The sequence below is a fragment of the Phaseolus vulgaris genome, chromosome 6, assembly GCF_051622355.1.
Source record: "Phaseolus vulgaris cultivar YP4 chromosome 6, ASM5162235v1, whole genome shotgun sequence".
Lineage (NCBI taxonomy): Eukaryota > Viridiplantae > Streptophyta > Magnoliopsida > Fabales > Fabaceae > Phaseolus > Phaseolus vulgaris.
In genome coordinates, this window is record NC_143503.1 from 33,266,996 (window position 1) to 33,368,777 (window position 101,782).

Sequence of the window (101,782 nt, forward strand, 5' to 3'; positions counted from 1 at the left end):
TATGGATTTTCTACATTTTTTGTTTGTTTTCATCTGTCTTTCTAATCTTTAATTTTTGTTTTATATATATTTGAGTTGTACTGTTTTAGGGTAATAAAATTAAAATATGTATTTATTAATCTTTTTTATTATTGTAATTTTTATGTGATCTTAATCTTTTATATCCAAATAATATAAATAAATCTCATATATCTTTTAATTTTATCTTTCATCTCTTTATCTACTGAAAAAAGAAAATTAACTACTTGATTGTTCTTTGTTATATTTTTTATGTTTCAATTCTTTGAAATATGACAATTTTTGTTCCGGGTACCAAATAATTTTTTCTACAGATTAAGTATTTAATAAATTAAAATTTTGATTACATTTTTTCTCTTATTTCTATCATTTTTATTGTCTATCTTTATGTTAAGCTGTTATATATACAATCTGAAATATTAAATAATATATTATATATATTAAGTCTTTGATGTTCACATGATAAGTTGTTGTGATATGAGAACAACTTCTTCACATAAATTGTTAGTTTTTATCGATAAAAATAAAGAATAAAAAAATTAAAGTATATTTCAATGAATTAAACGGAATAAAAATATAAATAAATATTTCTTTCAAGTACTTAATTAAAAAGAATAGTTTATTAATTACTTAATTAAAAAAAGTATTGACTCGTCAAAACTAAAGTATTGGAAACCTGAAATACGTTTAATTCTATATCTACCGTTTCAACCATTCATATAATTTCCCGAAACTTTGAAAATTATTGATTCATATTAAATTAGATATGAGAAAAAAAAAATTATTGATTTCTAAATTAGTTTTTATTATTAATAAATAGTTTTTAAATTGGGGTTTTCTTTCACTAAAACAAAAAATGAAATCACGTTTTTTTCTATTTACAGCTCACCTTCCTTCTCTCTCAACTAGAAGGTACAAAAATCGAGCCCACACCTCAAGCCATATAGAACTTCTACTATACACACCCCTTTAAGCTCGTCAATTTTCACATACCAAACAATCTACACATGCAATAAAATAATCAAATTTAATCAGTCACTGAGTCAAACAAAGAGTATTTATTAATGGAATTAAGAATCATTGTAGAGTGAGACAAAAAAGCTTAGGAAAATTACGAAAAGGAATCTATACAACATTTTCTTAGTTAAAGATTAAAAAAAATTAAATTAGATCAATCTAAATTTGATCAAGATGTTGACTATTTTTTTTAATATATTCTTAATTATTTTCTCAATAGTGTAATTTAATCATGAAAATGATGAACAAGCAATCTAACATTTTAGAGAAAGTATAGAAAACTTAAATTTATAAAAAGAAAAACTTTAAATAAGAAAATGTTTTAGACCTTTTTTAAAAATAAATTATTATTCATTTATAATTTTAAACTTTTATTCACTTTTTTAAATATACCGGGTCTTATATAAATTATTTGTTTTTATTGACTAATTTTTATTTAAAAGCATGCTGATAGATGGAATTTAATTTAATAATAAACACTAAATCTTAATTCAATTATATTTTTTATCACCTCTAACTCAATACACTTCTGATGTAATAAACATTCAATTATAATTTTTTTCTTTATCTCCTTTTCCAATTATTGTATTCTTTGATTTATAATTATTTTATTTATTTATATTATTTTATTTATCTTTAGCTACACATTTTTTTTTTCATTTTATTCGTTTAGATTATTTACGTCCATTTGATTTATTTATATTATTTTATTTATTTTTAGTTATATACTAATTTATTTATATTGTTTAATCAAATTTATTTATTTATGTTATTTGATTTATCTTATTGCTTCATTTGATTTATTTATATTATTAAATTTATTTTCATACTGTTTCATTTTGTTTATTTATATTAGTTAACTTATTTTTAAATGAGTATTGATCCACTTTTGTTTAATTATATCTATATTACTTCTGTTATTTCAATAATATTTAGTATTTGTTTTAAAAATATATTAATTAATAATACCCTTTTATTAAACATATAGAGTACGGCATTAAATAAAATGATATTAAAATTAAGATTTTTTTTATCCGAGCATATGTTGCTTTAAATAATGTTAAGAATATTAAAACTAATAATAATTTGTTTATTCTTCATGCAACAAAAGTGAGGTGATGCCTGTGCTAAATTATAAGTTAAAAAAAAAAAAATCAAAATATCTAACATTAAAAAAATTATTAAATAATAATAATTAGAGATAAAATATAATTAGTCATATCAATTAAATTAAATATTATTTTAAAAACTAAAAATTTATTAATATTTAAAATAATTTATATTATTAATAAAATATTATGAAATAATTTTTATATTAATATCTAAATTAACTATCAATATACTAATTATTAATATTTTAAATTTTAAATTAATTTTTAAAAATTTAATAAAAATTAATTTAAAATTTAAATAGTTAATAACTAAAATAGTTAATGGTTATTAGTAAAAATAATTTTAGATATCAATAATTTTTTAATTTATACAATAATTTTTAACTTAAAATCAATATATTAATTAATTATTTTAGTCTTTAAAATTAATTTTATTTAATAAAAAATTTATAGTGTAAACTTAAGTATTAATTTTATTGTAACGTGTTTACGTATTGTTGATTTTTATGTGTTTACTTAATTATTTACTAAAAATCCTTTTTAAAAATAATGTTTTTAATCTTTTCAAATATATTAGTTTTAGTTACGTGATATTGTTAAAAAAATTAATTAGTTATTCTTATTACGATACAATCAATACTCTCTATCTAGTGTAATAAAATTCGTGATATTGTTAAAGTATTTAATTGGTTGTTCATCATTTTCATGTTATTCCTAGGTAATTTTGAAAATAATATATATTAAAATTTCAAGTTACATTGAATTTATAAATGATTTTTTTTTTATTTTTAGTTATTTATTTGCAAAATTTATATTTCTCTAATTTTTCATTTTCTTTATTTTCTTGATTTTAAAAAATAATTTTTCATCTTATGTTAGGATTAAATAATATTGATGAGAAGGTTATGAACCGGTGATTAATTCTAAAAAGAAAATCATAATTTCATTTTAAATAAGTTTATTTATACTCTAAAATTCCTTTATGTAGTATATTTTTTAGGTTTTCTATCCTCTAAAAACTCCTTTTCTTCAATAATTTGATTTAATATTTTTTATTAAAACTAAAATTAAAGCTACAATAAAACCATTAAATAAAAACTAATTTTAGAGATAAATAATAATTAGTTATTATATTAACTAAATTAAATATTATTTTAGAAACTAAAAAAATTATTAATATATACAAAGTTGTTTAAAATTATTAATAAATAATTTCTAAACTAGTATCTTATTAGTTAGAAAGGTTTTATCTTGATAGTTTTGAAACTCAAAGTTTTGTCTTTTGATATCTAAAAGAATTGAGATCTATAAGGTTTGAGAGAATAAATGTGTATTTAAATTAACCTAAACTCCTATCAATTTATAAAAAAAAACATATATTTTAAAATTTCGTTAAAAGACAAACTTCCACAACAAATATTTTTCATTCTAAAAATATACATATATTTTAAATAACTAATTTAAAAAATAGAAATGAGAGGAGAAAAATAAATATAATACTAAATATTACTATTTGTATCTATATGTTTATAAAATACTTAAGATTTGAATAAAATCAAATATTAGAATTTAAATATTTTTTGTTTGAAAATAATTACTTTTTAGAATCCCTAATAATAACATATAGTTGATGTTGTTGCTTTCGTTATTATTATATAAATGAATATTATTTTAAAATTATTATTTTTATTAATTAATAATAGAAATATTTATAATTAATTAAATATTAATTTAGAATTGTATTAATAATATGAAGTATTTTATATAACATTAATATTTTAGTTTTTAAAATAATATATAATTTAGTTAATATAATAGTTAATTGTTTTTTTAAAGAAATATTTTATATGTAATAATTTTTTTTAATGAATTATTTACAGTCCTATGATTTTTTTTTAAATAAAATTTAAATCTAAATAATTAAAAATATATGAAATGTAAGTATATAATATCAAAGTATCATCTCCCAATACAAGAAAGCAAATTCCGGAAGAAGCGCCCTTAAGCAACTTATTTTTTTTCTGTGCTCTAAGCACTTCACAAGGTACCTTCAAATAATAGAAGTTAGATTTTTTTTTATTAACAATAAATATATATAAATAAATAAAAGATTTAAAGTGCTATAACCAGTATAAAAAAAATATAAAATGTGTATATCTATAATCCATCTAGAAGTTGGATTTGTATTTATCTGCAATGCATCATTTTGTGGACACTGATGGCTAAGTTCCGTACATGAATGAATGCATACCAAAATGTAAGGTACAGATAACATGCTGAACTTGCCCTCCAAATTGCCTCACATGGTGGGTTGCTCACTTCCGTCAAATAAGGTTTGTGTTCTTCGTTTTTCTAATTTTTTTTCAGAGAACAATGCTGAAAACCACGATACTAAGATTAACGTCCAATAAGGTTGTCTCTTTCAAAAACCCTTCCTTTTACTATGTTTAAGGAATTGTGTTACCTATAATACCTCACTTTAATTTTGTTATATTGCTTGCGAGGGGGACATATGTTGAACGAAGAGTTCCAATAAATGCGTTTTCATAAAGTATTAAATTAATTAAAAAAAAATATTTCATAATATATAAATTAAATGTAAATGTTGTATTTGATGGAAAAAAACTATATGGAAGTAACACATAATCACAAATCAACGGTAGAAAATAAACAACACATGATTTAACGTGATTCGGTCGTCAACTGCAACTTACATCCATATAGACAACTATTATTTTATCTTGTTGCGTACCAATTACAAGTATAATGATATCTTTAAATAAAGATTATAAAAAAGACATAATAATTAAGTTTACTCATTAAACATGGTATCTACTCAACCCAACCTCATTAGTTCTGACTTGATACCCAACATTATTAAGTTTTAAGTATCTGAATTAGATTTTTTTTTTTTTAAGTTTCTTAATACGGTGTATTTACATACATGTTGGAGTGACTATAGTTCCTAAACAAGAAACATGTGACTAAGGAGGATCGATAATGGGATGCATGATGAAATTAAGAATTCACTGGAAGATGTCACATCCTTTGCGGTGTACATATTCAAGTATCTTTCCATATGAATGCTGCCGCTACCATACCCCATTATGAGGACATGTCCACTTTTGTTTGAGTGAAATTTGAATCTTAGTCTTTAGGATGAATTCTACTCTATAGTGAAATTTGAATTTGTTGAGTAGGTTTTATTTGAACCAGGTTAACTAGTAAATGTTATTGTGACTTTTTAATAACATCTCTATAGGATAATGTTTTATATCTACTAATCTCATAAGTAAAACAAGATAGTCTCCCAATTAATAAGTGACATAGATAAATTTAATTTATGTTTTTGGAACAGAATTTTTTAGTTAAAAAACGTTGACACCTTCTTGAACTAAGACAGCTTCCCTCTCCATAAATTTTGATGAGAAAAAGGAACATTAATTATTCAATATATATGCTTTGCATAAAAATGAAAAGAAGTGGGTGGTACGTGATGTTAGTGGGTTTTCATATCTTAGCATTTTGTGATGCACTATTAGTCATCTGCCACTTCTAAATTCTATGCACCAAGATCCTCTCATCAGTTCCTATATCTGATCTTTCTGGGAGGAGAGACGTAGGATATTTAAAAATCTACTTTTTGGTCGCTTAATGATTCAGGTACTTAATAATTAATCACCAAAATAACTTAATAAACATCAAATAAAAGAAAGAACGAAACAAAACCCTGGTTTCATAAGCTGAAACATTTCATACTAAGAACAAATGCTAAATATGTTGATTACCATGCTTTCAGGTATTCCATGGAGATTTTGAACTTCAAGCATCATCACAACGCTGATGCATTACATAACATTTAACACAACATATACAATATTTAATTTAATTTATTAAATATTAAATGTGAAAAAAAGAAAATTATTCAAAACAAAAATTTAATTGATTTAAATTATTCTAAAACTTTGCTATCTTATAGGTAACGTGCTTAAACAAAGAAAGAATAATCACATCAAAATGAAATAAGATGTTTCTCAAATTTACAAATACAATTAAAAAATCATTAAATAAAAATTAAATTTAGAGATAAAAATAATTAGTCACTATATTAATTAAATTAGAGATTAAAAATTAATGGTTTGATACCAACTTATAAACTATTTTATAATTTTTTTATTAATAATAGAAACTAATTTAGATATCATTTATTTTTTTTAGTTTATGAAATTATCTCTAATTTAGTCAAATAAAAACTAATTATTTTGGTCTCTAAAATTAGTTTATATTCAATGATTTTCTTGTAGTGGATAAAATGTTTTATAAAAATAAGAAATAAATTTGTTCTTATAAGGTCAGGTTCTTCTTGGAGTGACTTCTTTATCTTATGCTTCCGGTCTTCTCGGCTTCCAGTTTTTGTGGTCTTCCAGTCAATCTTTTTGCTCCCACCAAATGATTGTGGAGAACCTACAAAGATATTTTGACATTCAAGTGTGATATTACTATTTATATCTTTTGGTAGATCTTGTTGTCATGGACCCGCTTGTAGGATCCAAAAAGGAATCCAATTATGTCTTAAGCATGTTTTTGCAGATAAACTGACTTAACATTGATTAAATAACATTTGAAGGATTCTGTTTGAATTAAGTGGATTGGGAGGCCATTGGCCATTTGACCAACTAGTAGTACAAAATTCATCTTTTATATATATATATATATATATATATATATATATATATATATATATATAACTTTTGTAACTTAAAAAAAATATTGAATTTTCCTTAATCTTCAAAAAGCACATTTGCATATGACTCGTCAATATTTATACCTACAATATTACATTCTAGTCCCTTTATGAAATTAAATGAAAAATTAAAATTATTTTACTCATGTATATTTTTTCATTCAATTTACTTATATCTATCTCTAAATTAGTATTAAAATAATACTATATCATAATTAATATGATTTATTTAATTTTTTTAAAGTTAAATAAATATTAAAATATTTATTTCTAATATTTTCTAATTAAAGTATACTTTTATATTAAAAGATAATGATATATTATTAATTTATAATTATAAAATAAACATATATTCAATAATAATAGTTTAGGAATGCAAGCATATATTATGAAGAAAAAAATTAAAGGGTGATAGTGTTTAGTCGTCCAATATTAGAAAAGGCTAGTAAATAGGTCATAAAAGCTAGTATGAAAAAACATTTAAAGCTTTTATCAGTCTTCATTTTCATGAGAAGACATACATCGCGTTCCTAGTAGATTTCCCTCTTTGAACTGTCGCCATTGATAACTTTTTAGACTAATTAAAGTTTAATTTTAAACTTTATATCAATCCACCTGCATTGGCATTACATCCACGCAATTCACATATCTTGTCAAAACAACATTTACCATATGAAAAATTATAATTTCACATTCATATAAAATAAAGTACACTCCTACCTTCAAATTTATTCTAACAATATAATAATATATATTAAAATGATAATGTTGGAGATACATTGTATATAAGTTAGTGTAAACCTCAATCCTATCAGCCGGTTTTGTAGAGTTGAGTTAAGTTTAAAGTCTACTTTGTAATATGGTATCAAAGTCATTTAAAAGCTCATCCTAGAGTGTTTGTTGGAAATCTCACATTGATTAGAAATGAGGACAATTCATTGTATATAAGTTGATGCAAACCTTAATTTTATGAGTGAGTTTTATGATATGGTTGAATTAGACTTAAAGTTTGTAATAGATAATATATTAAATTGCAAATTAGAAATAATAATTTTAATAATCTTAATTTTTTCTTTTTCAATAAGGAGTTTACAGATAAACATCCAACCCTGTTCATTACTTTTTCTTTTAATATCTTCGTCAATGGCAGACGTGGGAAACGTGGCATTTTAGCTTGAATAGATATCCCATAGATTAATAAGCAATAAATATATATTTTTAACGCTAAATTCGCTTAACACGTGAATTGAGATTTCTTTTGAGATTTTAGTTTATTTTTATTTATATACATTTTTATTAAAAAGAATTAATGTAGATTCTTCTTTGTTAATTTTAGTTTATGTTTATAATATATATATATATATATATATATATGTATATATATATATATATATATGTATATATATATATATATATATGTATATATATATATATATATATGTATATATATATATATATATATGTATATATATATATATATATATATATGTATATATATATATATATATATGTATATATATATATATATATATGTATATATATATATATAAAGAAGAGGTGAGCACAAAATGATTTGTATGGAAACATCTGCGTGATGAATCTGAGTATGAATAGATGGTTGGAGAAGATGAAAGTTTGAGTTGGTAGATGAACGATGACATGCATGACGATGAATGAAAGTGCAAATATATAAGAAAATTTTGAAAATTGTATGGAAGAAGATTGAAAGAAGAAATAATATGTTTTTTTTTATTTTCTTTGTGTGTATTTAGGTGACTTCATGTAGGTGAAATATGTACGGAGACTTACTTCTTCAAATTATAATATAATTTAATTAGTCAAATATTTATAATTAGTCAAATATTTCCTAATCATAAAATTTTATTATTAAATTAATTACATATAATTAAATATAACATCATATAATATCGTTTATAATTTAATAATTATTATTTTCTGTATTTAAATTTGATGAGATAATGAATAGATAGGATGTGGTGGGGTTATGAGAAAGCACGCATGGTTGACAAGAATTTATCGAGAGAATTGTACTGGCATGGTAATAGCCACTTCTTACCACCAAAGCAACAAACAAGTGGGTTTCATGCTTTCACTTGTCGTCTTTAGCACGAGGACAAACGAGTGCCTCCTCACTCTGGCTATTATCTCATCAAGTTTACAAATCATCATTTTTCTTTTGAAAATCTCATCATCAGATCCATTCACTCACTTCTTGTAAGGAGATGTAGTCACCACCTAAATCAAAGAAAGATCGCACTTATGCATTCCCCTCTAAAATTAAACAAAAATCACGCATTAACTTCTATATTCAGTTGCTTTTATCTCTAGGTGCGAGTCTTGGTGCTGGGAGATATTAAAGCTCTGGGACTGTAAAACATGATAATAACATTGGTTAAAAAATAGGAATACTATTTTGACTAGGATAATAAATTTTTACCTATTATTTTCTTAATTTTTTTTATTAATAAGTATAATTTTTTTAATATATAAATTTTATTTATATTTTTATAGTAATATTTTTTATTTGACGACAGATGATTATTATTTTAGATGATAGTGTAACTAAAATGTGAAGTATTTACGAGAAATTTTATAAGAAAAAAGAAAAAAATTACGATATAATCTTTTAGAGTTGCTAAGAAAAGAAACGAGACATGAAAAAACAAACAATAAAAATAGTTTAGATTGTGAAGAAGATAAGACAACAACTTTTGAATAATAACAAGAGAGAAAGTGCAAAAACATGTTTAAACATATATTGTATCAATTATTGATTAACGAAAATGACTTATGAACAAGGTAAAGTATATTATACATGTGGTACAATTTTGTTACGTTTAAAATAATAATCAACAAATTATATAATATTTTATATCGATTACTTTTGTAGTAATTATAAAACGTGATACAAAAGTTAGAAAATTGCCGCTCAATTTTTGTATACGTTAATGACGTTTTACTATTACACTTCAAAATTATTAAATAATAAAATTTTCAACATTATATATATAATATTTATTTTAAATTTTATTTTTTGGATTTGATGCGTTGTCTACGTTTTAATTATTCTGACTTAGCCTTAATTTGTGTTGGTCCACACCTTATCTACACCTGTGTTATATACTTAATTTGGAAAGCTGTGATTCCACATCAGTTGATGTAACTAAGGTGTTATCCTCTCTGGACTATATAAGATATTTATATTTATTTTAGAAAGAGCAAGTGAGAAAGTGCTATATCCATTTCTCTAACACTTTATCAAAAACTGAAGTAGGAACACATGTACAAAGTGGAAGTGTAACAGTTCGTATTGACTTTTTTAAAATATGTTATTGGTAAGATATCCACTAATTTTATTAATAATTCTTTTTAATTAAATAATAACTTTTTTCGTAATTATAATATTTACATAAATTATTCATCGTCAGAACGATAACCGTCGAAGATATATAACTCCCATTACCTCCTAACTTCTAATTATTATTTTTTAAAGTATTTGAATTAAAGATTTTACATTTAACAATTATATTTAATTCTGATATTTTTTTTTATCAGCAATAAACAATGAATAGATGTGAGTCACTTTAGGGATAACCCAACCCTTATACAAAACACACGACCTTTAACCTTTTCCACAACACATATCCCACCAACTCCTAAATACTTAAATAAATATGGAGAGAACCGCCTACAACCCTCACTCTTATACCCAAACAAAACATCAAAACATCGTCTTCATACAGACCAAATGATCAACACACCAATCAGAGAAGGAAAAGATTGCATCCTGCGACTTGGAAGTAACCCAAACTCATGCCTTTAGTTGCACCAAAGCGAATACTTTCAATACATCTATTACATCCCCTCTAAATATTACTCTGTTTTTATGTTTCCAAATTTCATTGACGACCGCGATCTAAATCACTCCCCAAACCTCATCTACCGAAACAGACTCGTTGCTCAACCAAAACAAATATTTAATTATGATATAATAAACTAACAAAATCATTTTTTTTTTAATAAATATGACTTATCTAACTCATCAAATATTTATTAATTATTATATTATGGAGAATATATATATAAGGTATAAAGTATTATTTTGTATATATCTAAAATTTAGATAAATATAAGTAGGGTTGTATCGTTCAAGCCAAAATATAAAATAACCAATCTCTACAATATAATAAAATACAATTTGTAAGATTTTTTGAAAAACATTTCAATGTAACTTTTAAACAGTTCAACACTTGTGTATATGTAAAACTGGAGTTCATCTGAAACACAGTACCAAGTGAGACGTTATCCATATAACCGCGGCATGATTATTAGCAGAAAACATTGGAAGCCTAACATGTGATGCCTACTATCCACATTCTAGGATATGCAATGTACCACGTTTATACCAAAACATTCAAGCATATTCAGCTAACAAACCCTTTCTGCTGAACCAAAATATTATTATATGTAAGGTGTGACTTTAGAGGATTGATGGAGGGTACTGTATACCAAAGTTGTTGCTGTTCTCTTACCTAAATAAATGCCACACTACCCTACTCAATCATTATTCATTTTTTATGCTTTGAATCATTATTCATTTTGCTGTAATATATATTTATATATACCTACCGTTTCTACTGCTGTGGGAATGGTATTCTTTGGTCATACACCATCTAATGACTCATAATGAAATTATTATGGTTAAGATGTGCTTTTCTCTTCTTTCTTCTTTTTCAAGATTATAATATTTGTATGTTAAATACAAAGATATATAGTCCTTATCCAGCATCATAAAGTGGTTGATTTGGATTTAGGGACCATTAGTGTTTGAAAAATCACGGAGACATGAATTTGCTTTGTGAACATGTGTGGATAAAACTGTGGATACCTCAGTCTAATAAAATTTTAAAAGATTGTTCAATTTTTTCACTGTTAGGAAGGTTGTGTTGTGAGATTTGAGCAGAATAAAGAAATGGGAAAGAGTGGGTAAACAGTCACATCATGAAGCAATTATTGTGTTTGGAAACGAAATTTATCTTCGGCTAGTACTAGCTAGTGAATCAAGCAGTTATATTTTTTTTCTCTTCTTCACTGCGATGATAGTGACTTATGCTTTGTTTGGTTGCTTAGATGATTGAATGGTGAAGAAAGGGGAAAAACTGGGAGAAGAAAATGAGGTTTGGTTGAGTTAAACTAGGTAGAAAGTGCAGAAAAGATATTAATGTCTGTACTAAATTTTTTCCGTGGGAGAAAGATCGTGAAACTGCTAAATTTGTATACTTGTCACCCTTGTTTTGTTTTCAAAGGTTGCAAGTTAAGGAATAACTGAATTGTTTTATTTAGTTATTGTGTTCTCTACAACACTTTTTTGTGATCCTGCAATACTATTGTGTTTAATGTATCTTTACATAATTTTGGTTCAATTGTAAGATATATCAAGAAAATATATGAAACTCGTTGTAAACTTTACACTCAACAGTTGAAATTTTTATTATATTTGTTAATTTGTCTGTAAATTTTTGTTTTAATAAATTTTTAATGACTATCATACCATCTTAAAAAATAAATTTAAAATCTAATTGATTCATAAAATATTTGTATACACTTATATATTATAAAATATTTTTATATCTTATAATCTTGTCGGCGTACGTTTCTTCATTAAAAAAATATTTCTACTAAAATTTAGGATTTTGGATTTAAGGTTAATGTTCTTCCTTTAAACCAGGATCAACATGAGTGGACTAAAATTAGCATTGAAACCACAATCAATACCAACACCACTGTCGGCACAACTGAACTAGAATTATACTACCGACAACTGTTGTTAGGCTCGATACCAAAATCTTCTACACGTCCACATTTCCTTAATTAGATTTGCGACAATTTTAGAGACTGATTTTTAAAAGGATTCGTGACGGCTTTGTGCACTTCAAGATTTTCTTTCCAGCTAAAACTAAATTCATTCATATATAAGTTAAGAATCAAACCTTGTTCATGATACTAAGTAATAGGAATTGTGTAAACAATGGAAATATAATTGGAAGATCGTGATTATTGAATTCAATCTCCTCTTTATTAAAAGTAAGGGAAAAATCTATGTTTAAACTTTGAATAATGGATTTAAGAAAATAAAAATATAGTATAAACCTATAAATAAAATAACATATTATGAACACGTAGTTGTCGAGAATTAAAAGAACCAAAGGAAAAAGATAGAATGAAAGAAGTGATATACAACACAGGACTTAGTTTAAGATTACACTTGAATTCAATATTTTAAGGTGAAACTTAAAGAGAGAATCATGCTCAACTAAATAATATTCTTACAATTTTAGAAAGAAACTATATAAGGAAATTAAGACTAAATGATAGGAAATTCAAAAGGGGAAATTTTGAAAATTTTCTAACTAGGCATTTAAATGGAGAGTTGTGCTTCAAATTCAAGTTATTTATCACTTTTTTTTATCAGTAAAAGGAATAAATAAATAAATATGAACCACTTAAGGGGTGATTTAATCCGTATACATACCAACTGCATTGCTAAAAAAAAAAAATCCAATAACCTTGTCAAAACCAGCAAGTCATCTATGAGTAGAATAATCATTGATAGATAGTTTATTTAAATATTTATGTTTTCTTTGAATAATATAACTTTATTCAAATTTTGATAAAAATAGATTATTTTTGCTTTTTATTATTAAAATAGATTTTTTTTAACTTGAAAAAATCGTACTAACGTGACACAATTTTAATTCAAAATATTATACAAAAGTTGTATAACGTTAACATGACTTTCCAAACTTTAAAAAACGATTTCATTCTCATAATAAGGATAAAAAACTATCATAGATAAAATTTCAAAATATAAGAAAAGTAATATTTATGAAGATGAAGTATTTTATAATTAGATTATGTTAATATATGAAATGTTGCATGTAGGAATATTGTTTGATAAAAATTGAGAATTAGTGATAGGAAAAGTGGAAAGCACATATGTTTGATGTGGAGGAAATGGAAAGGACGATGAGTGGGGAAGTAAGGGCCACAAGAAAGGAGAAAAAAAGGAGAAAGAAGACGTTATTGTGGCATCTACATTTGGTCCCATATCTCTTAATTCATTATTGGTCTGCCTTCTTCCACGCCAAAATCTACAACAATACATCCTCCACTCTCATTTTATATTTTCAATCAATTACTCATAAAAAAATATATTATTTTAATATAATAAAAATGTAAATTTATATGAGAAATGAGTTTTCAATATGTGTGTGTTACATAAAAAAAATCATCCAAATACACTTTTTTTTTCTCAGAATTATTTATACAAATATATTTTATGCTTGCTTATACATTATGATCAGAATTCGACTTTTTCGAAGTCAAATTATCAGGTTATTATTTATTTCTTTTATACAGTCGTAAAATTAATTTTCCACAATCCGCTCAATGTTTTTTTCTTAAAGTTTGATTTTCTTAATTTTAGACTAGTATACAAGAACTATTAGTTTGATTAATTAACCTAAATAATGATTTTGAATAGTTACTTATTGATAAATAAGTAATTATGAAACAGTTTTTTTTATTATCAATATACGGTTTAAAACTTGAATTCATATAAACACTACAAAATTAACAAACATAAAGTTTGGTAAAATAATAAGAAAATGACCCACAAAAAATAAACCATAGTTTAAGGAATCAAATAATTGTTTTGTAAATACAATACCAGACAGAAATAGAATAAACAATAAGGGAAAAAATATGTTTTTAAATATTTATAATTAATTATTACAATTAAAATATAAAATATTTTACTTAAAGGAATTGAGTATTGTATTGTTCAGATAGATAACATGGGTGTTAATTAATAAGCGTGACGTTATTTTTTTGGAATTGTTAAATTATTTATAAATTTGTTACATAAATTTTATAAATATTCAAAACTCTAAATTTTTATTTTTCTTTTTATAACATTATTTTGACTTTGCTAAATTTGAATTGTGCCATGATTTAACTATTCTATTGCTTATTATAGTATTTATTTTACATATTATTCCAATATTACATTTTATAACATTAATAATGATGTATTTTATTTGTATTATTTTTTTGAATTTTTTTATATTATACGGTGTATTTTATCCATTACGTTTTGTTTTATTTTTAGTATTATACTATAAGATATTTCAACTATTATACCAATTAAAACAATGAAAGTTTTGATGTCGGGGTAAAAATATGTTATGTTATGTTTATTTTATTTCAAGGTTGGGTTAGAGTATTGTAATACATAATATAAAAAATGCTCTACATACAAAATAAAGTTAGATTCTCAAATACTTGAGTCTATTTTATAATAAACACTAACTTATAATTAAAGGTATTTTCTATACAAAAGTTGATGTATAAGATATTTAAAATATTGGCTTTTGCATTATATTAAGAAGAAAATGAAAGAGCATATAAGATAATCTAGAATTACTATATGATACTCACACATTAAGGATTCAAATTAACTTCTAATTTCTCATCTAAAGTATTGGTTAAACTAAAACTATTTCTATAAAAATAACTTTTGAAATTTCTGAAACGCCCCTTTATTTGAAGAACGTGTACCAAGACTCTTCCGAGAACGAAAAGACACTCAAATACAGGACCAAGAGGGTTAACCCACCATTAATTTCATCGATTGGAATTTTTTTTTTTTTTTAAAGAATTTTGAAAAAAAAAATCATAATGATTGATCTTCATCATTTTTCGGTTTCACCATCTGAAAAATAGAACATACAAGCACTAACAAAATTAAAATAAAATAAATTTAATCACATTCATTAACTTAACTTATGACTTAATTCTAAAAATATACACATGCTATCCTACCAACATGATCCCAAACATAACTTATCACTTAAAATATGTCATAAATGACAAGGACCAAAAAAAAAAAAAAAAATTGTTGAAAGTCGGATTTTTTTTATTGAAAACCAAAATTAAAATATATGGGACTAAAAGTGAAAAAGAGTAATACAGTGTCAGTTCTACTTAATCTAACCAGCATGTCTTTCCTTAATAAATGTTAGAAAAATAAAACAAATTTAGACAATGGAAAAAATTATCTACTAAAGACTATATATAAAACCTAAAAATTTGTAAGGGAATAAAGAGTTGTTTAAACCCTAAAAAGTAAATCATTTATACACAACTGAATTGAAGATCATGTAATAATTTCTGGAAAGTATATGTTGTGTGTGTAATAGAACATATTAAAGAACGTGGTATGGTGCATGCTGAATTTTGAAATAAAGAGTTATGATGGATATTGTTTTGGCTTCCAAGTTGAAGTGCAACATTGACATCGATATGATCAGAGTTCACATGCAGAAATGGTCACTAAATACCCACCAGAGATGCCAAAGTTTTCATTCTGCAGAAAGTGACACTAAATCCCATTCATCCTTTGCTATGGAAATCTAGATATCCAATTAGCTCATATTACTGATTAATGAAAGAGGACCACTTGATGGTGATGCCCAAATGCTGCAAAATTTAGGGTATATATCCATGATGAAATTGTGAACACTCTTTTAAAGTTTGCAGTTTCCCTGTGGCCTTCCCATGGCCATCAGACAAATATTCTCTTTTTTCTTTCTATATTCTCTCTTATACATTACTTACCATTCATTAATTAGCTACTGATTTATGTTCAAAAGACTAACTCAATATATCCTATATATCTCTTTAAAATAATAATAAGTATTCATTTTCTATTTATTAATTCATGGTTAGTCGATATTTGGAAGATTTTTCAGGAAATTGCAGCAGTAGCAGTGTATAGTATGAAAAAAGGAAAGGCCAGGGTCTCTTAGTTTTTTCTGAAAGATGAGTGGAGAATTTGATCCTTTTGAATGGGAGGAAGCAGCATGTGTTGGGACATAAAGGTATGAAACAAATGATGAAAATGTAATGTGATATTTTTGAAGAGAAAATAATGTTAAACAGTGAAGAAACTAATCATGTGGACTTGTGGGGGAATCAAATGGGGACTCCCTTTATGCATAGGTTGGGAACAAAATAGTGATATCTGTGAGCCCCAATTGATACCAAACCCAAATGCTCATTAAGGATCAGATTTGGACCCTATGCCTATGCCTATGCCTTTAAGCTCTTCTACTTATTTCTCTCTTCCTTTTACTCTTCTTCATTCTATCTTTTTCATTGGAGAGAGAAGTTGTTCATGCTCTACGCATATTTCAAAATCACTTTAGGACTCTTGAATATTCCTGAAATTCATCAAAAGAATTGGTTTGACTTCATTGCCTGATACAACATCTTTTTTTTCTGCCTCATGTTTCCTTTTGACAATTTATCCTGCCACAGCACAGTTTTGCTCAAGTGGAACTGTTAATGGAGAAGCTAAACCACATTTTGTGACCAATTCATTATGCTAGAGAGTTGGTGAGAAACATTAAAGCTTACATGGATAGAGAGACTTTGCAATGCATTGCCAACATTCATGAGAATCATGATTCATGGTGTAACTATGGAGAACTAACCCCACTCAAGAGTTCTACTCAGTAATCCTTAAGCAACAAGATTTGGGATGATTCGTATTGGTAATCAAAGGAACCCTGAAAACCAGCCTTAATTGGTCCACGTGGTGACACTGACAACATTGACATCCTTGTACACGTATCTGTGTACCTGGAGAACATGCCTCCCACGAGAGGTGGGGCTTCTCTGTAGGCGCCACCATAAGAACAAACAGTTTGCCACAACCCCACCTCCATGCTTGCTAATTACATTAATCATTATAAAAATACTTATCAGCCATTGCTTGCATACTATGGTCGGATAATTAATGTTTGTTTGTGTGTAAATATGAGTAACAAGTTTCGCATAACAACACACATTGAATGTCTCAAGACTTTGTCTTAGATGTCCAATCAAGTTCACTTATGCTATTCACTTTCAATTCATTGACAAAGATCTTCTTTTCAGTTAACTTGTTACTAACAATTTTCCTATCTAATATTAACTTCTCTGCTAACTACCAAATTGTGTTGTATACAACGCACTTTTCTTGTTCCATGTGCATAAAATCCAAAATATGATCTATGTATTATGCACATGCTTTCTTCCAAGACTCCGGAGAGTTTACCATATATACTTGACAAGAAGTCCTATTTATATTTTGCTCGCATATTTTTGCTTTTTAGCAGATTGTTCTTCTCTCTTTGGCACAGCCTTTGTACAGAAGCAAGTGGGTTTTGCTATCCCCCCCAATTATCTCTGGGGAAAGATTCTTGAAAGATATTCATATGGGACCAGTACTTAGATAATGACCCTCTTCCACATGCTAAATTAACTGAGGAGAGCTCTCAAAACTTTATATTGCTTTGGAATTTCTGCCTTCAAAAACCAGAAGCATGTTGTGCTTCATTCCTTTCCATTAACTATTTCAAAACGTCACACAAACTACAGTTACTTTTGTTACCTTGCAATGTAGACATCCTACCTTGTGGCTTAAAGACAAGAATGAATGAATAGAGAGAATATATAAAAAAATGATGACAATACATGATTTTACCTCATAATTCCAAAACACTTGTCAACACATTACTTCACAATAATCCACATGCAGCAGATTATCATCACCTAATCATATATGGGCCACAAGGCCCCTTAATCCAAGGTGAAAGGTCGGTAGTAATCTGAAGCATTCTCTGTCGGCCAAACCAAAACTACAGAGAAAAAGAAAGGAGGTGAATTAGCACATGAAGAGATTGTGATAATCAGCAACATTAATTGATAATTGAGACTTTGTGTTAAGTTGGTTTTGGACAAGTATTAGTGTGTTACAACCCCCTAGAAAAGGCTTACTGGCCCACGCGTCGTATTACATAGAATCCCCACTCATTCTACTGTCTGTCTGGTTTGTCATTTGAAATGTGAACTAAACACTAACCAATATGTTTCATCCTGAATCTATTCTTCCAAAGCAAAAGGCTATATTTTTATTATATAATTTCTACCCCTTATATGTAGTGATGGAGCTACCACCACATACACCAAACCCAACCCCACGGCCACCAATAGCACCACCATATACACAGCAAGAAACACCATATGCACCTTCTTTGTATCCCCTAGTCAACTTACAAAATTGTCTGCAACTGCATTTCAGAAAGTCTCTGCTCTCTTGTCTGCCACTTGCCGGGCTATCATTTTTCCACCACTCTCCTTCCTTGTTGTCAATCTTAATTTGTTGAGGCAAGAAGAAGGATTTTCCCTACACGTTTTTACCACTCCCTTATCTATCTTTTAAATTGCATTAGTTTCATAAGCTTCATGATTGTTCCTTTATCACAGGCTTGTTGTCAATCTTAATTTGTTGAGGCAAGAAGAAGGATTTTCCCTACACAATTTTACCACTCCCTTATCTATCTTTTAAATTGCATTAGTTTCATAAGCTTCCTGATTGTTCCTTTATCACAGGCTACATAAGGACAAGTCAGTAAGAAAAAAGGTAGTCTAAACCGGTGCATCCAAGTCAACAACAACCTGACTATAAATATGGCCAATTCCTGAGGGTTCAATTCAATCCCATGAACACTTAACGACCTCTACATAGCCTTGAGGATTCAAATTTAAACACACATGTCGCTTTCCTGTGCCAAAAACTTCTTCCAGAGGTTCTGGCTAGATGAATTCCAAATGGGTAATATTTCCCAAGGAAGCTTTTTGGCCAATGATGATCTCCTGCCATCTCTTGGAGCCAGAATTAACCAGGAATTTAGACTTAGAAGATACGTAATCTCCCCTTTCAATCCACGCTACAGGTGATGTGATGACCCTTTACATATAGTCACTAGAAGATACATAACTCTTGTGAATATTGTTTGTGTCTGCATCTTCTCATGTACTTTTATTACAGGGCCTGGGAGTTGGTACTGGTTGTTCTAGTCATATACTCAGCTTGGATTTGCCCATTTGAGTTTGCCTTTCTGCCTTACAAGGAAGATACTCTATTCATCATAGACAACATTGTCAATGGCTTCTTTGCAATTGACATAGTGTTGACATTCTTTGTTGCATACCTTGATCACCATTCTTATCTTCTCGTTGATGATCCAAAGAGGATTGCAATCAGGTGAATGTACATAAACTCTTCCTCAAAGCTAAAATGATGCTACAACAACTCTGCTTACTTTACATAGCTCAACCAAACTTGCAGGTACCTATCCTCCTGGTTTGCTTTTGATGTCTGCTCAACAATACCGTTTCAATCCTTCAGCTTCCTCCTAACCAATCATATCAATGAACTTGGCTTCAAAGTTTTTAACATGTTTCGGTTATGGCGTTTGAGACGAGTCAGTTCTCTGTTTGCAAGGTGCACCATCATATCATATTCAACTTTATGGTTATGGATGGTTTTCATCAAAGGCTTCTAATTGCAACATAATGACATTTCTTAATAGCACCTATGCTTTGCTTTCAGACTTGAAAAGGACATTCGCTTCAATTATTTCTGGACTAGATGCACAAAGCTCATTGCTGTAAGCCACTAGAGTTCAAATCTTTTCTTTGTTCTTCTTGCTGTTACAATTTAAAGGTACTTTCTAGATTTTAATTTCCACTATCACAAAATTTCAGGTGACCTTGTTTGCTGTGCACTGTGCGGGATGCTTTAACTATCTCATTGCAGATAGGTACCCAGATTCCAAAAGAACCTGGATTGGTGCAGTGTACCCAAATTTCAAAGAAGAAAGTCTTTGGGAAAGATATGTCACTGCAATATACTGGTCCATTGTCACTCTTACCACCACCGGCTATGGGGATTTACATGCTGAGAACACAAGAGAAATGCTGTTTGATATCGCTTACATGCTGTTCAACTTGGGTTTAACATCGTACATCATTGGCAACATGACCAACCTTGTAGTCCACTGGACCAGCCGTACCAGAAATTTTGTAAGTACTCTAAAAATATTGTTTTCTCTATTCTGATAGTGCTCAATTTATCAGTGCCAATTATTATACAAGCGTTAGACTATACTAAACTCTCTCTCTCATTTAATAATGCCCTTCAAAGTCACTATCCAAGACAATGTTCAAAAAGCTAATTTTAGATATTCTGTAGGCCCCACATTTTGGTGTTACATTTAAAACAGCAAAATTTTCCTGTTAGTTGCATGGTATGTTGGCTCCACTGCAGTTTCATTTTCAGCAATAACTAACTATCTCTTTTCCAATAAAATAACTGGTTCAGATAAGAGGAATTTTATTTCTTCCGTCTAATGAAGAGAGGATTGGTTTTGGTGACGCAGAGAGACACAGTCAAAGCAGCTTCTGAATTTGCATCAAGAAACCATTTGCCCCATCGCATACAAGATCAGATGTTGTCACATATATGTTTGAGGTTTAAAACAGAAGGACTGAAGCAGCAAGAAACATTGAATGATCTTCCAAAGGCAATTCGTTCAAGCATTGCACACCATCTGTTTTTTCCTGTCGTGCAAAAGGTCTACCTCTTCCAAGGAGTCTCACATGATTTCCTTTTCCAGCTGGTAATACTAATACCCCACGTGCCTTGTTTGTTTTTATCATCGTGACATTTTGTCTTTACTTTCGTCCATTTTCCCTTCTGTGTTATTCTTCTTTGGCTGAGATAAGAGTAAGAAGACGAAAAACTAATGCTAAAATATCCATACTTGACTCAAGTGACCCTGTAATAATAGATTTCAGATATGGAGGCTGAATATTTCCCACCCAAGGAAGATGTGATACTACAAAACGAGTCTTCCACAGAACTTTATGTGCTGGTTTCAGGGGCAGTGGTGAGTTAGCAGAAATCATGAATGATTTAATAAGCATTAGTTAATATTGGAGAATATTTACTGACAAAAAAAATATTTTCAAACTATTACTTGTTGCAGGATCTGGTTCGCTACATCGATGGGCGTGATCATGTAAAAATGTTCAAAATCCTGACATTTTATTCAACTTCAAAATATGAAATAACTGAATGTAATTTTCTGTCTCTACATTAAACAATTCAGGTTCATGGGAAAGCAGTTGCAGTAGATGCGTGTGGAGAGATTGGAGTTTTATATCATATAGCCCAGCCTTTTACCGTTAGGACCACAGAACTTTCTCAGATTTTAAGACTCAACAAAACATCCTTAATGAATGTTTTACAAGCAAATCCAGGAGACGCACAAATTGTAATGGATAACCTTTTAATGGTAATAATGAGGATGTTGAAGAACTCTAAATTCAAAAATCATGGGGAATATTTAATATAAACCACTTTTATATGTTGACAGAGGTTGAAGGGACGTGAAGATTTTGGCTTTGAATATCCATGCACAGATTCTGGGCGGTTTCCAAATGAACTGCTTCAAGGAGGTCACACGATAGGAAGCTCTTCTCACGAGTGTACAAATAATTCACATGAGCATTCATTAATGCATGAAGGAGAGTGCATAGATCTTAGAAAAACTGAGACCAGTTTGCGTAAGATGACTAATGATGATCATTTAGTCACTAAACATAGCATGATCCCCGAGCATGATGCAACCCCTGCACGCAAAGGGAATCTAGATATTGTTGAAATTCTGCTGGAAAGAAACTCAAATCCTAACCCAAATTCCATAGGGTGGACACAAAATGCTCTAGCAAAACAGCCGAAAAACAAGAGCATTTGTGGCAAAAAAAGGAGTCAAGAAAACGAGAAGTTGGATGAATTTAGAATAGAGATAGAGCCAGAAATCCGCCTTGACAGGGGTAGCTCAATGAGAAACAGAAGACATGATGGTATTAGATCTATCAAGTACCAAAAAGAAAAAATAAGCACAAACTCCAATTCAAGACATTCTAACTGTACAAGTGATATCGAATCGGCAAGGCTCCCCAAGAAGAGAGTAACAATCCAGCTGCTAAATGGATGCAGGAGTACCTCACAGGGAAGGCACGGAAAATTAATAATCCTGCCCGATTCGTTGGAAGAGCTGCTCAAAATTGCCGGTAAGCTTTAACCTCAAACAAAATGTTGATGATGAATTATGATTTAAGAACCTACAGAAGAGCAATTATAGTTTCCTACACACATACTGAATAACTATTTTAACTGGGGAAAGGAATAATACAAAAACAGTGTAACTTTTTACTGCTCTTTTTGCTAACTATAAACTTGCAAAACTGCAGGTGAAAAATTTGGCGGCTTCAACCCTATAAAAGTAGTAAATACAGAGGATGCAGAGATAGATGACATAAATGTCATCCGAGATGGAGATCGTCTCTTTCTTGTGGGCTGCGATAACGAAAATTTGTGTTCATGATGCTAGGAAGATAGTTTGCATCTTTAAGAACATGAACATGATGAAAACCGTGTAATCGAATCATAAAATGCTAAGCATCCAGAAAGATATGGAAAACCATACAATTAAATTACAAAAGCTGCTTGTTGTTCAATGTTCATGACTAAAAACAAAATTTTACAATCTCGTTCTGATCGGCCGGCTATAAAACAAAGAAAATGAGTCATAATCAATTGACGGTCTCTAAGTGTGTTTGCTGATGTATTGCATGATTCAAACAGTATTTCACAGTTTTTAAAATCACAGAGAACCCAGCTAATCATTTCCTTTGCAACCAGAACTGCTCTTGGTCAGTGTAAGAGATGCTAGACTGACTTCAAAAAAGCATCTCACTTTGTGAGAACAGGGTCGTATTTCTAATAATTGACTGTTGAATGCCTTTATGAATAAAACTCATTTCTTCAAATTGATTGGTATAGGATGTGCTTCTGTGTTAAAAACAAATCTATCCAGAGGAATAAGAGAGCGGTCCGCAAAAAGTAAGTATAAATACTTAAGTGTTTCTCCTAGAAAGAAAGTCTCCATTTTGTCTCTTTTATGAGGAGGAACACTGGTTACATCGTCCAGGGAACAATATCCACCAGTATCAACCTTTGTGTGCTTTTCAAAAGCTTCAAAGATTTGCCAACCCCATTCACGATATCTGTAAGACAAGATAGTCATATCTAGTTATTTTAAAAAATAATGTATATATAAAACAGGAAAAGAAAAATTAAGCTTGCCTTCACTGTTTCTTAGATATGGCTAGAAGAAATAAAACTATGCACTAATCATATACAACAGAAGGGGAAAGCATACTTTGGATCTTCTGTGATGCGGTACAAAACAAACAACGATTCCACAGTCTCAGGTCTCAAAAGATTATGACGGTCAGCAGGTCTTATTATGATATCATTAACAAATTCTGAGCTCTTATTTCCTCCGTCATGACCTTCTTCGGAAAAATCCTGGACACGAAAAGCAAGAGGCAAGATGTCATGTGTCTATTCTTGCTACGAAAAACAAATTATTTCCATAAGCAGCACCGTAGAACATAAATGAGCGGGCATTAGTAAATAATGAGATGCATTTTTTCCTTTTCTTGTGATCTTCTTTCAACTGATGAAATCCAAAATGCCATAAAAAATCTACTAACCTTAGTATGAAAGTAAGCAATTTCAGGAGCAAGACCAGTTGAAGTTACTGCATACATTTCGTAGCATGTTTTAGTCAGATCTTCTGCTAGCTTCAGATTTTCTAGGTCTTCAAAGTTAAGCATATTGTTTTGCATTGCCTGTTTCTTTGTAAGGCCTTTAGTGGCACCAAGTGCAAGAGTACCAGGGAGGAAACACACCTGAAAGGGCAGACATCACAATTTTACATCAATGTTAGTAGGTACAAGTCAACATCAACAAGGGAACTCCTGAATCTTAATTATGATCAAAGCGCTTAACAGAATTTTCATGAGATAAAAAATGAGAGCAGAAAACAATTAAGCAAATAACATAAGAGATATTTTTCTACTAACCTATTTGATACTATCAGTGTCTAATCCACTGCTCAAAGAAATCTATTAAACTCAAAAGCTTCTCCATATATGTTGGGACAAAATCTTTCTAAGAGCATTAAAGTTGTCAATAGAACCCATCTTACTACTCGGAATCAATACTGCTATCATAAATGTAAATTTCCGGACCAGTCACAGTATCATATGGTTCAGGCTTCAGAAAACTATGGTAGCAATTTTTTCATCATTCTTTTGTAACCTCAACTGTGAAATATAGTCTCAGTGTTCATTCAAATGTCGTTGTTGAGTACAATTATGACGTCCTCGTCTCAAAAAAGTACTGTAATTATATGCTTAAATTGTTAAAAATAAAAATGGATTCCTATGATGTATAATTAAGAATACGACGAAAATGCAGTTCCTGATATGTGTAGAACAAATTATATAGGCAATTTAAAACGTCTATGGAATGAATTTAAACCACACACAGACATGGCAGAACATGACATAGCATTGAAGATGCATACAATTATTATTACAGTACAGTGGACAATGATAACCGTGTAGCCCTGCAGGAACATCTGCAGTTCAGTTTTCTATAACATCATACATAAACGAAGGGTGGAAAACTGGGAATATCATAATTTCTCAGGCGATAAAAATTTGAATTACATACTTCACGTACATCAAATACAAGTTAACAGTTTCTAATAACAAACCGATCCAGCAATTCATAGTTCATGATTGTCAGATACTGTATAGCAAGTGCAGCATACTACAAATGACACAGTAACTAGGTCAATTCTCTTGCACAAATTCTAGCGAACGATATCTTCAAGCAACTACTATATAAATAAATTGCCTGCAATGCCAAATTTAAAAATTAGAAAGTACTGCATACCAAGTGATCCATTTTTGGGCTGAAATCACCGTTTAACCCATAAGGTAATTCTCCAACAAAAACTAGTCCATTTGGAATGGATTTTTGAACAAGACGATGTCTAACACCATTCATTGCTTCCTTGTACATTTCATATAGAAATGATGTATTACTATTGCTATTATCTCCACTCTGAAGCCATACTTTAACTAAGTACTCATAGTAACTGTCACCACGAGATCCCAGTCTAATATTTTCACCACTGAATTCGCCAGAATGAGGGCTGCATTTAGTTATTAGAGATAACTAAATGTCAGTAGAAACAAAATGAGAAAAGAAAAGAAGACAGGGGCCTAAAGGTGACAAGAAAATTGTTGAAATCAAATAAGTATATGAACAAAACCAATCAAAAGATTTATCAAAAATTACTCCAATTGAATATTAATTTCAAATACAATGATTAAGTTATATTCAGTTCCATACCTGATGTAGATAGGAACTAGTCCTTCATGCTTTGGAAGAGTCTTCATGTGATCCATGACTTTCATTGCTTCCAAACCATATTTCTGGTCACCAGATATAGAACTGAGATAATTAAACTCAAGCTGTACAGTGGAAACTTCTGACGTGCTACTCAATCCACCTGGAGCAGCATGTGCTGACTTGTCATGAAGAATAACATCACTAAAGGGAATAACAGTGGGACTGGTCGTAAAAGCAGATAGCAAACGATCAGCCAAATCCTTAGCAGTTTCTAGATAAACTTCCGGTTTAGGTCCTGCTTGAGTAATGTTCGTTCCATTTTCCCCACCACTTAGATGGTACGCGCTTAAAAGTCCACCCAAAACCCTAATGGTGGTTTCAAATAAATTCACTTGACCCTTGTTCCTAATTCTCTCAGAAAGGTGTTCCTCAACCCAGGATCCAGCTTCAGCAACAATCTCATCAAGACCCATGATCATGGCAGTATCGAGAGCATCCACAACCGTCGCACCTAACCCTCCTAATCCATCAACTCCTTGCCGGCTGAGTGGCATTAGTTCATCACGACCCATGGCAAATTTTTTGTACCCAGACCACGCATGAAGAAAAGCTTCCTTAACCTTCTGTTGCCTAGCAATCCACATTGACCTAACAGCATCCGGATTTTCCAATATCTGGCCACCGCCATTACTTCTAACCTTTTCATCCGGCGACAATCGAGGAGGAAGCCTCGGAGGCCGTCTCCAGAACTTTTTTATTTTGCCAGTACCATCAACAATGCTACCATTGGCGTAACTGTTTCTATTCACAATTTTTTCATCATTAGAAACTACACCACCTGAACTCGCGTGTGCCAACACAAGATAAGCCACACCAAAGATCAATATTAAGAACAGAAACTTTCCCGTACTACAGCTAACACAATCACGCTTTAGGTTACCGGTGAGCAAGTTCTGAGTAACAACCTGGAAAATCAACACATAGCAAAGAGCTAAACATCTGTTCCTTCTTAAACTAACACAAATGTCCATTAAAAAATCATTATTGCAAGGAGTACAAAGAGAGACTAATGTGAAGATTATAGAGAATTGCAATTAGCGTGATGAGGATTAGAGGAATGGATGCAGATAAGGAAGGCAGGTATTGGGGAAAACGACGACGATTGGATCTGAATTGAAGAGAGAGGCGTACCTTGGAGAAAGAACGGTGGCGAAACTTGGCGTTGTCGTAGTCAACGTCTTTGGTGGAGTAGGGCAGAGACTTGGACATGGTGTTGGATCCGATCACCAATTCCAATTGAGAAAAAAGAGACACGACAATCTAGCTAGGAATTCGATTGCGTAGGAACAGCGGGATTCTATGCTTAAGTAGCATCATCTCATGCGACCAAACACAGAGAGAAGTTTCTCCGCTGCGGGAAAAGGGTTGTTGCAATATCTATGTATGAGAAGAACTTTCAGATCAATGGTGTTCTCCTTTGACGCATTCAGCACGTTTTAATTATCCTGTTATTTTACAAATCGTCTTCAGGTTTTATCAAGTACCTTATTACATCTTAAAAATATAATATGTATTTATTTGATTCTTTTCTTGTTTATTAATTATGTAACTTAATAGGAAAATAGGGTGGTACGTCTGTACGCTTTTTCTTTCAAATCTCCTTCTTCAATAGTTGGTGCTTAGTCGAATGAAAAAGTTATTTCGATAGTCAAGTAAATACTATATATAAGAATTGTATATTTGTAAACGGATTAAGACATACCTTACATCTCTGGAAAAGATTTATTTATAGAGTTTGTCATGAACCCTTCGGATGGACTGAACATGAGCTATCCCCTGATGTATGTGGCGCAATTCCTGATTTATATTGGTATGCTTGTATATATGAAGATATCTTTATCATCTTTCAGATAATCAACATTTAGCTGATTTCTAGGATATATTTTTTGCACAATCCGAAACATGAATGTGGTTCATAAAGAACTCATGTAAGTGTCATTATTATAGTTTATTAAGTATCTTTACATGTATTTTGACACGATCGATTATCGAGACTAAGATTGACCAGTACAAATTATAAATTATAAAAAAGTAGTATGAGAAATGTCAAAAATTCGTCAAATAAAAAACATTTTATAATATATATAAATAAATGCAAATTTTATAAAATTTTAGTTGTGTGGATAGGTGTGGGTTGATTGTTTCTTACATGGTGTGATTACCTTACAGACCCCAGACCCCAGACCCTGGGAGCCTATGAATTCATGTCTAATTGGTTTATGATGTTGAGAATGTTTACCAAAAAATTGACCATGTTGACTTTTACTACAAGAATCAAATTTTTGTGTCACTTTGTAAGCTGAAGAATTTATTTGATGCAACATTTATACCGAAGTTTTCTCTTTCTTGTGTCGTTTTTTTTTATTTTGTATTGATAAAATGATCAATTTTACTTTACTCAATCAGAAAACGAAAAGGAAAATGGTAGGAATTATCTTCACGAATTCAGTGGCCAATTCTCATACCATATCTTTTAAGCTTAATTGTATTTATGGAGTTGTCTAATATAAGTTTATTCTAAAAATATATATACTCTTTGACAATTTTTAACTTAAAATATTCAGCATTGACAACAATAAATGTATTCTTAACTAATATGTGATTTGACTTTTCTGTTGGTGTATTTCCTGTTATAGGCTGAAAATATCTAATCTATTTTTTTGTCTTGATACTAGTCTAATTCTATAATAAAAGGTAATTATTCGATATCCCTTAATTTGTGCATGATACATTATTTTCTTGGATATGGACATTGGTAGGCGATCTCCTTATGCATGTTATCGGGCTTGGCCCATGATACTACATTACCTACAATGTTATTATGAAAAATATGTAATTATTATCTACTTGTGTTGACGGATTTTTTATCAGAGAAAAAAAAAAACTCGTTCTAATAATGTAAAATTGTTATATGGATTATTTAATCGAAAATTACAAAGGTTGAGTCAAAAACACTTTTATTTTTAAGAATTTGGAAGTTCATGTAATAAGGAGTGATTAAAGAAATGAAATTGACGAAGAAAATTTGTACATGTGAGAAGGTTTGGTCCATTTATTCTTATAATTTTATCTTATTGTAGTAACTTAGAGAAATAACTATTTTGGATATGCAACTTCACTTCGACGTCTAGGGTTTACATTGTATTTAAAGAAACCTAAATATAATCCTAAATGGTTTACCTATTTAACCTTATTTTGCCATTGACCTAAAGTCATATTCTACTTGACCCAAAATATAAGGTACAAAATAAATTCTTAAACTACTTTGTTCATTTTAGAGGTATTGTACCCAAAAAAGAAATACAAATAATTCAATCCATAAAATACAAGAATATGAAAATCTTAAAACAGTTCTACGTAAAAAAATCGTAAGTATAAATATCCTTAAGCTCAACTGATAAAAAAAAAAAAAAACTAGATTTTTAAAAAACTTATGAAGAAGGAAAATGCAAAAAAATAAAAACAGAGCAAGAAATTATATGTGTTATCTAAACTTGGATAGCAAAAAAGGAAGAATGACACATGTAGTTCAATGAAGATAAAACATAACAAAATAATGTGAGTGTTTCTTGCACCCTTTTTGAAAACTACTTGAAACATTTTCCTTTAAACATTATAATTAATACACTTCACCATCGCGATTCATGGTTGTTGTTTTCTTTTATAAATCCTTAAAAATTCATAAGCATTCTTTATTAAATTAGATAAGCTTATTGTGATTCTTGAATAAACCAACTAATTAAATTATTTAAAAGACAAATATATTATCGTGTCTACAAATAACTAAAAGGAAGAAGAACAATCCTATAAAATAAAACACATTAAACAAACGCACAACCTATATTTTTTTTACAAAATATTTTTCTCATCCTACCCTTATTTAATATATTTTATTTTATTAATATAATGGAGTATTTTGTTATTTTATGTGAACTATTTTAAAAATATATTTTGAAAATTTTAAACTAATATTAATGGACATTTTTTATATGCAAACTAATTCTCTCACTATTGTCTTAATTTTTTATTTTAAAACAACAACAAACAAAAAGAGAGAGAGTATTTTTCCCTCATTCTGTTCCCACACTAAATCTCAAATAAAATAACCTCTATTTCTAATCATTCTCTCCACTTTATTTCAAACAACTCTATTAATCGATAAAACCATTATTCTTTTGTAATTATCATGAAGTTAATTTTAACCTTAACGTCAACTACCAATGAAAGAATATAAAAAAACTTGAAAAAGAAGAGAATCTCGAATTAGAGAAGAAGAAAAATAGAGGTTGATTAATCAATTCATCATTATTATTTTACATGTTATTTTTTGTTTTTCATTTTTAACTCATCTAAAATTATTTTTTTATGTATTTTAAATTTTTATCATTTGTAAAAATTGAATATAAGAAAAAAATACTTACATAGCTAATTTTAACGATATGGGTATAAATAAAATATACCTTAAGAATCACAATACATATTTTAAACGCTTTTCCACTATAATAAAAGTCATTTTTAAAAAAAAAATAAAAATCTCTCGTTATAAGTTGTTCCTATTAAAGTCATACATGATTTACGATTTTGCCTATTATACTTTGTTTTATATGAAACAAAAGAAAATTTCACATACCCCATTCTTATGTTATTCTTAAGATAAGAATCTAACATAATATTGATATAACCTATATTAAAATTAATAGGCATATAGTTATAGATAATAATAAGATATTTGATAAATAACATAACCACGTGAAAATATAAAAGTTCATCTTTATATGCAAATAAAAAAAACATATATAATGCAGTAAATTACACATTTGGAAAACATCCAAAAGCAAATAAGTTATTAAAAAATTAAATTAATGATATAAATTTTATAATATTATCAAATTATAAATAATTTTATAAATATAGAATTTATTTTAATTTTTATATTTTTAATAACAATATTTTTTTTATACGATAATAGATGATTGTTGTTATTTGAGATCTTAAACGTGAAATTTCATAACAATACCTAACATATTATTTATTTACTTTGTTCCGTAAAAATTTATTGGTGTGGATTAATTCGTATAAACTATGCTACTACTAATACGTGAGGCTTGTTCCAGTACATGAATATGGGTTTGCAAATATATGAATCAACCCTTAAAAAATATATAATGTTTTAATATCAAATTTAAGTATTTTATAAAAATAAAATTACAGCAATAAAATTTTAAATATTATTTTTTACTACAAATAAATAAAAGTATTATGAAAAAATTAAATAAATCATGAAACAAAATTTTAAATTTGTAAATATATAATATTAATGAAATTACAAATAAAAACATTTAATTATATTTAACATGCAAACAATTATATAAAATAAAATTAATGTGAGTTAAAGGATAACACAATCCAACCCATATCTAGTACACGTCAATAAACACTCAAATTTTGATATATATATATATATATATATATATATTATTTTATTTTTTTGTTTTTTTTCGTACAATTGAAGAAGTAATTAATTATATAATACAATTCTTTTTCCAGTTATATCACTCACATCATCTAATCAATTCAGTAACCAACATCACCTTTCAAACTTTTTTCTCTCTTTTCCTTCTCCCCCATCCTTTGTTTGTACTTTTATTTTATAATTTATGTATAAATAAAAGTATATATATTATTTACTATTTTATGTGATTTTATTTATTATAAAAAAATTAAAAAAATTAAATATAGTATTTATTACATATTATATTGAAGTTAAATTGTAATCAGAAAATATTGTAAAGAATCGAAGAGACACTTAGTGAATAATTGTATGTTGAATGTGAGTAATTATTATTTTTAATTTAAGTAGGAGTACTTTTTACTATGTGTTAGTTTAATTTTTTTAATTTACTCCATAATGTTTTGATTTTTTATTTATTTATATAAGTTTTCATCACAATGAATTTTATAAGATATGATTTTAAAATATTATTAAGAATAAAATAAAATAAATTATTTATATACACTAAATAGAAGAATACTTATTGTATATCATACATGTTTATAGAAAACTTTAATATTTTTATAAAATAAAAAGTAAATATTATAAGTTTAAAAAAAGTAAATAATAATTAAATAGTATTAATTTTGTGAATCAACTAGCACAATATTGCTTCAACTTAGCTCGAGTTCTAATATACAATTAATTAAATACTTAAAAAATGATAATTAAGATAATCTGCATCCTTTTTTCATCATTTATTATAAATGTAGAATAAAATTGAAATACTTAATCTTAATTAATAGTAATTCGAAACTCGAAACACTATAAATGCTATAGTTTTTAGCATTTGGGAGTTGATTATGTTGGGTAAGAAATGGAAGGAGACAACTATTAATTCCACTTATTATGATTTACATAAAGTTAGAGACAGCATAAATCAAAGTTAAATTGATTACTGATTGATGTGAGCAAACCAACCCTTTCATTAAACAATTACCTTTATATGGTTTAAAGCTGCTTCCCCAACAGTATCAACCCATAGGTTTCAAATTTGCTTTTCATCAAAAAAAGTGTTAATTTTATACCTTTTTTTTAATCAAATATAAGATATTAAATTAAAATACAAAATCAACTTAATCCATAGAATTATTTTAACACTAATAATAAAGCATTAATATATAGTATTTTTTTATATAAAAAGTTTTCACGTAAGATATCACTATGCTACTTGTCATCTCAATTAGGCTTATACATCAAGTAACAACAATCATTTGTCATCATATGAAAAAAAATATTATTAAAAAAAGAAAAAGAAAGAAAATACAAAAATATGGGGATTAGACCAAAACTCATATGTTAACATAAACGATACATAGGTAGAATATACTTATTAATAAATAATTTTAAAAACATACTAGATGGAAACTTATTATACCAATGAAAGAATTCTCTATAAATAAATATTAATTTAGCCAACTTATTAGCACACGCATTTCCTTCACGAAAAATATGAGTAACCTTAAACCTAATTTTTTTTCCACAGTAATTAAGACAAATATTTCATCCACGAAGCATCCAAAGAATATTTAAACGCAGCACAAACCAAAATAACAAAATTTGTTTAAAGTGCATGAAAATATTTTAACATTTTTAAGAGTTTTCGATATTCAATTAGAGTGTACAATAAACTTTAAAACTCTACATTCAATAATAAAATTTAAATTTAAGTCAACTTTATAAAATTATATTTATATATTATAAAATTTCGTATCCTACCTTTTAGCCGTGACATCTCTAACATTATATTAAAATTAATCTCTTGATTCCTCTTTTACATAATCACTTTTTTTTGTTTGTCTCTTGTTCTTTCTTTAATGGTTGCATCTATCTCTTGACGTATTTTGTTTTTACTGATATAACTTTTTTGGTTATCGTCTTTTTAAAACTCATCATAAACTATATATCATGCACAAAGGATCATTGAGAAATGAAAATCTAAACCTTTGTTTTTCTATTAGCAAAAGAATTATATAAAATAGAAAACATAAAGAGGTACTTACAAGAGATGCTTGAAGGGATGAAAAATGCACCCTACAGTGATGTCAGAAGACATGCTGCAATTTCACTGCACTTGTTTGATGTTGGCTTCATTCTGGGACCAGAAGCCTTCTATTGTTTCTTGATCTTCTTGGAATAAATCATTGATCAGACCATTCTAACTTTTCTGTATCAGTGTTCCATCAAGGGAATGATAGAATTATATATTTGATTGATCTATTATTTTCAATGTACTTATTAAGTATAGGTTAAAATAAAATTTAATGATTGAATCATCATTCATTGTCTTATGATTGGGCTAGAGTTTATTCAATGATATTGTACTCTCTTTGTCTATTTTTTTTTTCCTTTTCTTGTTGATATATTCTTTCTCTTCTATGGAAGGATATTAAATAATGTAGCATTTAATAAAAATTATATCCAAATAATGTGATGTAACTAATTGATATATATATATATATATATAAAGTTTGAATAAGTTGAGATTAGTTTAAGAAAGAAAACTAATCCTAATTAGATGTTATGAAAAAGTAGAGATAGGACATGATTATGTTATATATAAGCCACAAATCGATCCCATCTTCCAATACTATTAACTTTTGTTCACGAATCGATCTTCTCCTCTCTCCTTCTTTTCTCCCTTTATCGTCTCAAAAGTCTCAACCACCCATTGGAATTCTCGTTCATCTTCAATCTCGCCACTCTCCTTTTCCTCTCCACACAAATAATGCACCACCAAATACCCTCATACTTCTCAACTCTTCATTCTCATGGCCAACCTCACTCCAACCCTAAAGTGCATCTGCACAATAACACTCTTCATTCTCTTCCTCCTCTCTTACACACCTTCTTCCTCTTCTTCCTCTTCTTCTTCTTCACACTACTCCACTGCAGTAGACATCCAACACCAAAACCCTTCTCCAACCATCACCCCTCCACAGAACTACCAAATCTTTTACCTCAAGAACACTCCCTACACCACCCCTTTCACCAAACAAGAACGCTTCAAGAAGAGAAGAACAAGGAGAAACAAGAACATGATGAGGCACAGAAAGAAGATGGTGGTCAAGAACATGCACCAGTCACGTGACTCACGACCTTTCTCTGTGATGCTCCCAAAGGGTTTTGTCCCTCCTTCTGGCTCCTCACCTTGCCACAATGATCAACCCAATTCGGTCTCCTCCTCCTTCCACTGCCATCTCACTGCCACTGCACAGCCTTGAGACGAGTCAAAACTTAAAGGTCCAAGATCTACACATTACAATAACCGTCACATTCATGTCATATATACACGTGGAGCATTCAGATTAGAAAGATGATATTGATCATTGCTTTTGATCCTTAATTCTTCCTTATCCATCACTACTTACTGTTCCTTTTTCTTGCCTTGTGTTAATGTTGTAATAAAAGACAAAATAAGAATTAACCAAATGTATACTGTAATAAATCAGTGAGACTTAGTTTTTGCTTTCTGCAATTTTCTACTGAGCATCCTTTTCATCGTCACTCCCTATATTTTTCCTGCTTTTTGCATACTTTAAACTTTTACTTCCATTTCTATAAGTGCAATAAAATTCAACCAATAATAATCATGAAACAGTATGTATATTTTTCCTTTCTTGGTTTTGATTGCTCAGTTTGGTTTTAGTATAATGAATGCACTGTTTTCTCTCCTTTTTTTTGTATTAGATGAGTTAGAGTGTATTGAAGTATATATGTTTGTTTGTTCCAGTTAATGGATTTGATTTGATAGAAGTTATGAATGGTGATAAAAAAAAGGAGAGAAGAGAGGAGAATAAGAGAAAAGGCATGTGAATTTGCATTTTTTGGGGGAAAGGAAAAGTCCTATGTTAGACTCCCATTGAAGTGTCGTGGCGTTCACTTTGTTCTTGCATGCAATGAATTATGCATTTGTAGGGACGGCTCTGTAGACGATGTGCCACACAAGTCGGATCCATGTCACAATAAATATACCAAACTTTCCAAGTAAGAAAACATTTCCGCAACATCAAAGTCAAGATAACAAAAAAACTTGTCTCCTTTTAATTCTTCTGCCTATTAATTAAAGTCATGTATAATTCACAATCTTATGCATCATATTTTGTTTTTTATCAGACAAAACCCAATTGCATCATCTCCTATCATCTAAACACTTCATTTCAGAAATATATGAATATTATGTTATCCTCAATAAGCTAATTAATGGAATATGTAATGATGTTGATGCTCGATACCAATAATGATGGTCGATAGTGATAAAATATTGATACAGAAACTAACAAAGTGAAAAGGATAAAAAGAATCATTATTATATAAGCAAATGAAGAAAACAGCTGATAAAACAAACACTAAACTACAGATTTGGAACGCATCCAAAAAACAAAAAAAGTGAAAAAAAAAAATGTATTAGCAATAATATTATTAAATTAGAAATAATTTTGTATATATAAATATTATGTCCGTTCCAAAATAACTACAGTTTTTAACTATATAACAAGTTAGTTTTTTTTTTACTCCTAATTGGTTAATTTTTTTTAAGGATTATAAGGTTGGTCTCTTTCTCGATTTTTAGTAGGTTTATGTGGGTTGTTTTTTTCTGTTACATGTATTGTTGGGAGTTATGAGAGAGTGTAATGATAAATTTACAACTACAATATTTTATACAATTATATTACAACTCTAAATACTATTATTTTAATATTTTTTTATATCATTTAATTATAAATTTACTTTTTACTATATGTATTTATTTCTAAACACATCACATACTTCAAAAGTTGTCAAACTATCATTTTTCTATTAGAGATAGTTTTTTTTAACCTGTTGAAGCATCTCACAACCATAAATTTTCTCCTGTACCTCCATATATTTTTTCTCCACATTTATATTTTTTTTAATTCCTACAATACTCTTTTAATTATGATAGAAAGTGTGATTTTTCTTTATTTTCAAGTCACGGTAGTTGTTTGTGGTTGCTGGTAGTGAACATTGGTGATTGAGATAAATTTTATGGTATTTTTACTAGTAGTGGTTATGTTTTCATTGTTTTTTTTCATTCTTTTGGAAGCCACAAAAGCCAAAAAGGAGCATGCGAAAATAGAGTACAAAACTAAAAAAATTATTTTTAAGTAAGGATTATTGAATACAACAAATCTTCTCAATGGTTTTTAAATTGATATCTAATTAGCTATCAATGTTTCTTCTACCAAATTTAGAATATAAATAATTAGTAGTTAAAACTTTGATAGTTAATTAGATAACAATTTAGAAACTATTTAACAATAATATAAACTAATTTAGAAACCAACATTTGTTTAGTCTCTAAAATGATCTCTAATTTAGTCACTATAACAAATTAATTATTTTTTGTCTCTAGAATTGATTTTTATTTCACGATTTTTTTTAGTGTAAAATAATCTTAATAAATTTTGATAAAAAATAACAGCAATCAAAATTGAGAAAAATATTATGAATATTATAATATATATGAATTATTAATAATTATTTAATATTTAAAGAAAATTGTAATAAATTTAAATCTATTTTAAAAATTGTGAAAATTGGTAACCAGTGTAATTTTCGCGGCAATGTTTTAAATTGTGATTACAATTACTGCTACATAATAATTATCTGGTAATTTCTTTAATTGTGGTTTACGCAGTAAAATTGCGGTCGTGGGTAAGATCCTATATCTAGATGTTAATTTAAAATTATGTTAAAGGCTAATCTTTCTTTGTTAATGCGGTTTTATGTTTACCTTTTCCTTTTATTTAGCGTTAATCGTGCTTAGTAGAGTGGGTCCTACTCTTATTTCTGGAGCTACCGAAAGTAATTTTGTTTCATATGATTGTAATCATCGTTTGAATTCATTCGCCTTTTTTAAATTACATCCAATAAAAACTTTTAATCGTTTTTTTTTTCAAAATAACAAGTCAATATTATGAAGTTAATCCTTTTTAAAATAATATATTGTGTTAGCTATAGTTGCTTTTTTTTATTATCTATGTTAGTTTAGTTTTAGTCTTTTAGTATGTTGCCTACTAGCAAAAATCTCACCTTACATTTCACTGGTCTTCTATTTCTTAATCATTCTCACCTTAAATTTCATTCATCCTACAAATATTATAAACTTGTAGGATATTCTTATAACTATAGTTTTAAGAAAAAGCAAAGCCATGTTGTAAATCTGGTTCTTGATAGTCAAGAATCTTCTAATCAGTATAGTTCTACAAATTTAACTCTTGCTTAGTGTCAATAAATTATCATTTTTCCTACCACTCAAATACAATATGAAAATCATGTTGAAACTATGTCTCCCAATGTAAGTGAAAACTAATTTGCTTATCAATAATTTTGATTATGCTTATAGATGGGTGATTTGATTCTGGTGCTACTTCTCACACATGTTGCAATAAAAAAAATTGTATCATTTATATACACATTTAAATAATTCATTTGTTCTATTGCCTAATTCGACAAAGGTTAAAATCAAAGGAACATGTAATGATGACATTGATTTACACAACATTTTATTTGTACCATCATTTCATTTTAATCCTAGTTTCACTTTTTAAATTAATCAATGAAAATCATTTCCAATTTACTATGCAGACTAATAACTTTGTTTTGCAGGACCACAAATTATATACTAATATTCATATATCTTAATGTATTTTAAAATATGCATTATACTAATTTTAATTTGTAACAGTAAGTCATTAAATACTTTTAAATTAATATAACTTTTTTATATCTACGTGAAAGGAACATAATTTTTGAAAAAAATACATAAATAACGTAACATTTAATAATATATATATATATATATATTTATTGTAATATGTGATTAAATATATAACTTTAGTAAACTAATATCAGTAAATTTTAGTTTTAATATACTTTTTGCAGAAATATAAATATATTCAATATAATATAAACATATTTATATTAGAATAATGGTAATTATAAATATAAATGTAACTTTTCGTGAATAAAATATGTAAATGAGATGTTGAATATTTATAATACATATATTAAATAAAATAATTGTTTTGTTTCTAATAATCATTCATGGGAGGAGTTTATGATTGTTATTATCGGATGAATTTTGAAATTAATGTATGATTTAAAATGACTGAGGTTTACTCGGAGAGAACATTGGCTACCTTGCCAAACTCTGTGAACTGCAAAATGTGACAAAATGTCAGTCAGGAAAATCGTCGAACACTTTGCGTTCCATCGCAGCACACTCTCTTCCTTCCACTTCCACCACTTCTCGCGTCCACTCTCCTCTCATTCCGCTCAATGCCTTCACCAACGAAACCAGAACCAGGACCCTCACTCTCTGTTGAAACAAGACCCAAATGAAATATGCGCTTCTCTATGGGTCAAAGCCTTCTCCTCTCCGCATAACACATCGTTCCCCAACCTCACCGGCTTCCTCTCCAACTTCGATCTCTGGCTCCTCGCATACCAACGCTCATGCGCCCACGCCACTGGCACCTTCCCTCCCCGTAACGCCGTCGGCATCCTCGTTCTCCACTCCCTGCTCTCCCTCCGTAATGCCGTAATCCGCAACCGTTTCCAATGGAACGACAAAACGAACCCTCTCCTTCGCGCCCCCAACGACGCCGCCGCTTCGAAGCCCCTGTCCAAACGCAGACTCCAAGCCGCTATCAAATCCGACGCGTCCTGCTTCCAGGACCGCGTCGTTCAGGAGGTTCTCCTCATGATTCTCGAACCTGTTTTCGAACGCCGGTTCTCCCCCAAATCGCACGCGTTTCGACCTGGTCGAAATGCCCACACGGTCATTCGCACCATTCGGAGTAACTTCGCAGGGTACTTGTGGTTCCTCAAAGGGGATTTGGCTGAGATTTTGAACCACGTGGATCCACATGTTGTGATGCGTTCCCTTGAGAAGGGTACTAGGGATAAGAAAATTTTGGGTTTGATAAAATCTGCGCTTGAGGGGGCGAACATGCGTGGTGCTTCGCGCAAGGAAGAGATTGTTGAGGAGTTGACGAGGCTTAAGAAGAAGAGGGCTACGAAGAAGAAGATTCTGAAAGAGAATGAGCCGAAGCCTGATCCTTATTGGTTGAGAACGTTTTTTAGTTTTGCTCCTGAGGAGGCTGCTAAGGTACCTAATTATGGGCATTGTGGGATTTTAAGTCCTTTGCTTGCCAATGTTTGTCTTAATGAGTTGGATTATTGGATAGAGAAAATGATTGTTGAGTTTTTTAGGCCTAGTGAGTTTGATTCCATATGGAAGTATTCGATTGATGATGGGTGTCATAACCCGGCATGGCCTGAGTTTGTTCCGTCGAGTGGGAAGGAAAAGACTAGGAAGATGGATTATGTTAGATACGGGGGGCATTTTTTGATTGGGATTCGAGGGCCTAGGGAGGATGCTGTGGAATTGAGGAAGAAGATTGTTGCATTTTGTGAGAGTGAGCTTGGGGTGAGGTTGGATAATTCCAAGCTGGAGATTGAGCATGTTACTAGGGGGATACAGTTCTTGGATCATATAATATGCCGGAGGGTGATACACCCTACCTTGCGTTACACGGGTTCTGGAGGGAACATTGTGAGTGAAAAGGGTGTGGGGACTTTGCTTTCTGTTACTGCTTGCTTGCAGCAATGCATTCGCCAGTTTAGGAGGCTTGAGCTTGTTAAGGGTGATAAGGACCCCGAGCCACTTCCATGTAATCCTATGTTGTACTCCGGTCAAGCTCACACAAATTCTCAAATGAACAAGTTCCTTGAGACCATGGCTGATTGGTATAGGTATGCTGATAATCGCAAAAAGGTTGTTGGCTTTTGTGCCTATGTTGTTCGGAGCTCATTGGCCAAATTGTATGCTGCTAGGTATAGGCTGAAGTCCCGAGCCAAGGTGTATGGAATAGCTTCACGAAATCTCAGCCGTCCTCTGAGGGAGAGCAGTAACAATTCTGCACCTGAATATTCAGATCTTTTGAGGATGGGGCTGGTTGATCCAATTGAAGGCGTTCAGTTTTCGCATATGTCTTTGATTCCATCTTGTGACTATAATCCATTCCCAAGGAATTGGATCCCAGATCATGAGAGGGTGTTGCATGAGTATATACAACTTGAAAATCCCAAATTTTTCTGTGAGTTGCTCAGATCTGTTAAGCAAAAAGGTTTAAATCTGCCTCAGGATGAAATATCTCAAATGGTATGGGATTACAAAACTCACGGAGTTTGTTATTTTCGATCTAACAAGGATAACAAATTAAAATCTGATTTGAAGAAGATAACTGCATAAACCTAAAATAAGTGGAATCTTCTCAATATCAAGGTTCTGCTTCCAAATTGGTGTGATCTGGTAGAAAATTGGTTTTGAGCCTTTTGTTTGTGGAGTACTTCAGAGTGAAAATCCTTCAAATACTATTATCACGAGAAAAGGTAGCCCGTGCTGACATTATGTACATAAAAGGCAGAACACGCCCATTGGATGGGTGCGCGGCTCGGATGGCAGCATTTTAATCAACTACTGAGTACTGACAGTTTCTAACATAGCAAAAGGTACAAACAAATTTTTTTACGTTGTTGAATTGATAGTAAATGGTGAAGTTGGGATTCCTCGAGGCCGTGGATTTAACATGAAATTATGAATTGAGGAGGATATTGTTCATTATATTAATAAATATTAGTTTCCAGGTTATAGGTTATGTCTCCATGTAACTACTGTTCCAAACTTCTATCTGATTAGATATCTGCTGAATGTTTGCATGTGGATTTCTGGTGATATTAATGAATTATTCTAGAGGAACTTTTAGCTTGGGATATTAAGAGGTAGATGGTCTTTTATGGAATACAAAGAGGAAATTCCACGTACTAATAAATTTTAATTACTGCAAGCTATATTTCTTGGATATCTGCATTCGGTAGTGGGTGGACAAATGTTTGATATTTATAATAATAAAAAATCATATATATTTGGATTCGTTCTCTACATCAAAATGCAGTGCTGTTTTTTTATTTTCTATTACTTCATAACAAATCTCTCTCTGTCTTTCGCTCATATTGCTTATTCTGTTTTTATTTAGTTTGGATTTGTATAGCAGTTGTGGACCAAAAGTCATCTCCTCGTGCTTGTCTAGCATTTGAATCTTTAGCACAGTTTAGTTTACCTACAGGAGTCACCTGACTCTCAGGGATACATATGTTTATTGAGCTTTAATAAGTCATAATAATTCCCTAACTTTTCCCAGAGTTAAGATGGATCTAACATAGTTGGTGCTGAAATTTAGCTTTTAATGTTAGGAATTTTTTATGTAATATCAATCATTTTGTGTATGTTCCTAACTTCATAATTAAACATTCGCTGAAATTCTTGCAACTGCTTAAATTGTTTACCGAATGGGGTTAATTCGATGAATTTCTTCAGAATTCATTTTAATAGGTAATTGAAATACCAATTACACGCTTGGCATAGGATGTGTGAATATCAATATTTGTTTACTGGAAAAAGAAGCTTTAATTTCAGGTTTACCTTTATTTGTATACTTATGCAAATGAATAGTGGTAACTTGCATTAGTGTATAGATCTGATTTGGAGACTGCACAGCAAAGTGTTTTTAGATTAGTTGGATTGTTATTGCTTGGATGTATCTACTGTTCAATTTAAGGGAATAGAGAAACTTTTTTGCTTACTTCATTATTCTATATTGAAAACTAGATACCTGCTGGAGATTGGAGACTATTCATGACATGAAGGAAACACTGATGATTGATATACATACAACTTGAGGGAAGTTCTCAAGGTATGGTGTTTATTATTCAGTGTACCACTTTTCCAGGAGCTTCCAGTTAGATCCACCCCAACTGTGGTAGAAACCGTGCTTTCTTACCGACCAATAAACTGTTTGGTAGCCTTTGTCTCTCTTGGCATGATACACGTCCCAAGTGGTGAACCACGGCAACCACTCAGCAGTGCATTTGGAATCTTGATCCACTGTGATAGTGCTGTTGTGGTGTTGGCCTAGTTTGAGATAAAAGAAAGGACTTTTGTCACAGCCAAGTTCCAATTGCTCCTTGGTGTTGTTGGGCAGGTCATTTCGTATGTAAACAACTGTGTTTGTCCTGTGACTCTGAGGCCTAGCAAGTGTTGATGTGTTCAGAAAATAGAACGATTGAAAGAGTAGAAAGAAGGTGAAGAAGGGGTGGTGAAAAGCCATGATTGTATCGCATTGATGGTGGTGAAGAAGGTAAATGGTTCACGGTTCCTCCATTTTAGGAAAACCATCATGATCTATGCAAGACAAGATTAGAAACCAGCCTGAATCAATGACAACACTTGAATTTTTAACTTACTGCATTAGGTCGGTTGTAGGAAGAAAAAAACCCATTCTAATTTTTCTATCGCTGTTTGCAAGTATATATAAAAGACGTCGTGTGATTTATACAGTTAACTTTCATTCATTCAGATAAAAACTTCAAAGCTCATGATTTATTTTTATATTATAAACTTTATAACAAATGAATTTTTAATAATGTATATGTGTGTATTACACTATTCTTAAAATCCTTAATGAATAAATATTTTTAAACATATAAATTATATATTTAATTAGTAAATTATTTTCTGTGATACAAAAATATCTTTAACTATTCATATTTTTTAAAAATATTCAAACTAAACTTAGAAATAAAGATAAATATATATTAAAATAGATAAACAGTTAAGAAAATAAGTAAACAGGTAAAGATAAAAGGAGTAATTTAAAGTAGGAAAACACATTATTGACTAATCGTTCGATCAAAAACAATAATTTTAAAAATTGAATTAAATATTCATTTTTTTAAAATTATGATAAAAAATATGACCAAATGATGAAAGTGAACAAAAATACTCATTTATAAATAAGACTAAAGAGATCATTTAAACCTTTTAGTTTGCAATGCTACTAAAAAACATTCCAACAATTAGATAACAGTTAATCGTAATTTACTTGAACTAAATGTTTTTTTTTTGTAAACATGACATCTCACGGCTAAAAATAGATTAGTTTTAATGAAATAAAGTCTAAAACTGAAAAACCTTGACGAAGACAAAATAATGTGACCTTTCTGTGCTATATGTTACATCAATACCTGTTCGTCCTGTCAATTAATCATTAGCCATAAAGTTATTATTTTATTTAAAAGTCATTATATTATTGTATTATTTTTAAGAAGTGAGGGTAGAAAATTCGCTATTCATCCTTACAAATTGTATTAAAAAATAAATTATTTATATTAACACCTTTTAAAAAGAAACAGTTATTGATATAACTAGAGATGTGCAGAGATACTTAGTCACACTCCCTCTTTGATTCACTTGCATTAATTAAAATATTAATTTTGTAATACTAATCACCATAAATAATCTTATCAAATCCTAATAAATATCAAATATCAATGAAACAAAACAATGAGATTAGAAATACCTCACTATACCAGGCGCAAGAAAAAAAATAAAAAAGAAAACTAAAGAGAATGATGTGGATGGGAATAGACAAGAAAAAAAAGAAGAAGACAAGAATAAACTATATAATAATTGTTTTTTTTTCTTATTGCTTTTCAAGATTGATGCATTGATTTAGTGTTTGTAAAATAGTATTCATAATATTATAAAAAAATTATTAAATAAAAATTAATTTTATAGATAAAAATATTTAATGACTAAAATAATTAAATTAAAGATTATTTTAAAGATTAAAAAAGTTATTGGTTACTTAATAAATTCCTTAATTTATTCAATAATCTTTTAATTTATTCTCAAAATATAAATCATCCTACTCATAAATATTAAATACTTTATTGTAAAAATATAATTTTCCAACTCATAAATATTAAATACTTTATTGTAAAAATATAATTTGACAATTAAAAATATTACACTTCTTATATCATTCTCATCTTTATCATGTCACATTATTCATCATACCTACACTTCTTTAAGCAAGTTTGTGTGACTTGTGTTCGGAAGAGTACTAGGGAAAAAAATGAGGCTTTTTGAAGGAAGAATATTAAATTGAAGGAGGCAAAAATTGACAATATAAAACCAAAATGCAAACCTGTAAATGTACATGCATGCATGCCACGTAAAATATTAATCCATTCCTTCAATCTTAATTCTTCATCAAACTAACTACATCATAAAGAAAATTAAGAAACAATCATCCCAGCACAATATTAATTTCTTTTTGTTGATGATTTTGGCAATTGCTACAACTCCTACCGTTTCTGCACCGCGGTCTTGGTGGTGGTGGTGTTGTGTTGTTGTTGTTCTTCGTCTTGGATGCAGAAAGCAGAGAGAGGAAAGGAGCGTGAAATGCCGGAGGAGTTGGCGAAGGAAATCTTAGAGCAAGAAGGGTCGTCGACAAAGATTTCGGAGATGGTGACCCAGAGGAAGAGCTCTTTGGTCTTGACGCCGGTGACCCTCCACATGCGGTGTTCTTCGACGAAGGCGGTGACCTCGGTGTCGTAGGAAACGGTGCGTCCTATGGCGTTGAAGCGGTGCTCCTTTTTGTGCTTCTGCTTGAGCCAGACGAAGCCGGAGGTGCGGTTGTAGCCCATCTCGACGATGTTATCCAAGGGAAGCAACCCTCTCGGGAGGAGAATTTCGTCGAGGAGGAGGCGTGACTTTTGGCTGCATATCGCTTCGCCCTCGTAGATCTCCGCCGCCTCACGGTGGTGCGCTATTTGTGTGCTTACCATTGTGGTGGAGGAAGTCTCCGGGAGGGGACAGGTAAATATTTTGATTGGGATGAGAAGTAGAATTATAATAGAATATAGGTTGTGTTGTGGGGTCAATGACACTTTGTGGTTGAGGTAGTTAGTTAGTTAGGTTCGGATGAAATCAGATCAGAACAGGGTTTTATTTTTGTTCTTCATTTTATATTTATTATTAATAGGAGAATCATATATTTCACATTTCTTAATCAATATTTTTTTTATTTTTTTATTAGTTGAATATAATATTTTATTATTAAAAAGGATTATAAAGTAAAAGCAAGAGAAAAACGTGAGTGTAAAACTTATATTTTTCTACTAATAGGATGATGATGGTTTCACACCATTATTTTTCTCTTATATTCAGATTTTATTATAACATTATTATTTTAATATAATATTTTATCACTAAGTATATTCATTAGTGTTTTTCAGATGAGGAGGTGTTTGGAAACAAATTGTTAATAAGTTGATTTTCGGATTGCTTAATCCGAAAGTGTAATTTCTATTAGTGATTGCTGAATTCGAAAATTTAATTTCTATAAAAATTGGACTTAAAAATATAATTCACATCCATTGGAAACTGAACATAAAAGGAGAAGCAGTACATAAAAGTGGAAGCACAAGATTAGTGAATAACAATTCAATTACAATAATAACATAGATTGAGGCCAATAAAATATGGCATGGTGGGTAAGAAAAATGATAGGTTGATAATAAATATTGATGTGATGAATTAAAAATAAATATATATAATAAAGGATAAATTTGTAATTAAATTATAAAAATAATTATTAAAATAATAATAACTAAAAAAAAGCATTATTGTTTCACTTTAACACTGAAACAAACAATTAAGAGAGTGTAGGGCAACCTTGCTTCTCTCTCAGACTCAATAAGGATCAAAACGTCTCCCTCTCTCACTCTCACTGGTCCTTTACGTAAGGGCCATAAGGTTGACAACGATAGCATCTTTACCTGAGATTCCTTCCTGATATTAAGAAAGGGGAAGAAGCTTTTTCTCATTTATTGCATTTCATTTCATATATTAGGCTAAATTTGACAACTAGTAGAAGTGATGATTTTACTTGTCTCCCACTTACACAATTTTTTTCAGATTTAATTTATATAAAAGTCGTGTTACATTCTAACTTGTAATAAATCAAACTTATATAGAAAAAACGACATTTGTATTATTATATTGTATTAGTATGAGAACAATTTTATGTGACTTAAATCTGATTCAAAAGTGTGTATGATACACACTTTTTATAAATAAAATCATTAATTTAATTTAATCAATTTTATAATAAAAAACATTTTGCCCAAATCCATAATATATAAAATGAATTGTACTAAATTAATGAAAATTGTATTTAATAAATACATTTTGAATAAAATGATGTTTATAAAAAATATATTTCTTCTTATTTTTGTGTTGTGAAAAATAAAAAGTTTAAATTTTTTTATAAGGACTTTTTTATTTTCAAACACAATTTATCCAATTTTATAATTAATCTATTTCAATAAAAAAAGTTGAGAAGTTAGGTAATTTATTGGATTTTAGGTTGCGCTTTTATTTTTTGTTGGTACTTTATATTGCGCTCAAGAATAGAATTGAAGTAGAAAATAAATAAGAGGATAAGATTGGCACCTAACCTAACATAATGAAAAGTTGGTTGACATAAAACTAATGATGTTGCATTTAGATTGTAATCATGGTTTTCTTATAATGTATCTATCCCAAGAGTTTCTCTACATCTTTTTCTAATATTATTCATCACATCACTGTTTCATTTTTTATATCAATAAAGATTCTGACTCTGTAAACAGTAACATACTTACTTTCATTCGACAACTTTATAATATAATAATATATTTAATTAAAAAATAAAATAAATAGTATAAATAAAATAAAGTTTGTTCACAGTATAAATAAAGTATCAATGCCCTTTTGATATTTCTCTTTCCTCTTCTTAATTTACCATAATAGCTTTGCAAATGCATCATGAGCTGCGAGAACATTTAATTTTAATAACTGACATCATTGCTACAAGATTTTCAATATAAGAATAACATACATAAGATATCTTTAAAAAAATATTAACTTTTTATTTAAACACTTAAAAAATTATCTGTACATTAAATTAAATGAGAAGGATTCTGCAGTCTTTTATAATGCATACTTTGTTTTCTTGCTTTAGATGTGGTACAAAAAAGTATGGAAGGAGTGAGTGGTACGTTCTTTGTTCTTTCGATATTGCTAACTTTTTTCTTCCAAGCAACCTTGGGATTACCGCATCTTCTTAGTAATATTTAAGAAACAAATCATTCTCATTATGATTACATCATTCTTTCCACAACTTTCAACAATGACGTGCCTAATTCAATGATTAAAAAAATAAAGCACAAACACATAAGAACAGAGGAAACATTCCTGCTAGCTTCTAACAGGTTGTCAGCTTTTCTCTATAATAATCAAAAGAATTGTTCTTTATATATTATATAGTTATGATTATAATTATATAAACAAAAAGAATTGCTCTTACTCTCTTTCTTTCTTTGTTTTTTGATCTCTTAATGGGGTCCTTAATCATTTGATGATTCCCCCCACATTATCGAAAGATACTTCTGGCACTTGCTGCAACAACTTCCATTCACATACAACAAATCAGGGTGTGCCCTTTTGGTTCTTCCTGAACTCGACACTTTCTTCATAGTGGTCCCATCACTGCTCTTCAGATTGTGTCTGTACTCCACTGCCACCTGTTCAAAAACTTCCACCTCAAACATGTTTATCTTCACCTTCTGCTTCATCTTATCTCTCACAAATGCAAAGGGTAATTGGTCTCTTGGGTTAAATGCCTCCAACTCGTTGAATATAAGGCATGAGAAGAGGTTGCTACCAAGTCCATGTCTCCTCAATATCAAAGCACTATCTGGGACATCTGCCATAAACAATTCAAAGAGGATACCATAAATTTTTAGGCATAATGGAACAAGTTTGGTTGCAAATTTCTTCTCTCATTATCTAATACTACTACTGTTTAATGACACTCTTATGTGTCTGTTATTAGTTGGATTTAGCTAAGTTTTATCTAAAATATCTTTCTTTTTTATTAATCAAACCAGTGGTAGTTTAAAAAAGTTGGATTAAACATTTCATATGCAAATACATTGAAATGACAATGAACAACCCTTTATTATAGGTATGGACTTGTTAGGGATGATAAACATACCATATGCAAAATGATACTAGACAAGCCAACTGGAAACAAAAATGATTTAGCCAAAGGACAAAATTAGGTACAAAACCAGCATCTCCATGTGAGTCTCGCTCATCGATGTTTTAAAAAAATGAACTACAATTGTTAACAAGTACGTTATGTGTAACAAAAAAAAATGAAGCACTTGGATCAGTTAAATGGCAAGATCCAATACTCTTGCGACACATTTCACTGTGAACAAAGTTAAGGACCATGATTTTTGTGAGTGGTTATCTACTTTCATTATGGAAATTTAATGCTACTTTTCTACCTACTTGAATCTGAAATCTTGTGAGATAAAAAAAAGTTGAAATCTTAGGCCTGGTTCCTTGTAATGAAAAAAAGAAACCTAATAAAGTAGCAGAATAGACCTGTAAAATGTGTGCCAGCGCCTCAACATTAATTTCATAGTTCCATTTCATAAAAGGGAATTGATTAAGGACAACTATGTCAATTTAAGTGAACTACCCCACATGGGGAAGAAAACTTCCTCCTAGAAGCCTTCACCAGTAAAGATATTTCAGGGTTTATGGGCTATGTAATCAAGTTTCAAGATCCACCGTTTCATGTCAATACACATTAACATGCAATACACTTTCTGATGTGGTGAAAATTGTTTCATTTCTAAGGTTCTTGATATAATGTAACAAATGTAATAATTTGGAAGTAAACAATGTTTTGTATTATGAAAGCACAAAATTCAACTGAAGAAATCAAGATTAAAACATGTCCAATTACCTGACTCATAAGGCTGTTTTTCGGGAGTCCATGGTTGCAGTCCATTTTCACAGTATGTCTCCATTTGCATCTTCAGGGCATTGACATCCAACAATTTCTTCCACCTTGCAGTTGCCATTGCTTCTTCCATGGTATGAACATAATAAGGGTGCTTTGATATAGCCATGTCTACATCATCAGATATAACAAGTGAATGAATCAACAACAACGGATCAACCATCAGTTGCATCTTTGCATCTACCCAAATGCTGAATTGGGAATTTGGAAATAGCCTATGGACTAAATACTTTGGTATAACTCCGTTCATTGCTGGGTTCTGATACAAATTCTCTTTAGCGACCTTCACAATCCTCCACACACCTATCTTGTATTCTGTTGAATTTATTGAAATCAATCCGTGATGTTGAAGACCTTTGAGGGTGACATCGTCTACAAACATAAAAAAACACACTTCATGCAATGTGTTGAACCCAAGGCCCTTCGGTTGGCGGATTTTATCATGATCATTGAAGATTGCTGAAACCACAACCACACTGTCACACTGTTCCATCGCAATTCGATCTACATCAAGAGAAGAAGGCATATGAGAGAAGCAAATTACTATGAAATATCAAACTAAAAAAAACACTTGAAAATGAAGGATTTAACTCTTTTAAATTGTATTTGCAATCCTAACGTAAATAATCTATGCCAACAAAATGTTTTACTTTTCCAATGTATGGATCTCAGTGGCATGTTATAAACGAATCAAAAGTTGATGATTGAATATTTCGAGGTTAAATTAAGATCTGACTATTGAATTAATGTGCAACTGACCAGAATCACTGACTGGAAACTTCTTCAGAAATCCGCAAAGAACTTCGGTGTTATGATTTTGATGATTAAAATAGGAAAACCTGGTAAGGGTGCTGAGATTCCCACCGAAAGTATCAGCATTGCCCTTAACATACCGCAGAGGCCGGTTGGTCTCGCGGAAACTCTTGATCTCGTTCACAACATCCAAGTAATCTGAATTCATAACCCGCGACCCTTTAGCAAAAAGTGATCATCTTGATGGCGTAATCGAGATAAAAAGCCGTGAAAAGATCACGAGTAGGTAATGGGTACCTGAGAAAAAAACAGGGGAGGTGCATGTAGAACGGCTGGTTGGAACAGCGTACTTGTGTTCTCCATAAGAAGAGGGGTAAGAGAAGAGGGAATTCTGAAGAGGATCCAAAGGGGATGATCGGAAGAAGCATTTGGAGTGAGAGAGAGTGGTGTAGAGAGCAAGGAAAAGAGTGGTGAAGAGATAGAGCAGAGAGAAACAGAGGAGCTTGGAGTAGAGGATGAGAGGCTTAGTCGTGGTTATTAGCCTCCCCATTATCAAAAAGTGATCTTCTTTGGGGATTTCTCTTACATGGGTTCAGTTGGTTCCACTTAGTGTTGCGAAAATTGATGATGTTATTGTTGCATGATCATGATAGTGACCCTCGCGGCGGTTATTTGTCATTTTCAACAATGTTAATTTTGTTCCTGTCTAGGTGGGCCTCCTTCTGATAATACAAGGTCCCAAGTGGTTAAGAATACATAAATCCACTATTACATTTTTATCTATTTAACTCTTTCCTTAATTAAATGATTAAATTTGGTAGCCATGACGTATTAAAAATGCTCAAGTTCTCCACCCATGGTTTTTTATTAATAAAACCACTGAATACTCCTGTTATTAAAAAAATAGCCATAAAAATAGAATCCAATAAATGTAGATTATGTTTTGAAAAACAAAATTAAGGATATTCTCATAATCATTCAACTACTAGGATAAGACACAGTTAGAGATATATGGTACAATATTATTTTGTCGATAAAAAAAGTTATATTATTGATATATTTCGTTATTTAATAATATTTTAGGTAATAAGATATCAAAATCAGTTATGTTTTAAGTGCAATTTATATTTAAAAATTAATTTGATGTATTACATAAATTCTCATTTTCTTTTTTCAAATACTACAAAATTATTGATGATAAAATAATGCATGTACACAAATTTATTTTATCATATAATTCACAATATTCACTTACAATATTGAAAATATATAATTCACAATTCGTTTAATAATGCATAATTCACAATATTATTATTGTGAATATTGAGAATATTATTAGTGATAATACTGTGAATGTATTGTTGATAATATTATGATTATATAATGTTTATAATAAAATGGTATATAAGAAGATGGTAAAAAAAAATGGCAATGTTTATTATTTTGTGTATTTAAGTCTACTATCTTCAAATTACAAGTTAATTATGCAAAGATTTATTAATTATATCATTATCAAATTAATTGTATATAATAATGTATAATAAAAATTATCGTGGTTTTAAGTTAGTATAGCTGAATAGCTTAGTTCCTCATTGATGTTGCACTGGCAGTGAAGGAAAGGAAATGGCAGAAAAATAATAAATGAAAAAGAAGTAAAAATAAATGAAAGTGAAGACGATTTAGTTAAAGAGAAAATGTTATTTTTTTATATATTTTTATTTTCACAAATTGATACCTAATGTTTCATTTTTAAAAAATTATTTTGATAGTTGAATTTTTTATTTTAGTTTTTACAATGCAAGAAGAATTTTTTAAGGAAATATTTTAATTTTATTTCATTCCTAAACAGTTTATGTTAACAGTACACATACACTCAAGACAATAAATACACAATATTAATAGCTCAGGTATCCGTTATACAAATGAATTAAAAAAAATAGTAGATGGTCTTAATCACTTATTAATCATCCCATTAATCTATATATGATATGTAATTAAATAGCATTTAATTATTTGACCATGAGTTTACAAGCTTGAGTTTATGTTAAAAAGAAAGCTTAAGTACATGTGACTAAAATATTTTATAATAAGACCAAGCAGTGTTCAAATATATTAGTAATACGATTCTATAAGTTGAATTGTTGAATCTCAAGCTGTGAACAATGTGGCTATGTTACCATCTCTTGGGTCTGAATCTCTTAAGTGGAAATTCACTTAATTTAAAAAAGATGATAATGAGAAATTATTTCAACTATTCAACAAACACTTCCATTTACATGCTCAAATTAATAAAATACAATAGAGTAATAATAAGGTATATTTTTTTAGTTTTAAGAACAAATGTGCATTTGTTCTTAAAACTAAAAAACGTATACTTTATTATTACTCTACTATAATTTCTATTAATTTAAGCATGGAAGTGCTTGTTGAATAGTTGAAGTAATTTCTCATTATCACCTTCTTAAATTAAGTGGCCTTTTGAGAAGTCTTTCTCCTTTTTTCTGCAACCTTTAGTGTAGCATTTTTAAGTCGATGCACATGTTCTTTAAACGTATCAAAATCGATTTGAGGACCGAAAGCTGGTTCTCGCACTACATTGAATTCATCCCAATGTTCTTCAGCCTTCTTCATGTCCCCCAGCAAACAGTGTATAATTGCCTGTAAAATATTTCCAAACACAAGGTAACCATCACGATTCATGCACTTCTATGTTCATATTCATGTAAAAATGAGAAAAATATAATCAAAGCAAAGTTTTTATCAAGGAAATAAATATTAAGCCTAAAGCGTGTGTTATAGAGAATATACGTTTTATCTAATAAGATCTATAATGTTATGGTAGGGTTAATTAATTAAGTAGGTGATTAATGGATTTTAAGAAGGTGAGAAAAGTTACCTTGTAGAGTGGGCGTCGTGCATCTTTGAGCGATTCATCTGCCAAACATTGGCATTGCAAGCCACTTTCTAAAGATGATTTTTTTCCCTGCCATTAACACGTTCAAGGAATTCGTGTCAAATAATTCCCTTAAGGAAAAATGTTAAATAAAAAACTAATTAAAGTGAAATTGGATACCTTGTAGATGAGCACTTCTACTATTAACATTTCAAACTCGTAGGCTTCGTGTGGTTTCTTCTTTTCATTAGCCTTTTTTAATGCTGCTCTGAGTATTTTCTCTGCACAATCTTCCTCTTCCCTCCTCTCCAACTCTGCTACTTTTTGCTTCAATGTATCATATATAACACACTCTTAATTGCTTCATATATACCAAAGTAATTATATATAAAAGAACATATATCTGATCCAGTTGAATCGTATTTAGATGAAGCCCTTTGTTTAAAGATAAATAATAAAGCAAAAAAAGTATAAAGTAAAAAGATAATATCATTAAATAGTGACACTTCCCAACGTTAATCTGGAACATGTTGATGTATCAAACCTGAAGAATTGGTAAATCAGGAAGATCTTGTTTAAGTTCCCACTTAAGAGCAAAGGAACTGTTTAATGCTGTTGGGTTTTCATACTGTTCTGTCATCAATCTGTCCAATGCTGGATACCCACTATGGAGTTCTCTAACGATGAAGGACCTGGTAGCTTGAAGACGTCTACTGGGCTTGGGCTTGGGCCTTCTAAGGAGCACAAAAATCAAAAGAGAAAGACAGCCAAGGATTACATAAGATATTGCTTTCAAGGCATTTTCCTCGTACTTAGAACTCACATATGAAATGAAAAATTTCATATCTTCACAGCAACTTTGAGGGAGAGAAAAGTTACAAAACTTTTCTACCAGCTGGTTCATATTCAAGCACTCTTCCTTTTACTCCACAGATTTAAAAGAGAATGAGAGAGTATATTTTTCTCATATTATTCAGCAATATAAATAGTGGTACATGGCTTGTGAAATGTCATCAAGTATTGTGATTCTATGCTTGACTCATAGGTCAAGAAATGAATGTCTTAAAGAAAACCCTTGTTCTAAGTAAAAGATATGTGTTCAAGAAAAAGAAAGAAAAAAGAGAGTAAAAGATATAGAAGCTGCCCATAGATTATTAGTACTACTACGTAGGGCAATTGATGCATCATGAATAATGTATAATGTGCAACCACTCTAGATTTCAAAATACTCCTTCGAGCAATTTTGATACAACTAAAAATTACATTACAATGTTATGCTATAACTATGAGAAAACTATTTCTCATTTTCGTTAATGATTAATTTGCTTCAACAAAATTCCATTGACCACTTATAAGGTCTCTCTCATATTTTTTTCATCCATAAAACCTATATATAAGATATTCTTTCAAAAAGTTATATTTTAAGTAAATGGTAGACAACATTTAAATAAAAAAAATTACATAACAAGATAACTTCGTCTAAAAGGAATTAAATATATTTCTAAAAATGACATTTACCATCTAAACGGAAAAAAATTACTGTAATAAATTGATCAACTTTTAAGAAACGGATCTCTGAATTATCTAATGTGTGTGTGTGTATATATATATATATATACATACATTTGAATGACATTCAGTTTGCTTTTAATTCCAGTTTCTATTGCAATCTTTGCACTGTCTAAGAAACCTTTTTGGTACTAGTATCTCCCAAACATTTGAATTCATCAAATATTTTTAAAAGAAATTATATTTTTTTTTTTGGCTCCATAAATTTATTTAAAATCAGATAAAGCTTGCTTTCCATTCCAAAGCTGGGTCCAAAAAAGCCTGGTAAATACAATTTGGGTTTTAAAATTCAAACTCCGTTAGCAAAACCAGTAAGCTTGCGTTTTTTTTTAAACTGTGTGGGTTCTGTACAAAAATTCTTTTCGGCCCAATTAACTAAAGTTTTATCCAAACCCACTTTTTTTATGACATTAACATTGTTAGTTGTTTTCTTCCTGTACCACCATATTACTGACTGCACTTCCATACCACGGAAAATGTTTGAAGTACCATCCCTCATTCCTTTTCTAAAATTTGTTCTGAAAAATGCATTTTATAAGTTATTACATATGTTTTAAAAAACATATTTCAAAAAATACATTTTATGTCTTTTAAAAACTGGTTTACAAAATTTTGTTCCAAAAATCGTAATCCAAATTGTTCTGAAAATTTTGAAATGCTTATTCTGGAACATTTTGAAATCGTTATTCTAGAAGATTTTCAGAATTGTAACAAAAATCACTTTTATAGAGTAAAATATCATTTTAAAAGGTATGACAGTTAGAAATCATTGAAGTCCATGAAGAAAAGGACAGATATTTGTTCCGGAGCAAAACTAATTTTATTTAAAATCTAACGACCAAAAATGGCCAACACTGTGGCAAAGCACAACCTAACAATAATTGGTTGTAATAAAAGTATTATCTCTTTAAATTAACTTCGTTTATAATATAAGTTTTGAATTTTTAATTTAACGTTGTTTATCTGTCTTGAGAATTAATATCAAGGAACTAATAAATAGAAAATAAAGTCAATCAAAATCATAATAAAGTATACTATATATTTAATCAAAAAAGTTTGTGCGTGTGTGTGATTTCATCATTTTTATTATATTTTACATTTTAATATATATTTATCTGAATTTGAAATTATTACATATTTATTTAAAAATACTAGCTACAGATTAGAAAGCCGCATACTATAACTCCCGATATATAGATTTTATTAATTAAAATATGTAAGTTACGAAAAAGGCAATTTTAAAATATTAAAATTATGTATTAAATTTAAGTTCTTTTCTTTTAAAAAATATATTAAATTATCAGTGTCATTGTGATGTGGATGATGTCCTCCAACGAAGCATTTGAGATTTCCAGTGATAAAATTGTTTGCAAATTCAAAAGTAATGTCACTGTTAACCTTTTTGAGATTTCTTACCCAAAACACCTCCAACCAAAACATACCTCTCTCTTCAACACTGGATTTCTTACCCAATATATAATATCCCTTCTTTACTTATGAATCAAAACAAGTACACGCGGCATTTTTTATCATAAAATGTATTTCCAACAGTCAAAATTTAAAATTGTTCAGTTTAAATATAAAACATTGGCTGCATTTAAAGATAGGATGTTGTAATTGATTTAAAAGAAAAACTGAGAAGCCCATTTTAGTTTAGTTGATAATGGATGGTATTACAGTGTTTTACATGAGTTTACTTGTATCTGATTAGTGGCCTAAACCTGTTGAAAAGCTGAACAGTGAAAATATGGTAAAGAAAAAAAGAAAGCTTTTGAAATGAGATAGATATTTTGCACGTGATATATGGTGTTTGGTGATGGACGTGGAAATCTTTCAGCAGTACATTACTATTAGTATTTATCAAAAAATTTATTCATTAGAAATAAGAATATTTTGTAATATATTAGTAGATATATATATTGAAAAATGTGTTAGAGATAATAATTATTATATAATATAAGTGGGTACAATTAAGAAGTAGACTATAAGTCTAACTAAATCTCATTAAATTAGTTTATAAGATGAGATTTGTACTCATTTATACACAATGAATTTTTTTCATTTCTACTTTATGTGAGATCTCTAACACACTTATCACGTCGAAAGTAACAGCGTGGGATAATATATCATGGATGGTCTGATAAGTCTAACAAACACTCGCTAGAATAGACTCGAAATGATTTTTATATCATATTAAAAGGTGTAAGTCTAACTCAATCCGATGAAACTCATGACGAATTTGTAAGATTGATTGATATAAAATCCAATTCATAGTAGTATACATGAATGATCTTTTGAAAAACGATGAAGAATCGAATCGGAGTGAGTAGAGAATAGGTTGAAAAACTGAAGTTAGGGAGGAAGAAAGGGTGCGGAAAGCAAAGGAAGGGAAGCAGTGTAAACCGTTTATTAAGGATGACATGGCCACCGAGAAAAGCAGAAAAAAAGAAGGAAAAAGCAGAGTGATGAATATGAGTGAGAGAGTTAAAAAAATGGTGAGATAGAGATGGAAGTAGTTAGGTTGAGAATGCGTGTGAGGCTAAGGGTGAGGTGTCAGAAGGTTAGAGAGGGACTGTGTGGGAGAGAGTGGGAGAATGCAGCACGTGGGTGGGGAATTTGAACCCCAAGAAAAAAAAGGGAATGTGAAAGTGATTGAGAACCATAGTAGCAGTCCTAGTGTTGTACTGTGTGGAATGGGTCAGAGTTAATGTGTTGTAATAACAACTGCACCTTCCTCTGCTTCTCAATAAGGGCCGTCAAATGCCCAACAACATCTACATACTTCCCTTTCCTGTCGGATAACAGGACCCACACCTCAACCTCAACTTCACTCCAACCATACTACTCTCTTATTCTAATGCTCCATTTTATGAACTCACAATTCATTACAGAGACTGTTTCTTAGGAATCCCATCAATCCATTCATTCAAACTCCTTTCTCACTTTCTCCACTACACCACTATAATAAGAACCTTCTTTCTTCCTGTAACTTACCTCATGGTCTCACTCAATGGTAACTCCTTTAGTGCATTTCACTTCTTTCATTTCCTACCTCCAACCACTCATACTTTTTCCAACTTAATATTCAATCCTATCTATCACATTATCTTTCCAACTTATTCAGTTTAATAATATATAGTTGAGAAGTAAAAAAAAAAGAATGAAAAAGGGAGGGAAACAGATAGGAAACACATCTCTCTCTCTCATTTGTGACTGCAGGAAAGAGATGTCACAATCAGTCAATCGCGCAGAGACCACTCAGTCCAAATGCATTTCTCAACTTTATAGCTTACCATTACCATATTAGCATTACCATCTGCAACACACCTCACTTTTCTTTCCCTTCCCTAGAAATATTTTCAGTAAAAGGTTCAAATAAAGCTAATCTACCCCTATGCTCTTCATGGGGAACACCAACCATATCTCAATTATTCAACACACATTTCATTTCTCACGCTAATCTTCCTCACCAATTATTACTCTACTAACCACTTATCCCCCTACTTGGAAGTTGGAATCAAATCCACTTCCATTCTCATCATCAACACTATTCATTCTTCACACACCCCATCCTTATCCATCCCAAATTATATATCTATCTTCGCCCCTATCTACAACACTCCTACCAATTTTTAATTTTATATTCTTCAAGTGTTCCTCGTAAATTGAAGTACTATGAATTAGGCTTCAAAAGTGGAAGCGTGGTGGAGAATGAAGTGGTGGTGTGTTTTTGAGTTACATGAAACGTATTTCGTTTTGGCAAGCATTGATAGAAATGTTGATGCTCAAACTCGAAAGGTCTTAATCTGAATCCGCACGGGCAAAATAGGTATGCTGTTCAAACGGGAAAGCACTACAGTAAGCCTATATATCTTTCATGGTGCTTCGTTTTTTTAGATTACCGACTCAAAAAGGAAGGAAGTCAAAAATCAAAAAAATTAAGTCAACGTTCAGATAATTTTATTTTATCATAGAATAAAAAATAAATTTTGTATCACATTGAAATATCCACACAAATATATTATAAACTCAAAATAATTCCTAACAAATGAGTATTTGAAATTTAATATATAAACATAAATTATGTATCATAAAAAATATTAACCCTTTTAAAAATGTTTTGAGTAGTCTAACGAATGATGCACTTAGAAGAAGTATGATAATGAGTAGATGAAGAAAGTGATTGTGATATTCCTTCTTAAGCCTTTTGAATACGTCTCCCAACGAAGATGAATCCCATTATGAGTATTCTTTGACCACCCAAAATCTTGTTCCAACACAGTAGAAGAACTAAGAAAGCATTACGTAAACAATCAAATAGCCTGTGCACAAAACAAGGGGCTCGTCTACTATTTAACACCAACCCAATGATGTCATTAGATTTTCTATTATTAACAGCTACCCAGAATTAGGGGATCACCCATTGGTTTCTAAAAATGAAATAAAAATAAATAGCATGCACTATGATTCTGTCTGAATTAAATTCAACGATTCGATTTAAATTTACATGTTTTTTTATTTTATTTTCTAATCTTAATTGTTAAATACTTGCTATCGTTGAAAAAACATATAATGAGAAAAAAAAAAGTAAGTTAGTTTGCTTGATTGAAGAATAATATGAAAAAAAGTTTGGAAAATAATGAGATTTACCATTTTTTTATTTTTCAATTTTTTACTTTACCACATAATTAAACACTCAATTTTATTTATTTCTACTTTCTCAACCTATTTTCTCATATTTTCATTGTCTTTATTTATTTTCCAAAACCAAATAGGGCATAAATAAGACTGATAAATTATGTGGAAAAATTAATTGATTTGACCTAATCTTGTTTCATATACGACCAAATTTTAATATAGTCAAAATTAATTAAACGTCACTGTCAAAATGTTGAATCAAGTAATGACAAAAATAAATCAATTCCAAGTAGTGTTGTGATATTTGTATTTAAATAACAAGATAGAAATATATGATTGATTTTGTCTTACATTGATAGTATAATTTGTTTGTCTTGGGAAAAAAAAATATACCTAACACAATAATTTTGGTCAAACGGTATTTATTGTATTCGCCTCCTAGTGAATATATTTTAAAGATCTTTGTTGTGTTACTGAGAACAGATTATCTTTGTTTCAGCTTATTTGTCTTTATGAATAAGACATTTCCTGACTTATTTATTCGAAGCTAGTTCTTGAAAGGTCAGCCATGTTGGTTGTCGAGTTTTATGAACATTGTACTTACGCTGTAATGCATCCAAGAAAACTTGTCTTGCTCCATTTTAGATTTCTACTGCCTATGCTAAAAAAATATATTCACCAGTTAATGACTACATGCAATAGTTGGAATTCATCACCTACAATTTAATATAATTTGGATATATTAAAAAATAATAATTGATTTATTTTTTTAAAATAAAAGTTTTTATATTAGGTATCATTATACAACTTAATATCTCAGCTAATCTGACACCTCAAGTAACAACAATAATTTCTCATCACATGAAAAAGTATTATTAAAAAAAAAATACAAAAATATAAGGAAACTAAACTAAAATTCATATGTTAACAAAAACGATACATAGTAGACTATACTTATTCATAAAGAGTTATAAGAACAGTCAAGATGTACGTCTATTTTACCAATAAAAAGTTTATTTATAAATAAATCCTAAATTATCAGCACACGCATACCATTCACGAAAAATATGAGTAATCCTAAACCTAATTATCTCACAGTAATTAAGACAAATATTTAATCAATTATAAAACATCCAATAAATATTTGTCCTAATAGTAAACAAGCACAAACCAAAATAGAATCACATTTCAACCAAATATTAGTAAATTTCATCTTTTTTATATATATAATTAATTTAATATCTGATAATAAATATTAATCATTAACATATTGTTACAGGTTCAAAAATGTACAAATATTATTTTAATAAGTATTTACTTCATCTTAATAATTGCATTTATTTTTTAGGCACATATTCCCTAAGATTGATTTGAGCATAAGAAATTTTTCTGTTTCGAATAAACCAACTACACAACTAGATAAATATAATAAATAGAAAATTTTACATTCATTAATTTACTTAGTGTAGGTTGGGATAAAAAATTAATTAAGGACAGCTACCCTAGACTGCTTGGTTGTTTGTTTTCTTCTTCTTTTTTGGGTTTGTATTTGTATGACACGTACGTACTAGAGTGTACTTCAATGTTTAGTGTTTGATTGAAGAGACAGACACGGTTGAATGTTTCTTAATTTAATTATTACGTTTTGACTACATAATGTCAATATATATAGATATAACTAATGATTATAACTATTTAAAGTATATGCTGATTTATGCCAGAGATATCTAAACTTACATATTCCCGTATTAAGGTCATTTAAAATGCATCAAAATAGCGTGAAATGCAATTTGTGATTTTCCTTGTATAAAAAATATTGATGGAGTAAAATAAAATGCAACTATACACATGTTTGTTGACCATATTAATTATAAATTAAAATATTTTATCTTAATTGTTCTTCTTCTTCGTATTTATCTAATTGTTTTTTACACATTAATTAATAATTAATATAATATATAAATTTATCTATTTATTTATTATATTAATTATTAATTCGCCTGTCGAAAAATAATTAAAATAACAAGAAAGAGACAGAGAATGGGATAAATAATTTTAATCCTTCAGTTATACCTTTTGAAATATGATTTTTATAAATTTGTTACTGTAGTTTTCTTATACTTTTTCTACTTCTTGAGATTCAAGATTAAATTTTATTGTGGTCATTATGTTCACTGTCATGTTTATTTTACTTCAATAAATAAAATATAGATGCTATTTTATTATATTTAGAAAAATACTGAAATAAGATATTATGGAAATACTATAATTATTTTTAATATACATAATTGACTTACATGCTAAGAAAACTACATTCAATGGTCAAGGAAAGAAATTGTCTGCTGCTGCAGGGAGACTGTGCATGTAATAAAATTATAAACTTAACCGACAAAGTTTATGTCGAATAAAAAGAAAATTGAGATAAAGATTATTAATAAGTAAATATTAAATTTAACTAAATCTTATAAATTATAAATTTAATTTATAAAATAAAATTTATATCTATTTATATATTATGAAAGTTTTTATTTTTAATTAATTTGAGATTTTTAACACATTATCTCATTTTAACTTGTATGTGTGAGAATTTTTTTTATCTCTAATTAATTTTATCATTTCCTATATAATTTTTTAAATTTTGTCTCTAAAACTTGGTGGCTTAACTTACTGGTAAATAAACATGTTCTCGTTATAAAAAATTAGTTTCTCTTTAACAATATTTCTTATCTTCACTTGTGTATAAAAAATCAGTGTAGTATTTAATGAGTTCCATTTTTACATCTCGATATCTTCTACAATTTCAATAATTAAGATTATAATTTAATTATGTAATTAATAACTATTATATAATAAGTAATTTATAAATTGTGGTTATAAAAACATTAAGATCTACTCTAATTATTCCTACCAATAAAAACTCAACACGATTGATTTTAGTAGATAATGTTAAAAGGTAATGAATTTCCATAATTTTTTTATTTTTAAAGTTTAAAAAAAATAAAGAGGAAGTGATGTTTAACATGAAGGTTTTTATTTTAAAAAAAATATCGTGAAAGGAAGAGATTGAAATAAAAAAAAAACCCTACACTCTAAATGTGAGAACTTTAGAGAAACGCGGTTATGATAATTATGTTTACCACCTCTAACTAATTACAACTTAAGTTTAATATAAGCATTGGAGTCCGCTAAATAGGGAGATGCAGGCGTTAGTTTTTGTTTTTCTTTTGACACGTTTAATGTAGATGAAATCAAACAAATATGCCTAGTAGACACTAGTTGAATGCAGCTGTCAAACAATTAGCATGCAAATTAAATACTTAAAACTTCCTCTTTCCTCCATATGGCTACCTTCCTAACTTAGATTATGACTACACCCTTAGGATTAATTTTAATTATTTAATAATTCAAATATATTATTCTACAGAAAACATATTATATCATTTTTGTTTTCATTTTTTGAAGTTCTAGTCAAACGCTTGTTTTTTTCCATCATTGATTTCGTCAGGTATACCAGCAAGAAGAAACACGATGTTTTATATGTAATTGTTTCTTTGAAAGGTTCATAAGAAATTCCAAAACAGATTAAAACCCGGCCCAACATAGGATACCTCATTCTTTTTCTTCTATATCAAGAATTTTTTTAACACTGAAAATTAGTTCTTTTTAAATATGGACATTATCATAGTAATTTTTACCTTTCAATAAAATATTTTGTATACATTCAATAAAGATCATATGATACCTCACAACTACCTTCAGTATCTATCCAAATCCAATAATCAAAATTGTTATAACCGTCGTAAATGCCCAATTTTTAAGTTATTTTAGCTAATGACAAAAACATTCAACACCATTTTTTTTTCAGAATTTAGTATTTGCATTATATAACCAAGTCTTAAAAAACAAAACAAAAAACTAGATAATGTATATATTTATTAAAAAAATATTTATTTTCGTGTTATAACATATTAATAGAACACTAACGAAACGAAACTTTAAGATCGAGTTGAATATACTCAATTTAACATATAAAAATAATTATAATCTACCTATATATTTATATATAATATTTATATAAACTTATTGTTTATGAAATATCAGTAGATCATATTCACATATTAATTATAATTCTGATTAGCTTACACTATCATCTCCTATATAAATTTCATCTAGAAAATTCTCAAAGATAGTTTTTTATATAAATCATTGAGTTTCACGTTTAATTTGATAAAAAATATTTATTTATATTACACTCATTTATCTATATACACTATAGAAAATCATTAAATATTAACTAATTTAGAGATAAAAAATAATTAATCGTTTTATTGATTAAATTAAATATTATTTTATAAATTAAAAAATTATTGATATATAAAGTAGTTTATTATGAAGTGGACTTTAAGCCTAACTCAACCCCATAAAACCGGCTCATCTCTAGTCGATGTGGGATCTGGGACTATATATTTTGGGTGGTCCGATAGCGGCCCGATAGCAGGTGGCACGATAGGCCCAACAAATACTCGCTAGGATAGACTCGAAAATGGCTCTGATACCATATTATGAAGTGGACTTTAAGCCTAACTCAACCCCATAAAACCGGCTCAATGGGGTGAGGTTTGCACCCATTTATATATTATGAAATGTCTTTATCTCTAGTCGATGTGGGATCTCCAACATAGTTTATAATAAAAAAAATTTCAACTTATCAAGAAGTCTAATAGTCATATTTAACCATCTTGCCAGTAAATATAGTTGAATCTATGTTGATTGATATTTTCTTACAATAAGTCAATTTAATTTTTGAATTTATAAATCTCAAACACTTAAAAGGCTATGTATAAGTAATAAAATTGTGTTGGCATATCCTATAGAATCTACTAAAGGTGAACTGTATGGACACGGGAGTTGATGTTGATAAAACTTCAACTTTCCCTTAGGCTTCAATGAACCTCCACTACATATATCACAAAAAGAGAGACATACTCAATTAATTTATTTATATTGTTGACACTTCCTTATATTTTTATTGTAAAATAAAATTGCAAAAAAAATAATTTAAAAAAACAAAAAAACTAGTAAGCTAACCTTGTTAACCCGTCAATCATTTCTATGACGGGATGAATTATCAATTTTAATTTGTATAACTTAGATGGATTAGTTCGACACATCTCATTTTTTGTGGGTCAACAACAGATGATAGAAGGCTAGTCCGTTTTACTACCCTTAAACACCATACTCATAAATGTGTTGTTTTAGTCACTAGACAATGTGATTTTAGAATATGACTTTTTACTTTTCAATTCTTGCATCATGTGTGTTTATTGTTTCTTAGAATATCAATAAACTCAGATGTACAATCTTATTTGTGGTGCTTAAGTTATATTTAAAGAAAAAAACTATCTAGATATAAACACATCAATAAATAATATTAAAATAATTAGAGAATTCTTATAAACTGAAGATTATTGTTTTAAAAATATTATTGAAGTAAAGATATATTTTATTACAACTGGCTAACAATTAATTTTAGTTATCTTTAATTTTTCTTGGATGTAATAACTATTAGATAAATATAAATTTTATAACTAATTTTTTTTACTTAATATTAAAATAATATTTTATAAAAATATATTTTTTATAATTTTACAAGGAACTTTTTAATTTAATGGCAATATTATTTCTATGACATATTTAATATATAAAAAATTAAAGCATTCAGCTTTTCATTTATAAAAAAAAATCTTATTTTTTATATTGTTCTTTAATTTTGTAACTTTGATCTAAATATTAATTAATATTATATTTTTAAATGAATGTTATTTTAATTAAATATAAGGATATATATATATATATATATATATATATATATATTAATAAAAATGATATATTTATAAGCAATCAAAACAAAATTGAACATTAACTTTATCTCATATAATTTGTACTATATTTATGAAAAGAGTGATATGATAGGATAGAAATTATATTAAAATGATAAAATTACAGTTTTGTTAAAATCACATAAGTTTCTAAAAGAATTTTCCTTTTTACATATTATAGATTATAATGCTATAATTTTATATTGATATGATTTTTATCTGATTTTAAATAATAGTAATTTTTTTATATAATACTAATGTTTACAAATTTTAAAAATTGGTTAATTCATTCACGTGCCACAATATGCCTGTTAATTCATTCACTCCCGTTACAAACACAAATGTGTAAAACGTGAATAATTTATATTAAGGCTCTGACTCATTTCAAATGTCGACTTTTGTGAAAATAGTCTAAAGAGTTGGGTTGCCTTGCCCCACATTGAAAGTTCAAGAGTAAGATAATTAGTGTTTAGTTTCAGGTTTATAATCTCGATATATCAACATCCTTAATTTTCTATGGTTTATATTTTGTATGTTCTTTATAAATTTTTAATTGTTTTAGTATGCAGAAAGTACATGAAAATAATGTATGTGATTTAGGTGAAGATACTCAAAATTTTGTCATTGTAAGTATAATAATAAAGTTATGTCTATATACCTAAAACCATATTATAAGTATTTAAACATAGAATTTTGTTTGTTTTTCTTTGATACATATGAAAAGATATATAAATTAATTTATATTTATAATTTTGCATTAGAGTTTTATTAAAATAAAAAATCATGATCTAGATTTTGAAATGTCTGTAATACTGAGATGTTGTCCTCTTACAATGATGGCCAAGTGTCTTGTAAACTAGCACATGTACAATTGTCAACCACTAAGATAAAGAAGACATTAAAAAATATATATATAATATATTGTTTTGGTTTTATTAATTGTTTAAATTTTTTATTGTAGAAATGGTATATTATAAAAAAAATTGATTTATCGACGAAAAATTATAAACAGATTTGGGTCTAGTAATTTTATTATTATCAAGAAATATATTGATAAATAGTATTACCAACAGAAAAGTACTATATATGTGTTTGTAGAATTTCTTTTATTATTGACAGATTTTACTAATAAATTTTTGTTTGTTGATAATTATTAATAATTTTAATAATAAATACAAAAATTGAGAAAAACATTAATTAATATTTATTAATAAAATTCGTCGGGGAAATTAAACATAAACACAATTAATAATAACAATAATTATAATAATAATCACTGATTCTAACTACCTTTAATCAAGTGCTTAACCAAAATTATTCTATATATAATTTATTTAAAGTAATATACAGAAAATATCCTATAGTAAAATGGTTATAGTCTTAAGTTAAGGAGAATATATCATTTTTATTCTCAAATTTAATAACTAAAGATGCAAATGAAGACTATGATAATTTCATTTACTTATGAAAGTGTACCAAAAAATGTATAGAAATTTAATCTAAGAAAGAATATATAATTAAACTTGAATATACCAAACATTTAGATTTATAAAATCGAAACTAGTTTTTTTTACAAAATATGCATTTAAATTAAATTTCAGTTATTTACACTTGGATAAGATTTTTTAAAATCAAATTCATACGCATGTCTCAACTAAATACTAAACATAAATTATAACGGCGCAAAAAAAGTAAAAGAAACTGAGCCACAGAGCCCCCACACACTGTCTTTCTTTTCTTTTCTTTTTCATTCTAAATCTCTTACTTCTCTCTTAATTTTCTCTTAAAAAAAATAGTTGACGAGTTAAAAAATATTTTTCTTCAATCAGATTTTTAAATAGAGTAAGATTATTTTTGTTCTATAGATTATTTATTCTCTATTTTTTTTAGCATTTAGTCATCAATATTGGTGGGAGTTTATAGAGAAGATTAAGCATCTCAACATATTCTACTATATACTGAATTTTTGTTTTGTTTAGATAACTTGCATTAGGCCCGTAAATCTTGAAACTTATCTGGTGAAGAATAATATTATAGAAGTCGTTTGGAAAACAAAGAATTAAGGTAAGGGAATTTAAATTTAATTTTTAATAGCACCCTAGGATGGATAGAAGATCTGAATGTGGAAGGGACATGGTCCCAATATTGAATTTCTCTTGCATAGATGTTGTGTGTTTATATATTATTTAAACTTGTAAAAATATTAAATTTTCATGGTTTAATATTTAAACATTTTTTTTATGTTAAATAGACTTTTGAATGTTGTGGATTGTGTTTTGAATGATATTGTATGATGAAAATGGAATGAATTTGAATTCATTCATTTGGAATAATGTATGGACTAATGTTTGTATGTATTAGGTATTGATGTCTATGTAATAACAGAGATCTCCGAGCTTCATTGATGATCTAAGTCACATAGACTAAAATATTAGGTGGTGAGAAGCTGACGGGGGAGTTCATGAACACCATGATACACAACTTGGGTTGTATTGAACTTACCCTGATCATTTCTATTGAATTTGCCAGTAATCTTTGGATCACGTGTTAGTCTCGGATAAAATTTACTTAATACGGGTCTTCCGAAAGACGTCAGATGTTATGTTTGTTAAATATCCTGGATGTGTATTAATACCAAAAAAAACTTATTCACATTGAAATCCAATGTATCATTCTTCATTAAAACTTTAGACGAATTTCTCACTAAACAAATTAAGTCTTTAATTACCAAAATAGCCATAGAAACAATTCATACATTTAGTTTAAATTTGATTTCTTTTATGTCAAATTTTATTCAACTATAGAATTCATATTTGTAAAATGTTATAAATAAAGAAAATTATATACTTAGGTATTTACAAATAAGTTGATCGTAAATTATCTAAAAAAACTGAATATGCTATGAATTTAAATTAGAATATATGTTTTTTATTTTATCAATAATTTGGAATTAGAATATATAGTTCTGTTATCAATTTGAATTTAAACTCATACTTAAATTCTTAATTTATAATAATATAATTGATAATAAATACCTTGTAGGTTGAAACTTACTATTAACTGTATATATTAGTTCTACCCTGAAATGTAAGGATATTCTTAATCATTTTTATGAACAAAAGTATTTTTTTAAAATTGATTATACAAATTTAAATTTACAAAATTGATATTAAAATAAAAAATTTATAGAAAAGAAAATATTTCAGGAAATTTTCATGTAGTAGATTCCTATTGGACTTCAAGAAAGATGGCTATATATTGCCAGGTAAAAAGCTAGGTGTGAACAAATATCCTCAGAAGTTGCCTTCTTTTTCTAAATGCACATGTACACAAGGTAGAAACGAAATCCACCAACACGAAAAAGGAAAGAAATAAAAAGAAGAAAAATAATAGAGACGAAATAAAGACAGAAACTTTATCTCTTACAGATATATAAACAATTATATTTAAATATATTATTATGTTATTTAACTTATTAACCATTTATTTATATTGCTACCTTATTATTGTTAAAATACTATTTTTTTTCTACTATAAATGCTAATGAGAAGGTGAGCGTAAGAGCCAGATTGCCTCTATTTATAGTTCATAACGCGTCTTTATTTCTTACTCTCACATTCTCGTTCATGCATCATTAGCATTCACCAATTCTCACTCTTTTCCACCGTTTAAAACCTCACCCTACACCCTTCTGTTTCTCTTCCTTACCCTGTTCTGCCTCTCTTTTTCATAGTAACAATCGACAACAACAACAACCATGGTTGTTCTGTCTCAGCCAGCATTGAACCAGTTTTTCCTTCTGAAACCATTCAAGTCCACGCCCTTGTTCACGGGGATTCCTGTGGTCGACCTCACGCACCCCGATGCCAAGAATCTCATAGTGAACGCCTGTAGGGACTTCGGTTTCTTCAAGCTTGTGAACCATGGTGTTCCATTGGAGTTAATGGCCAATTTAGAAAAAGAGGCCCTCAGGTTCTTTAAAAAATCTCAGTCCGAGAAAGACAGAGCTGGTCCCCCCGACCCTTTCGGCTATGGTAGCAAGAGGATTGGCCCAAACGGTGATGTCGGTTGGGTCGAATACCTCCTCCTCAACACCAACCCTGAGGTTATCTCACCCAAATCACTTTGCATTTTCCGAGAAAATCCTCATCATTTCAGGTAAAACAGAGTCCCCTGTTTTTCTTCTCTCCCAAACACCCTACTCACACGTTCATCCCTGATATAATCAATTAAGCCCAAACCCAACATTTTAAAACAGTATCAAAACATATTGCAGCAGTTGGGTCTATCAGATTTTTATCAGATCACTCGCATATGTCTGCAAATTTTAACCTTTCAAAACGAAAAAACAGAAAGTTCTTCTTTATTTTTGTTTTGGAAAGTGCGAATCCGTTTGTGGTTTTAAACATTTGTTGCAGGAGTTAACTTTTGGGTAGAATTAGCCGAAATCTATAATTTGAAGAAAGACGTGACATTTTGTAGTGATGTGTTTGTTTGTGGCACTTTTCAGGGCGGTGGTGGAGAACTACATTACAGCAGTGAAGAACATGTGCTATGCGGTGTTGGAATTGATGGCGGAGGGGTTGGGGATAAGGCAGAGGAATACGTTAAGCAGGTTGCTGAAGGATGAGAAAAGTGATTCGTGTTTCAGGTTGAACCACTACCCGCCTTGCCCTGAGGTGCAAGCACTGAACCGGAATTTGGTTGGGTTTGGGGAGCACACAGACCCACAGATAATTTCTGTCTTAAGATCTAACAGCACATCTGGCTTGCAAATCTGTCTCACAGATGGCACTTGGGTTTCAGTCCCACCTGATCAGACTTCCTTTTTCATCAATGTTGGTGACGCTCTACAGGTACATTAATGCCTCTTCCCCCAACCCTTTCATCTGCATCTTTAGTATTCCATGTCTTCATTTATCATCGTAAACATGTTCTCAGTTGAATTTTATTTTTTAATACGATTCACATGAGGGATAAAACATCATCTGATTCCTGTAATTTGATGTTTTGTTTTTCTTTACTTAAAACTGTTTGAATATGTGAGTGACGTGTCGCCAAAAGGGTCACTTATCCTTGGTAAAGAAATGTGGAAAAGACACTCCGACAAGCATATTCATAAGTTGATTTATTTATTTATTGTGGATATCTGTGTCTGTGACCAAATGTTGTGAAACCAAATGGATACAGGTAATGACTAATGGGAGGTTTAAAAGTGTAAAGCATAGGGTTTTGGCTGACACAACGAAGTCAAGGTTATCAATGATCTACTTTGGAGGACCAGCGTTGAGTGAAAAGATAGCACCTTTACCTTCAGTGATGTTAAAAGGAGAGGAGTGTTTGTACAAAGAGTTCACATGGTGTGAATACAAGAAGGCTGCGTACACTTCAAGGCTAGCTGATAATAGGCTTGCCCCTTTCCAGAAATCTGCTGCTGATTAACCAAACACACCCTTCAAATTCCACTCATTTTACGCACGTGTTATTACCCCAATTTTCTTTCCTTTTTCTTTTCCTGTGTGTCTGTCTAGGTTTCAAACAGTTGACTCTACTTGACATATATAGAAAATGAATAGGTTAAGATGTTTATCATTTTCTTTTTCTTGTTTCATCTAAGTGTAACAGTTGGTCTCAACTTCCCTTTCCTCTATTGTCAATGGAACGCAACTCTAGTTACATATTTTTCTTTTACACCTGTTACTATATATCAACTTTTTCTATTCCTTTTGCGGTGCATTCTACGATAAATTAGGATAAACACGGAGAATAATCCAACTTTTTTTTTACCCTTTTTGGTTTATTACGCGCAGAAATTAGGACATTAAAAAGTAAAATATGGATTAAATGGAATAAAAGTATATAATTTAATTAAAAAGAAAAATAGGGAGAGAGGTTGGAAGGCATGATGATGATGATGCCACATTCTCGTACTTTGGGTTTTCTACCTTTACTGACTTATTTGACGCCTACCTCGTAAAGAGTAAGATCTGGTACCATATTGACGCGAAATCGACCAAACACTAAACTGTGTAGTGCATAGGCCTTCATAGATGCACCTTGCTGGCTTCCTTTCGGCCACTATCTTAATATTTCTGCTTCACACTTTAAATTCACACCCATATTCACAAAACCATCGACGTAATTCAAAAAGGACAACTTACGAGGATATTTGAAGCCAAACAACACAAATTATTGGATTTTAATAAGCCAAACATAATTTTCCACGGCACAAAAATGGAAATGGATTTCAGTTCAAGCTTTGATTTGATTGAAAGCGGTTTTGTGGTTGATCAACATTGGGGTGAAGTTGGGTTGGATTTCAATGACTAGTTAGTGTTTCTTCACAGTAAGGAATATAGTGCTAGTTGTTATTTCAGTGAAAATATTTTAATTTAATCCCCTTCATTTATTGTGTTTACATCAACGATTTTGACTTCGTGTTGATCTACAGCACGAAAATCAACAACATTAAACCAATGCCATGTATAAACTACTTTCTGATTTATTTTGAAACTAATTGATTTCCGCGTTAAATTTCTGATATACGCGGTGAACCACAGTTTAAAAAACACATTTTGAAGTAAATTTATAATTTTATACTAATTTTTATAACAAGAATATTTTCAAAATATAAATCACATGTTTTAATTCAGTTACACTTATTTTCTAGAGTAAAGATAATACTTTAATTTCTCGAACGGTTGCTTAAATTTTATTTTCATGAGAAAATAAACTATCTACCAAAATTAGTCTAATGGAGAAAGTTTGAATAATATGTACACAAGTTAATAAGTTCTAACATCAATGACTGTTGTAGATAAAAAAGTAATATGGAAATAATCAGAACCATAGAATGATGTGTTTACAATGATTAAATTTTTATATTTATTTATTCTTAGTACTGTTAAAAGATTTTTTTTATAAATAATTTTATTTTTTGTTTATATTTACTCAATATATGAATTAAATTAATACTTGTTAATGGTACATGAAATTTCAATAACCTGTTTTTAGAAGTTATTACATTAGGATGAAATTTTCATTTATCAATATATTATGAAATAGTTGAAATGAGATTTTTAATACATTCTTTTATATTGAGATTTTCAACTCATGCACTAGATATTTATGATACAAGATCAGATCTTATTTATTAACTTTTTCTTTTTTATTTTATTTTTTCTTTATTCTCATTGACGGGTTGAGTTGGTATTAGTTTTCAATTAATGTTAAAAAAATATTTTTCCAATTAAATTTCACCGTAATTATATTTTGTTTAGATTTATATTATTTTTTAATTGACCCTTTAGTTAGAATTTTCTTTTTCAATGTCAAATGTGACTTTTTTTAGACCCCGTTAACTTGAGTGATTTTCAATTACTATTAGTTCATGAAAATTTTCGTTAACATTAATAAAAAAAGAAGTAAACAAAAATTTTAAATTAATGATAATACCATTAAAAAAATATGCGATAACTCCAGATGAAGAAATCAACATAGACTTCATTAAAAACAATATCGATCAATAACTAAATAACACTACCAACTCATATTTTGAATTATTAACTATTATTTAAAATTAAAATAAATTTTGTATTTGATAGTAATTAAAATAATGTATCAAAAACAAAATTTAATCAATTATAATTATTTTATCAGAATAAAATACTTTAAAAAATAATTTATTTTTATTTTCTTGAAATCATGAAACTCTTGTTACAAACACATGCTAATTCTAAAGGAAATATATCATTGCAGCAGTGAAATTAATTTGAAAACCAAGTTTCGTCGTTTCATATAAAATAATATTTTAATTAGATTATTGTATTTGCGTACATTTTTGTTACTCTATCCATATAAGATTTTATGTTTTAGTTCTAATAGGAAAAAAATGACCTCTAAAGCATATGCTTTTTTGTTTTTATGTTTGAATCCTTATATGAGACTTAAAACTTAATTAAATATTTTTTTAATTTTCTATATAAAAACACTTAACTAGCGATTATGCAAACTATTTTAAATACATGAATTACAACTTAAGTTTTTTTAGATATAAAGATTTGAACAAATATAAGAACCAAATGAGTAATTAAATTGTTGAATCCACGCCCCAGCATGTTTGAAATTTCTCAGTTTTAAGTCTCAATATATGGGATAGGTTTTCTCAGTTTGAAATTTCTGACAGTCTTCTCGAGTAATTACAAATTAAATATATTTTTAGTAAAAAAATATTTTAAAAAAAGACCCAAACACCAAATTATTCATCCTTATATCTGGACTGTAAAATACCAAAAATTCGTTTTTGATATAAATATGCAAAGAAATCAAGAAAGAATATTGATAACGTATTATCTAGTATTAAAAATATTTCAATCAAACAATAATAATTAAAATTATCTCTAACTTACATATATTTGGCTAAACAAATTTTATTGTGGATTTATGTCACAATCTCGACACACTCAATCAACTCATACAAGTTTCTCTAAATAATTAATCATAATTAAATCCTTATATTATGTCTGCATATATTTTAAAATTTTAATTAAGATTAATTTGAGTTTTTCGTAGAGTTTCATATAGATATAGATAAATAAAAACTAATATAAATAGAGAGGTATCTGCAGATAAAAACACTTTTGACTGGTTTATTATAATTCTCTATTTTTGAACATTAAATTATATTTACTTGAACATCAAAGTGATCACAGTATTTCACACTAAAATGGAGACTTATAATAAAGATTAAACTAAATAAAGACTAATATATGAATCGAGACACAAATTAATTTGAAAATTGAGATAGATCGAACAATAGAAGTTGAAATTAGTGGTCCTATTAGATTATTTGGACTTTGTATGTATAATTGTGATGTCGAATCACACTAAATATAGAAATGTCGCATTAACGTTGTATGGTGTTTTTGAACATTGGGAAATTTTGGAAGTAATTTTTGTAATAAATGTTAATAAATATAGCTTTCATTAATAGGTGTTATCTCCATGACTGCATTCAGAGTATGCATATCCATGACATCTCATATGAGTTGAACTGATAGTGATATTACGGCGATGAACACAAACAATGGAAACAAGGCATTTGGGACATGTCGATAAGCAAAGTTGACTATGCTGTTAGTTAGCTACGATAAAACCATAATCAGATGGTGAATATAGTCAAGTGGGCCATTGATATTAGACAAATTCTAGTATTAATTGTATAACTATTTTACTGATTTTATCATTTTAACTCTTAAAAAATTATTTAATAAAATAGTTTTTTATCATTACCAATTATTTGCATGTAACATATTGTGGAGATATTTTTCGTTGGAGTATGGGAGAATTTATTGGTGCTTTTTTAGTGTTTCTTGAATTTCAGACTGTTTTGGTTGCTGAGTTTTATGAAGTTATACATGCTATGGAGGAAACTCAAAAAATGGGACTTACTAATGTCTGGCTTGAATGTGATTCTGTAACATCCCTAAATTTTTCCATATCTATAACCATAATCTGTATGAAATATTAAAATAAATATATAAACATAATACAAATATATCTAAAATTTCATTATTATAATGTTTCAAATTATCTCTCTCTTCATAAGACTTGAAACATTTACATAAAATTTAATATACAATTTCAAAAGAAAAATAAACATTTTCCCTCATCCATCTTCTCACCGAGAAACTTTATCACCTGTAACATCATCTGCTCCCATGTAAAATACACGATCATCACAGATCAAAGAAAAACAACCACAAAACAAAACAAAACAAAGGGTAAGCTAGGTATTTTTAAAACTTATAACACAAATATGACTTTAAACATCCACATAAATTCATCCTTTCTCATGCATATCACATAACCATCAAGTGTCTATTAACAATTTCAATATTCATCTTTCTCATGTCAGACTTCTACTGACTCCATAACACATAGACACTTGACTCTACTTCCGGAAGACTCGTGTATTGAAATTAGCATCCAAAGACCTGCACCTGTCATACTACTGCTGTGAAACCCACACAGCCATGCGCATAATTATCTCAATATCTCCTCATCATCTTCATATGACAGGGTAAATCCATTTGATCTGCTCTGATCAGTTCTTTCAAACCTCAGACTCAGCCAAATGGACCTCCTTCAACTCTCACCAACTGAATAACTTCATCTATGTGATTCCATTATATCAGTAGAGTCAGGATCGTCTCATTCACAGGACACTCACAAATCAATACACCCTAATAACAATCTCAACACGGTATTCTCTTTCCTGAAAATACTATGTCTTGATTAGAATTCATATTTTGAACCTCAAAATATCCACCATCAAACAATCAAATCATACCAATGTTTAAAATTTCCAAAATACACAACAATTCATTGACTAATCATATAAATGTCTAATTAAAGAGATTTTCAATTAACTATACATGAAATAAAAGTTTACATACTTTATAAGAAAAACTACATATAAATAAATAAATCAATCTTTTAAAAGCAAATAAAAATTAGTTTAATATATTTTATTTTTATTTATTTATTATTATTATTATTATTTTTTTTTAGACTTTAGCTTGAGCTAGAATTCGCTAGCTTGAGCTAAAATCCACCAGAGAGCACCCAGAATTTTAGCTTGAGCTAAAATTCGCTAGCTTGAGCTAAAATTCGCTAGCTTGAGCTAAAATCCTCCAGAGAGCACCCAGAATTTTTCTAGCTTGAGCTAGAACTTGCTAGCCTGGGCGAAATATGCAGAAAAATTCTGCATAACTTAATATACCTATCAGATTTTAAATCAACATCTCATTCGATTCATAAATTATAAATCTACACATTACATTGGTGGTTCCTGTTCAACATGATACAATCACTCTCATTGAATCATTGAGTTATTATCTCCATTTATACATATATATGATTTCTAATTCCACAACCATTTGAATCAAACAACCAATTCTCAATCACAACACTTTCAATTACAATGAAACTACGATCTACTCAAAACAAGAAATCTTGCAACAAAATTTGGAATTGGTGACCACGTCACACTCACATTCAAATCTTCTAACCTAGGGTTCTATTGAAGATTTTAAACTAGCTTCCCTTACCTGGACTTTAGCAGATGCTCACTAAGAGCTCCAAACCCACCAAAAGCTTAAGGATACCCTAACCTGCACCACAGAGTCCTGATCACAAATCTAACTACATCACTAGGACCCTGAGCTAACAGAGACTAATTCTGAAGATAAAAACCTCACATGCAAACTTAAATTAAAAGGCAACCCAACCAGATCAAAACTAACTCAAAGGAAAAAGAGCCAAGGATGAACTTACTCTATCTAAGATTTTGATCGGTCAAACTGGTAGAGTTCACTGCCAGGTGTCCAATGGCAGACTCTAATCATCAAACTGATGAAAGAGGAGGTCAGAATCTAAGAGAGAAGGGAGAGGAAAGGAAAAAAGGAACAAAAATGAACATACTCTATGAAAGATTCTGATCGGTCAATCTTGTAGATCTCGCTGGAAGTCCAATGGTGGACTCCGATCGTCAAACAGATGAGCGAGGAGGTCGGGATTTTAGAGAGAAGGCAGAGGAAAGGAAAAAGAGTTTTTAGAGAGATAATGGTTCTTTTTAAAATGAAACCTGAATAACTAAATTTCTATTTATATAGCCTTTTCACTTTAATAATAAAATATTCAGGTGTCATTTTAATTGTACCATTTCTACTCTAAGACTATTTTTCTCGGTCCTTACAGATTCTGTCTTGGTTTGTCCTGCGTTTACTGTTAGGACTAATGTTCCGTGAATGCTTCAGAATTGATGAACTAATTGTCTTAATTTTTGTGGGTCAATCAGGTTTAGAGTTACTCATATTTTTCGTGAAGGGAATGTGTGGGATGATAAGTTGACTAATTTATGATTTATTCATAGAGAATCATTTCATTGGTATAATAGACTCCTAACTAGTCTGTTCTTAGAATTATTTATGAATAGGTATAATCTACCTATGTATCGTTTTTGTTAACATATGGGTTTTGGTCTAGTCCCCCCATATTTTTGTATTTTTTTTTTCTTTTTTTTAATAATATTTTTTTATCATGTGATGACAGATAATTGTTGTTACTTGAAGTGTCAGTCTAACTGAGATATCAAGTTGAATAGTGATGCCTAACATGAAAACTTTTTATAAAAAAAAATAACATTAAAGAGTTTAAATAAAATTAAAAATACTTAATATATATATATATATATATATATATATATATATCATTCACTAAAAAAAAAAATGTTAGAAGTTAGTGAACAAAATTACTAGAACACTAGGATCAGTCAAGCCAACTTTTTTAAGATGATACAAAATTAATTATATATTTTATTTATTTTAAAGTATATACTTTTGTGATGGTAATTTTTTTTTTATACTTTGTTTATTAAACGTGGATCTGACCAACCTTATCATTATATTATTAAATATTAATTATCGAATTTATATCCGTTAGGTTAATGCTATTAATGTCTACTTCACACGCGCCGAAGTATGATTCAATAATTTTCACACATACATTGTAAACTTTTTAGTCAACACAAATACTAATCACACTTTTTACGTTGACTTTGTCTGATTGCTTTTGTTTTTATCCACGTTAAAATCTTGTAATGTGTGTATCTTATAACAACACTATGTTGATAGTGATTGTTAATGATAACAATTTGTATGATTAACCTTTGAAATATTTTCCTTTATTTTGAATATAAAAATTATGCGGATTTTTGTTTATCCTTATGGTAATATTAAGTTATTTTAAAATGTTTGCAGTGTATATAAATGTTTAATAACTCGAAATTATTTATACGTTAAATTTATTTAAATGTAATACTGGATAGAAAGTCAGCATCTATTTAATAAGCACGAATATTTTTTAAGCTTCTGAGGTGTTTGGGTGACAAACTAACACTCAAGTAATAATGACAAAAATTAGAAAAGCTTAAAAAATCTTATACTTAAAATGATATTAAAATATTTTCTATTTTAACATTAAAAAAAATCAAATCATTTTTAAAAAGTATTATGACTAAGTGAAATGGAAATAGTAAAAGTAAAAAAAAGTTAAATTTTGTAAGAGATATTTGTGATTATTTATTGAAAAATATTTGGGAAGAAAACGCGTGCGTAGTTAAATTTGAAATGAAACTTTTAGTACAGATGACACACATATCTATCTATAGATTATGTGGGGAAGTTGGTGGATACCGCTTAGTGCACGAATGGTATCTTATTAAAGTTTTGTTTTACTTTTTGCTATTAATTTCCACGGTTTCCTTCAAGTGGAGCAGCGATTGTTGATTTATTTTCTATCTTCTCTGTACAATTTCAAAACGACCTCATCTTTTCACCACTCATCCCCACTCCCCCACAAACAACCTACAAACCTAGTAGAACCTTCCAACAAACATATGCATTAAAACAATAAAAATAATATTTTTTATCAATAAAATAAATAAAATAAAATAAGACTGTCTTAATTTTTATACAGTAAATTTAGACCAAACTTTTTCACATTACCTAACCAGAGAATCAACATGTTCTACAAAACATAAAAAAAATAATATAAACATGACAAGATGGATATAAATAAAATCATATCAAAATATAAATACATTGTTTTTTAAAAGGATACGTTCCTATAAAATAAGACAAAATAAATATCACTTTATACTCTTCTTCAATAATTAAATAAAATATTCGATAATATATAACAGGAAATCAAACAAACAAGAACCATGAATATCAAATCGAGCCTCTTCGAGAAACCAAAAACAATCTGACCTATAAACTTTTTAACCTCTGAAAAAATTAGGATTTTTATTAGATATAGTATACAATTTCTCATGTTCATTATTTAAAAAGTGTTAGTAACTGGGTCATTGTAATGTGATAAAAGGTAAGTGGATAAATGTTATGATCATGTAAAGTACAATTTAGTGCTTTTATCTCTATATTTTTTTAAAATAATTTCCATATCAATTTTTTAATGTTTTTGTAACATTGTGGAAAATGATATATATATATGAAGTTATCTCTATTATCTCAGGTTTTTAATTATGTCAAATTAATTATGCATAATTTTTAAAAAAATGATCTTGAAGATTTTATCAATTCATATCTAAATTGTTTTTTTTTTAATTTATCCTTTAATTCCAGCTTTGACAGCTATTTGTAAAAAGACACAATTTTATGATGGTGAGCATGAATATAGATTGAATTGTTAGAGCAAAAATTTGAGTTGGGTGAGTGGTTTGAATAGTTCTTGTATAGTGTGATGGTCAACAGAACTAGAGTGATTAAGCAGCATAAAGGGAGATATCATGCAAATGGTGAGGGACATTTGTACTATTTAAGCAACTTCTTGGGCTCACTCTTTTCATTTGCACATGCAATGTCTAGAAAGGTAAATTGCCGCTAACAAGTATTGCATTGACTTCAAAATTCTAGTTTGAATTATGTGTTCCCACATTATATCACGTTTCATTTCCAAGTACTAAATTATATGTGTAGTAGAAAATTTGTTAGGTTTAACTATTATTTCAATTATTCTTTTAGTTTGTTATATTATATAGAAAGACGATTATGAGTATAGACGGTATATTGGATCTTGTACTAGTTGTATAAAAAAAAATTGTGATAGTAAAAATATTTTCTATCAATCTTATTCTTCTGTTTTTTTTTCTTCTTGTTATTGTTAAGAATTTATTGACATTATATGTGAGAAATGTTATTCGAAGAAAAAAAATCATGAGTACAATGTATGGAGACTCACTTGATGAGTAGATTGTTGTAGCTTTAAGTTTAGAGTTAAGAGTTTTACATTTAGTGATGATGAGTGAGATAAACCGTATATAAGTAAAAAAAGCCACAAACTCATTGCCATAACATTTTAGATTGGAACTGATATAACATTTCTTATATATAGATGTTTATTCATGCCTAAAAAACTCATTTGATATATGTAGAAATTTAATTATTTTTTCAACTCTTTAGTTTGCTTTAACTTATATAAGTTGAGAAATGAGTGATTAATATATGTGTGAATTTGATAGAAGGATTGTTAAAAGATTTTTGTTATGTTAATTTGTTTTTATAATTATGTTGATAATCAGATAATATTAAAATGTATACCACTCTCATAACTGGCCTTCAACTATTTTTAAAAAGGTAAAGGTAAGTTTTCTTTGAAAACTTTAATTCTTTATAGACGCTGTTTCAACACAAAATTATAGATGCTTATAAGAAAATATATTGTCTTTTAATTGCAGGATAAATATTCAAATCAATTTTCTTTAAAGTCCATGGTTTCACTGTGAACTAAAATGTATAAAAAAAACATTATTATTTATTAAATTTATCACGTTGTTCCATTTGATTATAGTTTTTTTTAGTGGAAAAGACTTCAGAGAGATTGTCACACTCTAAGTTGGAAGTTTTTATTATTAGTTTTAAAACGCTTTGGTTTTCACCCCTCATTTGTCGGTTGGATTAGTACAATTCTCCGTTCAGTTATGCTTTCTATAAGAATAAGTGGTAGTTTGGTGGGTTTTTTTCCTTGTAGTCGAGGGGTAAGACAAGGTGATCCATTGTCTCATTTACTTTTCTGTCTTGCAGAGGAAGTTCTTAGTAGAGGTCTCTCTAAGCTTGTGAATGATAAGAAGATTTTAAATATGGCCAGTCCGCACGGTTATCTCACTCCCTCTCATATTTTGTATGTTGATGACATATTTATTTTTTGTAGGGGGATATTAAGTCTCTTAGAAATTTGAGTTCTTTTCTTAAAACATATGGTGATTTTTCTGGTCAATATATTAATAACTCTAAAAGTAGTTTCTTCACCATGGATAATTCTCCAAGATTTGTCACCAAAATTCAAAATATTCTTTCCTGTAGTCATGGTTGTTTGCCTTTCCATTATTTAGGAGTGCCTATCTTTGTTGGTGCTCCAAAGTGTCGGTTTCTTCAACCTTTGGCTGATAAAGTTAAATTGAAGCTCGCATCTTGGAAAGGTAAATCTCTTAGCATGATGGGTCGAATTCAGCTGGTCAATACAGTGATTACTGGATCTCTAGCTTATAGTTTTAATATGTATAAGTGGCCTGTTTCACTTATTAAGCAAGTTGAGCAGTGGTGTCGGAATTTTATTTAGACTGGTGATATTCTGAAAAAAGGTATTGCTACCGTTAATTGGGGGAAAATTTGTTCACCTCTTGAGGATGGAGGCTTGAATATCATTAATCTTCATCATGAAAATAATGCATATCTTCTTAAGCTTGCTTGGAACTTTGCTTATAGCGACAAACCTTGGTCTTTACTCTTGAAAGCCAGGGTTCTTAAATCAAAATATGAATTTCGAACGGTTTATAGATCTTCCTCTCTTTGGCCTGAAATTAAGCAATTTTATTCTACCATACTTGACTATACTTATTGGACTGTTGGTACAGGTTCTTTTATTAATTTCTGGAATGATAAATGGTGCTCTACTACTTCTTTAGCAAATATTGCAGGGTTATCTGATGGTGTTAGCATTCCGAATACAGTCTCTCAATTTTGGACAGGTTGTGATTGGAATATTCCCTTCTCTTTACAGCAGATGCCTCTTTTTTTTAATCATATCATGATTAGAGAGGAACAGGATATTCCTAATTTGATTCTAAATGAGTCTGGTCGTTTCACTCTTAAATCGGCTAGGACTTTTTTCTTGGAACCAGGAGTTCCAGGTGGTTGGGGTAAATTCATTTGATCTGCATCTATTCCGCCTTCCAAAACTCTAGTACTCTGGAAAAAATTTCATGGGCGACTTCCTACAGATCAACATATTCAGAATAAGGGTTTGCATATATGTTCTATGTGTTCGCTTTGTGAAAAGCAAGAGGAATCTATTCAACATCTATTTTTTGAATGTTCTAACGCATTGCATATTTGGAGTTGGGTACGACAAATTTTTCTTACTTCTCATTTCTTTAATAAGGATGATATACTTTCTTTTATTAAGAGTGATGGTAGTCCTTTGGTTAAATTGATTAAGCTTGCGGTGATAACCTTTTCTATATGGATGATATGGCGTATGAGGAGTTATGCTAGATTTCAGGATAAGATTGGGGTTTCTAAGAATATTTCGATAATTAAAGATTTAACTTGTCTAGTGGGAAATTCGTCTAAAGCTTCAATGAAGAATGATATGTTGGACTTCAACGTGATTAAGTTTTTCGGTATTAAGACTTGTAGTGGTAAAGTTCTTCGTCCTCTTCCTATTAGATGGGAATTTCCTTCACCAGGCTGGGTCAAAATTAATACTGATGGGACTGCTAGGGGGTATCCTGGTCTTGCTACTTGTGGAGGTATTTTTCGTGGGAGTATGGGAGAATTTATTGGTGCTTTTTCAGCGTTTCTTGAAGTTCAAACTGCTTTGGTTGCTGAGTTTTATGGAGTTATACATGCTATGGAGGAAGCTCAAAAAATGGGACTTACTAATGTCTGGCTTGAATGTGATTCTGCCTTGGTTTGTGCTGCGTTTACTGCTAGGACTAATGTTCCGTGGATGCTTCAGAATCGATGGAATACTTGTCTTAATTTTTGTGGGACAATCAGGTTTAGGGTAACTCATATTTTTTGTGAAGGGAATGCGTGTGCTGATAAGTTGGCTAATTTAGGATTTATTCATAGAGAATCATTTCATTGGTGTAGTAGACTCCCAGCTAGTCTGTTCTTAGAATTCTTTATGAATAGGTATAATCTACCTATGTATCGTTTGTGTTAACATATGGGTTTTGGTCTAGTCCCCCCATATTTTTGTATTTTCTTTCTTTTTTCTTTTTTAATAATATTTTTTCATGTGATGGCAGATGATTGTTGTTACTTGAGGTGTCAGCTTAGCTGAGATGTCAAGTTGCATAGTGATGCCTAACACGAAAACTTTATAAAAAAAATATATGACATCCTAGCTGATTATACAATTTGTTATTACATAACAATATATTTTTCCTAAAGAAGATTAATAATAGTTGTTAAATTTATTAATTTTTTCATTTTTATATATAAAACATATTTTGTTTAAAGTATCCTTAATTATATTTATTGAGGATGAAAGTTCAATTTATTTAATGATTTCATTGTATTATACCAATTGAATATTAAGTAATTAATTAGTTGATGTTGACACTATTCGATTTTTTTATCGACAATAAAAATAAATAAATAGGAACCATTTCAGGGGTGGTCCAACCCTTATACATAAATACCTTACAATAAACTCCTATTAGATCACCTACCTACCAACTTAGCTAAGGGATTACCAGACCAACACTACCCAATCTTAATGAATCAACCTCATACAAGCCATATGATTTAAAACCCAACTAGAATATGAGAAATATGCAGAACGAGACTTTGCATGAATCCAAGATCATACCTTAACTTGCACCGAAGAGAATACTTCAAACACATTTGTCACTCCGCTATTAAAGATGACCAGAGTTCCTAAGATTCCAGATTTTACTCACTATGCCAACTACTATTCAATTAAATGCTTATATCGTACTTTTTTTTTATTATAAAAGGATTAAATTTCTATTTAATTGTTTTAGGATTAGTTAGTGTCAGTTAGATTGTGTAAAATCTTTTTAGACAAATATATCCACTAAAACTTCACCTTACCATGACAAATATTTTTAATATATATTTATATTGAATTAGTATTTATTGAAAGCACATATTCCGTTTCTTCTTTGGGGTGGCATATATTCATAAAAACTTGTATGTGAAGTTACCATATATAACTTAATCTAAAGAATGAGGTCCCCTCGACAATTATATTACTAGGTGTTGATGAACACGAATATGAGTGTCTAACATCCAAATAAAAGAAACTAAGGGTTCATGCATGTGCCTCTGCTTTTAAGTGAAAATAATTGATGGACACAAAAAAAGTAACCGAGGTTTAACTTTCAAAAGTATAATATTCTTCGTGGGAGAGAAGGATATTCCATGAACAAAAGTGTTTAATATTCTTTCTAAAAGTTTTTAAAAAAAATACATAGAGGAACGAATATTGTGAAAGCGTCACTTAAATTCATCAGCATTTCCCGCGGTTTATAATTTATCTGCCATTTCTAGTCATTTTCTTCTTCTACTATTTTCTTTCTAGATGATTTGGCTCCTAAATTAGTTCTTAGTTTTTTTTTAGTTTAAAATTATTTTTATCTCTAAAATTTAAAAATAAAAACATGTGGAAAAAAACTCATTTATGAAACCAAATATACATCATTTTTATTGCCAAACGCCCCCATCAATTTTTTTTTTATCTAAAATGTATTCCTTTTTTTTTTCTTATATAAGAACTCAATCTAAAAGTTAGCATCCGAAAATTTAAAATGCGTACTTCTAGATTAAAGTGTATGATTATTTTAGGATTTCTTTTAATGTAATAATGATGCAATTCTTATAAAAGATAGAATGGTAGATATATAGATGGTTAATGTGGTGATTTAAATTATTTTTAATTGTATAGTTGGGGAGGGTCAACTATATGATTATTTAAATAAGTTGTTTTTATCTTGTAAAATGCAGAAAGGATCTATCCCCGACAAGAATGCTATATAACTTACTATCAGAAAGTTGAATTGCGTTGTAAGATAGAATGTTCTTTGCAGAAGTGAGAATGACATTTATTTAAGTATTTGATATTCGTATACAAAAGTGGGATGATTGAGTTTAATATTTTAGCCGTAGAATGTTGTAAAGGCATCACCTAAAGCACAATGCATGCATTGCCATTGGTAACTATATTCAGAGTTATTCGTCTTGTTCATCTTTATGTTTTCATGAATGCATTATTTCCTTATTATAGTTCCTTACAATTAATGTGTTTGTTAATAAGAACTAAACAGGTACAAATTTGAGGAGTATATACATATCTGAATGCATTGGATCTGATTTAGATATTTCAGAAGCTTTGATGTTTCCTTTTGGACACTTCTTTTGTGGGGTTAAGTCTTATCTTCACATGTTGACATATTATATACATTTCCCATTATTCAACCAATAGTTGAGTTTATGTGTTAGGTAGAGTTTGGCTTAATTTGGCACTTGTCCTAGCAAAAAGCACAATAATATGTATGCATGGTAACTATATACTTTATATATATATATATATATATATATATATATATATTAAGTGGTATTCTGTGTGTCTTATCTGTTTTGAATATGAAAGAACAGATAATAAATAGTACCAACTTTCCTATTTATATTCTGACACCCTTCCTTGGACCAGGGTCCCCTCCCATGGTGTAGAATGTCCCAGTCAAGAAAGTGGATCCACATTCTAAAACTATTTTAATTTAAACACTCTGAGGCTTTTCTTACTTTAAGGAATTAAAGTGGAAAATGATGAAAATTAGAATAAAAAAAAAAGTAAAAATGAGACTGTGTGGATTAAAGAAAATAGATTAGAAAATAAAAAAAAATTATGAAAGTTTTTTAGTGATTTAACATATGTGATAAGTAATAAAAATAATAATTAATAAACTTATAATATTATTATTTTATCTTTATTTTTAAAATGAATTTAGAATAAATAACTATAATTTTTTTTACCTACTACCTACCTTTTGTTTCTCAAACTTTACTTAAACAATTATAAATTATCTAACATAATCAATACATCTAAAATAGATTTTTCATAAAATAAAGATAAAGTGATATTTTTTATATTATTATTATTTATAAATTTATGTTGATTGTAATTTTTTGTCTTCATTACTATTATTATTCTATGATTTTTTTTATAATTATTATTTATGAATTTAGTGATTATTATTTTATAATTTATTACTATTTTAAAATAATATATTTTAAATGATTAAATTATTTTTATTAATTAAATATTTAATTTTAATTATGCTTGTTATGCACAACAAGGCAATGTTCCTAAGCACAGTTTAAAAAAAAATAAGGTAATTTTAGTCTCTGCGATAGAGTTGGTCATATCCTTAAGCCACGATTGCGAACATCCACTCTCTTCCACACCTTCATTTTTTATGAGCAACTACCGATCCAAGAACAGAGTGTAAAGTTTGAGACTTAAATATATAAATACGTTAAATATTTTACAATCAATATTAATATGATTTAATTCAGACAAAATTTACCTTTTTATAAAAAATATTTTTAAGAAAGAGGTAACGAAAAATCAAATGGCATTTTTATTCTTTTTTATGTAATGCTGTCTATAGTTCTCTTTAAAAGAAACAAAAATCGTTTAGACTTAAAAAAATAAGAATTTTTTTTTTGTTAATTAACGTTGTAAAGTCGTTGCAGCTTTTGGAGGGTAAAATGATTAAGGGTCCGTTTAGTTTAAACTGAGAGAATTTGCTAAGGGGAAATACACCAATCAAGATAATATATTTAAAATAACACGCAAAGATCACAAAGATTTTATTTTTTTTAAACTTTCTTCGCAGATTTGCGAAGAAAGATATATATGTATATATATTAAATTATTTATAAATTATTATGTTAACCTTTTTATTTTAAATTTAAATTGTTATTTATTTTTAATAAAATTATATAATTAAATATAATATAATAATATTTAAAAAAATAAAAATATTAAATGTTAAATAAGTTTATGTCAGAATAATTATAATAATCAATAATTATTATAATATAATTAATAATAATAATACATATTTTTTATAATAAAAAAATTATATAATAATTATATTAATTATAAAAAAACAAAGATGAAAATAATAATGTTATTTAATATAGAAATATTTTTTTATCAAATATTGATAATTATAAATATTTAAAGATTTTTTTATTAAAACTTATATCATTTAAATATTTTTATCAAATAGTTCTAATATATTATTCAAAACAATATTTCAATCACTAAAAATAATATTTTAATTAAAATAACTATCATTTATAGATAAATAAATTAAATTATTATTTTAATATTTTTTTAAATATAAGGTTATTTTTGTAAATTTATATTTTTATCAATTAAAAAAATACAATTTTAATTACATCATTCACCTTAATCCAAACAACATAACTTTATTCACACTTTCCCTTCAAATCATCTCAAATTCATTTCCTCAAATCCACTCTCTAATCCAAACAAAGCATAAGGAAAAAGATAATAAGTAGTTATGGAAGGAAGGAAGGAGAGTCTTTAATTTAAACGGTTAAATCATCATATAAAAATTTAACGATGAAAATGAAAAATTTTAGAATGTGAAGACTCTTCCTTTGTAACCCTTACGACAAGTCCTTTGTGTTACATGCACTAAGAAAAGATAACAAGTCATTTGTTTGTAAGGAAAGTAGTATGGAGTCTGTTATTTATGAGTGAGGTGGTTTCAATTAATCATTGTAAAGTAAAGACATATTTTTTATACGATTATCCACATTATCTATATCAATTAATGTTATCTATGAAAATTTGTCTATTGTAATAATAGAAGAGATATGGAAATAAAAAAATATATATTTAAAAATGATAGAGTAGATCATATTGAGGTTTGTGCCATGACACAATTCATTATTTAGTTGTGGATTATATCTAAAGAATTTTTAGCAGATTTCATTTGTTCCGATGTTGCATAGATCATTTGCCTTCATGAAATTTTTGAAAAAAAATAATAAATCTTGGGAGGATACATATTTTATGTCATCTTAACTAAATTTGTTATTTTTATTTTTCTAAATATCTTGTATTATAAGGATTGAAACACTCCTTATTGTTTTATTTTTTTTTATTTTAATTTTATTTTTGTCAATAAGAAATTTTAAGTAGTTAAAAATTTGTTTTAGATGAAATTTATCTTAGCCGATTAAAAAATTGTTTTTTTAATTAAATAAAATTACTTAAGATCCTTCTTGAATTGATTTCAACTAACTATTTATTAATTGAAAGTCGTGAAATTTCATTTCACTTTTTGTAAGTAGGCTAAAATGTGTTTTAGGATGCTAAATGTATTTTAGCATTGATAATAATTAAAATATAAATTGAATCAATACTTTTGAAGAACTTAGAAATTTTTTCAAATTGTTTTTAAGAACTTGACACACTGAAAAACACTTTCTTGAAATAATTATTAAATATTGGAACACCAAAATTATAATATTAATATCTCACAAAGAATATCACCTTTAATTATTGTTTTAAAAAACCCGACCTAAAATTTTTAGGTGATCTGGTTCGATTTTTTTTTTCTGAAATTTTTGTTTGTGGATCAAGGTAATAGGGTTTTCAAAGTGGTTAGCAGATATTGCAGATTCAAAATTTTGTGAATATGTCTTTCTTGTTTTCTTAAGTAGCTTTTATAAAACTAAAAAATAGTGAATTAATTTAATCAAAGTGAACTGAATGTAATTTTATTGTTAGGGTAAACTAACAAAATTATTTATATATTTTTTTTTCTTTCATCTCTATTTTCTTATTGTGCATATTTGAATTGAACATCAGCAAATCCTAAAATTCTTTTAACTATTAATTTTTTCAAAAAACTTATTCTTTCTTTTTCGAGAAGTATTTGTGATTTTTTTCATAAGTTTAATTCATCCATCCTTAATTAGCATATATTTTAAATAGTAGCAAAAATAAAAAATTTAAAATAAAATCTCAAATAAAGATTGTTTTAAAATTATATAATTTAATAGTATGAAACTATTTAAAAATTGTTTATATTTATGTTTATTAACTTTTTTTAGTTAAGTCCACAGTAACTATGTCATAAAACGAACGAAAATAAATAAGATATTTAATCGTAATTAATAATATAATAGTTATTTTTTAAACAAATATTTATAACAATTTAAAGTTATAATAGTGTTAAGGAATTATAACTTAGTTAGCTGACTACGATAAAACTTTAAATTCAATTATTTTATAAATACACGCATCTTAATTAACGAGAAAATAATACATTATTTTGCACGAAAAATCAAAATAATGGTTCTTTTAATTAAAAAAAAAACATATACCCACTTTCTATACAATGATCATCTAAGAAAATTTATTTTAAAAATACATAATATATTTGAAATAGTTTTTATGAGGTTGGTTATTACCGTTCTTGGAGATGAATATTGATTGTATGACGTGGTCCATTGAATGAAGCAATGAAAAAATAAAAGTTCTGATCAACTCTAATTGTAAATGAAAAAGAGACAATGACTTAAACATAAAAACAGATAAAATAAATATAAAATAAATATTTATTTTCTTGTGTATTAGAATATATATATATATATATATATATATATATATATATATATATATATATATAAACTAAAACCTAATTAAAATAGAAAAGAAAAATTATATCAAATCAACAAATTTCAATAACTTAAAACAGAAAAATTAAATAGGTTAACATTGTTCTATTAATACCAAATTCAATCCTCTCAAATAAATCATCACATTTATGTTTTGTGGTTAAAAAATCATTATATTATTAATTTATAACATTGTGGAGCATTATTGATATACAACGTTGTCCAGTCAAAGATTCTTGTGGACAAGTCTGAAAAAAAAACTGAATCCAAGAAGAAGAAGAGCAGAACAAATGGAATTGAAAGAGATCCTTAGAATTTATCTATTGCCCAACCAAACCCAATAACAACACTGCAAAAGTCTTTCGGCAAAGTGAGTTATGAATCGTAATCTTCAAGAAATGGTCGGTTTGTTAGTTTCAAGGACAAAATCTTTGGCATGTTTCACTCAAAATTGGTAATTAAGCCCTTACTTTCTATAGCCCATCGAATTGAGACCGACCAAATGATGCCACCAAGAGTTGTTGCAGAGTCAAGAATTTTATCCATTCTTTCCCTGTCTGTAATTTTATCCAAATTGTTCCACTACTTTTCTCATGCATCATTTCATCATACCAAGTTCATTGAATTCTCGACTCACTCACACACAATCTTGCACCGCTTCACAAATCTTACCGTATTAAAAATCTTCAACGTTTCTTTATTAGTTCACACTTTGTTGGACAAGAAAAATAAAATAAAGGAATAACAAGGTTGAAGAAGTGGTAGATGATGTAAAAAATAAATGTTACGCACAGCATGACATATACAGTGTTTACTGAAAAAACTTTAAATAATCTATTTTAAAATAAAAGAGCATTTATAATTAATATCTCCTCACCTCTACTTATTTTTATTTTATAATTTATTAGTGTGGTGGAGAGTTGTGTGCTGTGATAGATAAGATCTAATTAATTTAAAACGTATATTAATAAGATGAATATTCAATTTGAGTATAAACTTAACAAATAAGCATTAAATAGAGTTATTCCGGTTTTTTTTCCCTCTTGTTAAATAGCTTAAACACAAGATATTGATTTTCAATATATAATTAACAATTAATATTGAAAAAAAGACTTAAAAGAGAAGAGAGGGTGGAAGCATATAGATTATAAAATAAGTATAAGATAAAAAAAATAGAACATAAACTTGACTAAAAAAAATTTGTTTATGACTTGAACTAAATATTCTAGTTAAGATTTATCCTTTTATTAGAACAATTATATATATTTATTTAGTTATTAATATTTATGATTGCGGTTTTATATTCTAAAATATACTATATTGAAAGAGTTAAATTTATGAAAATAATAATAATGTTATATAAAGATTGTATTATGTTGAAAAAAACTCTCATAAAATATTGATTTCGAAGGAAGACAATTAGATTCAACTCTAATAAAGTTTCACAAAAATACTACAAGTGTGAATACCATACTTTGTCGTGTATCTTTTATGACTATTTAAAAGGAATAATAAATAGTAATAATTCTTTAAAATAACTTGCTGATGTGAATCCTAGCCTCGAGTTGTGTTTTTGTTCTTCTTTAATATAAGTTGTTTTTATGCTTTCTTAATTACCCTAACCTTTTGGATCTATTTGTCTGGGAGACACCGAGTTGGGTTAAGTTTATGTACTGAAGTCCAATTTACTTTCCTTAGTTTGAATTAGCCCATCAAAGGTTTTTTAGTTGATATTTACACTGATTTTGGGTCATTTGTTACTACCATTTAGTTTAGAATGGGCTGCATAATGATGAGACGAACCTTGACCTAGCCCATCGGCCCATCGGCCCAACTGCTTATAATTGAACCTTGGCTGTTTATGCACCTTCATAGCTTCTTGTAGCACCCCAGACATCTTAAATTATCAAAAATAATCTTTATTCTATTGATGTTTTTATTTTAGAATGGATAATCCAGAAAATTTCCAGATTATAGAATTTTGGAAAATATTTTTAAATTGAAATTACCTTCTGTATTCTATAATTTAGAATGAAATTCTTTAAAAAAAACAGAAATCTAGAAGATATTTTCAGAACTGGGAATACCTTATGAATTATGTAATCGGGAATGTATTTCTAAAATAATTTCGGAATGTATTTCTAAAAGAAAAAAATCCAGTTTGTGAATTCCAGAAGCCAGATCATACAATCTGGAAGGTGTAAATAGAAAAAAATAGATATATAGATTGTGAAATCTGAAATGTATTTTTTAACAATAAAATGGTTTTTCACCTTACTTATGGGGTACAATAGAAGTTATGGAGGTGCTGGAAGAAACACCTTGAACCTTGTGGGTTTTGGAACATTTTTGTCTTCATTTAATATTTTTGGATATTTGCTTTGGGTTATGTAATAGGGTTTAGAAAATAATTATTTGGACTTTTATTTTTGGGGCATGATATACATCATAACCAAATACATAAAAACAAAATATAGAAACGTTAATAAAAACAAATACTTATAAAAATAATTGTAACCTTAAAGCTTTCAATGTTCTCTCTAATAGTCTATTTATTATGTGGAGGCTTGTAATTAAATGATTTATGTACTACAAGTTAACATTGATTTTAAACCTAACACATGCAAAAAAAAAAAAAACCGAACAAGGTTGAGAAATAGAAAAACACTCATTCATGAGAGTTCTCAATATATATGACATTTGTAAAACACGTGATCAAATGTCTAATTCAAAAAAGTATTTAATGAATTTTTAACAATTTTAATACGAGTTTAACACAATTTTAAAAAATAAATTTTATTAATTCATTTCGATTAATAAATTCATCAAAAAGATTTCGTGCATCTTCAATTTTGTGACAAACACTAAAAATACAAAAGAGCATTGTTCACATCAACAAAGTCCCTAATCCCAGACTTGACTGTAACCCCCATGGATCCCTTGACCAACCTAAACCTTCGAAACTGGACCATAAGCCTTGAGCATAGTGATGAAAGAGAATTGATCCAACCCAATTCAATGATTATTGAGATCACTGAAAAGGGGCAAAGCTTTGTGGGAGCAATTGCTGATAGAGTAGCCTCTGAGCATTATGGTGAACATGAAAAGATTTGGGGTTTGAATGTAACTGAAAAGGGAAGCTGCAAGGAGCTTGATCAGAGTGAAAGGGACGTTGTCAAAACCGGTGTTGACCATGTGGCCATGATTTTGACAGATTTTGAAAGTGGTTTTGAATGATTTTATTTAGTGCGGGAGTGAGGTTCTGATAGAACGTGGGTGCATCCAAAGATAAAGTTTTTGCAGTGTTCTTTAGCCATAATGACCTCATTAATAACCATTCACTAGAAGCAGAACAGGTGAGCCAGGCTCACGAATCTAGGGTGTTTCTTCCATATTTTCGAATGATTTTTTGTCTTCTAAATTTGCTATTCCGAAAACATTCTTTACTTACAGAATCTTAGAAATACTTTTTGTTTACTGGAACTCTTAAGATTAATTTAATATATCCTAATGTAAATTCCATGCTATGGTATTTTAGTAAGTAGTTCATTGTTGCAAACATATTTTATTATGCTGAAAAATGAACATACTGTAAAGGTAAAATTTCACCTTGGATGAAGACAAACAAAGTTAAAGTAATATAAAAAGGAGATAAACACAAACTGCATGATGATTTCATATTTTAGATTGAATATGGAGTGAAATTCAAATATATTTGTAACCTATTGTGGGTAGGCTAAGTGGTGTAAATTTATGTAAACAGTTAAGTTTACTTTATGTTAATGAATTATAATCAAGGAGTGTCTGTAATTAATGAGTTCAGGATCTGTGGGTATCTATTGGAGACATTTGAAATATATATTAAAGGTGTTTGGGATGCTGAAAACCTGGTTATTTGTAAAAAAATGATAAGGAAGAGAAAAGGAAAAAGTTTGCACATTATCCATATTTTTCTAAGTCAATGTTGAAAGCTACTACACATTACAAGTTTTTAAATGAATATGACATTTATGAGCATTGCCTCCTGAAATTTGAGCACTGCCATGTTAAAGTTGTAACAAAAAGGTGATAGATTGATCTAGGGTTGTATAAAACTACAGTTGAAGAGATGAGAAAGAATAGAAAAACATATCCCGAAACATAGAAAATAGACAAAAATGATTTGATTATTGTTGAGTATAATTGAGCTATGAGTGGATGGGTTAGCAATCTGGCAAAAGAAAGAGACTCTGAAATAGCATAGCCTTAAGAATACAAGGATCACATTTTTTTCAGGTCCATAATAGACGAGCACTTCACATGCTCAAGTTTTATTCCATGGGACCCCTGTTTGGGGACACGTCTAATTATACTTTAATCATTTCACCCATCACATGTCTTTGGGATAAGTTTCAAATAAGAATGTTCAACTCCATAATACTAGAACACAAATATTCTTGCTGGATTCTTTGAAAATTCCCCTTTTTCTATGCCTCAAATGAAAAACAATAAATACTCAATGGCTTCATATGCACCATGTTAGCTGATGTCAAAGATCTACACCAATCTCCATCACTTTCTCATATGACTGAGGTTTGATTAATCTCTCTTTAAGACAAGGAAAATAGAAGGTCCAAAGAGAGAAGAAAACTAATCAAACAATAAATAAACCACTGATAAAGGCACCTTTGGGAAAGGGGCTGCAATGACCCTATGATGAGGCTTATTTAGCAGAGGGAATAAAGCTGGACCGCCCCACTGTCCTCCAGAAGATAATAGAAACAAACAAAGCCTTATCTTTGTGTATTATTATATAAGGTTTTCAACAGATTTCTTTTACTAAACTTTATATTAGAGCATACTCAAGATCGCAAAAGTGGCAATGAGAAGGAATCATAATCTTACGACATGTTAATCTTAAAAAAATGTACCTCTTTTAAAAATGTACCCCAGAAAATATATTCTTAGGACATGTTATAATTTCTTTATGTAAACACTCAAGGGTCCTGGATTCCACGTCCGAAATGCAGAGCTTTTCTTAGCAACCAATAAGGGTAGCCTCTGCGGTTTCTCGTCAAGGACTAGTTCTTTATTCATCTTTTCAGTAAAGAAATAAAAAAGTTGGAAGTTTAAACTTTTGGTTATGTATACTAAGCTCACAAGGGGATAAAGTTGGAAACTAACATAGTATTTAGCTTTTTATGCAGGTACATTAAAGAATATTACACTGTTTAATGGCTAAAAATAAAACTATGATAGAGTTGTTTCTCTTTAAGTCTCGATTAGAAAATTTGTTTCGTGAATAATTAAATCTTACATTATTTTAAAAAGGGTTTTAAAACCACAAAACTCTTTATAGAATAAAATGCATCCTATCAAATAATAATGATGTTATAGGACTTGATGAAGTTGGAATAGTTTTAAATTTTAAAGAAGATGAAACCTTATGATGTTGTGATGTTGAAGGAATATAGTCGTATCTAGTAAGCAAACAGAAGTGAAATTATAGAAATATATTTCGTATTTGATAATCAAAGCAACTAAACTGAAGCTAGAATTTATTCTTCTGCAACATCTTGCATAGAAAGAATGAGATGGCTTTTGTCCATTGTCTACCTAAAATAAGTTCAGTTTCTCGTCACGGCCACATGCATGCTAGTTGCTAGAATGTGACTAGTGACTAATGGTGGGGTAAGTGGACGTAAGCATAGCCACCTGGTTAAGCGTTGGGTAATATACCATTTTCTTCACCACTTCCATTCCTTTCCTCCTCTGTTCTATTGCTGGTTTTGCTGCCCAATTGTTTGGAAAGTCTGTTGCTCGGTCTCTATTTTCTGCAAAATAGTACCTTAACGTTCGAACTTGAGATTCCATAATGCCTTTGTTTAGGGGTGGATCTCTTTGGTCACTTCAAGGGAGTAAAATCCCAACTCTTCTTAATGAGGATATTGACATGAAGAATTCACACCATAGGGATATTCTTCATCCATAAAGCCTTGAAATCAGTACATATACAAATATCAAGTTCACCAAGCTTTTGCATTCCCATGGTGCTGCTACCTGTTTCATGGTTGAACAAAAAATATCAATACAAATATTATGTTGAAATTGGTTAATACGTGCTAACAATATAATCATGCACTGCAATCAAAATTCAAGTATGGTAGTTATGGTATAAAGTTCATTGAACTTTTATTGTACAGGATGATGTCTGATAGATTGTTATTGTAAAAATCATTTTAGATTATTAGTGCATGTATTATTTACGCCAATAAAATACTTTAGAAAATATATGCTTTAGTTGTAAATTTTACATATATCCCTCTTTACATTGATATGCATGTTCTATGGCTGTCGTGAAAGTTATGCATTATAAGCTAAGTAACTAATAATATGATGAAAACAAAGTTCATAATCCATGGTTTTAGTTTTACCTTAACCCTAGCGGCAGAGGAAGCAAGAGAAATTGAAGAGGAGGAGGAAGTTGATGCTGATGAGGTTGCAAGAGCAGACAAGCCAACATTGTACGTCATGGATTCATCGGGTCGAAAGAGACCGTAGTTTCTTTCTGAGGTTGGTCCAGGCTTCAAGTCTTCATTGAACAACGCAAACAAGTACACTTCCAACCTCATTCTAGGATTCAAAGGTGTCCCTTCACCTGCCATTTGCCTTCTCAACAAATTCCTGTTGTAAGTTGCTGCATTCATTGGCGTGGCACCAACCTCATCAGCGTCTCCCTTTGATGGCCAACCTGTCTCAGAGACCCTAACCTCTATCCCCTTGAAGCCCATTTTAGCGATGGCAAATGAAACAGCATCCGCCATAGCATAAAGCATGTTATCATAGCGGAGATTGGTGTAAGGGTCAACCATTCCTGCATTTGGATTGAACAGCACGTAGTTCAAAGGAATCCCATTAGGACTATCCTTGTAAGCAAAGTAGGGGTAGGCATTGATCCAAAAGGGGGACTTGGAGGTTGACAAGAAGTTCAAAAACTGGTACATGATCCCTGATATTTCACTTTTGAAACTACCAGCTGAAGGAGGGTATGACGCAGAAAGCACTGCCAACGAACTAGGTGTTGAAACTTTGATGTTTGAGTAGCCTAACTGAGCTAGAGCATTGTGAATGTTCACCACTGCTGGCACAAGGTGCTGAATAAGAGTGGTATCATCATCAGTGAAGACCTCATTCCCAACCTGAACCCCTGTGATCTTTGTCTCGGGTAGGTACGGTATGATGTGGCTGTTCACCCATTGAGCTGCTTGTTGAGGATCATCCAACTGGCTTAGTATTTCATTTTCCACAGTCACAATTATTTCAATGTTTGAGTTTGCAAAAGAACTCAAAATCTGAGGATTAGTATCATAGATTCTTGTTTTTGTGAGGTTAAGGGTGCTCAACAATTCAAGGACTTTGTCTGGTGGTGGCAAATTGTTAGCCACTTGACCATAGTTGATTCCAAAAGACTCAACACCTTGAAAAAGTCCAATACCTGTGATGGTACAAGTTATTAGCTAAGTATGATAATCAGAAATACATGAAGGGTAGGAGGCAAAAACAAAAAGTTGTATAGAAAAACAGAAGAAACAGGGTACCTGGTGAGAGAAAAACTGCAAGAAAAGCATAGCTGATAGCTAAATTTGGGATAAACGTTGCCATTATGAGTAAGGAAAAGAGTGTAGGATGGTGGAAGAGATATAGAGGTATTATTATACTGGGGAGGAATTCCTTTCTTTTCTTGTTTGAATATTTTGGAGGAAGAGAGAGACAAGGTAAATGAGAGGATTTGTGTTTGGTTCAGTTAGCTTGCCTTAGTAGTATTGCTATTACCCCTGGGAGCTTTTTTTGATTTGGCTTGGTTTCCTTATTTATATATTCTTAACGCTGCATTCTTTTGGACTGGGTTGTCTCTTTCCAACCCACGCCAACTTCCATTTTCCCTTTGACCTCAATAACTTTCTTCAGACAAAAGCAAAGGCAAATCCCACTGCTTGGTTAAATATTAGAGCCTTTCTGGCAAGTCATTGCAGAATCCCAAAAATTCAGGTAATGTGAAATTTAGAGGACCTTAATCATCACAGATTCCGTTTTAAACAAATGTGTGTATCTGTTCGGTGTGGGACTGAGGAGGCGTGTAGATTAGATATAATAGGTCTGCTGGAACTCATCCCTTTTGACTTGGACATGACTTCCATAATCAACATTTTTACCATTTTTATGCATTTTACTCCTTTTCTCCTCACTATACAATCACCTATCCCTGTAAATCTATCATTTTCAGAACAAAAGCATACATGGTGTACCTCTGACTTCACAATTCCATTTGCTCTTTAACTTTAATCATGCTTCTCATATCTTATGTATTATTAATAAATATTAATCCACATCATTCAAATGCTCGATACAAATTTAATGCTGATGAAAGTTTATTGTTTTAATCATTTTTTTATGGACCAAAACAAGAAAAAATATAAATTATTAGCAATCCCTTTTTGGTGGACTAAATGAGAATTGGGGTAAAACAGATTTTATGCATTCAATTTATTATAAATAAATTTTTTTATGAGTTTTATGAATATTTATAATATTATTATTCATAGTTTTATTATTTATAATATTATCCATTATGAAATTGAAGTATTTTTCTATTTTTTTACTGCATAATATTGATACATTATTTCATATAAACTAATGTTTTATTTTCTATTTATTATTTATGAAATATTTAAGATATTGTTGATTACAAGGTGTAACATTCTTTTTTTTTCTTTTTTTTTTCAGCAATGTTATATAGAGTGTAATAGCTTGATAAATAGATAAATAATTACTTTTCAAAATTAGAGTTTTCTATGATTATAAAGAAAAATTTTAAAATATATAAATGGAGAAAAATGATGGATTTTTTTTTAATTTGTGTTAGAATGGTTTTCTTGTTCTTGGAATGTGTTGATGTGATTCTTCATAAACCTCGATTCTTGGTTGAAATATAGAAAATACTTACAAACTAATATTCAACACTTAAGTGTAATAAATACCTACCTTAATATGATACTAATAAACTTATTTATCCGAATGAATTTAAGTGATATGTAAGTGATTTGTATTAACAAAACTTTCTTTTTTTGTATTATTTTTAATTTTTCTTTAATTTATTATTAAGATGTTTAATTGTATACGACATAGAAAGTCTCAACCTCTATAACAAATACTTAATCTCTATAACAAATACTTAGTTTATATGGTCAGGATCACATTAACTTTTTATAAATAAATCATAGTAAATAGAACTAAATAAACATTAATTAAAGAAATATATTTATTTTGAAAATTTATTTTAGCACGGATAAACTTTGAATAATTAAAGTAAAAACAATAGTTTAATAGAATTAGGTGGTGAAAGGAAAAGAGAGAGGTCGGTTATTCGATTTTATCCATTTTTAATTTTAATTATTTTTATTAAATAAAAAATGTCAAGTCCAAGATATATAGAGTAAAGTTTAATTATTTTTTTTATCAATGCAAATAGATATCAGTTTTCATTTAAATTTAAAAAGTATTATCTGTCTCATCAAAGTCTTTTATCTAGCACATAAAGCTACTATCAACAGTTACATTATCTGTTTGGATTTTCTTTTACGCAAGCAGCATTGTATGTGTTTATTTAGCGTAATGTTGCATTTTATAAGTATTTAAACTTATCATAGTATGCATATCATAAGCATTCAAAACACATTTATATTGCATTGTGCTTGTTTTTATTTTTTCTGCAAAGAATATTCCAATTATATACATTCTCTATCCAACTGATGAAATATGAAGAAAAGAAGAAAAGACAACTACTACTCTTCAACGCATCTATGACCAAACCACACTTGGCACAAATAATAGTAAAGTGATAGTTGCAAAGAAAAAGAAGAAAAATATGCAACTCAACAAAACTACTTAATCAAATATATTTAATGCACCATTAAAAGCACGCATTTAATATTAATAATAAATAGTTTAATATTCGTCATAACAAATATGAAAAATAAAATAAATAAGAGGTATGCTGAGTTTGAAGTCATGATCAATTGGGTTGAACTGACTAAACCCCATGTGTCTAGTGAGTGAGCTTAATTATTATTAGTTATTATGTTCCCTTTCTAATATCTATTTAAAGAGATCATTGTACTGATAATTTGGGATGCAACAGAAAATAAATAAAACCTAATAGTTGTCCGTGTAGGTGTAAGTTGTAGTTGACGACCGAACCACATTAAATCTTGTGTCGTTTATTTTCTGACGTTGTTTCGTGATTATGTGTCATTTTCGCGTAAGTTTTTTTCATTAAGGTAATGAAGATCACAATTATTGAAAATTCTCTCAACATAAAAGGAAAAGAAAAAGAGATAAAAAAAATTATAAAACAAAACCCATTACAAATTTTTTTTTGCAATATTCTATCCCTTTCTATATTCCTCATAACATTAGACGTATTGAGCAAATCCATTTGTCCTTTGCAACGCAAACTTCTTAAGTCCATGTTAAGTATAATCTTGTTTTTCCTTTGTAAACACATACTAGTTAAGTAATTGCTTTAAAAAAAATAGTTATGTAAAAACTTGGTTAACTTGAAAAATTAATGAATAATATTCGCTTCATTAGTTAAAATTGAACTTTAATAATATTCGTGTCAATGAAACTTAACTAATTTTAGTCTAAAAATTGAAGGTAGGGGTAGTCTCACGTTTAGAAGTTTAAATAATCTTCTTCCGCAGCAATTTGAGTTTTCAAAATACAAATAAGTTTTTGCAAGAAAAAAAATACAATTCAATTTTGTGTGTGTTTTATGTGATTTACTACTAGAGAAAAAGTTATTTATTTTTAATTACAAATGGGTTTAAGTTATGAAAAAATATCATAAAATCTAAACTTGTATAATTTTAGTTATTGAAAGTACATACATGGAAAGTAATATAATTATTTACCTATTATTAATTTTATAGATAATTCTATCTTAATGTTGTATTTTAAGTATTTTTTCCAACAACAATTTTTAGATTGAAAGTATCTTTTACCATAACTAATTTTTAGTTATTTTTATTAATTGAATTTTTTGTAATTTGGAGGAAATTAAGCATTTACAATTACAAAATTTATTAATTGTTTTTCTATTCTATTGGTGTTTGAAACCTTCGGCGTGCATGATGATGGTTTCTTGAAGTTTTTACATGTTAGTTTGGTTAGTGCTTTCATCAGTTAAGTAGCGCGGTTCTAGGTAGAAATTGGTTACGGTGAGATATTGTGAAAGGTTGAATCATCCCTAAAGTGATTCTCATTTAATTATTGTTTATTACTGATAAAAAAACAATTACAAAATTTAAAATTTATTTTAAAAAATGTAAAAAATTCAAATTTGTGTATTTTTTTATAATAATATGAACTTCTCATATGTAACGAGATGTTATACATAAACAATACATATACCACCGAAGTCTTCATAATTGACTCCGAAGATTCATGTCAGACAAACAACCTCGGATCTCTAATATATACACAGGATCGATACCAAATATATTTTATTGAGAAAGGGATTAGATCCTTAATTTGTAAGTGATCACATGCAGAAAACTTGGACTATATATGTCGACAAGAATGATAATTATTTAACATTAGCAATGCTTTCAGTGAATTGGTATTATTTATGAAATGATATATACATTCCAAAAAACTTTGAGCTGAAAAGGAGGGGGACAGAATGAGAAGTATACCTGTATATATGAGGTGGAAGGTAAATTATTTTTTTTCTGGTTGAAGTGTCATAATATGTTAGATCTAAATCAGCAGAAAGTAGTGGGAAATGTGCGTGTCATTGCTTAGAAAAACATTGTCTGGTCGGTAGGTTGTTTGGGACTTTTCTGGGTTCATCCATAGATTTCTGTAACATGCATTTATAATGCTTTAGGGGTCATGGTCAGAGAGCCCTCCTTCTGTTTTTCATTGAATGAGTTCGATTTCGACAAAATATAGGTGGTCAAATTAATGGAATCTAAACAAGTGTTCATGTTCTCTTCCACACAAAAAATCTTGTTCGGATCAGACAACCACTCTAGCATAAAGTGTTTTGCCCCATCTATTGTGGATGTGCTTCGTTCGTTTCCTGTTCCATGCAAACGAAAGGACACAGTAAACC

The 101,782-nt window shown here is 29.0% G+C and overlaps 9 protein-coding genes across 11 annotated transcripts; 4 read left to right on the plus strand and 5 right to left on the minus strand.

The window, feature by feature from the left end:
- Positions 1-18,749: 18,749 nt before the first annotated feature.
- On the plus strand, positions 18,750-23,388 carry LOC137832373 (potassium channel KAT3). 3 transcript variants are annotated; one of them, XM_068640511.1, is made up of 12 exons: positions 18,794-19,185; positions 19,411-19,754; positions 19,850-20,065; positions 20,150-20,305; positions 20,414-20,471; positions 20,569-20,886; positions 21,243-21,482; positions 21,654-21,752; positions 21,852-21,884; positions 21,975-22,160; positions 22,242-22,941; positions 23,122-23,388. In XM_068640511.1, exons 2-12 carry the CDS (start codon positions 19,573-19,575, stop codon positions 23,253-23,255), a joined length of 2,322 nt encoding a protein of 773 aa, XP_068496612.1. In that variant the 5' UTR covers positions 18,794-19,185; positions 19,411-19,572; the 3' UTR covers positions 23,256-23,388. The 3 variants fall into 3 exon arrangements, with proteins under 3 accessions (XP_068496611.1, XP_068496612.1, XP_090159527.1); XM_090303401.1 differs by having other exon boundaries at positions 18,955-19,185; positions 21,185-21,482; XM_068640510.1 differs by having other exon boundaries at positions 18,750-19,754.
- MNS3 (alpha-mannosidase 3) lies at positions 23,343-27,713 on the minus strand. The gene is made up of 6 exons (XM_068640514.2): positions 27,335-27,713; positions 26,144-27,108; positions 25,682-25,943; positions 24,430-24,627; positions 24,093-24,241; positions 23,343-23,937 (listed from the first exon to the last, which is right to left on the minus strand). The coding sequence occupies exons 1-6, from the start codon at positions 27,410-27,412 to the stop codon at positions 23,688-23,690; spliced, it is 1,902 nt and encodes a 633-aa protein (XP_068496615.1). The 5' UTR covers positions 27,413-27,713; the 3' UTR covers positions 23,343-23,687.
- Positions 27,714-34,357: 6,644 nt separating this feature from the next.
- Positions 34,358-35,243, plus strand: LOC137833164 (uncharacterized). Its single transcript, XM_068641523.2, has one exon. The coding sequence runs from the start codon at positions 34,526-34,528 to the stop codon at positions 34,976-34,978; it is 453 nt and encodes a 150-aa protein (XP_068497624.1). The 5' UTR covers positions 34,358-34,525; the 3' UTR covers positions 34,979-35,243.
- A 3,604-nt stretch (positions 35,244-38,847) lies between these two features.
- Positions 38,848-43,218, plus strand: NMAT1 (Intron maturase, type II family protein). The gene is made up of 2 exons (XM_068640515.2): positions 38,848-41,297; positions 42,454-43,218. The coding sequence occupies exon 1, from the start codon at positions 38,956-38,958 to the stop codon at positions 41,035-41,037; it is 2,082 nt and encodes a 693-aa protein (XP_068496616.2). The 5' UTR covers positions 38,848-38,955; the 3' UTR covers positions 41,038-41,297; positions 42,454-43,218.
- Positions 43,219-44,861: 1,643 nt separating this feature from the next.
- LOC137833165 (uncharacterized) lies at positions 44,862-45,528 on the minus strand. The gene has a single exon (XM_068641524.2). It carries the CDS (start codon positions 45,474-45,476, stop codon positions 44,994-44,996), a length of 483 nt encoding a protein of 160 aa, XP_068497625.1. The 5' UTR covers positions 45,477-45,528; the 3' UTR covers positions 44,862-44,993.
- A 2,407-nt stretch (positions 45,529-47,935) lies between these two features.
- Positions 47,936-50,956, minus strand: LOC137832376 (transmembrane protein (DUF616)). Its single transcript, XM_068640516.2, has 4 exons — positions 50,603-50,956; positions 50,312-50,503; positions 49,496-50,056; positions 47,936-48,439 (listed from the first exon to the last, which is right to left on the minus strand). The coding sequence occupies exons 1-4, from the start codon at positions 50,853-50,855 to the stop codon at positions 48,081-48,083; spliced, it is 1,365 nt and encodes a 454-aa protein (XP_068496617.1). The 5' UTR covers positions 50,856-50,956; the 3' UTR covers positions 47,936-48,080.
- A 1,340-nt stretch (positions 50,957-52,296) lies between these two features.
- LOC137832377 (uncharacterized) lies at positions 52,297-54,159 on the minus strand. The gene is made up of 4 exons (XM_068640517.2): positions 53,743-54,159; positions 53,379-53,525; positions 53,202-53,288; positions 52,297-52,963 (listed from the first exon to the last, which is right to left on the minus strand). Exons 1-4 carry the CDS (start codon positions 54,100-54,102, stop codon positions 52,772-52,774), a joined length of 786 nt encoding a protein of 261 aa, XP_068496618.1. The 5' UTR covers positions 54,103-54,159; the 3' UTR covers positions 52,297-52,771.
- Positions 54,160-68,845: 14,686 nt separating this feature from the next.
- Positions 68,846-70,975, plus strand: LOC137832379 (gibberellin 2-beta-dioxygenase). Its single transcript, XM_068640519.2, has 3 exons — positions 68,846-69,442; positions 69,795-70,140; positions 70,475-70,975. Exons 1-3 carry the CDS (start codon positions 69,042-69,044, stop codon positions 70,724-70,726), a joined length of 999 nt encoding a protein of 332 aa, XP_068496620.2. The 5' UTR covers positions 68,846-69,041; the 3' UTR covers positions 70,727-70,975.
- A 24,125-nt stretch (positions 70,976-95,100) lies between these two features.
- LOC137832378 (glucan endo-1,3-beta-glucosidase 14) lies at positions 95,101-97,638 on the minus strand. Its single transcript, XM_068640518.2, has 3 exons — positions 97,203-97,638; positions 96,039-97,099; positions 95,101-95,664 (listed from the first exon to the last, which is right to left on the minus strand). The coding sequence occupies exons 1-3, from the start codon at positions 97,264-97,266 to the stop codon at positions 95,587-95,589; spliced, it is 1,203 nt and encodes a 400-aa protein (XP_068496619.1). The 5' UTR covers positions 97,267-97,638; the 3' UTR covers positions 95,101-95,586.
- Between the last annotated feature and the right edge of the window lie 4,144 nt (positions 97,639-101,782).

Excerpts from the sequence above, each read along its gene's own strand:
- LOC137832373 (XM_068640510.1), top strand. The coding sequence starts at position 19,573 with ATGTCGCTTTCCTGTGCCAAAAACTTCTTCCAGAGGTTCTGGCTAGAT. Across the intron at positions 20,306-20,413 it reads GTCAGTTCTCTGTTTGCAAG|ACTTGAAAAGGACATTCGCT; the intron begins GTGCACCATCAT and ends CTTTGCTTTCAG. Across the intron at positions 21,885-21,974 it reads ACATCGATGGGCGTGATCAT|GTTCATGGGAAAGCAGTTGC; the intron begins GTAAAAATGTTC and ends TAAACAATTCAG.
- MNS3 (XM_068640514.2), bottom strand. The coding sequence starts at position 27,412 with ATGTCCAAGTCTCTGCCCTACTCCACCAAAGACGTTGACTACGACAAC. Across the intron at positions 24,628-25,681 it reads GCCCAAAAATGGATCACTTG|GTGTGTTTCCTCCCTGGTAC; the intron begins GTATGCAGTACT and ends CTGCCCTTTCAG. Across the intron at positions 24,242-24,429 it reads TTGCTTACTTTCATACTAAG|GATTTTTCCGAAGAAGGTCA; the intron begins GTTAGTAGATTT and ends TTTCGTGTCCAG.
- LOC137833164 (XM_068641523.2), top strand. The coding sequence starts at position 34,526 with ATGGCCAACCTCACTCCAACCCTAAAGTGCATCTGCACAATAACACTC.
- NMAT1 (XM_068640515.2), top strand. The coding sequence starts at position 38,956 with ATGTCAGTCAGGAAAATCGTCGAACACTTTGCGTTCCATCGCAGCACA.
- LOC137833165 (XM_068641524.2), bottom strand. The coding sequence starts at position 45,476 with ATGGTAAGCACACAAATAGCGCACCACCGTGAGGCGGCGGAGATCTAC.
- LOC137832376 (XM_068640516.2), bottom strand. The coding sequence starts at position 50,855 with ATGGGGAGGCTAATAACCACGACTAAGCCTCTCATCCTCTACTCCAAG. Across the intron at positions 50,504-50,602 it reads CTCCCCTGTTTTTTTCTCAG|ATTACTTGGATGTTGTGAAC; the intron begins GTACCCATTACC and ends TTATGAATTCAG. Across the intron at positions 50,057-50,311 it reads GTTTCCAGTCAGTGATTCTG|ATCGAATTGCGATGGAACAG; the intron begins GTCAGTTGCACA and ends CTCTTGATGTAG.
- LOC137832377 (XM_068640517.2), bottom strand. The coding sequence starts at position 54,102 with ATGAACCAGCTGGTAGAAAAGTTTTGTAACTTTTCTCTCCCTCAAAGT. Across the intron at positions 53,526-53,742 it reads CTGATTTACCAATTCTTCAG|CAAAAAGTAGCAGAGTTGGA; the intron begins GTTTGATACATC and ends GATACATTGAAG. Across the intron at positions 52,964-53,201 it reads CACGACGCCCACTCTACAAG|GCAATTATACACTGTTTGCT; the intron begins GTAACTTTTCTC and ends AATATTTTACAG.
- LOC137832379 (XM_068640519.2), top strand. The coding sequence starts at position 69,042 with ATGGTTGTTCTGTCTCAGCCAGCATTGAACCAGTTTTTCCTTCTGAAA. Across the intron at positions 69,443-69,794 it reads GAAAATCCTCATCATTTCAG|GGCGGTGGTGGAGAACTACA; the intron begins GTAAAACAGAGT and ends GGCACTTTTCAG. Across the intron at positions 70,141-70,474 it reads ATGTTGGTGACGCTCTACAG|GTAATGACTAATGGGAGGTT; the intron begins GTACATTAATGC and ends AAATGGATACAG.
- LOC137832378 (XM_068640518.2), bottom strand. The coding sequence starts at position 97,266 with ATGGCAACGTTTATCCCAAATTTAGCTATCAGCTATGCTTTTCTTGCA. Across the intron at positions 97,100-97,202 it reads TGCAGTTTTTCTCTCACCAG|GTATTGGACTTTTTCAAGGT; the intron begins GTACCCTGTTTC and ends GTACCATCACAG. Across the intron at positions 95,665-96,038 it reads CCTCTGCCGCTAGGGTTAAG|GTAGCAGCACCATGGGAATG; the intron begins GTAAAACTAAAA and ends ACCATGAAACAG.